The 144,179-nt window shown below is 44.8% G+C and overlaps 1 protein-coding gene across 2 annotated transcripts; it reads left to right on the forward strand.

The window, feature by feature from the left end:
- The first annotated feature begins 51,704 nt into the window (after positions 1–51,704).
- MMD (monocyte to macrophage differentiation associated) lies at positions 51,705–109,830 on the forward strand. Of its 2 annotated transcripts, none has more exons than XM_066587852.1 (7): positions 51,705–51,974; positions 79,020–79,101; positions 94,992–95,152; positions 97,340–97,414; positions 99,204–99,305; positions 101,804–101,873; positions 103,715–109,830. In XM_066587852.1, the coding sequence occupies exons 1-7, from the start codon at positions 51,718–51,720 to the stop codon at positions 103,916–103,918; spliced, it is 951 nt and encodes a 316-aa protein (XP_066443949.1). In that variant the 5' UTR covers positions 51,705–51,717; the 3' UTR covers positions 103,919–109,830. The 2 variants fall into 2 exon arrangements, with proteins under 2 accessions (XP_066443949.1, XP_066443950.1); XM_066587853.1 differs by lacking the exon at positions 51,705–51,974 and adding an exon at positions 54,325–54,438.
- Positions 109,831–144,179: the final 34,349 nt, after the last annotated feature.

A 144,179-nucleotide genomic window follows, 5' to 3' on the forward strand; every position in this document is an offset into this window, starting at 1 on the left:
CTAAAGGGCAAATTAGGGTAAACGGATCTCTCTCTACTCCAATTGATATGCGAATGATACCAGGCAGAGCTGTATTTTCTCCTCCTCATATATATAATTACCGTGGAATAACTTCTTGTTGCCATTTGTAATATCACTAATATTCAAGGACTTCAAATTGATGTTCTGCATCTCAAGTGCTCACCTTTACCATGGTAGCTCTAACCTATGGATCGAGCTAGAGTCTTTATTATCCTCTCTCCCACTGACATCAATTCCCTGGCTACATGCAACCATAGATTAAAATTACAACACTTCTAGAGATGAGCAAACGTGCTCGGCCACGCCCCTTTTTCGCCCGAATACCGCGATTTTCGAGTACTTCCGTACTCGGGCGAAAAAATTCGGGGGTCGCCGTGGCGGCGCAGGGGGTTGCAGCGGGGAGTGGGGGGGAGAGGGAGAGAGAGAGGGCTCCCCCCTGTTCCCCGCTGCTACCCCCCACGCCGCCACGCCTCTCCCCGCCCCCCGGCGCACCCGAGTACTTTTCACCCGAGTAGTGAAGTACTCGAAAATCGCGGTATTCGGGCGAAAAAGGGGCGGGGCCGAGCACGTTCGCTCATCTCTAAACACTTCCCTTCACAGCTAGCAATCCTATAAATATCTGTAAAGCAGATCTCTCCAAAATAGCTTCTCTCAAAGGATGACCCCCTTACCCCTATGAAGAGCAACAGTAAATTCCCTTCAGGTATGATCCACCTTATTCCTTTTATTGATGCCTGGGTCTGCCCCTTCAAGATTTGGAGATGTTTTAGATGGTGCTTCCCTGAAACCCTATAAAGATGTTGTGCTTCCAACTGAAACATTTTTATAGAATTGATCTCCAATTATATCATTCACTTCTTATTTTTGAGACCCTCTGTGTGTCATCACCTTCTACACCCGGAATAATCATGATTGTGTATGACCTGATCTTAACCAAGTTTTCCAATATATCTCCAACATTTCTGAGAAATAAGGATCGTCGGAGGGCCTAAAGTACCCATTGAAAGCCTGCCAGGTTTTCCAGTGCGAGCGGGTACCTGCTCTCTGAGGGGTCCTGCTTTGCACCAGGTGAGTCCATGCTTTATTTGTATACTATCCATATTTGGAGGCGGGGATCGCTTCACTCAACATTCCTGAGAAAGTGAACTCAACTGAACAATTTTTCCTATTTACTGGATTAAGGTTTCCTGCATTGCTTAGGAAACCAATTACAAAATTCTAACCTTTTAGTATATTAGAGTCCTTGCTGTCTTACAGAAGAGGTAAAGTTTCTCTTTAGGGTGAGCACCTAGTAGGTATGAGGAGACTCTGGGAAATTTATGCAAATTGAAAGATGGAATAATGCCTCTACATTGCCACCTATTAGAAGTCTGCATTCCTGCAGGTCAATATCAGTAAAGGATTAACATTGACTTGCAGCAATGCTGTATTTTACTAGGTGATGCTATAGAGGCATTCTTCCATCTTCCCATTTGCTGTGTTGCATTGACTTTTTCCTACTGTCTCAGACTAAGGCCTTGGTCACACGGGCGTTTTTTCCCGCGATTTGCGGATCGCATAACGGATGCGCCTCCGCAAATCGTGTGACCGGGGCTGACGATTCGCTGAAAAATCTGCACCTAGCAGCGTTTTCAGTGAAACGACCCAGTGCTGCCTGCTATCCTCTGCCACAGCTGTGCCACAGCTGTGGCACAGCTATGGCAGGGGAGAACAATGTTCGCCCATTAAATTCAATGGAGCCGGCAATACAGCCGGCTCCATTGAAAGCAATGGGCTGTCGGCGAGCACTGGATGAATTTTCTGGAAGGGCTTAAAAATATAAGCCCTTCCCTGAAAATCATCCTAAAATGTGTAAAAATAAAAAAAAAATGTATACTCACCTTGCCCCTGCAGCCGGAGTTCAGCCGCGTCCGGCCGGCAGTTCTTCTGAACTGCTCTTTGTAGTATTCAGCAGGCGGGGATTTAAAATCCCCGCCTGCTGAACGGGCTGCCTCTGATTGGTCACAGCCCTCACCAATCAGAGGCAGCTCTCACTCACCCATTCATGAATTCATGAATGGGTGAGTGAGTGCTGCCTCTGATTGGCTGAGTGCAGGGACCAATCAGAGGCAGCTCTCAGCTGTCATTCAATAGACGAAAGCTGCCTCTGATTGGTCCCTGCACTCAGCTAATCAGAGGTAGCACTCACTCACCAATTCATGAATTCATGAATGGGTGAGTGAGAGCTGCCTCTGATTGGTGAGGGCTGTGACCAATCAGAGGCAGCCCATTCAGCAGGTGGGGATTTTAAAATCCCGTCTGCTGATTACTACAGAAAGCAGTTCAGGAGAACAACTGGCCGGACGCGGCTGAACTCTGGCTGCAGGAAAAAGGTGAGTATACTTATATTTTTAAGCCCTTCCCAAAAATTAATCCAGCTCTCGCCGGCAGCCCATTGCTTTCAATGGAGCCAGCTGTATTGCCGGCTCAATGGAATTCAATGGGCGAACATCGTTATTCTCTGCCACAGCTGTTACAGCTGTGGCAGTGGAGAATGATTTCTGTAGTATATGTTCTCAATGGGGTCGGCGCTGCTGCCGCCGGCCCCATTGAGTGCATATATAGAACACCGATGTGCGCAGAATGCAGATAGGCGTGTTCTGCGAATAGTTGTGTCTGATAATTTATCGCACATCCTCATAAAAAGCGGACATGTGACCGCTCCAATTGCAAGCATTGGGTCTATATATACGCGGATCGCATGCGCAAATCGCGCAAAAAAACGCCCATGTGACTGAGGCCTCACACTGACGTTGCAGTCAGATATGAGACGTATTCGCCCATATGGAGTGGACATGCCCCCCTCTCCAAACTTTCTTGATCAAGACAGTATATTAGATTGGCAAAATTATAGGGATATCCATTCCAAATAAGCCATCTGCCCTATTGCTTTCCATGCTTTTTCGTACCTTATCACCACTGTCCAAGAGTCTGATTATGTTTCTTATTAGTCACATGATCAATAATCCCATGATTTTGGAGAAATCCACACTCCCCACTATGTCAGAATGGTTCCAAGAAATGCGCCATCTCCAGAGGATGGAAGAACTCTTAGCTAACTTTAAAGCAAAGTCTGATGCATATTTGGCGATCTGGAAGACTTGGATTGATTTTGTCACCACCCCAGCCAATACAATGTCTATTTAGTCCAAAATTAGTTGGAAATAGACCTGGATTTCCCCATACGCTTACGTGTGTTGGAGTTGACTCTTCTCCTCTTTCTTTTTTGATCTTGGCAAGTACTATAATATTGTGATCTAAGCGTCTATTGAATTCTGAAGCTGTAAGATTTTGAACCAAGATTTGCAATTTTTTGACACTTTATTCTTGTTTGTATTTTGAAAAGTGTTAATAAACAAGTGAATATTAAAAAAACTAATTGTATTAAAAAAATTATATCCGATCAGCTAACAAACGATCATCTTTCAGCTGATTGTCTGCATATATTTAGATGGGCTGATGACTGGACAAATGAATGTTTGTACGACCGCCCATTCGTGCCTGATCATCAACGCGTGTAAAACAAAGCCATTGGGATAAACTAAATGAATAAACTTGTATTTCCTGTTTAACCACAAATCTAAATGACTAAAACTAATGTATTTGCCTGTCAGTGGAGACATTAATATTATCACTACTAATCTTAATGTACAGATAACAGACTATGCACTTTGCCTTAAACAAGGACAAGATAATCATTTTGGCATAAAACTACGATAACAGATGTAGAATATGCCGCTTTATGTAAACTTCCCATTGCCGTATCTGCTTCCCCTTTCACCAGGATGTCTAATGTTCTGTAAATGTTTCCACAAGTGAACAAACAGAGCTTTTGGAAGAGCGCCATAAAAACATATTGTCATATACGTCACCCGTCACCACAAATGTCTTCAGCTTAATCGCCCTCTTAGGTAAACGAGGTAGTAACGGCACCTTAGGCTGCTGGAGGTGTGTTTATCTGAGGAAAATAAAGTGACTAAACTTTATGTCAATATAGACCAAGTTGCTTTAAGATTAGACATTCGAAACACACTTAGCATGTGCTTCTTAGAGTACTTTTGGACGAGACGATTTATTGTTTGAATGAGCGAAAGAGGTCAGAGTCAACGATGATTTTTATGCTGCATAAGATGAACAATGAACGAAAAGCGAACAATTATCCTTCATCGTTCGGTCATTGGCGCACGTTGACTGAACAATTACAATTGTTTATATTGTGCAATTTTGCTCGTTTGAATAATTTTTTTGAATGATAATTAATCGTTCCGTCTATTTACATTTTTGACATATACACTGAGGGTTAATGAATGGTGGATCTATGAAAACATTGAATAGTGCTAATGTATGTTCTCAGTTTGCATCAGCCCCTTCCCCACACACTTGTCCTGATTTACATCCTTCTGACTTGTACTACTCATCTATCAGATTGCATCCAAATACATTCAATGTAGCTAGTTTTGAGATACTAAATATATTTCCCCCATTATAAAAATAGGAAAGTTTGGCCAGAATTACCTGCCAAAACACTAAAGTATATGAAGTTGCATAGTATGCATGCAAGAGGTTTGCTCTTTGCTAAAATTGAGATGAGGTTGAGGACGATATCTAAGGCCACCTCTACTAAACTACAGCACAACAATCAGTGTATGCTAAGAAAGTGAGAGCTCAAACACTATGCAGTATGTGGGGTTTGGAGAACCCCTGTAAAGCCATATTTTAATAAAGACGACAATGAACATTGTAAAAGTTCACTAAACCTAGGGAAGCCCTAGAAGGACCCAACATCTTAATATACCCGGTACACCTGTTAGGAAAGATGGACATGATTCCCCCAAGCCAGAGACTGTTTTGGCTTTGGCCAAATCCTTAGGCTACTTGTAAGGAATCCTTGTTTTTGCACCATAACCCTACCAATTGGGATGTAGGCTTCGCTGCAGGGTACCACCCCGTTATATAGGAAGTGTTCCCAGTACTGTGGCACCTGACACTACTTTAAACCTAGGTGTGGTACCTGGGGGTGTGAGCAGGAGTGTAATCAGACAGGTTGGGACTAGTGGTACTCTTCGGCCAAAGTAACAAGCCCAAAATCCGGTCATGGAGACCAAGTTCAATGTGGTAATTCAGGCCATAGGTCGATATAATAAACAGAGGTCAGGAGCAGAGACGGGGATGTAGTCAAGAAAGGCCAATGTCAGGAAACTAGGGAATCAGAACAACTTGAAATCACCTTGAGAAGATCAGTATTTCAATACTCATACACCATCCACAGGGAAAGGATGCCTGATATAACCAGGAATGAGAGATGATTGGCTGTGGAACATTGGGTGTGAGGCACACTGGCACTTTATGAGGGCAGCCAGGAGCATGCACATGAGCTCCGGGTCACTGACATCGAGCAAGCAAACCCCAGGAGCAAATATCTGCTAGAGAAGGAAGCAGAGTGTGAACCGCAGCCGCCAGGAGTGGCAAGTTGGCGGCCGCAAACTGTAATAACACATTGTCCTGCCTATATGATTCCAACTGGTCACAAGGAAGATTTTTAGGGATATCATGAAAGAACATCCGGAGGGGATTCTACATTCACTGAACAAACTTCTGGATTGCAATAAGATCAAAACATTCCCTGTGAAATTTCCACGATGTTTGGAGTGGTTCATTTTGAACCAATCATATGTAACACTGATACATTTTATCTTTCTTTCCAGTGAATAAACGTCCTTATATAAGGGCCTATCACAGCGCTGAAAAATCATGATCAGTAAGATAGGCGCTTGTTTAACTGGACTTTACACAGGTCAATCAGACTCTACTGGGAGGCAAATCATTGTTAATACATAGCGTATCATCGTTGTTGGCAGCAAATCCCTCATTCACACAGGAAGATATGTAGCAGACAACAATGTCTTTTAGGCTGCACAAAAAGTGTTTTTGCTCGTTCTTTGGCTGATCAGGTGCAGCTTTACATAGGCCAAGGGTCCGACAAGTCAGAGTTCATGCGAACGTTCGTGCCCTACTGTCAACTTGTGTAAAAGGGTCTTAAATTCAAATTTTTTGACAGCTATTTACAATCTAGCCAGAAGCATATTAAATAAACCCAGAACTAAACAAAATGTAGGTAAGTTTATATATCAGACCTGCCAAGAAAATGTATTGACAGACTGCAGCTCTTCAATTCAGCATAATCAGTTGAAAGTCAAGGTAAGAAAGTTTAATGTTGCCCTTGGGTACAGATATGGGAACACTTAGTTCTTGGGTAAAATAGTGCTTTATTTACTCATCAAGATCTGAATATATTGTTGGCACTACATATATACCTCCCCATACGTTTTTTTTAGTCCCTACAGGGGACCACAACTAGTGATACTTGGATCGCTCGTGTAGTATGATGTAAGGCCATAGCATTACATCATACTGCTATCTGATAGGTAGTCTATCAAGCCCCCCCCCCCCCCCCCCCCCATGGAGACTGCTTGATTGGCAGTCTGCTATGACAGCCCTGGGGCCTTTCAGAAGGCCCCCTGCTGCCATGACACCCGCACGGCTGCTTGTGATCTCATCACAGTGGGGTGTACAGGACACCCAAACATCATTCAGGGAATTTAAATGCTGCTGTCAGAATTGACAGCAGCATTTAAAGGGTTAATAGCACCGATCAACCGCGTGGCTGATTGCAGCTATTCTTGGCGGGTGTCAGCTGTAATAAACAGCCAAAGCCCGCACTGTCTGAAGATAGGTCGCCCCGCGATCTCTCTTCAAACATACCCCGCAGGACATAACTGTATGTCTTAAGGCAGGGAAGGGGTTAAAGGGCCACTTCAGTGATTAATTTTTTCATTCATTATGTATCTAGCCTCCCAGTATATATAAGTGAGCTAGAGTTATCTTGGTTCTCTATTCCTTTTCATCTGAAACTCCTGTCCTCTTTCTCCTCAGATGGTCATGGGATCTTGGTTCTGACCAGCTCAGATTTACTTGGCGTTATGTATTCAGTTTCAAGTCGGTTTCTCATTCTGTGTGAAGCCATTAAAGGGGTTGTCCCGCGAAACAAAGTGGGTCTATACACTTCTGTATGGCCATATTAATGCACTTTGTAATGTACATTGTGCATTAATTATGAGCCATACAGAAGTTATCAGAAGTTATTCACTTACCTGCTTCGTTGCTAGCGTCCTCGTTTCCATGGAGCCGTCTAATTTTCAGCGTCTAATTGCCAGATTAGACGCGCTTGCGCAGTCCGGGTCTTCTTCTTTTCTGAATGGGGCCGCTTGTGCCGGAGAGCGACTCCTTGTAGCTCCGCCCCGTCACGTGCCGATTCCAGCCAATCAGGAGGCTGGAATCGGCAATGGACCGCACAGAAGCCCTGCGGTCCACCGAGGGAGAAGATCCCGGCGGCCATCTTCAGCAGGTAAGTAAGAAGTCACCGGAGCGCGGGGATTCAGGTAAGCGCTGTCCGGTGTTCTTGCTTAACGCCTGCATCGGGGTTGTCTCGCGCCGAACGGGGGGGCTGTTGAAAAAAAAAAAAAAACGTTTCGGCGCGGGACAACCCCTTTAAATAGATCCTACCACATGAACTGCTGAGAGGGGGATGCAAACACTCGTGTCACAGTTACAGCTGATGATTAGAGTCTCCAGTCACACAATCATAATGGAGGAGATCACAGCCCATCTTCCTGACTGTAAACTTATGGTCTGTAGTTTATTTAGGGGAATACAAAATGTAATATCAATGTTCAATCTGCAGCAGAGATGGTACAGCCTCTAGCTGTTCCTGTAATGCTGTGCTGATGCATCCTGCTATAGATATGAATGTGAAAGCAAAAATCGCACCATCAAGATGGTGCCTGATAAACATAAGACAGGAGGCTGCACTGCAGGGAAGTGACTGCAGCATACATAGGAGACCTCCAGAGTATAGCAAGCAATTAAGTGAGGGGTGTAGGGATGGAAACTTTTGTTTTTGCTGGAGTGGCCCTTTAAATGAGGCTTTACATTTGGCTTATATATATGAATATCTACAACACAATTGGACATACTGTACAGTTATAATCATACAGATGTAGAATTTTGAATTTGTTATATATGATGTTCTATAGGGTAGCATGGAAACACCTAGTGAGTTATCTTAACTCCGAGAGCTATCCTAAAAGTACACCAAAGTAACCGTAGCACCCTACAGCATCAACATTGAGGCTACTTAACCCTTTCCAATCCACTATCTGACGTCTGAAGACATTATGACTTAAGCCTGTACAGATCCGATGTTGGAAGACGCCTGTTAGGGTTCTCTTACTGTATATTGCCAGCCTCTCTGCTGTCGGAGCTTATCCAACGTGTCACCTCATGCAATACTGGCTTTAGCCAACAGATAGCGCTGTTGAATAACGGCAGAAAAGAGCAAGCCCCCTAGGAAAAACCAGGATACAAATTGGATTGGAAAGCGTTAAAAGACATTTATTTGGATCTCACCTACTCCTTTCCCCATGTGACTGCGAGAAGTCATGTCTATATGATACACCTTACTACAAAACGTCATTTTTCCAAATTTTGGGACTACAGTAAGACATTTTTGACCCCATGAACATATATACTGTGCAGGTTGAGTATCTCTTTAATGGAATAAATTAACTCTTGACCTGTAAGGTAAAGTTCATATATAATTAGCTAAAATAAACTGAATGTCGTTATGAAGATAATGTTCCGATGAACACAAATGTTTACCTATGCGCAGTTTTTATTGCCTCGCTGGAACTCTTTCCAAGGAGACAATGTGAACTGAAAGCAAGAAAAGTTTGGCTTGGCATCTTAAGAATTCATTTGGATAGTATTACGAAGAAATTGAAAGAAGTCCAACAAGTAAGTGTTAGCACATGATCAATGTCGAGTGATCTGAAGTGCTTTTTTGCTTTGTGGTCTCTGGATTGACACCAATCAACTTCTTCCTGAAAGTCTATAGATCTTCCAAAGGCAATTACTTGTGAAGTCAGTCATGTTGGTCCACAGAAGAGCATTTAACAGGAGAGAGATGTATTGCTTCCCATCAGTCACTAATGAATTATTTACTTTTTTTTTCATTTCAAACCATATTTATTGATTTTTAGGTGTAGTTTTCCATTTCTTCATGATGGCAAAATAAGTAGGTGAAAAGTCGTTTTTATCTTGAGTTTAAAGTGGTTTTCTGCCCTCTCTACATGCAAAGCACATGCATGCTCAGTCGTGCGTGCATCTGTATACGGATGTCAAGCAAACCAGCTGCTCGTTTTGGCCGACGGCTATCTAATGTATATGGCCAGCTTAAGGCCTCTTTCACATAAGCGTTTTATCACGGCTGGTCGCCTTTACGGATGTTTCCATAGACTCCTATGGGAGCCTATGAGAGCCGTCAGAAAAGGGAAGGAGGAGAGAGTTTAGAAGCTCGTATTGCTGAAGTCCCTCCCCCTCCCCTTGCCAACAGCTCCCATAGGCTGGGGAGAGGAGGGAGGGAGTATAGTACGACTAGCTCTGCTAAGCTCCAACCCCGTCCCGCCCCCTTTCCCGCAGAGAGGCGGCGGAAAGGAGGAGGGAGTTTAGCAGATCTGAACTCTCTCCCCCTGGCCGACGGTCTGCCTTGGTGGTGGCTACCTCTTGTTCATGCGAATTTTGGCCACGATTTTCAACTGCAATTTTCAGCCGCGATTCGACGTCCGAAAATCGCAGCGCCCATGTGAAAGAGGCCTAAGAAAGTGTGGGAGTTTGTGACCATGGGTGACCATGGAAGGGACTGAGAAGAAGAGGGCAATCATTCTTTGAACTGAGAAGAAATGAGAGATATCATTCAAATAAGAGTTGTGAATTTTATGTGTTTCGTCATTTTATGTTTATTAATTGTTTTCTCTTTTGCCCAGTATGTAGAGATATAATCCTCTTTTTGAGGGGTGGTACAACCACAGAGGTTTGCAACTAGGATTGGTCAGTTTTCCTTGGTGTCCTGGAAAACCCATATTGGGGCATGTTGTTATAGATTATGCTGCAAAGCATAAACTGTAATATGTAGCTCAGCAATTTTGGATAACCTAGAAGGACTCTAGAGAACCCTTGATAAGATTACCTTGAGTTTACTCCTTGATATGGTTACCTCTCTGCTCTGATACAGCTAATCAAAAGATAAGCCAAGAGTTCTTTGACCAAGTTGTATTCTTTCTTCTTGGAAGTGTTGTTTGGAACTATTATTACATTTCCTCCCTGCTATCAAGGTTTATAACTAAAAATCAATGTCATTAATGTAATATTCAAGTTCAGTTATTATAAGATACTGGCTGATTACCCGGCGTTGCCCGTGTGTTTTATTTTTAGACATCAAAAGAATTTAATATATGTGTGTGTGTGTGTATATATATATATGTGTGTACTGATTTAATATATTAGTATATGAGGAGGAAGAGGTCATCTGTGTAATATATTAGTATATGAGGAGGAAGAGGTCGCGTGTGTCATATATTAGTGTATGAGGAGGAGGTCGCCTGCGTAACATATTGGTATATGAGGAGGAGGTCATCTGTGTAATATTAGTATTTGAGGAGGCGGTTGTCTGTATAAGATATTATTCTCTGAGGATCAGGAGGTCTGTGTAATACTGGCATAATTAAAAATCAAGAACTCACCGACTTCTCCTGTAATTGTTGTTGCCAATAGCAACCAATCACAGCTCAGCTTTCACTTGCTATACTGCTGAGATAAAATGAAAGCTGCCCTGTGATTGCTTGCTATGGGCAACACAGATTTTCTTTTGGACAGCGTTCATAAGAGTGGGTGCTGGGATCATTTCTGTGTGGTATACAGTGGCTCAATGCTGGTGGGAAGCTGTGTGGTAGTTGGAACAGAGGAGGAGCTTGTCTGTGTAAGATATTATCTGAGGAGCAGGAGGTCTGTATAATATATTAGTATGGGAGGAGGAGGTCGTTTGTGTAATAGATTAGTGTATGATGAGGAGGAGGTTGTCTGTGTTAGATAAGGGTGCATTCCCACGAACGTATATCGGCTCGGTTTTCACGCCGAGCTGATATACGTTGTCCTTGTGTGCAGGGGGGGGGAGGATGGAAGAGCCAGGAGCAGGAACTGAGCTCCCGCCCCCTCTCTGCCTCCTCTCCGCCCCTCTGCACTATTTGCAATGAAAGGAGGCAGAGAGGGGACGGGAGCTCAGTTCCTGCTCCTGGCTCTTCCATCCTCCCCCCCTGCAGATGAGGATGACGTATATCGGCTCGGCGTGAAAACCGAGCCGATATACGTTCGTGGGAATGCAGCCTAAGACTGTGAAATAAAAACCATCTGCTCAAGTGCAATTCCGGCATTCCCCTCCCCTCCCCTCAGGGGTAGCGGGGCTGTCTTATCCCCTCAAAATTTGTCCCTATGGATGAGTTATATATGTACCGAGTTTGGTTGAAATTGCTCCAGGCATTCGTGAGTTATTGTGGCACATACACACATATATACACACATACATACATCCTATTTTATACACATAAGATCAAAACCATAGTCCGCTGAGTACTACTTTTTGATAAAGTTTGGTTTAGGCCTCTTTCACATGAGCAACAGCGCCGTGAGAAAATTGCAGCAATATAGCAGCTGTGTTTCTGCGATTTCTGTGTGAAATCACTGCATTTTCTTGCTGCAATATAACGACTTTGTGGCGCTATAAAGTTGTGCAACTTTGTAGCATTCTTTTGCCGGAATTTTCAAGAGGGGTGGTGCTTGAAATATAAGTTCTTCCCCGAAAATATGCCCTAGCTGTGCTTAAGAAAAAACCCAAAACAATACATTACCTAACAGGCGCTGTCTGGTCCTGCAATTTTCTCGCAGCAATATCGCAGCTGTGTTCCTGCAATTTCTGTGTGATATCACTTTGTTTTCTCACGGCGATTTCACAATTTTGGGATGCTACAAAGTCGCACGACTTTATAGAGCTTTTTTGCTGAGATTTTTTGGAGAAGTTGTTTGAAATATAAGCCCTACCCCTTCAATGAGCCCTAGCTGCATTTAAAAAAAATGAAAACAATACATTACCTAACAGGCGCTGTCCACTCCATCGCACTTTTCCATCTCATCGAATGGCTGTGATTGTTTCATCTGGCACTGCATTGATTGGCTGAGCCGTGGTGCTTAAGAACCAATCAGAGCCAACAATTATTGAAGGCGGGATTTATGAACCACCTAACTAGGAAGTGGTCGCTAAAGACTGCAAAAAAGTGTGCCGGAGCTTCAGGAGGAGAAGTGCAGTGGAGTGGATAGTGCCTGTTAAGTAATGATTTTTTTTTTCTTTTTAAATGCAGCTAAAGCTTATTTAAGGGGAAACAGTAGAAGTTTCTCCTGTTAAAGTTGCATTGCAGTGCGCAAAAACCACGATGTGATGCAACACAAGGGAAGGCTCCATAGGGAAACATGGGCTACAAAAAAAATTGCATTCGCGGCTAATTAGAGTATTCTGTGATTTTTTTTTTCTCGCAATGTAGCAGCCTACAAAACATCACTAATGTGAAGGAACCCATAGGAAAGCATGGGCTTCACATACATGCGATTTGTAGCGCTGTCGCATCGCGAGAAAGTCTCTTGCACTTAGCATTGAATAATCGAGTTGCGACCCCTTTACTTTTCCTATTTAGTCAGTCGGTGAGTCAGGGAGGGCTTTCGCCTTTAGGTGGACTTCTCAGCAGGGATTTAGAGGCTAAATCACAACTACTGTTTAGTGAAAGTCTTGGATTAGTAACACAAGTCCAGTCAGAGTGCAATCATGTATAATAACGTACTTCTTAATGACGCATGAAGCTGTGATATCATTTATTGTATCCAATGATTAACGCGCTGATTAAATCTGATGGTAATTTATATCTGTGGTCTGAAGATAATAGAAGATTGTGTAAGAGCAAATTACTAAATGACAACTTGAAGGGCAAAGGTGAGCTATACAGTATACAGGAGAGGAACTAAACTACTACTTTATTAAAGGCAGCAAGTAATAAAACATTCTGCACATTAACATTCTGCACAAGAATCCAGAGATTTGTACTTATTTTTATTTGTTATTCTTTACTTATTTTTTGTTAACATTTTCTAGTAAGAATTGCCAGTTAAAGGGCGACTTCCCATGGACGTATGTGCTAAAACACACGCATTAGTGTAACCTATTGGCACCATGAATGCTGTGCTTTTGCGTATTTTACCATATTTTTTTGCGAACTAAGGGCATGTTCACATGGGCGCCGATCAAACCCGTGCCTTGATTTAAAAGGCTATTTCGCCTAATTAGTTCTTTTTACCACAAATTGTAATACACACGATGGGTTCCTTCACACGGCCATAGGCGCTTTTATGTGCGCCCCGCCTCCCCTCCCTCCCCCTAGCCGGCTCACCTCCTCTCTCCTCCTGTCTGGCTGTTTGCAATGGGAGGGGGCGGGATGGGTCCAAGCTAAGCTTCAGCCCCCATCCTGCCCCCTTCCATTGCAAACAGCCATAGGGGAGGGGAGAGTAGGAGTGAAGAGGGAGGGACGCTGCTTACTCCCTCCCACCTCCCTTCTCTGGCCGCTGTTATTGGCTCCCATAGGAGCATATGCAGCGGCCAATGTATTCTGGGTCAAAAGATAGTTTCTGGACTAACTTTGTAGGCTGGCGTATATTGGCCCGGCCGGGCACTTTCACGCCGCGGGAATACGGCCATATGATCTGATGCATTGGAATCCAATGCACCAGATCGTAGCGTAGATCGTCCGGCTGTGAAAACGCTAGTGGGAAAGAGCCCTAAAATAGAGCATGCTGCGTTCCTTTTTCATGCAAAAGCGAAGATGAGGATGAGCCCATTGAAATCAAATATCTGGAAAGTCAAGAATTTCATGATTTTCATCGCACCTAAATAGATACTATCTTTGAAGCAAACACGGCTGAATCATTATTCTGGCTGCCTGGAATACACTGGAATTAGGAGTAATGTACTGAGTAAAGCAAACACCGGAATTCAATAGTGAATAGAAAATCATGTGAACATCTGAGTTCCCAGAAATGAGATCCCGCAGCTGACACTTGGTACAATGTGTTTGCTGTCCGCTGAATGAATGTGCGCTAACAAGCCCCAGCGAGCGTCTCCACATTACACACGGGTCATCTTACTAACCCATTATGGCCACCTTCACCGTACATTTCAACACATCTTTCTCTTCAGCCGGCAAACTTAAATGGTAACTATAACCAAATATGAAAACCTCTCTTTAGGTTCAGGCAGGGGCGTAACTATAGTGGGTGCAGGGGATGCGGTTGCACCCGGACCCAGGAGCTTTAGGGGGTCCATAATGCCTCTCTTCTCCATATAGGGAGCCCTGTACTATGAATAAAGCATTATAGTTGGGGGCCCTGTTACACATTTTGCATTGGGGCCCAGGAGCTTTAAGTTACGCCTCTGGGTTCAGGCCCATATTCTTGTCTATGTGACTTAACCCCTTAGTGACCAAGCTGTTTGCAACTTAACCACCAACTAATTTTTCCAGTTTTTTTTCATTGTTACATTCCAGTAACCCGAACTTTTTAATGTTTCCGTTGACAGCCGTATGAGGGCTTGTATTTTGCAGCACAACTTGTATTTTTTAATGGCATCATTTTTGGGTACATATATTGTGCTGTATAACTTTTAGTACATTTTTTTAAGAGGGATTGGGGAGAAAAAAAGAAATTCTGCCATTTGCTTTTTGGATTTCATTTTTACGGCATTCGGTGCGCAAAATAAATCATGTGATCACACTATTCTCTGGGTCAGCTCGATTACAGCGACACCAAGTTTATACAGTTTCTATGTTTTGCTATTATTGTACACAAAAAAAGTCTTTTATTTTTTTAAAGATTTGCTTTTGTCTTGCTGCATTCCAAGAGCCATAGTGTTTTTATGTTTCCATCGACGGAGCAGTATGAGGGCTTGTTTTTTGTGGGATGAACTCTAGTCTTCATTTGTCCAATTTGGGGGAACATATAACATTTTGAGCCTCATAGGGCCACCATAGCTGGCAGACCTGGAGGCCATATTCAAGCCTTCGGGTGCCATAGCAACCCATTAAGACCACACAATCACATTGAGGCGGTCCGATGGGTGAGAGAGCCCCCTCCCTCTATCAGTTTTTTACACACTGACAGCAGGATCCGTGGTTTCTTCGGTCCTTGCTGTTAGAGTAGGTGCCAGGCTGTTATCCAAAAGTTGAGCACCCACTCTCTCTGGCACGGGAGACCCACGCCAGGTTATTGATTCAGCGCCATCCAAAGTCAGCAAATCAGAATAAAGACCCTTAACGGCCGCCGTCAAAAGACGTATGGGTGGTCGTTAAGGAGTTAATATTGTAATGATTCAGCTGAGTTTCTGCATGCATAAAATCTGAACAACAGTTCATTCATCTATGAAGAACTGCCTGTTTGCTAGGAATGGAGGCAGATGGGTCAGGATGATCCCCGGCCTACTCCACCTCCATTCACTGAGTAATCATCACTCCTGTGTGTAAGAACAGGAGCGATTATTGCTGGGACGACTGTTGGGAGCATCTGTGCCCAACAGTTGTCCCATATAAAAAAAAACCCTTAGGCTACTGAAAAAGAAACATTGTGTTGCTTCAAAACACTTTTTTAAGCTGGTTTTACCAAATAAAAACTGGGAAATTTTAATGACAACACAACTTAGTCCTAGTCTTTTGGGCCATACCATTCCATTCTACATGCGTCTACCAACGGGTTGAACATTTCCTGGGTTGGCTGCACCCGGCACCCCATGCATATAACTCTCTTGCTACTTCACCATCAAGATACCTAATTAGGACAAGACCCAACTCACCACTACTGTACCTGACCTCCACTGAGGTAGGTCCACTTGTTTTCCTCCTGGCTCTTTCTCAACCCCACTGATGTCCCGAGGATCTGCCATCAGTCCATCATCACCTATGCAACAAGACTGCTTATTTCTGCTACTGTATTTATGTTATAAGCTTGATTTTGGTATTGTTTTTATGTACTGAGGTTGACTTGTGCTGTATTTATATTATGAGCTTGGTTCTGATGCTGTATTTATGTGCTGTGATTGGTTCTGATACTACACTTATGTATTAAGCTTGGTTATGGTGCTATATTTATGTTATGAGCTTGGTTCTGGTGCTGCATTTATGTGGTGTACTTGATACATAAAACACTTATGTATTAAGCTTGGTTATGGTGTTGTATTTATGCTATGAGCTTGGTTATGGTGCTGTATTTATGTGCTGCGCTTGGTTCTGATACTAAACGTATGTATTAAGTTTGGTTCTGGTGCAGTATTTATGTTATGAGCTTGGTTATGGTGCTGTATTTATATGCTGCGCTTGGTTCTGATACTACACTTATGTATTAAGCTTGGTTATGGTGTTGTATTTATGTTATGAGCTTGGTTCTGGTGCTGTATTTATGTGCTGTGCTTGGTTCTAATACTAAACTTATGTATTAATTTTGGTTCTAGTGCAGTATTTATGCTATTAGCTTGTTTATGGTGATGTATTTATGTGCTGCGCTTGGTTCTGATACTACACTTATGTATTAAGCTTGGTTATGGTGTTGTATTTATGCTATGAGCTTGGTTCTGGTGCTATATTTATGTGCTGTACTTGATACATAATACACTTATGTATTAAGCTTGGTTATGGTGTTGTATTTATGCTATGAGCTTGGTTCTGGTGCTGTATTTATGTGCTGTGCTTGGTTCTAATACTAAACTCATGTATTAAGTTTGGTTCTGGTGCAGTATTTATGCTATGAGCTTGTTTATGGTAATGTATTTAAGTGCTGCGCTTGGTTCTGATACTACACTTATGTATTAAGCTTGCTCATGGTGCTATATTTATGTTATGAGCTTGGTTCTGATGCTGTATTTATGTGCTGTGCTTGGTTCTGATACTACACTTATATATCGGGCTTGGTTATGGTGCCGTATTTATTCACTGAGCTTTTTTGGCATGTGTCTGCTGCTATATTACTGCAGAATACAGGCAGACTGCCTATCAGTGCCCTATATATTGTCTTTTCTTGTGACAGTGAGAGTGGCAGAAATAATTCTGCACACTTTGCCATCTAACCTGTCTTGTAGCGACATTCTATTGAAATTAGTTAACGTGATTTACATATCGTTAATTGATTATTGATTCCATTGACCATTCTACAGACCACCCCTCCTATTTTATTAACTACAGACTATAATAGAGACAACAGTTTTTCAATTAGTTTCAAACTGATACAATATAGTATCGATTCATGTGTGAGTATATACAGTATGAAGTATACTTGCGTTCACTTGATGGAACAGCCTAGTGTCAATATATTTGTAGAAGTGTCTCTGCGGCCTCTCTACCTTCTTGCGGTTTAGGAGGAAGAAGACAATGTTTTCCAATTACATTTTTTTGTCTCCCATAATGGAGTTTCTTTGCAGAAGACCTATTTCGTGAACACTTATGTTTTCCTTCCTTCCTGTTAGTGGTGAAAATGCAATTTCTCATCCTCAGTGCCCAGAGAAAGCTGCGGAGATGGGTATCTTCTAGTTGCTGCTTTCTCCTCCATAAACATATTATATCCATTACCTTACAAAATCAATTATAGAGACTGTAAATGACTGAGAATTGAAGCTCCACTCAAGAAAGTTGTTAAGGCATGAAATAATTACTGTATATGGTATTCTGGTTGAGCAGACTTGTCAAAGGGCATAGGTAGATTTTTGGGAACAGCCTCAGGAGTCAAAGATTTAATGAGAAACATATCTGTGACAATTATTTGGAAATGTTGGCATCTACTGAATGCTATGGAGACGTGGGCCTTCAGCTTTCTTCATAGGTCACAGTCATTACTTTTGGAATTGACAGACACGTTATATGAACACTAATGTGGATAATATCCCTTTAATGTCCAACAGAACCCATATAAACCAGGGCACTGCAACAGGTTGCTTTCCAGCTGTTGCAAAGCCACAACTCCCATCATGCCCTGATATCCTTTGGCTGACAAATGGAAGAACTTGCTGTATAGACTGAAAGGTGGAAGAATTCAATTTCTAGCAATTGTGATATGTTTTAACTCCTTACTGATTGTGTAATATAAGTATATGTAATGCTGTTCAAAAGGGTGTATGGAGTAGACTTGGGAGCCTAGCTAAATCCATAATCCGCAGTGTCAGCTATTTTCTGCAGCTGTCAGCTAGCAACAGCTACAATCAGAGTTGGCTTTGATCACTGCTGTTAACTACTAAGATGCCAAGGTCAGTGCTGACCACCACATCTGAGCAGTAGACAGGGGTCAGAGGCACCCTGTCACTCCATTGGCCCTCCCGTGATGCTCTTGCAGTATGCTGATGGGTGGGCATGACAGCCCAGCCCCAGAGCCTACTAAAGGCTACCAGAGGTGCCTTGCACGGAAGGGGTTTCAAGGACTTTTACTATTCATGTTCTATCCTAAGTGTTGTGATCACCGGGGGGCTCACAGCTTGGGATTCCTGCCAATCAGTTGTTCACCAAGTAGCTGCCAGTGCAGATAGCACTGGAAGCAGATAGCGCTGTCCGCATTGTAGCAGCCTGGGTTATTACTGCAAGCACAACTGTCACTGAATTCAATTGAAACTGTGCCTGCAGTACCAACCTGAGCTGCTACAAGGTTGACAGTGCTATCGGCTTTTAGTGATGTCTGCACTGACAATGGGCCCAATGAACAGCTGATTGGTAGTGATCCCAAGTGACGGAAACCCGCTAATCAACTATTGATGACCCATTCTGCAGATAGATCATCAATACTGAAAGTCCGGGACAACTTGGTTAAGCCCCATCGGTTGCAGAGCTTAATAGGCAATAATAAAAATGTGCTATACACTGCAGTACTAAAGTACTGAAGCATATGGTACAAGTGATGAATTGATCACAGGTTCAAGTCACATAGGGGGACTAGAAAGATTTAGTAAAAAAGTCATATGTACCCCAAAATCATACCATTATAAACTACAGCAAAATACACGCCCTCCCACAACCAAATTGACAAAAAAAAAAACAAAAGGCTAGTATGTGACAACAAAAGCAATTCTTTAACAAACATTTAAATTAATTTTAATCCCTTTTACATGGGATTACCTTTTAGGCACAGATTTCCGACAGGTCATCCCATGGATGATCATTCTATGCTTTTACACAGGAACGAGCATCGTTGAGTGAATGGAGGTGAAGCAGACCAGGGATCATTCCAGCTTGCCCAGCTCCATTCACAGTAAACAGGTAGTTCATCATAAATGAATCACTGCCTGTTCAGACGAGTCGATCCATCATTCAGTCTAAATACATGCATAAACTGGACAACAAACGAGAAGCACACAAATTCTTGTTCGTCATTCAATCTATGCATCCATTTAAACTGATTGACAATTGTTCAGATTCTGCTAGATGTGGGAATCTGAACAATTTATGGGCCCATGTGAAAGGGCCCTTAAGGTTGGCCGATATATGCTATGATCCGATGCATTAGATTCCAATGTATGAGATCACATGGCCATATTCCCAGGGTGTTAAAGCACCGGGTGCTTTTACACCGGGCTGAAAAGAGAGTCCTGGAAAAAGTCGGCCGCTGCATGGACTCCAGAGTAGGGAGGGAGTTTAGTAGCTTGACTGCTAAACTCCCTCCCCCTTCTCTCCTCCTTTCTCCTCTGCTCTGGCTGTTTGCAATGGGAGGGGGTGGGGGTGGGGCTTAGCTCTGCCCCTGCCCCACCCCCTCCCATTGCAAACAGCTGGTGGGGAGGAGAGAGGAGGTGAGTCGGCGAGGGGGAGTGAAGGGGGAGACAGCTAAGCTGTATATGCGCTGGGGCTGTGCTGTCTGAACAGGCGCACAAATGTTAGATTTGTGCGCCCGTTCACTCATTTTTACGGCACCGGCTGGCACCTATAAAAACGCCTATGGCCGTGTGAAAGAGCCCTCAGACATATTAAAGAGGCTCCTTTATTTTCACAAGTACAGTAACTAGTGGTGTTGCTTTCGCTGGCAACTTTTACCAAAGTCTCCTGGCACCAGGAGTTAGCTCATTCAATTGTATCTGCATCCCCCTTAGCCAGTTGTAGCCCGTAGTGCCCCCCGTATTTTCAGTCTATCAGAAGTCCTGCAACTAAAATATTGGCAATAGTAGAAAAGATGGAGGAAATCAATCATCTTTTAAACATTAACACATTCAAGACACTCTCTTTTTAACTAATAGTCACTTGATCGCTGTGGATCCAGCATCTCTAAGCCCTGGCGATCAGCTGTTATTGCTGTAGGAGTTGGGTATACAGTATTGCTTGAATGTTTATGAACCCAACAGAATTTTTCATATTTCTGCTTATATTTGACCTAAAACTAAAAGCAGTTAAGACGACACAAATCAAACAACTGAGTCAAAAATATTAGACCTGGTTATTTTTTTTTAGAAAATGATCCAATATCACATGGCTGTGAGTGCTGAAAGTTTGTGAAGTTTTAGGATTAGCAGATAATTTGAAGATGAAATTAGATTCAGGTGTGGGATGACAATCAATGGGATGACAATCAGGTGTGAGTGGGTGACCTGTTTTATTTAAAGAACAGGGGTCTATCAAAGTCTGACGTTCACAACGCACATTTGTGGAAGTGTATCATGACTCAAACAAAGGAGATTTCCTGAAGACCTCAGAAGAAGTATTGTTGATGCTCATCAGGCTATAAACGACTACAAAACCATCTCTAAGAAGTTTGGACTTCATCAATCCACAGTAAGACAGACTGTATACAAGTGGAAGAAATTCAATACTATTCTTACCCCCTCCAAGTGGGGTCAGCCAACAAAGATTGTGCCAGAAGCAAGGTATATAATAGTCCACGAGGTCACAAAGGAACCCAAGGAAATCTCAAAGCAACTAAAGGCCTTTCTCACATTAGCTAATGTTAATGTTCCTGAGTCTACCATCCGGAGAACACTGAACAACAATGGTGTGCATGGCAGGATTGCAAGGAGAAAGCCACTCTCCAAAAAGAGCATTTCTGCCAGTCTGCAGTTTGCTAAAAATCACCTGGACAAGCCAGAAGACTATTGGAACAATGTTTTGTGGATAGACAAAACCAAAATAAAGCTTTTTGGCTTAAATGATAAGTGTAATGTTTGGAGAATGAAAATGTGAAACATGGTTGCGGTAGTATCATGGTTTGGGCCTGTTTTGCTGCATCTGGACCAGGACAACTTGCTGATGATGGAACTATGAATTGTGAACTATACCAGCAAATTCTAAAGGAAAATGTTAAAGGGGTTGTCTCGCGGCAGCAAGTGGGGTTATACACTTCTGTATGGCCATATTAATGCACTTTGTAATATACATCGTGCATTAAATATGAGCTATACAGAAGTTATTCACTTACCTGCTCCGTTGCTAGCGTCCCCGTTGCCATGGTTCCGTCTAACTTCGGTGTCTTCTTGCTTTTTTAGACGCGCTTGCGCAGATGCATCTTCTCCCTTCGGCTGGTCTTGGAAGCATCGGCGTTTTGGCTCCGCCCCCTTGTACGCATCATCGTGTAGCTCCGCCCCATGACGTGTGCCGGTTCCAGCCTCCTGATTGGCTGGAATCGGCACGTGACGGGGGCGGAGCTACGCGATGACGCGTACAAGGGGGCGGAGCCAAAACGCCGATGCTTCCAAGACCAGCCGAAGGGAGAAGATGCATCTGCGCAAGCGCGTCTAAAAAAGCAAGAAGACACCGAAGTTAGACGGAACCATGGCAACGGGGACGCTAGCAACGGAGCAGGTAAGTGAATAACTTCTGTATGGCTCATATTTAATGCACGATGTATATTACAAAGTGCATTAATATGGCCATACAGAAGTGTATAGACCCACTTGCTTTCGCGAGACAACCCCTTTAAGACATCTGTCCGTGAGCTGAATCTTAAATTAACATGGGTCATGCAGCAAGACAACACCCCAAAGCACCCAAGTCGTTCTATAAAAGAATGGTTAAAGAAGAATAAAGTTAAAGTTTTGGAATGGCCAAGGCAAAGTTCTGACCTTAATCCTATAGAAATGTTGTGGAAGGACCTGAAGCGAGCCGTTCATCAGAGGAAATCCACCAACATAACAGAGTTGAAGCTGATTTGTATGGAGAAATGGGCTCAAATTCCTCCAAGCCGACGTGCAGGACTAATCAACAATTACCGAAAACATTTAGATGCATTTATTGCTGCACAAGGGGAGCACACCAGATACTGAAAGCAGAGGTTCACATACTTTTTTCACTCACAGACATGTGATATTAAATAAAATAAATCTTGTTATTTGTATAGTGCCAACTTGTTCTGAAGCACTTTCAGGTAATTTTGTCTTTATTAGCCCCACCAAGCTGGGTACCCATTTTCTCATCATCAGAAGGATGAGTCAGCCCTGAGCCGGCTAGGTGAACCACGTCAGGTTTGAACTTGCAACCTTCAGGTCATGAGCAAGAGCTTATGAATGTATTTCTGCTGCCTTAACACTCTGCACCACACAAAGTCATTTCCCTCAATTAATAAATGACCAAGTGTAATATTGTTTACTCATTTGTTTGATTTGGTTCTTTTTATCTTCTTGTAGGACTTTTGTGTGAAAATCTGATGCAGTTTTAGGTCAAATATAATCAGAAATATGGAAAATTCTGAAGGGTTCACAATCTTTCAAACACGACGGTAGCTAGACATTTCCTGTCATTTGGTTTCATGCAATATTACATGGCGACCATTCAAACGAAGCAGCATACGGTAACACATGGGCTGGACATATAGAGTTTGTACCACCATACAGGGTCTGTACATGGATTTTAACCCTTTCCAATTCACTGTCTGACGTCTTCCTACATTCTGATTGAAGCTTGTACAGTTCCAATGTCAGTAGACGTCCGACAGGGTATTCTTACCGTCTATTGCCAGCCACTCCGCTGTTGGAGCCTCTCTGGCGCACACACACTGGTTTAGCCAGCAGATGGCACTGTTGTATAACAGCAAAAAGAGAAAGCCATTTAGGAAACCCTGAATCTAAAATTGGATTGGAAAGTGTTAATAGGCAGACCAAAGCGGGGCTAAATATATATGCTAGACGTCTTATAATGTATGGCAAAGAAAAGGTTTGCTAAGTATACTTTTTAATGTTTGTAAACAATGTACACAATATATGTGGTAGACAATCTATATACATATAGATCCATCAAACAGAATCTTTTTATTTATTTTTGTACTTTTACCCTTTTAGAGAGAGGCAAAATTGGAATATTTGAATAGATATCATACATAAACCATACAAATGTTTGCCAAGAGGCATCCTCGTTCCCATAGAATCCCATGGGAGCATTTATGAATTCTTCTGTATAGTGTTTGATCACATAAACATAGACAGTATGTCAGCCGTAAAGTCTGAATGCGGTGTGAACAAAGCTGGGATTTTACTTTTGTTTAACTGCGCCCCTCTTCTTCTTCCATTGCACGATGGAAAAAAATTGCATATATCACAATAATAAGCAATTACTGCAAGATATGTGTCAGTAACGCACAGGCGAGAGATACAATTATCAAAGACGGAAAACGGTTCCCATAGTAACTGAGACTCGGCTCATGTTTCAGACTTCAAATAACTAGAGTTGCCATAACAACCAGAAATGGAAGTGACTGTACAGCGCCTGAACTTTATCCTTGTATATATAAAAAAAAATGGAAATTCGGACGGCTACTAAATACGAAAATGGCTTTCCATTCTACTAAAGTGACTAGGGGGACAAGAACCGGGATGGGACGCAAACTTTTCCATAAAAAATTCAAGAATGATCCTGACTTCTCTGTCACTGGAAACTAGTGAGTATGACACTTTTCGAGGCTTTGAAGTAGATAAAAGGAGGGCGGAGCGACTTTTATTACGAATATGATTTAGATGGTGAGGAACACAAACCTTTTTTTAAGAGATATATATATCTAAGGTGCTGCTGGTCCAAGTTTTGCCACCATATTTAATGGGGTACAGTCATGTGACTTTCAGAGTAACCTGTCATTTTTCCCCTCCTGAGTGTGGAAACCGTTGGACTATTCATCCAATGCACTCAATTCAGCCATTTTCCGAGGAAGGGGCTTCGTCCCCGAAGAAGATTGGCTTTTCTTAATAACTAATACCAACGCAGAAGTTTTTTTTGACACTATTAGAGCTCTGAGACTATGGAACTCTCTGTCTGAGGGCTCTTTCACACGGCCGAATCCAATGCATCAGATCACATGGCCGTATTCATGCGACGTAAAAACACCTGGCCGGCCAATATAGCGATGGTCGTTTTTACGTCGGGCCCAAAAGATAGTCCTGGAACTATCTTTTTGGCCAGAATACATCGGCTGCTCCATGGGTTCCTATGGAAGCCAACGACCACGGCTGGAGAAGGGTGGTGGGGGGGAGTTTAGCAGTGTGACTGCTAAACTCTCTCCCTCTTCTCTCCTCCCCTCCGGCTGATTTCAATGGGAGGGCGCAAGATGGGAGCGGCGTTTTGCTCCGCCCCCATCCCACCCCCTTCCAATGCAATCAGCAGGAGAGGAGGAGAGAGGAGGTGAGTAGGCAAGGGGGAGTGAAGGGGAAGGGGCAACGGCATTGGCGGCCTTGGCGTATATGCGGGGACCATGCTGACCGTGGGGACTGTTCACGAGTTTTTACACCTCACATCGTAGAGTATATCGGCCGGCCGTGAAAACAATCGCCAATACATGCTCATGTGAAAGAGCCCTGAGGACATGGTAATGGCGAACTCGATAAGAGTTTAACCCCCTAAGGACGCAACCCTTTTTTTCTCCATTTTTAGTTTTTTCTGGCCAATTTTAAGAAATCATAACTCTTTTATTTATCCATCAATGTAAATGTTGGAGGGCTTGTTTTTTGCGGGACGAGTTGTATTTTGCAATGGTGCCACTTACTGTACCATATAATGTAGTAAAAAACTTTTAAAGAATTCTAAGTGGAGTGAAATGGGGAAAAAATGAAATTCCAAGATCTTTGGGAGGGTCTTGTTTTTACGCCGTACACACAGCAACAAAAATGACATGATAACTTTTTTTATGGGTCAGTACAATTACTACGATACCAAACTTATACAGTTTGTTATTTTTTTTCCGTACAACTTTTTTCTTTTTACAAAGAGATTTAATTCTTTAAAATTATTTTCTGAAAGGTTATAACAGCTCCGATCAGCGTTGCTGCTTATTGAAGTAAATGTTGTGGGCGGGTGTTAGCTGCAAGAAACAGTTGGCACCTGCATTGTATGGAGTGGGATCGACCCCCAATCCTACTCCCTACATGTTCTTAACCTCCAGGATGCAAATGTACGTCCTGTAGCGTTAAGGGGTTAAGAGGGGCCTGGATGACTTTCTTGACCGTTACAATATTATGTTATAGTCACTAATTACTTCAAAAGGGTCGGTGATTAAGGGATTATTCTAATTGCTAGATTGGAGTCAGGAAGGAACCTAAAGGCTCAGTCAGCCGAGCGTTTTGTTTTTTATGGCACCTATGTGCGCAAAAAAAAGCTCTCCACGCATTAGCAAAATGTGTGATGCCATAGCTTAGTGCCCATTGTTTTCAATGGGGTAGCACTGCTGCCGCCGGCCCCATTGGAAGCAATGGGATGCAGGCAACCGCAGCAGTGATTTAAATAATAGCCCTTACCTGAAAATCATCCCGAGGTTTAGAAAGAAAAAAAACATTACTCACCTAGCAGAGCTGTCCAATTAATTGAATTCAATGAATGGCTGAGCACTGCCTGTGATTGGCTGAGCTCTCAGCCAATCAGACCAGCACTTTCAAGAGGCGGGGTTGTATAATCCCCACCTCTTGTAAGTGCTTTAGATCAGTGCCAGGATTGCAGAGAGAAGACGCGTCGGAGCCCAGACAGCGGTGCTAGGTAACTAATGGTTTTTTTTTCTACACCTAGGGATGATTTTTCAGGGAAGGGCTTATATTTAAAGCCCTTTCCTGAAAATCACTGTGGGGGTTGCCTGCATCCCATTGCTTTCAATAGGGCCAGTGACAGCAGCGCTGGCCCCATTGAAAGCAATCGGAGAACATTGCGTTCCTTTGCTACAGCTGTGACAGCTGTGGCAGGGGGTTCCTTCATCCCCGTGGGAAGTCCCTGTATCACTGAATACTATGAGAGTGCTGTCACAGTTTTCAGTGATGAGGGGACTCCCCGCAGGGATTTCTTACGAGCTGCATGGACCTTCCCGGGGCACGGATGTCCTATCTTTTGGAAAAAAAACGCTTATCTGACTTCGCCTTTAATAGGGAAAATTGGCTTCTATCTCAGGGAGGGATTTTTTGGCTTTTTTTCTGGATCAACATGGGGCATTGGGTAATAGGCTTAAATGGATGGACATATGTCTTTTTTTAGCCTAGCATACTACGTTACTAATAAAGAAGAATCGGGTTAATTCCCTTGTTTTAATATTTTTTTCAGTTGTGTCTAAGGTCCACCTTCTGAGGCTTAATGCTGCTTCCTCGGGTGCGATGGAAGGGAGCACAAGTCTAACAGAGTACCTTTTCTCTTTTATGCAAAAAGTTACATCACATCCCAGTTTTTGCAGCTCTAATCACTTTCCAGTATCTACACAGCGCTTATACTTTTCTGTGTTATAGCATCCCTTTGGGTCAGCAGCACCCATACCATCTCCATACAGCAGATCTGTTTACTACTCACCCGATCACACAAAGAGCACATATCTACTGAAGATCACTATAGAAACCACTTTAAATCGCTTTAGAGGACTTGTCAGCTTACCTGATAGGTCTGTTATTAGTAAATGTTTGTAATCCCCGTAAATTGACAATTCTTCAACATCTTTTTTTTAGATCTTTGTATTGGACCATTCTTGTATTATTCCTCCTGGAAATATTATTTATGAATAAACTGAATCCTGGGTGGTACCATTTACCGTGCCAAAGGGCTGTCTGCCTGCATATACTGTCATTATCTAATCGGCATTGACAGAATCATACTGTATAGGGACACACTCTACTGACAGGGGGAATTTATTTGTAGATTTCCACAGGGAATAACAGAGGAACAGCACAACACCGAGTTCAAAGAAAAGAGTTACTAAAATAAACATATCAGAACTGCAAACAAGTCCAAAATATGACAAAAAGTAATACACTGGGGAAATGGTCGGCTCACCCAGCCTTGCTATTCTACCCTGCCGAGTGCACGGAAGCAGAGAGCCACTGCTACTGGATAGAGAAGAAGGAATAGAAGTTTCCCAGCAACTCAACATTTCTTTATTTCAACATTTCTATAAAAACATGGATAAAAAACCCCCAACATGGTTATTTCAAATTCCTCCATGTTTCGAGCAGGGGCTCTTAGATCTGATATCATGATTAAAAGCTCCTGCTCGAAATATGTAAGTATTTGAAACACCCTAGTTGAGGTTTTTTTATTAATATTTTTATTGAATTGGTAAAATAAAGAAATTCTTTTATATCACCAAAGTTGCTGGAAAATTTCCATTTTTCTTCTATGCTATAGAATGGTCATGCACATGATCCCTAAAAAATCTGGTTGAAAACTTATGTACTAGCTGTAATGATGGCTATATCATATAAACTATGTAATGGAAGAGCCACATGGTAGCTGTCATGGCCACCGGCTGCAGTGTGAGGATGAGGTCCGAGGTGACACCATGCTGCCAACCTTGGCCCATGTTGTCCTTACATTGGCACATGCTCACTGCCATTTCGGTGTTGGGTGCAGACACAAACACATCTCCTGCTCTGCCCTGCCAGCCAATTGCCACTAGTCAGTGTATATTTATTCCGACCTCTCGTCTTAGAGGGCGCTGGTTATTTATTTGGTCTGATCCGACTCACTGTTTGATCACACTAACTGAAGATCTGAGTTTTGCTGTGACTTCTTGTCAGTCGGATTCCTGCCATATCTAGATCTCAAGTTAAAGCTAATGCTACATTTACACGTGACAAGCTGTCGGGCAAACTGGACTGGTACAGATTGGAACCGTGTTGTCTTCAGTGACAGGCTTAATTTTGGCACTGATGACAACCGTGTTCATGTCTGGAGACCTAGGGGTGAGCGTCTCTGCTGTGGAGCAGCATACTGCCCCCCCTCCTGGTGTGACGGTATGGAATGTCTCCACAACGTTGCCACACTTCTGTGGCCTGCCCAGTCACCAGATTTATGGCCAATGAACATGTATGAGACCATATGCGACACCAACTTGAAAATCCTATGAGTTTGTATGATCTAGAGGCTCAGCAAATGTGGACCGATATGCTGAAGGATACCATATGGAACCTGTATGCCTCTTTCTTCGTCTGTATCATATCTTGCATTCAAGCTAGAAGCGCCCAATAGGGTACTAGAGCCTCCATGCCCTCATGTATCACATCTTGTATCGAAGCTAGAGACAGTACAACAGGGTACTAGAGCCTCCATGCCTGCCTGTATCACATCTTGTATCCAAGCTAGAGGCGGCTAAACATGAAACTAGAGCCTCCATGCCCTTCCATATTACATCTTGTATCCAAGCTAGAGGCGGCCAACAGGGTACTAGAGCCTAAATGCCCGCCCTTATCACATCTTACATCCCAGCTAGAGGCAGCCCAACAGGGTACTAGAGCCTCCATGCCCGCCCATATCATATCTTGTATCTCAGCTAGAGGCGGCTGAACGGGGTACTAGAGCCTCCATGCCCGCATCAAATTTTGTATCCAATCTATAGGCGGTACAACGCGGTACTTGAGCCTCCCTTCAAGGGGTCAGTTTTCCACAATAAGGTCGGTCTCACAAGACTGGATTTGAATTGCGGATTCCGTGCGGACAATCTGCGGTAAAACACGGGCATTGAAAGGCATGCCTGCATGCGAGCTTCTATAGTCATACATAATACAGTAAAGTACCTACATAGAGTCATTCATTGGCCTGCTCACAGCATACGGAAGCCTTGGAGGCTATTTAATTTAACTTTTTTTAATTTACTGTAACTAGGGCTTATTTTTGGAGTAGGGCTTATATTCCAAGCATCCTCAAAAATCCCGAGAAATCATGCTAGGGCTTATTTTTGGGGAAAAAAGGTAGAAAGGTTAATTCCATTCTGACAATTCCTTCTAGGAAAGGGATGTTTTTGACAATGAGTTTAAATTCACACGGGCGAGTGCGATATCGTGCTTGCCAATATGCAATTTCCCCGAGGATATGATGCGTTTTTATATCAAAACTGCATGACTTTGGGGAAGTAGCGATCCTCTGTGGTTGCTGTCAGCTGCGGCAGAGGATCGCAGATGCCTTGCATTGCACCGCACTCGTGTGCACCTAGCACACAGTGCGATGCTGTCGCCGGCCACATTGAGAACAATGGGCGATGCGAGGGCACACCCAAAGATAGGTCATGCCACAATCGGTTTCCTGCATCGCAGTGCAAAGCGATGCAGGAAAAAAATTAGTTCATGTATATTTGTGCGAGATTTGTGTCGGCCATGTAAAATTGGCCTGAGTGTATTAGCAGTGCTAAACAACAAGAGTTACAGAAGATTTCTTCATTCAAGAAAATAAGAAGCACAACGACTTCCTGCAACTTGTTTACCATATTCAGACGTAAAACCAAGGTTATTAATAGAGTGCAACAAAGCAAGCTGCAATTTCCTCCTCTGCAGGATGTTATTTCATATGCACACTGTACTTTCCTTCTGGTCTAAAGCCAGTTAGCTACAAAATTAAGCTGCCATGTACAAGTTGTTGCTAATTGTTTCTCCTAAGAACAGAGATCCTGTGGATCAAAAGCTTCCTAAAATAAGCTGTACAGGTGTCTATACATGTTAGATGAAAGAGGAACGAACCTGTTGACTTATCAACCAGCTATCTAATGCGTGTAGGGGTGTCTTAACCCTCTGACAACTGCTAATGTCTGGAGTAAGAAAAGTGGTCATGATGGACGAGTAAGAAAAGTGGTCATGATAGACGGAGTTAGACAAGTGGTCATGATGGAGGGAGTAAAAAAAAGGTCATGATGGACAGAGTAAGAAAAGTGGTCATGATAGACGGAGTTAGACAAGTGGTCATGATGGAGGGAGTAAAAAAAAGGTCATGATGGACAGAGTAAGAAAAGTGGTCATGATGGACGGAGTAAGAGAAGTGGTCTTGATGGACGGAGTAAGAAAAGTGGTCATGATGGACAGAGTAAGAAAAGTGGTCATGATGGACAGAGTAAGAGAAGTGGTCTTGATGGATGGAGTAAGAAAAGTGGTCATGATGGACGAGTAAGAAAAGTGGTCATGATGGAAAGGGTAAGAAAAGTGGTCATGATGGACGAGTAATAAAAGTGGTCATGATGGACAGAGTAAGAAAAGTGGTCATGATGGGCGGAGTAAGAAAAGTGGCCATGATGGACGGAGTAAGAAAAATGGTCATGATGGACGAGTAAGAAAAGTGATCATGATGGACGGAGTAAGAAAAGTGGTCATGATGGGCGGAGTAAGAAAAGTGGTCATGATGGACGGAGTAAGAAAAGTGGTCATGATGGGCGGAGTAAGAAAAGGGGTCTTAATTTCCATGCTGGTTGCAGGCGTCAGGCATTATAGCTCTTTTCGGGTATTAAGATGCTGTGTCCATCTCCTAGGGGGGTGATTTGGAGAGGAAATGGTTACAAAAGAAGCTTCACTGGATCTATAGGCTCTGTTCTTTTAGTCCTTGCGGTATGAATGAAGCACTGTTGCCATTGGTAGGAATGTTAATTTCTTTAAAATTATCTTGGCTTCTTAGGGCGGCCTAACACAAGCGTATTTGCGCGTTAAAAAAATTGTGAGCGCAATACGCAGAGAAAAGAGCCCATAGATTTCAATGGGTTCATTCTGGTTTCCTTTTCTTGCATGCACAATTCTCGCATGTGCAAAAAAAATAGGACCTGCTCTATTTTGTGTGCATTTGCACACCATAGAAGTATAAGGGAGGTGTGCGCACGGATGCACAATATACAGCGGAATTTGGTGAAAAAAAGAACACATCTGGAACTCATGAGGCTAAATGGCCATGTAATTCGGGGCGCGTCTGTCTGCCGCATGCAATGGGAGAACTCTGCGATCCTCTGCCACAACTGTGACAGCCGTGGCTGGGATTCCCGTTATCCCCGCAGTGATGTGAGGCTGTTTTCACATACACGGGGCTTTCACATGTTAGCAAGCGCGATATAGGGCCGTGATTTACGGTCTGATATCGCCTCGCCAGTGTGAATGAGCCCTTACTCAGGCTTTTGCCTCCATTGGTTGATTTTTTATTTTTTTTTATGTGAGTGCTTGCTTGTTATTCACAGCGTATCTTTCATGCTTCATTTCTGTGTCAGTGTCTTGGAATGGCCACCACCTGACCACTGCAGCCAATCAGAAGCTGCAGTGGTCAGGTGCTGTTCTCCTGGCATCATGGCTCCTAGCATCTGGTTGGTGATGACATAAAAATATCATATTGCATCTCGATAACCCCTTTTAAAATGTAGTTTTCTTTTAATACAGATCTGAAATGTTACTTATGTGGCCCCATTTCTACTTTGTGATTACAGCCCATTAAATTGTCGCTAAAAGTTGCATGTATTTAGACTGCAAATGTCTTACTTGCTTTAAATATTGTTGTAAAGAATATTGAGTTAATATTCATTAGGGAGTCTAAAGGTTATGGGACCTAATGTAAACCTACAATAGAAAACTCCACCGGTTTACCCTTTAAGACGCATATGGATGCAGTGAGGAACATGGTGTTTTCCTTTGACATCAATTTTCTATGTCATGCTCACTGAACAGGGACAATGGCCTTTGTCCAGTAAATGAATGCAGTATGTTACCCTGATGGATTTCGGGGAATTGTATCCATTCCGACACTCCTGGATGCTTCGTTGCCTCAGTGTCATATTTCTTCTTCAAGACCTCCTATTAATACGTGGAAGATATGGGACAAACATTTTTACATTGTATTTGGTTCAATGACTCCTGAGCTGATTGATACGATTTGGTGTCTTTTATTCACATTGGATTGTAAACAGGAAAGACATAATAATCTACATTAAAATCGTGGCATTATTATACTGTCAACGAAGAAAAGCCACTACTAATGTAAGTCAATGGTACAAAATTATTTACTGGAAATTGATATACAGTGATGGCATGTTTCTTGCACTTAAAGTGAATTTCCGCTTTAAAAGGGTATTTCCATCTTCGGAACCCCCATTCCAATGTACTGCAAATAGGAAAAAAACACCAATGCCATGTCTCTTGAAAAAATGCCCTTGTTTTATTTCAAAGCTGTCATTTTTAAAGTTGTTCACAGCTTGTTGCAAGGATACTTGCACTTTGCTTACTCCATATGCAGCGAATTGCTAGGTGGCCAGGATCTCATGCACAATAGCCCCAGACCACCAGATACCGCTGTGCTTTGCTGTTTGTGTGCACGGAAGGGCTTCTGAGCCGCATGAACAAACTCTCGTTGTTTGCGCTGTTCAAAACCCCTTCACTGTAAAGAAACGGTAGAGCACAGTGGTAGCTGGGAGCTATTGAGCATGCACTCCAGAGATCCTGGCCACCCAGCAGATCACTACACATGGAGTTAGTGATGCGCAAGTACTAGTCATCTCTGCTTTGTAGGGGAGGAGTTGGTCGGTTCCCATGTCAAGAAGCCTTAAACAAATTAGGTCTCTTCATCAGGTATGGTATCACAAAGTATCTGAAGAAACAGTGTCCTCCAGAAGTTTGGAAATGCCCCTTAGAACTGGGAAGAAATTGTCAAATCTTGAAGCTCTGCGATGTGCACGGTTATTGAAGTAAAAACAAAACAGCTCAGGCTTCCAACTTACTCTTGGAATCTTGTATTGAAAGCCTTGCTTGCAGTGGGTCAGCTGTCTTGGTGGAGAGCCTACTAGAGATGTTTCCGATTTTTTATTTGTTACTTGAAAGATAGGGTGTTTCCAAACTTCTGGAGGGTGTTGTACATATACATAAAAGGCCATAGACATGGTGTAATAGTAAATAGGCATTTGAAAAAAATATAAATGAGCTTGTAAAATAAAAGTCCTTTTACAAGTTTGCCCGATTATTGGGGTATGTAAAAGAGACAATGACCAGCCGATGAATGAGCGAATATTCATCAGCTGCTAGATTTAAGCAAGCATATAATAGCTTGCAGGTCAGCCGTACAACTCCCTGTGTGAACGGGAAGACGTATAGATGGGTACATGGGGACAGACGTAGTAATGATCATTTGTCCCCATACCTGGCTTGTGTGAAAGAAATGTAAACAAGTGTTGATCTTTGCTTTGTAAAGGCCCGTTTAGACCCAACGATTCATGCTCAAAATTCGCTCAAAGCCGTCTTTTGAGTAATAACCGTTGCATCTAAATGCACGGACATCGTGCAGTTTTCATGCACGAGTCATTCCTCGCTCAATTCTAGTTTTCTAGAATTGAGCAATGAACTCTTATCAGCGGTGCAGGCTGTTATCACAGTCGGCAGCGATGATAAGATTCTTACAGCCCGTGTCCCGCTGGTAGTTCCCATTGGGACGCGAGTTGTAATCGTGGAGAACAATACAGCTGTTTGCTTATGCAAAACAGCTGTATTGTTCGCTGAGCGATAGCGGCGGTATCCTGATTCGCCTGCATAGCTCTTTAGTAGCTACTTAGCTACTATAGACTGTGCAAAGACGATCGCTCAAAACTGTCACTCCAACTGTCATTTGAGCGACGTTTGAGCGATCATCTGTCAGTGTAAATGGGGTCTAAAGCCTACAGACAAGCAGTGTAAAAGTTTGCCTCTGAAGGGCTGTTAGAACGATTACATCATTCAAAAAATAGTTCAAACAAGTGAAAGTGAATGATCGTTCGGTCATAACATGAGCCAACGAAAAAACAATCAACGATAATCCTTCACTTTTCACTCGACGTTCATTTTAGGCCTTATCCACGGGGCTATTTAGCTGTGGAAATACATTGGCCGAAAATCACGACTATGTGAAATATTGGATTCCAAAGCATTAGGGGTTGATCCAGGGAACAGTCTGATTGCCATTAGGGAGTCGGGAAGGAATTTTCCCCCCAAAAGGGCTAATTGGCTTCTGGCCTTGGGGTTTTTTGCCTTCCTCTGGATCAACACAGTAGGATAGACAGGCTGGACTAGATGGACATTGTCTTCATTCGGCCTTACATACTATGTTACTATGTATTCATTCACATGAGCGATTTGGGGTCACGTAAAAAAATCGCGCCATCCAAAAGAGTACATCAGCGACAGTTTTCGGTTGCCAATTTTTCACGCTGCGTGAAAAGTTAGGTCTTGACCTATCTTTTGACAAAAAACGCTGGAAGCTGCCATAGACTCCTATGGGAACTGAAAAAAAAAAGGGATGTGGAGGGAGTTTACCTGCGCTCGGGAAAGAAGACAGTTGGCTCTATTTAAGCCATTAGAAGGCATTCTGAGGATTTCTCCTGATGGACGGAATTCCACGCTGCAGCGTATTTTTCCCACGATACGCCCGTGTCAATGGACGAGAAAATACTAATTCAGCTCAAGACTTGATTGCGGCTATTTTTCGCTAATGCGATTTTACAGCGCGTGCGGGCAGACATTTTAAACGCATACGCTCGTGTGAAAGAGGCTTTAAGCTGGCATAATAATCATCGTTGGCTCGTTCAGTCCTTCTCATTCGCTTAGATAGTGAACAATTCTCATTTGAAGGAGCCAACGATGTATCTGTGTGCCAATAAAAGGATTGGAGCGGCAGTTGTGGGCATTTTGGGAACTTTGGGGTCCCATTCTCTGGATGTGTGGAAGTCCCAGCAGTAAGACTCCCACTGCTCAGCTAGTATTCCCTAGTCTGCCAGTGGGAGATAACTTGTTTTTTTTTTGACAACCCCTTTAACCCTTTGCAATCCAACTTTGGATTCAGGGTTTTTCTAGGGGGCTTTCTCTTTCTGCCATTATACAATGGTGCCATCTGCTGGCTAGAGCCAGTACTGCGGTATGTGACATGCCTGAGAGACCCCAACAACAGAGTGGCCAGTAATATATAGTAAGAATACCCTGCCAGATGTCATCTAATATCAGAGCTGTACAGCCTTCAATCAGAATGTCTTCAGACGTCAAACAGTGGATTGGAAAGGGTTAAAGAAAGTGCTGTAATCGTTCAGGACTTTGCATGGGGTCCGTAACCACCACTGATGTAACTAACATATCAGATAATATATGATAATCAGAAAGCTTTGCCATATATAAAGCTGTATACAAGGTGGACTGATATTCACTATATGATATTTGTTACCTGGATGGAGCGGCACAGATGCCAATCAACATATCATATGGCTCCCTGCAGACTCTCATTACATAATTGCTCTATGGGGACTCTTTGAAAATGTCTGCTGTAGTGAGGATGTTATAGTTGGTGCTGAATCAACCTGTCAGAAATACTTACATGGTTTATCTGGAGGTTTAGAGCTGCGTTATGTGAAGATGTAAAGCATAGTCTATCGGTACAGATCTGCATATACAGAGCAGCAGGGCTTGGGTGCGACTGTACTTCAGAACCCCCGACCGCTTGCACCCCTGATGTACTGCATATACAATAAGGGATTACAATGGCCTGTATTGTAGTACAACATAGTAACTATCTGAATCTCTTCCTTCAATGGCTGATTCACACTAGCGATATTCTCACGTGAGTTTTGTGCGATGCACAGACCCATATGTACACTGCAAGCTGTTTAAAGGGGGTTTCTGAGACATTAAAAAATGGCCCCATACTAAAATAAACATCACTCCCCATTTAAGTGTTCCCCTGCTGCAGCACTGCTACTCAGCTCCCTGCTGTTTTAGGAAGCGATGACATCACATTCATTGTTCATGTGACTGCTGCAGCCAATCGCTGACCTCATGACCACTGAGGGCAGCAATTGGCTGCAGTGGTCACCTGATTGATGAATGTAACATCATTCCTTCTTGTAATACTGAAGTGGGAAATAGAGTGAAGGGACAGTTGGCTGCGTTCACAGTGCTTTTTCTCCTGTTGGATCCACATTGGAATTTTTCCAACGTCAATCTGATAACTCTCTCTTTGCTCCCAGGTGGTGAAAACCTGTGAGGGCTCCCTCTTTGCTCCCAGGTGGTAAGGACCTGGGTAGGGCTCCCTCTTTGCTCCTAGGTGGTGAGAACCTGTGCAGGGCTCCCTCTTTGCTCCTAGGTGGTGAGAACCTGTGAGGGCTCCCTCTTTGCTCCCAGGTGGTAAGGACCTGGGTAGGGCTCCCTCTTTGCTCCTAGGTGGTGAGAACCTGTGCAGGGCTCCCTCTTTGCTCCTAGGTGGTGAGAACCTTGGTAGGGCTCCCTCTTTGCTCTTAGGTGGTGAGAACCTGTGCAGAGCTCCCTCTTTGCTCCTAGGTGGTGAGAACCTTGGTAGGGCTCCCTCTTTGCTCTTAGGTGGTGAGAACCTGTGCAGAGCTCCCTCTTTGCTCTTAGGTAGTGAGAACCTGTGCAGAGCTCCCTCTTTGCTCCTAGGTGGTGAGAAACTGTGCAGGGCTCGCTCTTTGCTCCCAGGTGGTGAGAACTTGCGTCGGGCTCCCTCTTTTGTTTGTAGGTGGTGAGAAACTGCATCGAGCTTCCTCTTTCTCCTAAGTGGTGAGAACCTGGGTAGGGCTCTCTCTTTGCTCCTAGGTGGTGAGAACTTGGGTAGGGCTCCCTCTTTGCTCCTAGGTGGTGAGAACCTGTGCAGGGCTCCCTCTTTGCTCCCAAGTAGTGAGAACATGTGCAGGGCTCCCTCTTTGCTCCCAGGTGGTGAGAACCTGAGTAGGGCTCCTTCTTTGCTCCTAGGTGGTAAGAACCTGCGTCGGGCTCCCTTTTTGCTCCTAAGTGGTGAGAACATCCCCTACAACTATAAAGGATGTAGGGGATGCAGTTGCACCCTGGCCTAGGAGCCTTAAGGGGCCCATAAGGCCTCTCTTCTCCATATAGGGAGCCCAGTACTATGAATAAAGCGTTATAGCTGTGGGCCCTGTTACAGGTTTTGCTTTGGGTCCCAGGAGCTTCAGGTTACACCTCTAGGTGAGAACCTGGGTAGGGCTCTCTCTTTGCTCCTAGATGGTGAGAACCTGGGTAGGGCTCCCTCTTTGCTCCTAAGTGGTGAGAACCTGGGTAGGGCTCTCTCTTTGCTCTTAGGTAGTGAGAACCTGGGTAGGGCTCCCTCTTTGCTTTTAGGTGGTGAGAACCTGTGCAGGACTCCCTCTTCGCTCCTAGGTGGTGAGAACCTGTGGACTCGCTTTTTGCTCCTAGGTGATGAGAACCTGGGTAGGGCTCCCTCTTTACCAATTACCTGCATTTTTGGCAAATGCTGGAATGGGAAATTGGGGGAGTTATGGAAAAGGCATGAAGGGGGAAACAATCATCAGGCCCATTTTGAGCTTTGCTATACTATATACGCCACTGAACTTCAGTCTAGAGAGCATTGGTAGGTGTCCATAAACAGCAGACTATAGACTGATAATGTATATGCAGGACAACTGAAATGTTTCCTGAAGACACGTGTTCTTAGGTGAATATTTATGTGAAAATGCAGCATTATTTTTCGGAATTGTTTTAATGCATTTGTGAGTAGAACTCTAAAGGCCCTTTTACACAGAACGATTATCGTACAGACGAGTGAAAACGAATGATAATTGTTCAGTGAAAAAGCATCCAATGATGAAACGATGAACGATAAAGCGTTCGCTTTTCGTTCATTTTACGCAAGCAGAAAAAAATTGTTAGTTCATTTACAAATCATTCGGTTTAAATGGCGCTCATTCACTCCCTCTCAGTCACTTATACAGCCCATGGGAACGACTGAACAATTTCTCGTTTGAAGGATAAACAGGCTGCCCCAGGGAAGGAGATGACATTGTTGGCTCGATCAAACGAGAAATGGGCAGTTCTAAATGGACCTTTAGGCCTCTTTCCCACATTTGCACCCGCCTCAGTGCAATGTATTTGCGGAATGAATAATGATTTTTCGCGTGCATATTGGTGCGTTTTGCTGCACTTTTTCCTCCCGCAGGGCATGTCCATTTGTACTCAGCAAACAAAGACACCCTGCTTGAAATGTTTAATTAGTCTAATGAGTTCCAGGTGTGTTGTTTTTCCAGCCGAATTACACAAAGTGTATAGGCATCTCCTTGCGTATTGTGCAGCCCCCATTGACTTCTAAAGGGACCTTTGGTGCGCAAATGTGCAGAAAAATAAATGTGCAGGAAAAATATGGAAATGTGAACGAACCCGTTGAAATCAATGGTTTCTATTCTGTATATTGTACATGCAAACAGGAGCCCTCACTTGTTTGTCTTTCCCATTACACCTGGGCAATGGGTTGCAGAACGCCGCGTTGTGTCTGTGGTTGTGTACGCCAGTTTTAGCTGTAGGTCTCCCTTAGGGCTGGTAATTATTACTGTTGTACAACATCCCGCGGCCCCATGGGTGGCACATACTGCGGCTGGATTGGTATCAGTAATGACAAACACACATAAAGGCACACTTATGGCAAACACACAACTAATGACTCTTGACAGAAACCAAACTTGGAGAGTGGAGAGGCGATAACTCTTTAGAAGTTTATCATATCTGACTTGGTGATGCCGATAACCTGTTTAGCTAAGGATAAGAACAATTGTGGTTGAAATCTTATGTGTACTTTTCTGCACTGATATACTGATATGTGTCCCGGCCTTACCTGTGTGTCTACTGACCTGAATCATAGGCATGTATGAAGTGCGGAGGCTGACAGCAGAAGCATGGGCATACAGAGAACCTGTGCGGCTCCATAGCGAAAGCAACCAGAAATATTATATATACTTTATGAGACAACCTTTACCATTAAATAATAGAGCTACCATATAATATACTCTTCACAGTGATTATAGTACAGTGACCTCCAGCGATCACAGGTGATGTCATCTCTGTTTGGAATGGTCTGTATTCAGTTTTGTTCTCTTTGGGTCCAGACCACCACTGGGATTTCTTCCAGTCACAACTTGCTTCTCTGCTGCCACAACCACTAATAGACTTCTGAGTGCCCCACAATGTTATCCTGAGCTCCCACCGAGTAATAGCGCCCGTGCTGTGGTCTCACTAATAGTACCCTCACTGTGGTCCCACTAATTAGTAGTGGGACTACAGTGAGGGTACCTTGCTGTGACCTCCATTTGGTAATAGTGACCCTCATGTATGTCTCCTCTTAGTAATAGGCCTCCTTGCCCCCTGGCCCAGCCCGATTCTGGTTGGGAGGCTACCCTGCACATTAGATGATCATGATCAGTGATTTCAGTTAAATTGATGGGTTCAACAGATCTAGATCTCACGTGTAAGACAGTTTAATATGTGTACTCCACCTCTTACAATTTAGCCCCACCCCTATTCCACCTTAAAATGACACCAAGATGTCATAAAATTGACTCTTTATTCAAACTTGCTTACCCCATTGGTGCCTGGACATTAACAGCCCCATGAAAAATATATAATGTACGTATGTGTATGGATTAAAGGTTTTCACTCACTGAAGACCCCCTTAAGATCCCGCTCTGGCGAACCTGAGCTGTCAATGCGCGACACAGACAGCCATTAATCTGCAAGCAGCCACTGCAGCGGAAATATCTGGCAGGCTCTGGCTCTAGTGATGAGTAACTTTACCAGAAAGGGGTTGTCTCTGATGAGACAATACCTTTAATGACATTTTCAGGTATTTATGTATTTTCCAGTATTTTAAACTGTATGGTAGCGTAAAACCTACATATATTTTTAGATAAATCTGATTAAAAATGCAAGCGGAGATGGGAATTGGCATGGCTGCCAATCTGCTTTCGATACCTTCTGTTATCAGTACAGCTTTCAGCCGAGTCATTTGAAATAAAAAACTAATTGCGATGTTTTTGGGCTTCTTCACACAAAAATGTTGTTACAGCGTGGAATATGCTGTGCCAATCTGCCATAGGTTCCCATGTAGAGATGAGCGAGTATACTCGCTAAAGGCAATTGCTCGAGGGAGCATTGCCTTTAGCGAGTACCTGCCCGCTCGAGACAAAAGGTTCGGGTGCCGGCGGCGGGCAGGGAGCTGCGGGGGAGAGCGGGGCGGAACGGAGGGGAGATCTCTCTCTCCCTCTCTCCCCCCCGCTCCCTCCTGCTGACAGCCGCTACTCACTGCTCCCCCGCGCCGGCACCCAAACCTTTCGTCTCGAGCGGGCAGGTACTCGCTAAAGGCAATACTCGCTCGAGCAATTGCCTTTAGCGAGTATACTCGCTCATCTCTATTCCCATGCTACCAATCACACATATTGCGTGCGCAATAAAGAACGCAGCATGTTCTATTTTAGCACGTATTACACGTGCATACAAGTCAAGTTAGTGAATGGCAATCGGCGTCCCGCAGCAGGTATACAATATCTGGGCTCATTCACATGAGGGAATTTGCGCAGCTAACTTACACGCACAAAACAAACACGACTCTTAGGACCAATGGTTTCCTATGGAAATGTTCAGACGAAGGAATTTTAGGCGCGGAAAAAAAATATTTAATCTAAAAAGACAAAACATCAATGACTGAAATTCAGCAACTGCTGCCCAAAAATATACCGGTAGGTCTTGACCTATCTTTAGTGCGCAAAACACAAGAGTGTCCAAAGACTCCTATGAAGGTAGGGAAAAAAGGAAGGGGGAGCGAGGTCTGCCGCGCCGCTAAATCCAGAAGCACTGTTTTCCTGTGGAGATGAAGGAAAGCCCCGTGGCGGGAGACTCCCTTCATCTCTCCAGGGCTTCCCTTCATTGGAGAGAGAGAGATAAAGGGAAGCCCTGGGGGACCCCCTTCATCTCCGCGGGGCATACCTTCACTGGAGATAGATAAAGGGACTCCCCAGGGCTTCCCTTCATTTCGCCCAGGGTTCCCTTCATCCCAGAGAAAGGGGATTCCCTGGGGCTTTCCTTAATCTCCCCCGGGGGTTCCCTTTATCATTGGGATTAGGGGACTCCCCATGGAGATGAAGCCCTAGGTCTTCCCCTCATCTCTTTCTCCAGCAGCGCATATTTCCAGTACCTCCCGTTCAGCGTGTAAAGATCGTGGCTGAAGCTCGGGACTTCAGCGTGGACAGATCGTCCATTTGATTTTCCGCAGCTATAGTTGCGATTTTTTTTTGTACAGCTAATAGTCGCGTGAATTCCACGCCCATGTGAACCACCCCTCATTGCACACTCGGCTGTCACATGCGGGCGGCAGTAGTGATATGTGCTGTTGGCTGTTTTGCAGCATTTTCCTGCAGTTATTTGTCTTGTATCTTGCCGCCAGATGTTAGTTTTACGTCAGCAGGAAGTTATGAAATGCACTACAAATATAGTGTTGGGGTTTTGGTTGTTTTCCGTTTGGGACTTTTGTTAGTGTTTCAAGTTGATAAATAAAGCAAGAAAAGAAGTGATGACAATGGGATTTAGGAGGCATTTATTGTGCTCCTCGCACTTGTGTCACCCAGAAGAGAACATGAATACTTCCTGAATGTCTCGGTTTGTGCAAGACTTGAGAAGAGTAAATGTGCAAATATTTTAGCAAAACTTCCCATCTACTGAAGGTCTGTGTAAGCCGGCGAGCCGCGTGTGAATCCCTCTTGTGCGTGTACACAGCAAGTACGTAATGACAATACGCTCATGTGAGCGCGGCCTCACTGATGGCATCACAGCACAGTTTAAGTACTTTATAATTACTCCCATGCGTACTTCTGCTAATCACCATCACAGTGTGTATGTGCGCCACAAGATAGAGAATGCTGCAATTTTTTGCGCACGGGTAATACGCGAGTGAAAAAACGCTGGCCCCAAACAAATCCATAGGCTATAGGCATTGTGCGTGGGAAAATTGCGCGCACAATGACAATGCGCCCGTATGAGAGGGGCCTCCCTGATGACATCACACTACATTAGAATGGACCCTGTTGTCCCTTTATAATTACTGGAATTTCCGAGGCTGTAATAAAACTTTGGCTCTGACACAGAAGTTATTTGTTCTCTCGCTGAACGCTGTAAGGTATCTGTTCTCCTTGCAGTTGACCTCACAGTATGGTTTTTACCTAGGAGTAAGGGCTTATTCACACGGGCGAGAATCTCGCGCAAGTTTTGCGTGTTGCAAGATGCCGCTAACTTGCGCGTACATGAACTCCATGCTTTTGAATGGACTTATTGAAATGAGCAGCCATGCAGGGAGGATAAAAATTGCAGCATGTTCAATATTTTAGCGTTCCCTTCGAACGGCTCGCCCATTGTTTTCAATGGGACCATTAAAGGCATTGCATGGGACCCGTGCAATGTGTTGCTTCTAGAGATGAGCGAATGTGCTCGTTTAGAGAGCAATTACTCGAATGAGCATCGCTTTTTTTGAGTAACTGCCTACTCGGGCGCCGGGGGGGGGGGGGGAAGCGAGGAGAGAGGGAGAGCTCCCCCTGTTCCCCCTGCTAGCCCCTGCTCCACCCCGCCGCCCGCGTAGGCAGTTACCCACAAAAAGTGATGCTCATTCGAGTAATTGCCCCAAACGAGCATGTTCGCTCATCGCTAGTTGCTTCCCATTGAAATCAATGGGAAACACCTGTGATCCACTGAGGTGTTTGAAACAAGCGCCTGAGTATCGGAATCTCACCAAAGTGATGCAGAGTGCTTTTGAATAAAAGAACACTTCACATCAGTATGTAAACGCACATTGGTAAGCGCGATATGCGGCTATGTTTCTCGGACGGATATTGCGCTCGCCTTACACTACATGCAAGATAGGAAAAGCATCAGTCACATTTGAATCCCCTTGCCATACAAAAAGTTAAGTCCTCCGCTGGTAAGTAAGATGGAAGACCCCATTTACGACAGTTTGAGTGACAGTTTTGAGCGATCATCTTTGCATGGTCTATAGTAGCTAATTAGCTATTAAAGAGCTATGCAGGCAGAACAAGACACTGCCACTATCGCTAGGCGAACAATATAGCTAGTTTGCATAAGCAAACAGCTGCATTGTTCTCGGTTCTTACAGCTCGGGTCCTGCTGTGAACTATCAGTGGGACATGAGCTGAAAGAATCTTATCAGCGCTGCCAACTGTGATAACAGCCTGCACTGCTGATAAGAGTTCATTGATCAATTCTAGAAAGCTAGAATTGAGCGACAAACGAATCGTGCATGATGTCCGTGCATTTAGACGCAACGGTTATAGCTCAAAAGATGGCTTTGAGCGAATTTAGAGGGATAATTGTTGTGTCTAAATGGGCCTTAAGAGGAGTAACTAGACGGAACACGTGGTGGGACCTTCCTAGAGTCGGAAGGAAGGGATTCATACATTTCCACTTTACAAGCCCGATCATTGTTGGAACCTGTAGGAGACAGCGAGGGAAATCAGTCACGTACAGCTTGTTGCTTAATATTCCGACTGCTCCTTCTAGATGTCAGGACGAATAAATGCCAAATGCTGTATCTGAAGAACGCCGTGTCATACGGGAGACTGGAAGTGTCAGGATAGAAATCTTCAGAGATGACCGCTGACTGCAGCGGATCGGACGGGGAACAATTCTTCACAGTAATCTGTCTGAATATGAGTCCCTGCGGCCGGCTTCACACCGGTGTATTTGCGCAGAGAATATAACGCAATGGATTGTTTGCATTTCTGTATTTTGCACGGGCATTTCAGGTGCACAAAATCAAATAGAACATGTTCTATTTTTCTGCATATTTGCGCACCAAATATCCCCATAGAAGTCAATGGGGAGCGCACAAATGGGCATGCAACACGCAAGGGCATACGTGAAACACTGAGTAATTCCACAGCATTGCATTTTATCACCTTTTCCGCTGCCGAGTTCACCTCTTCTCAATGAGGGGGAGAACGCCACACAGAAACACGCAATAAAACCCGCTTCAAAATCTGCCCCAAATGGCGCAGGTTTGGAAGCAGTCTTTCCGTGGCTGATCTGCTGCAGACATTCCGCTGGAAATCAACCTAAGGCTGGCTTCACAAATATGAATCCCATTCTTTTGAATGGGGTCTTACACATCAGCGATGTTTTCCGTCATGGCACCGCGATGCTATACGAGAAACAAATCGCAGCATGTCCTATCTCTGTGATCTTGCATCGCAGCGCCCATTGTTGCCAATGGGACTGGCGGCAGCAGCTCACTACATGCTAGGTGCATGTGATGTGAGGCCTCCCAATGGGAGGACCTCCGCGAACCTCTGCCACGGCTGTCAGGTTCCCTTCATCTCCGAAGTGATGCGAGGCATGAAAATGCCTCACATCCTATGGGAATTCACATGGATGCGGATGTAAATTCCCGACGTCACACGGATTCTGGCCAGATTTTACCCACAGCATATAAACCAGATTTTTAAACTATCATTTCCATTTCTACTGTGGTAAATGCTGCGGATTTTCCATTTGGACAATCTGCATGGACAATCTGTCCCGTGTGGATATACCCTATATATTGCACCGCATGAGTTGGGGGTGCTGAGACCTCAATACAGTGGAGGTCTTTACTAATCCTTATCTACAAAGTTCAGACTCAGAAAGGTCCAGAAAGCAGAAAGATGGGGCTGGCTGCCAGGACAGTCACACTGTAGAGCTCCTTCAGAGCGCGCTATACTCGTCTCTGCCAAGGTGGTGTACTAAGCAACATGGACAACAAAGCAGCAACTCCGCAGGGACACGGGAAATAGATTCTACATACCTTATGCAAAGCATCAAAGCAGTATGTGATGTGAACCTAGGCTTATGGCACTGAGGCTGACCACACAGGCGCTAAAATCATGCAAGATTTGTGTGCAGCCCTGGGGAATTCACATGGATGGCAAGCATGATATGGGGGCGGAATTCACAGCCCCATATCACACTCGCCCGTGTGAAGTTAGCCTCAGGGTCCATTCAGACCTGTTGATTTCTTGTTTGATTGCGCTAATGATGTCAGAGTTCAGGCAGCCTGGTTATACAGCAGATACATCTTTGGCGCGTTCAAGCAAGAAACCCTTCAGCCGTTCACATTCGCTGTATAAGTGACTTAAAGATCTGCACTGTATGTTTTGCATCCCGTTGTGTACCCCTTAGACTTCTACGGGCCCTTCGGTGCACAAACGCTAATTTATTGCACACACTAGAATTGCGTGCGCCAAAAAGTTAATGTGAATGCACTCCTTGAAAGCAATGCACGCACAAATACGCCCAAGCAGAGGCGTACGGTGACGCATCTGGGCCCCAATGCAAAATCTGTAATGGGGCCCCTAACTATAATGCTTTATTCATAGTACTGGGCTCCCAATATGGGGAAGAGAGGCATTATGGACCCCCTAAGACTCCTGGGCCCGGGTGCAACTGCATCCCCTATAGTTACGCCTCTACGCCCGTGTGAAGGAACCCTTACAGTAGTGAGTTTCTTGATTTGCTGCTGTTTCCTGCCCTTTTTTATAAGTCAATGTCAGGTGCAGTAATTGTCATAATTGGTAAGCGGTGACAGAAGATGGACGGGCACTAACGGATATGTGCCAACTGGCGCGAACTTATCAACCTTTACTGCTTATGTGCAAGCCGCAGGACGAGGCAAAAGTCGATCTACGTGCTGTCAGCGGATTCTGCATTGGTGTTATTGAGGCGACCTTACCATCTGATGTTATATATAATGTACGGTCGCCCGTCTAGTTCACTCCTGTAGGCGTGTAATAGAGCTAGCCGAGTCACAGATCTGGAGCAATATTTCCTCTAGTCACAGCCCACCTGAGAAGCTACATGTACACCTGTAGGTTACATTGAGCCTCGTGTGGCACAGAGTGCTAATCTCTTGCTCACAACCTGAAGGTTGCAAGTTCAATCCCTGCATGGTTCAGGTAGCTGGCTCAAAGTTGGCTCATCATTCTGAGATTGGTAAAATAACTTGCTGGGGGGGTAATAAATAAAAACTACCTGAAAGTGCTGCGGAATACGTTGGCGCTATACAAATAACAAGCCTTGTTTTATTTCCGTTCACATCTGCGTTACGGACCTCCGTTCCAGTGAGTGGGGCCCAAGCAGAAGCATTATAGTCAATGGGGTTCGGCCGGTTCCCAAACGTAGTAGGAGAATGGAACGCCCAAATGCAAAAAAGCATTTGCGCAGCGAATTGCGCACGCAAAACTCTTCTATTCACTGCCAATTTTGTGTGTGCAATACAATGTGCAAATGATTCTAGTGAATAAGCCCCTAGGCTTTTACATGTGGCGATAAATGTTCGCCCGAGCAAATGATGTCACAGCTCTCTCGCGCGGCCAGTTTAGACAAAAAAAATATATATTTTTTTTAACAAGATTGCTCGGTCCGCTGTATGAGGAAGACCAAATGATTGCCGTTTAAATCAAACAATTAGTGAACGAGCCGACGATGATTTCTATGCTGCATAAGATGAATGAAAAGCGAATGAATTATCATTCATTGTTAAATCGTTGCTGCGTTTATACTGAACGATCAGCGCTCGCGGCTGCAGCTCAGTCACCATTCTCTTCTTCATCCTCAGCGGTGATGAACCAGTTAAACAGAAAAGGGGCGGGGCAAGCAGGGCATCAATCAAGCAACCAGTGTGTGTGTGGGGGTGATGACATCACAATAGGGGTAGGGATAAGTGTGGTGGACCGAGGCGGGGGCGGGGCATAAAAGTGATAGTAGGTAATCAGGGGTCTCTATGACGGCAGGAATAATGTCATGGACCGCTATCGTAGACTGCGATGTCACCGATGCCATGACAACACGTTATGCTGCATGTGGTGACGGCAGAGAGACGTGCAGATACAGAGGATGCTTCTTATGGCAATTAGGGCTTACATTGAATTAAGGCGGCTTCACACCGGTGTATTTGCGTGCGCAATACGTAGAGAATAGAAGCCATTGATTTCACAGCCGGGGATTTTGGTTGTGCCAAAAAAAAAAAAAAAAAAGAAGCATGTTCTATTTTCTTGCATATTTGCGCACCAAAAATCCCCATAGAAGTCAAGGTGATGTGCGAATGGGCGCAAAATACGTTAGGGCTCCTGCCGACGAGCGTAGGCGTACATATCAGTGCGGGAGAGCGTGATTGTGCTGTGAAGGGAGCGCTCTCACATGTCCCACCCTCATCCCAGCAGGCAGTTATACATTTTTTGCGCCGGCGTGGGACACCTGCGGCGTGATTTGAACGTCTGTGCAGCTAATTAGTCCCAATGATATTGATTAACAAGTTCAGTGCGCAATTTCGTGTACCATCATAGACTCGTTGGGTGTGCGCACAAATAGAGCATGTCGCGTATATTTTCGTATGTGCGAAAATTGAGCACAAAAACGCAGAATGTGAGGGAACCCATTAAAATCAATCCTCTTGTCTGTGGTTTGCGCAAGCGATTCGGCACGCACCAAAATGTGCGCAACAACGCTCCTCTGCAGGAGCTTCTGGATGTGTGAAATGCTGCGGAATTGCGCAAGGAAAGAACACGTCTGCAATTCATTAGCCTAATTAGCCATTTAAACGGTGCATATTTTTTTTTTGGCTGTGCACAAATGCGCATGCCTGGCACGCAAGAAGGTACAGTAAAATACGCCAAAGTGAACGCAAAAAAAAAAATATTCGCCTGTCTTCTACTGCGCAGTGACTTGTGACGGTGATCCTGGTCAGGTGACTGCTGCAGCCAATCAGAAGCCACAATATCATCACCTGTTCTCCTAGCATTAGTGCCCACGGAACAGGAGGGCCATGGATGCCGCGGCGCTGTTTGTCAGAGGGAGAAGGATTGGCGCTTTTGTTATTCTATGTCATTTTATGTCAAACGTTTTTTGTTTTTTTTTAATTAAGTTGAACATCCCCTTTAAGAACTCTCGGCGACTCCCCTCGGCTACATGGGCACGGGCGAGCGCAATAACAGGGCGAGAAACTTGGACCGATATCGCGCTTGTCAATGTGCGTTCTACCACGGATGCGAGGTGTTTGACTCTCCCATTGAAAACAATGAGTGAAAAAATAAAACGTGCATCCATTTTTTTTTACCTCACAGCAGCAGGCAAAACAATGGAGTCCATATTTACGTGTTTTTTGTGTTTATGTACAAGTAGCCTTAAAGCGACCGCCCGGTTTCGGTACTAAATTCTGTCGCGGGCCGGGGGGAGGGGTGTATTTCCTCAAGCTGATCTTGTCGGTCAGTTCCATCGGTTTGGGGTCCTTTTTTTCAGGCAACCAAGATGGCCGCCGCACCATCTTTAGGCTACTCAATCGTCCACGGTGCATGTGTAGCGTTAGAACCACCGACGCACTATAGCTGCTCCGGCCGGCGCTGTGTAGTTACAAAATAGCGGCGGCCACCTTGGACGCTTGAAAATGGCACTCGTGTTCTCTGTGTTCTTTCTGTGAAGACAGACCAAAATAACACTGGCTGCCATTTTTTTACGCCAGTCCTTTTCCTTCTCGGCTACATTCACACAGGCCAGCGTGAAACTCGGCCGGATATGGCGCTCGTCACCGTGCGCTTCACCTGCGGATGACAGGCGGTTTTCATCCACTACCGCCTCCCATCGCTCCTGTGAACAATTCTGAATCTCCTGAGCTGATAGGGGATCGGCAAGTGTTCTCCATCGGTGATGCCACAGGCGATGCGCTCCGAGGAACGCGGCATAGTAGGACATACAGAGATTTTTACCTGGCAGCATGAGGGAAAACATCGCTGATACGTGCGACAAAAGAATGGGGCTCATATTCACGTGAGTTTTGCGCTCATGTGCTTGTAGCCTTCAGCTGGCTTCACATAAGTGTAAGCGCAATTGTGCACGCCTTAGCACAACTTTTTTGTGCATGTACTGGTGAACCTAATGTACTTTTTCTGCACCAATTAAAATGGAAAAACTACCTGTGTGTGACCGTCCCTATACACAATGCTGGCCCTATATGTGACCGTCCCTATACACAATGCTGGCCCTATATGTGACCGGCCCTACACACAATGCTGGCCCTATATGTAACCAGCCCTATACACAATGCTGGCCCTATATGTAACCGGCCCTATACACAGTGCTGGTCATATATGTAACCGGTCCTACACACAATGCTGGTCCTATATGTAACCAGCCCTATACACAATGCTGGCCCTATATGTAACCGGCCCTATACACAGTGTTGGTCCTATATGTAACAGGCCCTACACACAATGCTGGGCCTATATGTAACCAGCCCTATACACAATGCTGGTCCTATATGGGATCGTCCCTACACACAATGCTGGTCCTATATGTGACCGTCCCTATACACAATGCTGGTCCTATATGTGACCGTCCCTACACACAATGCTGGTCCTGTATGTGACCGTCCCTATACACAATTCTGGTCCTATATGTGACCGGCCCTACCCACAATGCTCGTCCTATATATGACCGTCCCTACACACAATGCTGGTCCTATATGTGACCGGCCCTACCCACAATGCTAGCCCTATATGTGACCATCCCTATACGCAATGCTGGTCCTATATTAACCGGCCCAATACACAGTCCTGGTCCTATATGTGACCGGCCCTACACACCATGCTGGTCCTATATTAACCAGCCCCATACACAATGCTAGCCCTATATGTGACCGTCCCTATACACAATGCTGGTCCTATATGTGGCCGTCCCTATACACAATGCTGGTCCTATATGTGGCCGTCCCTATACACAATGCTGGTCCTATATGTGACCGTCCCTATACACAATGCAGGTCCTATATGTGACTGGCCCTACACACAATGCTGGTCCTATATTAACCGCCCCCATACACAATGCTAGCCCTATATGTGACCATCCCTATACACAATGCTGGTCCTATATTAACCGGCCCCATACACAATGCTAGCCCTATATGTGACCGTCCCTATACACAATGCTGGTCCTATACGTGACCATCCCTATACACAATGCTGGCCCTATATGTGACCGTCCTTATACACAATGCTGGCCCTAGATGTGACCGTCCTTATACACAATGCTAGCCCTATATGTGACCGTCCCTATACACAATGCTGGTCCTATATGTGACCGGCTCTATACACAATGCTGGCCCTATATGTGACTGTCCTTATACACAATGCTAGCCCTATAGGTGACCGTCCCTATACACAATGCTGGTCCTATATGTGACCGTCCCTATACACAATGCTGGCCCTATATGTGACCGGCTCTATACACAATGCTAGCCCTATATGTGACTGTCCCTATACACAATGCTGGCCCTATATGTGACCGTCCCTATACACAATGCTGGTCCTATATGTGACCGTCCCTATACACAATGCTGGTCCTATATGTGACCGGCTCTATACACAATGCTGGCCCTATATGTGACCGTCCCTATACACAATGCTGGTCCTATATGTGACCGTCCCTATACACAATGCTGGTCCTATATGTGACTGGCACTATACACAATGCAGGTCCTATATGTGACTGGCCCTACACACAATGCTGGTCCTATATTAACCGCCCCCATACACAATGCTAGCCCTATATGTGACCATCCCTATACACAATGCTGGTCCTATATTAACCGGCCCCATACACAATGCTAGCCCTATATGTGACCGTCCCTATACACAATGCTGGTCCTATACGTGACCGTCCCTATACACAATGCTGGCCCTATATGTGACCTTCCTTATACACAATGCTGGCCCTAGATGTGACCGTCCTTATACACAATGCTAGCCCTATATGTGACCGTCCCTATACACAATGCTGGTCCTATATGTGACCGTCCCTATACACAATGCTGGCCCTATATGTGACCGCCTCTATACACAATGCTGGCCCTATATGTGACTGTCCTTATACACAATGCTAGCCCTATAGGTGACCGTCCCTATACACAATGCTGGTCCTATATGTGACCGTCCCTATACACAATGCTGGCCCTATATGTGACCGGCTCTATACACAATGCTAGCCCTATATGTGACTGTCCCTATACACAATACTGGCCCTATATGTGACCGGCCCAATACACAGTGCTGGTCCTATATGTGACCGTCCCTATACACAATGCTGGTCCTATATGTGACCGTCCCTATACACAATGCTGGTCCTATATGTGACCGGCTCTATACACAATGCTGGCCCTATATGTGACCGTCCCTATACACAATGCTGGTCCTATATGTGACCGGCTCTATACACAATGCTGATCCTATATGTGACTGTCCCTATACACAATGCTGGTCCTATATGTGACCGTCCCTATACACAATGCTGGTCCTATATGTGACCGGCTCTATACACAATGCTGGCCCTATATGTGACCGTCCCTATACACAATGCTGGTCCTATATGTGACCGGCTCTATACACAATGCTGGCCCTATATGTGACCGGCTCTATACACAATGCTGATCCTATATGTGACTGTCCCTATACACAATGCTGGCCCTATATGTGACCGGCTCTATACACAATGCTGATCCTATATGTGACCGGCCCCATACACAATGCTACACACGCCTTCCTCCTGTCGCTGCAGAAGGCCCCGAGCTGTCGGCTGTCGGCAGGCCCCTCGCAGGCTCGCTGTGTCGTGCGCCTTCCCTCACAGCCCCGTTTAGCACCGGGCTCACTGGCCGCCGCATGTTTACACTGAGTAACCCTTCAGCTGCTCGCCGCCGTGCGCATCGGCTCTCCGGCGGCGGACGGGTTAAGAGCCGCTTCCGGCGCCCAGACAGGAGCCGACTCCCATCCCTCACCAGCAGGAGCCGGCTCCTGGCACAGCCGTCAGTGGGTGCTCGGCGGTGCCAGCTGCCCGATGACGGCGCCACCTCTCCGGCCAGCACTGCCTGTCGTATGTCCTGCAGCGGGGCAGACATGGTGGCCAAGGACTTCAAGCGGTAAGTGATGGAGAGGAGGGGGCTCTCTACTGGATGCGCGCTGCCCCCTATGCCCACCGGTGTGCGCCGCAGCCGGGCTCATTCATTGTGAGGATGGAGCCCACGCGGGCAGCAACAATGTCTCCTCCACTCGTTGCCTTATAGGGAGATGCCCCTCTGCCTCCCGGGGTCGTCAGCATCCTGCTGCTGGTGGTGCTCTCACCATGTCTGATACATATACCAACCTATTATCATATATGCCATTAGTGCCCAACCTGGTGCCCTCACCATGTCGGATATACCAGTCTATTATCATATAGGATATGCCATTAGTGCCCAACCTGGTGCCCTCACCATGTCTATTATATACGTGTCTTTTATCTTCTAGGATATGTCACTAGTGTCCACCCTGGTGCTCTCACCATGTCTGATATCTATATACCAGTCTATTATCATATAGGATATACCACTAGTGCCCACACTGGTGCTCTCACCATATCTGATATCTATATACCAGTCTATTATCATATAGGATATACCACTGGTGCTCTCACCATATCTGATATATATTATATGTCTCTCATCATAGGATATGTCACTAATGCCCAACGTGGTGCTCTTACAATGTCTATTATCATATAGGATATACCACTAATGCCCAACCTGGTGCTTTCACCATGACTGATTATAATATATAAAACTATAGTATAGCAGTTTATTATAATATAGCATCTGCTCCTCTTTCCATGTCTGTTATAGTCCTTATATACAGTATAAATCATGGCACTAATTTCTATATAGGTTATGCCACTAATGCCCGCCCACCCTGCTTCTCTCACAACATCTGTTATCATATAGGATAAACCAGTAATACCCATGTTACTCCTCCCCATGTCTGCCATATGTACAATATAGTATATCCCACTTATGCCCAGACTGGTGCCCTGTCTATTATCATATACAGCATAGTATATATCAGTAATGCCCGGACTGCTCCTCTCACCATGTCTGCTGTTGCCATATACAGTATAGATCATACACTCATTTGTATATAGACCATGCCACTAACGAATGCCCAGACTGGTACTCTCACCATGTCTATTATCCTATAGGATATACCACCAATGCCCAGACTTACCATCTCTGCTATTGTCATATACAGTATCGATCATTTTGCTAATTTTCTATATAGGTCATGCCACCAATGCCCAGACTTGTCCTCCTACCATGTCTCCTGTTTGTCCTATGCAGATCATACCAGTGATACCTAAGTCTAGTATATAACTATACGGATTGTGTCTATATTGTACAGGCTAGTTCTTTCATTATGTCCCCCATTATATACAGTATAGATCATGCCATTAGTGCCCAGAATGCACCTCTCAGACGTCTGCTATGGTAATCATATACAGTATAGGACATGCCACTAACTTCTGTATAGACCATGCTAATATTACCCAGACTGGACCTCTCGTAACTTCTCCTATTCTATACTGTATAGATCATGCCACTGGTGCCCAGACTGGACACCTTATGATATTCCCAATGCCTATTATATATGTGCCATTGATGCCCGAATCCCCCTACCATGTCTCTTATGTACGATCACCTTTAGTTATAAATATAATGATTCCTAATACCCAAGCAAGTCTTAATTACATCCCCATTGTATATAGTAGAGACAATGCCACTCGTAGTCTTGCCATGTCTTCTACTTAAAACTTACTGTATATGTAATTACTAGATTATAGAGCTAATTCTCAGGCTGTAACACTTCAGTCTTCTCTTCACTCTGTATACCTTCTACATCATGAGACGAATACCCAACCTGGACCTGTTATCAGTCAGTATATACAGATCATAGAAGGTAGACGTACCATATAGGGTATAGCCCTCTTATTAAAGGGCCTTGTCTCCTAATACCATATACTGTGTATATATTGATTACTGATGATATTTAGGACCTATTGACCCTACACCTTTCATATATAAATTTAACCCATAGATGTGACGTTTCCTTCAGGTTCTGATTAGTCCATCCATCTGAGACTTGTTTGTTCTTCAGGTTAGGGATTGTTTCATTAAGTCCATTGATGAAAGATTTCCAAACTCCAGCAATAACTAATGCCCCCGCATGGGACTTCACCTTGATATGACATGGGGTTGGTAGGTCTTATTGACTGTAGCTCCTACAATATTCCAGGTTGGACATCCATTCTTCCAGCATGGTGGGCAGAGCTAGAATCCATGAGAATAAAGGGATTACTTCATTTTGAGGCGGGGGTAGTTCTCCTTGATTGGCTTCCCTATTGACAAGGCAGCTCCATCACTGGCAGGTGGGGTCCAGACCTTCTCATTGGTGGACCAACCTCTATGGAGATCAGACTTGTCCTGACTTGGAGACATGTCTTCAAACCCTGAATGAGTCTTTGTTTAGACTTCAGGATTGTCTGTGGCGAAGTCTCATCATGTTCACTGTTGGAAGGTAGAGTGACTTCTCTAGTATTCTCTTTGGACACTTGTTGTTTATTTCATGCGGGTGTTTTGGTTGTTACTTCTATGATAATATTTTGGCTTCAGCTGTTTTGATTGCTGGTTGTGGTGTGAAGGGTTTAGTTTATTTTCTTTGCTGTATTATTTTAGTGGGTTATAGCAATTAATACAAACATGTATTATTGTTTTCATCATCCCTGAGTCAACAGAAGAAATGGTTACATATCCTGAAATCCACCATTCTACAACATGATACAATGTTGCAGTGTGAGTGAAGAAGTGTTAGGAATTGGACAGGTGTTCACATTTTATCCAAGATGCATAATAATGATAGTTTTTTTTTTTTTTTCTTTTTATATGCTGTTCTAATGGTACAGAATCCCTATGCTGTTAGGTGCCTGTTGGCTGAGAGATTTCTGATCCTATCATAGGAACCTGGTGAGCTACCAAAGTTCACTTATTATCTCGTTAGAGGTCGTTAAAAGCCTCTCTTGTCCTAGAATATTGTTGATACAATATATGGGCTCCTCTGCAGTCCTGTCTGATGAAGTTGATTGTTCCTTACTTTCTCTTATTATGGAATAGAATGACATTGACAGAAGGCAGATGGTTCATTTTCAAGCATTCAGCGTTTCTCATCGCCTCCTTTAGAACAGTCTGGCGGTTTGAGCATTGGCTAAGAAGCCGGCATCCATCTGCTGTAAGGTGGCTTTTTATGTGTTATGTGATGAGGAATGGGTTTCTGTACAGATGACGTCTAACTGGGATGTAGTTTATGTGCATATCTGTAGAAAAGTGTTAAATGGTGTTTGTTATGCATTACCTGTTACCCATAGAATGGCAATATATTCCATACTGTAGTGTAGAGCAGCGGGGTCCAACCTGTGGGCATTCCAGGTCTATTACTTGGCTTTCATGGTCTACTATTAAGCTTTTATTGTGCCTTTTTTAATATTGCAAAAAAAAAATAAAAAAAATCCTAATTTGTAGATAGTTGTACATCCTTAAACCTGCCCTGTTCTTCTGTGTTTGAAGGGTGTGAAGAATTAGTCTGGTGGTTTTCATTCTGTCTTCTCTTAAAGGTGTATTCCCATCTTAAAGGGGTTGTCCCGCGCCGAAACGTTTTTTTTTTTTTTTTAACCCCCCCCCTACACGGAGCCCCATTCAGAAAAGAAGAAGACCCGGACTGCGCAAGCGCGGCTAATTTGGCCATCGGAGGGCGAAAATTAGTCGGCACCATGGAGACGAGGACGCCAGCAGCGGAGCAGGTAAGTATAAAACTTTTTATAACTTCTGTATGGCTCATAATTAATGCACAATGTACATTACAAAGTGCATTATTATGGCCATGCAGAAGTGTATAGACCCACTTGCTGCCTCGGGACAACCCCTTTAAGAACCTCATTCCAGTGTGCTGCAAATACACAATTTAAAGCGCTTGCCAATGCCATGTCTGTTTAAAAAATGCCCTATTTCATTAAGAAGCTGTAGACTTTTTTTTTTGTTTCTTTGCATCTGTTTACCGCTGATTGCTAGAGAAACGGACCACCTCTGCTTGGGAGAAAAGTTGGCCTGCGCACACTTAACTCCATGTGCAACAGTCTGCTGGGTGGCCAAGAGCTCCTGGCCCAGCCACCAGTTATCGTTTAAGGATTCCTAAGCAATGCGAGCCAGTCCCTTTATTTGCGCTGTTTAGAATTGCTTCTAGGCAAAGATGTAGCGGTAGCCGGTGGTCTGGAGCTATTGCGCATGTGCTCTGAAGATCACTGCACTCATTTTTAACATATAAACAAACACAGAAAAGTGCGGAAAAAGGGTTCTTTTTTTTTTTTACGTTAAGCACTATTTTTGACTTGTGTTTTTACATGTCCCTTTATGGGGCTTGAACCATAAAAGCTCTCATTGCTATGATAATGCATTGCAGTACTTCTGCTTTCGGTCGCAGCCAGCTCCCACTAAGCGTCCTCCACAGGGCATATGTACCACCCCGTCAGGAAATAAATGTATGCCCTATATCGTTAAGGGGTAAAATCATTTTCTCACCAGGTTCATGAAGTTTGACTGGGAGCTGAGCTCTAAGTCAAGGGGGCGGGCCATGCTGGCTTCTCCCACCTGCATCATGCAGATTGACAGCATTCTCCCGTTTTTATGTATAGACGAGAGCTGTCACTCTACATGCTGCTGACGGGAGCAGCCGGCACTGACCACCTCCATTGTTTGGAGCTCAACTCAGTCAAACTTGGTGAACGTTGTGACAAAATCCCTTTAAGAAATGTTTGCCGCTCTTGGTGATCCATCTGGTCTTCCGCACTTGCTAGGAGTCCCATGTTCTCTGCATCTTTTATTAAGTTCTAGGTCTTCATGATCTTTAGTTTTGTGCCCCACAGCAGGGTAACAAGGTTTGTGCTTTCTATTTTACTACATATATTGCTACAGTGCTCTGCCAAAAAGCAGAGGAAGCTGATGGAAAAGAACACAGGCGTGCACAGATCTCCTTGAAAAGCTGGTTAAAGGGGGTTTACAAGATTACCTATTATTAATGTGGGTAGCTGAATTATTTTTTTTTGAGAGCCTATTCTCAGCCCCCTTTAATAAACAGCGACGATCATGGTGATTTTGCTTATATTGGGCATATAATATACTGACATTCCAGCCCTCATACCTCTTCCGGAAATCTTTCTATTGAACCCATATATCAATAATGATGTTTCTCTTCCAGTATGCTGGACTTGTACTGAATGCAGATTGGTTTTGGTATTGTAGTAAATTGAGGGCAAGTCTGGTATCCCATCCCTTATACTTTAATGCATGCCTGTAATAGAAGTGTTAATGGATGGAGCATTGCGATCCGTACTATAACTCATGCGTAAGTGAATTCCTCAGTGGTTGTTTGTCATCTCTCAGTCATGTAAGGAAATGACGGATTCCTTCTCCTTGGCATTGCATAGACTGAGCATATGGCATTAGTATTGCTCTAGATGGCACAATGCTTCCGTCTGCCATTGATTCACTCTAGTTTCCTATTACCAAATATATAAACCTGCACACGCTAGAGTAAGGGTCTATTTAGATGAGCCGATTTCTCCTTTGAACGGGCGGACAATGTCGGAGTTCTCTCAGGCAGATACATTGTTGGCTCGTTCAAATGAGACTCGTTCAGTCACTGTATAAGCTAATAGAGGAACTGAACTCGTGCCGTTTGAACCAAAGGATGACGAGCCAATGATGAAGTTTCCAATGATTAACCCTTTGCAATCCAATTTTGGATTCAGGGTTTCCTAGGGGTTTTTCTCTTTCTGCCATTATACAACGGCACCATCTGCTGGCTAGAGCCAGTACTGCAGTATGGGGCATGCTGGAGAGGCCCCTGACAACAGAGCGGCCAGTCTTATACAATAAGAATACCCTGCCGGACGTATTCCGACATCGGTGCTGTGCAGCCTTCAATCTGAATGTCTTTAGATGTCAGACAGTGGATTGGAAAGGGTTAGGGGCAACGTGCTTGCCTGAAACATGTAAGACGGCACATGTACTTTATTCCTCCATGTCTGTCTGGATCTTTGTGTCTTATTTGGTGTCTCATTTGGATTATTATGTCTTTATTGATGGTAGCCCACGGCAGCCACCACTCTCCATCATATATGAGACTATTTGAGATATTAACCCCTTAGGGGCCAAGATTTTTTTTTTCCCACTCTCGTTCCCCCCCCCCCCCCCCACCCATTTAAAAAATCGTACCTTCTTTATTTATCCATTGACGTAGCTGTATAGGGCTTTTTTTTTTTGCGGGAGAAGTTTTATTTTTCAATAGTACTATTTAATGTACTAAAAACCTTTAAAAAATTCTGTGGGGAGGAAAAAAAAATTTCCACCATCTTTCGGTGTGTCTTGTTTCTACGGCGCACAAACTGTAACAAAAATGTAATGGTGGTAAACAGGGTTTCTCATCAAGAAAGCTGCTGAGTTATCAGCTGACGTCTGTGGTTTCCTGAAGCATCCAGCTGATATTGGCAGAGGTAAATTGCATGTGGGCAACACCTTTCCACTGCATGACCACAGAATACCTGGCCAGGGAAGGAGCGCTCTCCAGGAAATCTTTCCTATGAGATCTGTATGTCTAAAGGTCCTTTTACACAAAATCATCATTCAAAAAAATCGTTTAAACAGGCGAAGGGGAATGATATCGTTCGGTGAACCATTGAGCATTTCGTATGCTACTTGTTCATTTTACACAAGCATTAAAAGCATCGTTGGTTCGTTCGCTAGTTGTTCAGTCATTCACATTCAGTGGTGCAGCGAAATGAACCATCCTTTTATTTTTTTGGCCGAAACTGATTGCCTGAGTGAACCGTGACATCATTATCATTCCGTGTAAAGGCATCCTAAGGAACTTGGGATGAACTTTGGGGGAAGCAGGTCTCTGGCAAACATAATCTAGTAGCAAACAAAAGTTTTGGTAACTTCAAAATCTATTCTGAATGTATCTGATCTCCTACAGCATCTCTGCCTAGTGACCAGCTTGTAGGGTGGCGTCGGGGTGATAGCTCCCTTCATGGCTGCCCCGGTAGACTAGCTTCTGTGTGGCAGCACAGGACTCGTCCTCCTCCGTATGGCTCTGTCTCTCTTCCCCTCTGATGTTCCGAGGAGCCGCTCTCAGCCAATCGGCACCCCTGCAACACAATTGCTTAGTTCTGCTACTGTATTAAGGTTATAAACTTGATTCTGGAGCTTCATTTATGCTAGGAGCTTGGTTCTGGTATTGTATCTGTGTACCGAGTTTGGTTCTGGGTCCCCACTTTTTAATTGGTATGCAATATAGTGCCGAGTGATGACTGGTTGGATGGAGTGATCCTCCCAATTAGCGTGCCTTTTGTTTGACTCTTAATACAGGAAAATTAATTGGACATGTGTGCAAATGGCAGAATCTGCTGCTTACAACCAATAGGTGGCGTCGGTATTTGCATTTTACTAATACTTCAAGATATTACAAGACCTGTAGAGGACACCTCCCTATCATCTAATTCCATGTACGTTATGCAGATTAGGGCTGTTTTCACATGAACGATTATAACGTTCAATTTATGGACTGAAATTACATGGGACTACCTGTTGGATGCAAATGCCAGACAAGGCATCCCAGAAATGATCATTCCAGTGCTGTTGCACAAAAACAACATTCGCTCAGCGAATGAAGGTGGAGCGGGTCGGGGATCATTTTGACACCCCCCCACCCCCCTGTTCACGCAGTTGATCATAGATGAACATCTGCCCGTTTCCACGGGTTGACTTGTCATTTGGTTTTTAGGCTTGGATGAATTAATTATTATGCATCATTCAGTCTGTGTGTGCCACTGAATGACAATTGTTCACATTCTTGCTGAATGCGGAATTTTGAAGGGTTTTTCAGCTCATGTAAAAAGGCCCTGTAGCATGTTATATTAAATGGGTTTTTTTTCACATGGGCACATTTTTAGTTATTTTTCATTTGAGTGAACAGTCCAAGCAAGAAAAAAACCCCCCCCCAAAAAAACCAGTTAGGCCTAGTGCCCACGGCCATGACGGGCTCCGCAAGCGGAATTCCGCAGCAGAGTCTGTCACGGTGCCCTCCCAGAGACCCCATACTTGCCTCCAGATCTGCTGGCCGATGTCCCGCAATTCGTGCTGGCGTGCACCCGCCGGCAGCGTCAGGTGACGCGGGCATCGGGCGGGGAAGTATTTTCACGCTATCTACTGCTGTGCTACAGCAGAAGATAGCGTGACGGACGGCTTCCATTGCAGTCAAAATGGAACGTGCTGCAGGTGATTATGGGTAATTTCACACTGCAGAATTCCGCACTGTGAGCATTGCCGCAAATTTCACGTGGCGGAAATCTGCCCATGGGAATTGGGCCTTAGGGTGCCTGTCCACGGGTGTGATTTCGCCGGCGAATCACGCCATCTGACGATTTCCATAGCATTGCTATGGAAAGCATCGGCCCCACTGTCCACGAACGGAGAATTATTGCGATTCTCCGCGGCGGGCAGTTCGCAGCATGCTGCGAATTGCCCCGATTCTCCGCCATCGGCCTGTCTATTAGAATAGGCTGAACGGCGAAGATTTGCCTGCAGCTTCTGCTCCCAGGCGGCGGCTCCCATGTCGGAGATCCGCTGCGGGATACCGCAATGCCCGTGGACAGGGGGCCTTATGTCCTACTTTTGTATTTATTTACCAAACGAAAATTGACCATTTGTTATAGGTGTAATAAGAAAAAAGTGTGCTTGTTTAATGTGACCCATTTTATTGCACGGAACCATAAGAAAAAATCTGCAGGATCTTTAATTTCATCATTTAGCCCATCATGTTCTCTCTCCGTCCTCCACATGCTTATCAATTGGATGGAAATCGCACTGAAAAATCACTTGAACATTACATTTTTCAGGACTGGGAAAAATGCCCGTGTGAATATACCCTTAGGATGTTTATGGGCTATACGTTCCACTGCCAGTACAACATTATATTGCATAAATGAATGAATGACCACATTGTAAGCTTGACATCCGAAAGTCGGAGCAGATTCATGAGTTGGAACGATATCTGCACAATTTATGCATTCATCCACTGATCAGAAGACTCCCTTGTCTCCTTCTGAGTATTGTGGATCATTGGTGAATAGGAACAGTCCCTTCTCAATTGTCTTCCTAGGAATGGGGTGGCTCTGATACACCACCAGCTCCTGCTAATAGAGGTCACCCCCTCCCACCACCACCACCTATGCCCAATCCCTTCTTAATAGGTGTGAAGTCAAGAAGAAGTTGTAGCCTAGAGAAAGTTTACATAGTATAATGGGATGTCCATAGAAGGAGGCATTCCTCTGTGTGTGCGATCCCTCTCTCTGATGGTGGGTATTGTGTATTATTACATACTTGGTAGACTTTGCTGCCCCCCCCCCCCCCCCCCACTGCCCAGAAATGGTTTTCTGATTGGAAGCTATGCTGGGTGTATATATGGGATGAGCAGTTTCCTGAGTCTATAGAGTGCTGTTTGCAGATGTCTCCAAGGCTTGAGGCAGCCTCAAGTAACCTTTAGCACACTTGGATCACAGGGACTTGACACGGGATTTTGCTGGTTTCCTCATCAGCTTTTGAAAGAGAGATTCTGTATTGCTCCGGATTCCTGTAATCTGATTTCTTCCTACAAGAGATCAGCTGTACATATTTCACTGTGAGGCTCAACCTTACAACTACCAACTACCGGAAGATATTGCGTGTGCTCACTAAATATTTCGCCCTTCTTCTATAACTCCCATTACTTTTTATTTTTTGTCACTTTTTCACATGCATTGCATTACACAGTTCCACTCACGGAAAATAGAATGCAACAAGTTAAATTTTACCACGGATATCCGCAACATAGAGCCCACTGTTCATAGAACATTCGTAAATTGCAGCATGTTCTGTTTTTGCCCGGATTCCACGTAGACTGCTTCGTTTGAAGCCATCTGACCCGTGGCCCATCTGTAATTGACATTGTGGATAGGTTATAGGTACTCGCGTCATCGCCTAGCGACGGCATGAGAAAAACAGTTTTAAACAGGTACGCACAGACTCCGGCGGGCACAGGGCCAGAATCCACTGCAAGCTCCCGCATGCGGAATCCGACCTGTTAGTTTGCAGCCGGCCTACAGCAGCACTAATGGGGCTTTCATACTGCTGGAAACCAGGATAGACGGAATTGAGTAACATTTTTCACCCCAGGTAACATACCTGCTAGTTGGCCATATTATATACCATCATCTAATAGACAAGACTAGGGCTAGAAAATAAAAATGCATTTTTAGGCTTTCTACACACGGGCGAGCGTGATATCAGGCTGAGAAACTTGGCCTAATACCACGGCGCTGTGACGTTTTTCTGAAAAACTCCTCCCACCACTTTTGGGAAGGAGCAATCCTCCAATGTGGCTTTCAGCTTTCATCGGCAAGTGTTTCCCATTGTTTGCTTTCAAAGGGAAGCCTAGCATTGCACTCCTGTGCACATCTGACTGTCCCATTGAAAGCAATGGGCATTGCGTTCTGAGGACCACGAAAAGGTAGGGCATGCCGCAATTATTCAATTTTATTTATTTATTTTTTTTCCCAAAAGAATGGAGTTCATATTTGTGCAGCTCGCAACACACAGATCTCGCACTAGTTTCTTAGCCATGTGAAACCGGCCTTATTATGAAGGAAAGTGGGGGTTGTTCTGTTAGGGAGCTTGAAGGATTGAGAATTTATGGGGAGTAGAAAGAAATGTCGCTTTCCTTGACATCCACAGCAGCAGCACCATTGGTGGTAATTGGGTCAGGGTGGGTAACTATTACCTGCAAACTCCAACACCACACGAGCGCATATCGCCCGGCCGTTTTCACAGCCGGCCGATATACGCTACGTTGGGAGGGAAAAATCTGGTGAACGGGGCGCACAAATCAAACGTTTGTGTGCCCGTTTATACGGCCTGGTGAGGCCGGCGCAAATGCGGTGCTATGCACCGGTTCGCCCCGCCTCCTACTATTCATGGCTAAGGACAAGGGGCAGGGAGAGGGTGGGTGTTTAGCTCTGCCCACACCCCACCCATTGTCCATAGCCATTACTGGGAGGAGGTGGGGCAGACTGGTGCTTGGCTCCACCCCCATCCTGCCACCCTCAAAGTGAACAGAACGAGCGAGGAAGAGCGAGAGGTGAGCCTGTGCTGGGAGGGAGGGGGGGGGGGGGTGAGAGCAGAGGGAGGGAGTTAAGCAGCCATGCTGCTAAACTCCCTATGGCCGTGGGCTGACGTATTCCGACCCAAAAGATAGTTCCAGGTCCATCTTTTGGGCCCGACATAAAAACGCCCGGCACTATATTGCCTAGGCCGGGCGTTAACACGTCTCAGAAATACGCCCATGTGATCTGATGCACTGGCGAAAAATGCATCAGATCACAGCGCATGCTGGCCTTGAAAACGGCCGGTCGACATGCACTTATGTGAAAGAAGCCTAAGGCCTCATGTCCACGGGGAAAATCGGGCCTGCTACGGATTCTACATGTAGAATCTGCAGCGGGTCCCTCCTGCCCCGCGGACATGAGCGCTGAAAATACGAATAAATAAGAATTTACCTATCCGTAGCGGGCGGCGAAGCTCTGCTCTTCCTCACGGCCGGATCTTCTTTTTCGGCCGGCAGATGAATTCCTGACGCCGGCGGCACGTCGCCGGCACGTCGTCGACGTGCCGCGCTCATGCGCCGGGCACATCCGCCGAGCCGAAGCAAGGGAGATGCGGCCGTGAGGAAGAGAAGAGCTTCCCGGCCCGCTGCGGGTGAGTAAATTCTTTAAATTCCTATTTTAGGTCTCCCGCGGATCCGGACGGCTTCCATAGGCTTCAATAGAAGCCCGCGGGAGCCGTCCCCGCGGGAGACCCGCACGAAAATGGAGCATGGTCCAGATTTTTTCATGCTCCATTTTTTTCTTAAATCCCTTTTATTGACGATCCGCGGGTATTTATCTACCCGCGGGTGGTCAATGCATCCCTATGGGGTGCGGATCCGCGTGCAGGTAATCCGCTGCGGATCCTAAATCATATTTTCCCCGTGGACATGAGGCCTAAGACTGCTTTTCAAGCTCTTTTGATGTCCAGTCTGCAATGATTTACAAACGTATGAGAGATTCTCCATAAAGTTGTCCTGCAGACTCCGTCATGTTGAATGTCATGTTTCTCATCCAAAGATATGGCAACTGTTCAACCTGTTTCGCTCAGGTTGTTGCCACTAGTAAGCAGACCTTGAGTGTTAAATGTTTAAAGGGCTTCTCAACCACTCTGTCCCTCTTGGTTGCTGCTGACCAGGACATGTGACTGCAGCGGCCAATCAATGGCAATAGGACACTGCTGTGACTGCTGATTGGCTGCAGCAGTCACTTGTCTTGGGCAGCAGCAGCCAGGAAGGACAGAATGGTGAAGAAGCAATTTTAAGTCGTGAGTAAACCCTTTATATCATTCTCCTTCAAAGGGGGGTAATGGGCTGTCCAGAACCTCACACACATCTGATTTTTGAGCTGCATTGGAGATGGTGGGATGAATTCTCTGGATGGTTTTGATATTAAAAAAAAGTTTATCAAAGGTTCATCTTACAACTTCACCCCAGAACTGCCAACAAGGCAGAAATCCGCACCCTGATCGTTGCATGTTTTAAGGCCCTTGACAATCCCCTCTCTTGGGAAATCCAAAATATCCCGCAGATTAAAGGATATTCTGGAGAGACCAGTCTATTCTTACACTATCTGACAAAATCCATACAGGTTTTCTTAGTATTTGGTCATCCTATGTCACCACGTCTGAAATTGATGGCCGCTTTCAGAAGACCTGCTTGCTTATGGTCATCCGTGGAGAGAACCCACCTCTGTTCAGCTAGTAGGAGCTAATGGAATTCACAGACTTGTTCCTATCTGATCTTCTGCAAGAACTATTGGTGCTGCTGCTGTGGATGTCAAGGAAACAAATTTTCTTTCTATATCTGAAAGCCATCAACGCACTGCTGTTGATTGATCTTTTGCTTTAATTTGTGTTTTTATTTAGATCACTCTTTTGTGATTAGGCTTCGTCTGAATGGTACATTAACACCACAAAACATACTTATTGTCAAAAAAATAATCCCTCCCCTAGAAGGAATTGTCAGAATAGAATGAAACTTTCTCTGTGTCATTGCAACGATGATATAAGTGAGTGATGACCATATTGGAGCGAAAAGATAAAGCTGACCCCTTAAGGGAAGCCCTAGTACCCTGTTGTACCACCTCTAGCTTGGATACAAGATGTGATATGGGTGGACGTGAAGGCTCCAGTACCCTGTTGTATCCAAGCTAGAGGCAGTACAAGATGTGATACGGGCAGGCATGGAGGCTCTAGTACCCTGTTGTATCCAAGCTAGAGGCGGTACAAGATGTGACATGGAGGCTCCAGTACCCTGTTGTATCACCTCTAGCTTGGATACAAGAAGTGATACGTGGAAGGCATGAAGGCTCTTGTACCTTGTTGTACCGCCTCTAGCTTGGATACAAGATGTGATATGGGCAGACATGGAGGCAGACAGGTTCTGTATGGTATCCTGCAACATATTGGTCAACATTTGCTGTAACCGAGTGTCTAGATCATGCAAACTTGTAGTTTGTCGAAATGTGCATCCCAGATGGTCCCTTACATGTTCTATAGGTGCTAAATCTGGTGATCGGGAAGCCATGGAACATTCCTGTGACCCCCTTGTGTGTGCGGCCGAGCATTATCCTGCTGCCTCTTGGAAGCCGCCATGAGGGGAACACATGTGGCTGCAGGATGTCCTGAACATATCGCTGAGTTGTCATTGTCCCTCGTACTACTACTAGAGGTGAATGACTGTCATATGCGATGGCCAGCAGACCACCACATCAGTAGGGGACAGTGTGCTACTCCACAGCAAAGGCAGGATTGAGGCGCTCACCCCTAGGTCTCCAGACACAAACACGGTCGTCATCGATGCGCAAACTAAACTGTAGTGTCCAGTTTCGTTGTTCCTGACACCACCGCAAACAGGCGACGGTGGGTGTCAAAGGCCGTACAAGTAATGGGCGCCATGAGACCAAATGTACTTCAGCCAAGCACCTGAAAATCGTTCTGACGGATATAGGCCTGTAATGACGGTGCCACCTATTTATGGGTGGAAGAGAACAAAACCGTTGGAGCTGCTCGTGCTTGTCTGACAGTCCTTTCTACTAGTGGTCTTGTCAACGGCGTCCTGAGCCCCGTCGCCTTATCTCCCCTCACAACGGCGTCCTGAGCCCCGTCGCCTTATCTCCCCTCACGTATCCACTGGTCAACAGTCTGGTTAGAATGGCGGCAATGCATCGATACGACCATCCAGTTTTTTGCATCCCAGTACCCTTCCCTCTCGGACTCTGTTAACGGGACAATCTCTTTGATTGTCAGAGGCGTCTAGTGGTCAACAAGCTCCACACAAGCAGAAAAATAGGTCACTACACACAAGGAGCCTCCGAGAGCCTTTTCGTAATCACGCCATAACTCTATTTACATATCTGCCAGGGATGTAACTTTATGTCGAGTTTTGCAACAAAACGACAACTCTTAGGTAGTTTTTTTTTTTTTTTTTTTTTTTGTAAAGCGAGGATGTACGCATATGGACAGCATTTCATCCGCACGGCAAAAAAAAACAAAAACGCAGACATATCCCAAAGGTATCCACCTACCATTGTGGATGGCATGCGATAAATACGCTTCTATAGAAAACAATGGAGCCAGTCCCCATGTAATCTGCAATAAAATAGAGCGTGCGGTGTTTTTGTTTTTGTCTTTTTTTTTTTTTTTAGATCTGCACCCATAAAACGCAATGCAAATCCACTTGTGTGCGTGGAGCACAGCAGAACACATTTTCTATGGCCAAGTAGTACAGCGGGAGCCAATCGCAGATTCCATGGTAAAAATCCCCCCTGTGTGCGTGAGCCCTAAAAGTTTGTCTGAACAAGGTCAGCAGTCTTAAGGTACCTTTTACGTGGGAGAACGATCACTCCTGCGCCTTCACACGGGAGTGATATTTCTTCAGTGACTGAAGGCGGAGTGCACTGGAGATCTCTTCCATCTGTCGGCTGCCATTCAAAGTACATGGGCCGTTGCTCAAAGAGTATACTCCCTAGCCCAAGCGCCCAACAGCCGGCCCAATCGCTCCTTTCCTTTCAGGAGTGATGATTGCTCATTGAGTGGAGGCGGATCTCTCCCAGCCATCTGCTTCCATTCACTGTGAGCAGGCGGACTCTCAAGGATGACCGAAGACTGGATTATATGGAACGAGCAGTAGCTCCATGTCAGTGAGCTGGAACAAAGCAACTATTGAGCGATTTGTGTTTTTTTTGTTTTTTTTTTTCTCCATCAGTACTGTCAGGTTTGGATGACTGTTGGCCAAAATCGCTAATTTCAGGTACTTTTCAGACAATAGTCAACCCGTGTGAACGTACCCCAAGGATGACTGTTGGGCACCTAAGCAGCAGTACCAATGATTGCTCGCTGACTGGAGGCGGAGTGTTCCAGAGAGCTTTTCTCCCGCCACCTGCCTCCATTCAGAGTAACCAGGCAGTCATTCATAGTTCAACCGAGTGCTTGTTTGAACAGGCCGACCCTCGCTTGGTTTTAGGTGAGCTAAAATCCAAACTACTCCGACTCGCTCTGTTGGGTCCAGTGTCTATAGGACAGTCAAATGTAATAGAAGCTGGATGTTACCCTTCCCAATATCAATGAGGTGTGTTCCTGCTGAGTCTGACAGTGTCCAGCCAGCGCTGACGGCAGCCCCTTAAACCCTTAGGCCACCTGCAGACAGGCGGAAATTCCGCGGCAGGTTTTTTTCGGTGGAATTTCCGCCCCTGAAAGCTGCCATAGGATTGCGTTAATAAACGCAATCCTATGCAGACGGTTGCGTGAAATCTCGCGCGGCAAACAAATGGCGGCATGCTCTATTGGGGGGGGGGGGGTTATGTCCCTGCAGGGGACTTGAGACAAAATTTCTATGATTATACATTGCAGTATTTCTGTACTGCAATGCATTATTGCTTACCTTAGCGATCACATGCCATGACAGGCTTGGATCGTTATCCATCCATCCGCTATCTGATGTCTGATTTTCATGGCAACCCAAGAGCTCTCTCCGATGACTTGTGAACCTTTTACCTGCCGCTATCTTCATTTTTGCAGTTGGAGTCCGTCTGACAGTCACAGCTGGCTGTGGCTGCAGGATGGTGTGGGCTCACTTCTGAGCTGGTACCATGTGCCCAGGATGTAATCTTGCACCCTGTGGCATTAAGAGGTTAATGACTAGGCAAATGGTAACAGCCTGGTTGTCCATTTATTTATGCCTTCCCCAGAAGAACAGAGCGGACCTCTAAGAGGTGCTGCAGTAGTTACTACAATAGACATGTCAGGAGAGCCGACAGATCCTCTTTAAGCTTCGTCATCGGGCTTACAAACCAGTGTTAACTAATAGTAGCGTTTTGTACAAGGAGGGAGGTAAACCCACACGCACGCAGGGCTTATTCAGCAGCAAGGAAGATAATTATATAGCAAATTCCTTGGCTTGACGAAAAGTAAGCTAAGCTTAACTAGTGTTTAAAGATAAATAGGATTATGCAAAAATATTCCCCATTGTTCCTCTGTGGGATTACTCCCACTCATGCATCGCAGCTTGTACTGATGTGGCTAAGAACTTTAATTTTTCCTTTATTTTTGTGATCAGGTGGTTTGTCACCTGTTTTTTTTGGGGGGGGGAAAACAACAAGTTTACAGGCTCCAAAATCTTGTGCAATTCAAGCGACCCTCCAGGCCTGGACAAAGAAAGATGGCCGAACTGCTTCTCTGACTACCTGATGCAAATTGCGTATTAGTATGTATCGGTAGTCTAGGACACTGCATGCTGTTCTGATTAGTCCCTGCTACTCACATGGGCAGCACTGGTTAATCAAAGTAGCTGTAGAGTCAGACACGGTGTGCTTCAGGTACTTAGAGAAGCTAGTGCGGCCATATTTGTTTGTCCAGGCCTGGAGGGTTGCTATTAAAAATAAATTTAAAAAAATTGTTTTCTGTGTCAATTTTTATAGATGGGCACAAAAAAAACTACTAAAATCCGCTCTCTACTTCTTGCTGTAGCACTGATTATGTCACTGACACTAGGGACATGTACTCGCTGCAGCCTTTCCCCAGCTCACTTGGCCATTGCTCTCCACTGCCTGTTGCAGCCAATCCGCAGAGGAGCAAGCGGCTGGGGATCAGATGAGTGGAGTATGACTTTCTATATTTTGTCACCTCTCTGAGCTTCTTTCAAAAAGTGTTTTTGAGCCTGAGTAACCCCTTTTAAAGAATATGGATACAGAGTCTAAAGGTTGGTAGCAATAATAGACATTGGGTTAACTTCTAACCATAGGCATAACTTCTAGCCAACCACTCATCATTCCCAATTTCACAACTACCATGCAAGTTTAATTTGGCTAAAAATGCAAGTTTTATATCTGCGGAGCTGCGGGACGTAAAAAAAAAAAAAAAGTTATTAGACTTGAAAAGTCCACCCTGATGGAACCATAGTTACTCTAATAACACTGGTAGACCACTAGTCTTAATAGACATTAATGTTTTCTGGCAGCCCCCAAGTATTCAGCTGATCGACGTGACAGCAGTACTCAGGTGAGCATCGCTGGCACTTCAGGCTATCCTAGGCACAGCGCCGTGTATTGTATAGTGGTTGTGCCTGGTATTGTACTTCCATCCCATTCACTTGTTGGGACTGGGTTGCTCTTAGGCCATGTAACCGAAGAACGTGACATCACAGGCCTAAGAAGAGGTACAGCGCTCACCCAAGCTTCACGGCCTCTTCAATCAGCTGATCAATGGGGATCCTTGTCGGCGGACACCCTTTGATCGGTTATTGATGACCTGTCCTGACAACAGGTCATCAAAGGTTTAGTCCTAAAAAAAACCCTCTTTAAGGGTATGTTTAAACATAGCGGACGTAATGCGGAATTTCTGTAATAAATTCCGCAGCTTTTCCACATCCACAACAAAGTTAAAATCCACACTAGTTTAGAAGTTACAGCTCTCCCCTCCAAGTGTTCGCGCCCCCAGAGACTTGTCAGCCTGTAGTATGTGCGGCGCCGCTGGTCAGGTGATCGCGGATTGTGACTCTGTTCTAGAAGCAGAAATGATGCGGAGATTCTACAGCAATTCTACCACATGTAAAAGTACGCCAAGGCCATACTCACACGTGCTTTTTACTGAGGCACTAATAGGGTTATAACACTCCCATAGACTTCAATGGTGCTTTGCAGTCTTGCGCCCGAACGCGGCGCTTTGTGAAGCTGCCTTTTTTTCCTTTATCCCAAGTATGGTCTATTTTTGCCACATTTTTGTGCTTTTTAATGCATCTCATCACCCATTGCAATGATGGGGTGCGTTAAAATTGCGGCAATATGCAGCACTCTGTGTGAGAGTGGCCACTAGCTCTTATTAGGGCTCCTTCACACAAACGCATGGGCAGTTGGGTATGTCTCAGCCCTGTGTTTTTGCAGAATGAACTGTGTGTTTTTGTTTTTTTTCTGTTTTTTTTTTTGTAGTTTTCCTTTGTTACTCTTCCTGGAAGTTTGTGAATTAACACTTGACCCTGTGAATGGAAACGCTGACCCTGTCCAAAACATGCTGATATATATAGTAGGAACACCCCCTGTCAGCATTGATTGGACGGTAGCGGAGTGTGTAGGACGTGCCCCGTTGACATTTTGGTGACACTCCTATATTATTTAATGTTTTCCAGGAGTAACAGAAGAATGGCACAAAGATAAATTCTAAGGGAAAAAAAAATGTATACTCTGGGTAATACAAGTCAGAGGTGTAACTTGAAGCTCTGGGCCCCAATGCAAAGTCTGTAAATATAATGCTTTATCCATAGTACTGGGCTCCCTATATGGAGAAGAGAGGCCTTATGGGCCCACTAAGGCTCCTGGGCCCGGGTGCAACCACATCCCCTGCATTCCTCTATAGTTACGCCAGTGATGCAAGTACTTGCTAACATGAACATGTTCTGAGTGCCCAAGTTCTCCTTGAGGAAGTGCTGTGCCCTGTGATACGTTGTGTGGTTGGGCTCTGGCAGCCCAGGCACTGTACCTCTGTGAAGTCTGCACCTCCATGTATTTGCATCTTTGTGCAGCTTGCAAATTATACAGAATGAGTGCTGTTAATGCAAAGAAATCAAGGTTTCTGGGAAAGCAAAGCGATAAGTCTTGGCCAATGGAAGGCCGTTCGTAGCATCTCTGTGCTCTAGAAATGCAAATAGCAGTGCGGTAAGCCGGGGTACTTTGCATCCACATCATTTGAATTGGGACTTCTGAACAATGGGAATACTCGTCATTCAATACTTGAAGTTCCGCTCCTACGCTACCATGTTCAGAAATGTCGCAAGTCTTTGATATGGAATTAGTGGACTTGGGTAGCTTATAGCAGTGGGAGGTAATTTTCTGTGATATAGTGTTACACTGAAATAACTGAGGATTGCAGTGTAGTACTCATGAAATTGCAGTTGGCTGAACATTGGCCACAGGTGCAGCAGAAATGGACTGCAACACGTTGTGAGATCAGGTCTCTTTATAGGGCGCATTTACACAAACTATGTACTCGCGAGTTCTGTGTGATGCAATGTGCATAAAGTCTCATAATTATGTAATCCAAATTGGGTTAATTCCTTTTGTTTTTACGCACTTTACATTACAAGGGTTGCGCCCGTGGTCCATTTTCTTCTTTTTACAATTTTAAGTATTTCTATGCTGTTACCTGTGGTGACGGTAATTGGACTGGCAGCACCTTACTAAGTATTCTATGAAAAATTATTCTGAATAATACGATCACATCTATAATGGGAGTCTCTCAACTCTTCTCTTGGATATCACTGACACGGCCTCAGCGCATCGGTCTGGTGGAGAGCAAGCACTGTGAGGGGAGAAGCCGTCTGCAGAGTAGAAGAACTTCTATCTGTTACAGTGCGGCTCTGGGGATGTCCGTCTGAGTGGCGAGGGCAGGAGCACACTGGAGCTGGTGGGACACAGGAGGCAAGGGGCTAATAAAAATTATATGATTCAGACACTTATTAATAAACTGCAATATGGGAACAGTTGTGTCTGCAGCTGTTCTATAGAGAACAGCTGCAGACATCCGGATGGAGCGCCCTCTACTGGTATGTAGTGAGGTGAAGACCGATTTTTCTCAGCATCTGCATAGCAGAAGAGGAGTTTTGTGAAAGCTAGGTTTTATCAACCTATTCTGTACCTATTTTTGAAAATGCTTAGACTCCTCTCTTCTGTAGACTTAAATTAATCCTACTCTTTAACTTAAATTTACCACAATGTCACCCCCCAAAGATGAACTTCACTGGCCAATGTGATAAAAAAAAACCTAATGGCTTCTAATGACTTCTCTTTCATATGGAGCCCATGCAAATGGTTTTCAAAGTTATCCTACACTGTATGCAAATGAGCAGAGAAGAGTCATTATGAGCTGCCAAGCTAATTACATCCCCTTTCTCTTGATAAACCGCTCCACACAATCCTCATTATACAGGATATCCTGTCATATGTGTTGTGCTTGGCTCGACTCCTAAGGAGGCAGTGTGACTCTTCTTGACCAGATGACTCTTCTCTGCTCACTTGCATGTGGTGTTGGATAACGTTGATCCCAAATAGGCAGAAATAGCCGGACAGGTGTCTGTTTTTGGCCTCATCTACTATGCTACTGTTTAGAAAACCCCACCTTTTTGAAGGCTTTTGCAGAAGGTTGCTCCACATATCGGCTTAACCTTGCACCCTCTCCCCTAAGGTGTGGCAGGACTTTCTAAAATCTACTATAACAATTCAAATCACGTGGTCACTTTTGCCCTTATTGGGCACAAGCTAACACCTTTTAGGGGTGCACCTCCTTCCCCCTACCCCCATATTAAAACCTATTGTCACTTGTAATAGAAGTTTTCTCCACATGCAATTCACTTATATAATTTGCTAAATGCCTCCAGTCCAGAGCCTTGCCTTTGTTCCACATGCCTCATCATGTAGTCCTGTCTCTTTAACCCATTTAAGGACCAAGCACCGTAAATTTACAGCACTTGGTCCCGGGCTTAACGTCCAGCCATATGTGAAATTACGGCGGGTATTAAAGCCTCCTGCTTCTGCAATCAATCAGAAGTAGAATGGGTTGTCAGCTGATAACCCAGAGGAGGAGAGAGAAGTGGGTTTTAACCTCCTTTTATTTAGTACACAGTGCTCAATGAGTGCGGTGTACTAAAAAAGTGGAATGCTTTCTTTCGCTATGCGAGCCGGCAGTCAGTGACCGCCGGGTGACCTCTGTCCCAGCAGAGCTGCAGGGTCCCTGAAGACCCTGGTCAGCTCTGCCAGGGACTACTGTCACTACAGGGGATGTTTCTCCCTATAACTGAGGCTCCTATAGATGCCCCACCTACAGTGGGAAAGTGTCAAATAAAACAAAAATATGTGAATGACCCCCAGAGGTCTTGTATGACGTCATGGAGGACATATGCATGTAATTCTTTTTACTATCTAAGTAAAAAAAAATACAGAATAAAACAATATATACATAAGAAAGAAAAGAACCCAACGCCAACCAAAACCGTCGCTTTATGCGCCCTGTAAACCAAAACCATACATATTATATATCAAAACAAAATGAGGAACTACAAATGTTAGTTTTTTTTTTTCTTTAAGATTTTCACCCCCCAATAGATCAAAAAAAGTCAGTGAAAAAGGTATTGAAAAAATAGCCATATGTCTCAGGAAAAAAAACGGCAGCAGAAATAATTTTGGTAGCTGAAGGAAAAAAAAAGGGCAGTGAAACTACCACATGGGTAAAATCCCTAAAAAGTGTCTGGTCCTCAAGGGGTTAAAAGACACCAAGTATATCTTAGACTTGTGACTGCATCTATCGTGTAACAATAAGCAATGGAAATGCCAGCCGGGCGTGTATACTCCTGCCTTTACACCATCGCCCACACGGTGCAGAATAGGTGAAATCCTTCTACAGCATCAGGATTGCAGACTGCCCTGCTCCGAGCATTGTCTATACCCCGACAACCATGGCATCATCCTGGGATCTGCCCGCACCTGCCCTCCCGGGGAACACTGACTCAATTCAGGGAAATGCAAACTTTAGAATGCGCCCTTGGGGACAATGTATGCAAATGTCTCCTCTCTAGAAAGAACTTATTTGTTATGGGAAGCAGCCTTGTAAACTTACCCAGACCCAATGGCAGTCCTGCCGTCTCATGTAGCAGAGCTATCCTATCCTGCCAACTCCCTTCATGCCAGTACAGTCTGTACTCCTAATTACTAAGAACCAGATAACCAAAGTGTGTTTATCTAGTGCATCCGCTTGGCTGATTGTCCTCATTAATTTCTACGTAGGAGTTAGGTGCTGCTGCTTTGTGGTGGAAGGGTGTCAAAAGAACTTGCGGTGTATTCTCCCACAGTAGCCTAATGCGTACGGGCAGCCGGTAGACCGGTGGTTTATCTCTTCGGAATGGCATAACTAATGCATTGTGAATGCCCTATGGCTTCCATTGATGGCTAGGATGGAAGTTCTCTGCGGAGAACAGCGGATGCACAAAACACGACCTTCATGGTGCATTCGCACGGGTGAGAGGGATTGCTGTCCCAAAAACTCAGACTGATTTCGCGCTTGTAGAATCGCAAATCTGGAGGAGAGATCGCAAGTGCTTCCAACAGACTTCAGGTGTAAAAATCTCCAACGCCGTTTGTGAGGGGTGGGGGGGGGGTTAGTGAAAAATAAGTGGCGTCACAGCGATCGTGCTAATGTGGTGTAGTTGGTGTAAAACACAGTGCTTCTGTGTCCATGTCCCAGTTATCCCTTGGTCACCCATCCATTATTTTTTTGTCATGCAGTCTGTACAGCAGTACTTTTTTTGGTGCGTTATGAATTAGCCGAACCACAGCATTGATTAGCCAATTTATAAATCCCGCCTCCACAGCGTGACTGGTTCTTCAAACTCTGCTCAGCCAATCAATGCAGAGCTGGATAAATCAATCACTGCCTTGCATTGGTTCATCGAGTGCTGCATTGACTGGCTGAATAGCGCTGCATGAACCAATCAGAGGCATTGCTTTCTAAAGGCGGGATTTTTGAATCCCGCAACCAGGAAGTGATCTTTTTGTGGGCGAACGAGGACTGCAGGATGGCCAACGGAGCTCCGGAGAGCAGCGAGAAGACCCGTACCGTGCCTTTTAGGTAAGCTTTTTTTTTTTTTTTCTTTCTTTTTTTTTTTCAGGGAAGTCAGCTAGGGCTTCTTTTAGCGAGAGGGCTTAACTTTCTTGCGATTGTTATCGCTGGCAGCAGCGAAGCGATGTGCGATAATATATATATATTTATTACTATAGATTTTTTTTTTTTTTTTTTTTGGTTCCTCAAGAAAAACTCATTGCTGACGCTACCAAATCGTGGAACCACAGCTGGGATATCACCGCAATTTTGTAGCGCTGCTATTGCTGTTGCCCGCGTGAAAGAGGCCTTACCCTGATGCACTAAAGCCCAGGTTTGGAGAAGCACTGCATGAGTACTGTTTAAACTAAACTGTATGAATGAGCCAACAATGATTTTCATGCCATAAGGTGCTTTTAGACGGAACGATGATCTTCAAAAAAATCATTCAAATTATTTTTTATGCTTGTTTTTTTATTTTATTTTTTTTTAATCTTTTTTTTTTTTTTTATTTTTATATATTAAAAAAGCTAATGAAAGCTTCGCACCAAATTTCCTATTGGGTTGTTACCTGACTTCTCTAGTTGTGCGGTGATCTATCCCCCCCCGATTCCTCCGTCGTCTTATACCCAGGCTGACCTGCCAATCATGACTTGGAAAAGCTGGGGAGGACATAATGGGCAGCTTCTTACTCCACTTTCTCGGACCCTGGCACACGCCGAGTACAGCTTTTACAGCTTGTTGGCCTGTTGTGTTCATGGCGCTTGTTTTTGGTTATTTGTCAATAGATGTCTGTACGGCTCCTGTTTCTTCACAATCCGTTTCCGTTAAGTGCCTCTGGATTTCGTAGGTTACCAGCAGACAGTGGAAATAGTCCTCGGTGAATCCGTGCGTCAGTTTACTTGACGCCATTCTTGGATAATGGATCTGGGGAAAACAACATCTCGGATAATGGATTGTGCCGTCTATATTTAGACTGGTACACCGTGCCTAGTACAAAATGCTATGGCGCACGTCACTACTGAGAGGACCAAAGTTAGTCATTGCATTTTATATCCCCACGTTGTCATGGTAACAGGTGCAAATGGACTTTTACATCATAGGCTTCAGAACTTTCTTTGTCTCTAAAAAGTTGTATTTTTATCATCCGTGTCCTGACATTGCATTAAGCCTTCCAGCGTCTAGTTGGCATTGGATAGGAGACCGTTACAGTACAATGCCTTTTAGTATGGCAATGAAAAGATCTGTAACGGGCTTGAGAATATTCTACATTCTCGTACAATGCTTGTAAGTGAGGGGACCTTCACAAAGGATGTTTAACCCTGTCCAATCCACTGTCTGACGACATTCTGATTGAAGCCTGTACAGCTCCGATGTCATAAGATGTCCGGCAGGGTATTTTTACTGTATATTACTGTCCGCTTTTGTTGTCAGGGGTCTCTCCAGTATGTCCCATACTGCTGCACTGGCTCTAGCCAGCAGAGGGCGCCATTGTAAAATGGCAGAAAGGGAAAGCCCCCTAGGAAACCCTGAACCCAAAATTGGATTGCAAAGGGTTAAAATAAGAGTAATAAAACAAGAGGAGGGGGGGGGGGCAGCGCCCGATACGAAAGGAAGGGAAGCATAAAAGCAACGATCAAATGCTAAACAGCCGTTCGAGGAGACACAAAATGGGCTCTGCTGTAACACTGAGACTCCACCAAACTTACAACAACTCCGAACAGCTTCAAGGTGGTCTCCACAATACAACCGCCCCCCTTTCCCCTTCCCCGTCCAATCTCAGATATCCAGAATGGGAGGGTGCTCAAATCCCACAGCCACTAAGATCTCGGTACAAAAATATTGAACTATATACGAAAATGGCACTTGGGGACAGTAGAGTGATTATATAATTTTTTTTTTTTTTTAGATATATATATATATATACATACACACACACACACACACACTCTGTAACTGACTTACTCCCTAAAGAGAAAAGTGCCTCTGCAATACTTCCTTCCACGAAACCAAACTGTTTCTACAGTTTGGTTTCGTGGAAGGGGGTAATGTAGGTGCTGTCGCATTTTTGAGAAGAAAGTCAGTTGTGGATATTTTTATTATTTTTTTTATATATCACGCTATTTTTGTATATTTCTATTAGAGTATTAACACAAAATTCTGTGGAATGGCCAAGACTGTGGTCTGACCTTACCCTACTGACCTGCTGTGGCATGAAGACAGGTGTACAGGCATCCCAGAAATGATGAACTGAAACACATTTGAACGGAAGAAGTGTCCAATAGTCTGCAAATGTTATTTGCAGTTACAGGAAACGTTAAGTAGAGGTGATTTACTGCTAAAGAATCGCCCAGGCAGGGGTGAGAGGGGTTTCCATTCATTATGTAACTAATCTTGTGTGTGTGACCAAGGTAATGCCACACGACTTCTAGATAGTTATAAGTTATTCCTTTCTATCTGAAAACTCTTTTTAGTGGGAATTGCCTCCTGTTCTCTCAAAGGGTCAACAGAAAACAGAAATATGAAGAAAATGGACTATACCACACACGCTATTCAAATGTTTGGGGGAGTCTTGTCATATTACTGTTGACTGTATACTTTTTTTTTTTTTTTTTTCTAGGTAAATTTAAAGGCTAGTAATAAGTGTCCTTTCAGCAGGCAGAGATGGTACTGACTCTAGCTAGTGATATGATGCTGCACTGATGCATCACTGGATTTAGTACAACTAATGGCTCATGCCCACAGCCGTGACACCCCATCTACCCCCCCCCCCCTTAAGACTCCATACTCTAGCGGAACTATAGCGTAAAGGCCGGCTTCCAATGACGACAATAGAAGCCGGCCGTGCTGGAATTCCGCAGCGTGAACATTGAGCTATTAGGTTCCATAGAACCTAATGGCTGTGGTGTAATGCCGTGGATTTCTGCCGCGGGCATTGGCCCTAAGGCCCCCTGCACATGAACGGAAATTCCACGGCAGGATTTCCCGCAGAAATTCCGCCCATTCCCGCCTGCATAGGATCGCATTACAAAATGCAAACCTTTGCACAAAACCGTGATTTGTCCTCGTGAAAACACGCAGAAAACAAATCGCGGCATGTTCTATTTCTGTGGTGATCTCGCAGAGGCCCGCACGGAAATGTCACTACCAACGCGCACATTGCTGAGCAGACGCGCCGCACTGGTCACTGCAGGGGGTGCAAATCTGATCTTGCTGCAAGAATTCTCGCAGCACGATCCGGCCCGGCCGTCTGCAGGCGGCCATGTAGAGGAAGAGACGCCAGGGAAAAATCTAGACCTCAAGATGGTGCCAGATCAGCATCAGACAGGAGGCTGCACTGAATGGAAGCAACTACAGTAGACATGTCCAGAGTGAAAGGCAATCCAGTGAGGGAGGCAGTGAAAGAAAATTCTTTCCGCTGGGCTGCATCTTTAATTTCAAGGGCCCACTTACTTTTTCTTCATGCGGTGTGGATGATTACTCTTTTTGCACAATAAAGGGCACAAACGGCACAGCTGTTTGTGTCATTAGTTTAGATAGTGTTTGTCTAGAATTGTGACTTGGATAACAATCGGACCACATTTTAGTAGTAGATCTCTGTGGAAATGCAGGCAATTCCAAAAGTTTCACTTACTTTTTGTTACAACTGTTTCTGTTCCATGTGGCTGTGAGGTTGATGCTGTCCCCTTCCCTTCCGTAAGAATGATATCCTTGATCTCCACATTAGAAGCCAGCAACTTCCGAAGACTTGCAGCCTTGGTATATGTGAAGTTTAATGATTTCCTCTCTCCACAGGTTCATGAACCACCGAGCCCCAGCAAACAGCCGCTATAAACCGACCTGCTATGAACACGCTGCCAACTGCTACACACATGCAGTAAGTTGATGCCGTAGTAAGTCCAATGGAAAGCAAGACAATATATACAACGTGTCCATTCTTATTTCGCCCCATGATATAATTTTGATGTTCCCAACCCAGGACTTCAAGAGTCAGGTTTTTTTAGTTTTTTTTTAACCGGTTTTCACAAAAATCTAACTTCTGTTCTGTAACATGAGGGAGTCCCTCTGATGGCTCCTGGCTAATCCCAATCTTGTCTGCAGACCAGGATTATTTTATTGCCTTCTTCACGGAGTACATGACATGTTTTAGTAGTTGTTCACAGAAATAAAAGCCGTATTTTCAGTCGCCTTGTAAAAGTTATGAACCCTGTTCTCCGGCTACTGCCGAGCTTTATTGCTGAAGATTTGGCATGTGGCCAACCTAGACCTGAGAGCAAATGCATAAAATGGCTTGTTTAGGTCTTTTGGAACTGTGCGTCCTTCTCATCATCAGGTTTCTCAAGCAGATGTGTGTGACGGTGGTGGCCACATGATTGAGTGCAGCGTATAGATCTCAGGCCGTGCATCCTATACACAAGACCTCTGTTGAAACCAGCTCACCGACACTGGACACATTATCCAATATCCTAGGAGTAATAGGCTCAGATACCCACCTCTACTCTAGGAACCGTTTCATAGGAATACTGCGTTTATCCTCTCTATAGCATACACTTCTTAAAGGGGTTTTCCATGCAGCGCTGGGATTGATTTCAGTGAGAGCCGCACCTGCAGTTACAAGCGCCAGCCACTATACACGGGTTGGAGCAGTGGTTTCCGATCTGACCCTGGTGTATCAAAACGGACAGCAAGCTCTGCCTGTAAAGCCCCTTTTAATCATGTGACTTAAGATGTGTAAAATAAGTTATGCCCCCAGATTTTTAATAGCAGCATGATTTACTAGAACTTTAAAGGTACTTTTGAAATGCCTTTTAACCAGGGTGTTCTTGTGCGTTTGGTTTCTTTTTTCCTCGCAGTGAATCTACAAAGCTAAAAATCTCAGCATGTTGTATCTTTTGTCGTTCTCACCCATTGCTTTCAATGGCACCTTTTAAAAGACATTGCATGGAATGCGATTGAAATCAATGGAAAACCCTTGCGATCTTCTGACACGCGTTTTACGTGTGCCTGAGAATCGCAATTTCAAGGAAGCGATGCGAGCTGTTTTTGGAAGAAAAAGCGTGTGCTGGCAAGTGTTATATCGAGCTGAGTTTCTCAGCCCGATATCGCGCTCGCTCGTGTGGATGTAGCCTATGCCTGGTGGGGCCGCCGATGGCGGCAGGGCAGGGGCCTGGTGGGGCCGCCGATGGCGGCAGGGCAGGGGCCTGGTGGGGCCGCCGATGGCGGCAGGGCAGGGGCCTGGTGGGGCCGCCGATGGCGGCAGGGCAGGGGCCTGGTGGGGCCGCCGATGGCGGCAGGGCAGGGGCCTGGTGGGGCCGCTGATAAACTACAGCACTCTTGTGTATGGCACATCATCACTGGCAGCTTTTAAACAAAAACAGCTGGGGGACCACCAATGCATCCATGCTGCAGAGGAGAATACTTACCTGTGTGTTGGGAGAAGGGGGATGGGGGGAGAGTCTTTTACTTTTTTCACAGCCATGCTGTTCCTTTTATTTTTTTTTCTATCCCCTAAGGCCACAGACAACCTCTTCTAAGTTCAGACGCTGTTAAATTCAGAACCTGTTCTATCAGTTGGACAAGATGAGGACAGGTTTTAAAGCAACCCTCCGGCCTTGAATATACCAAGATGGCCACACCGTAGTCTACCTGAGGCACACTGTAGATTAGCATGCAGCGCTGGGCAGTCAGGGACGTATATAGTGTCTTGTGGTCTCTCCTATACTCCACTTTCCTGGCTCTGCTTACGGGTAACAGGCGGCCTGTGTACAGAACCTCACAGGCTGATTGCAGCCAGTCGATACAGCTCTGGGGCCGAGAGTGGAGCCGGTGAGGTGAGTATAGGATGTTATAAATTTTACATATGGGAAGCATGAATTTAAAAGGGGTTATCAGACATATATATTTTCAAATGGTGAGGGCTTCATACAGAAACTATATTAGAAGGTTATGTAACTTTTCACTAACGTTTAGTTCTATTTAATAGGAAGTCCCCTATAAAGAGAACCCCTCTGCTCTTCTAACATGTTTGTTTTAGGAAATACTTGAATTTCTGTTTACTGTATATAACCATTTTGGAACAGTTTTCTTAGAACTCTGTTGTGCTGTTCCTCCTTGAGTGAATTCTTAACTGGTTGTTACCAGATGGGGGCGTGTCCCTACACATTGTCCAATGAATGATGACCGTCGCAGACACACCATTAGACAAACGGGAATGGTAAAGGCCCATTTGGACACAACGATTATCGCTCAAAAGCCATCTTTTGAGCAATAATCGTTGAGTGTAAATGTACCCATCTTTCAGTCTTCTGCTGAACGATGTCCTTCAGCAGAACAGCTGGTAAGACTGACCATGTGCTGTGTTATGTGGGGGGGGGGGGGGAATAACAGCTGATTGCATTGTCTTATATAGAATTCAGAGACTAGCGGGTGGTCCTCTGAGTAAATTCAGCTCCCGGCGGCTCACACGCTACTAATTGGTACTAATAGGCATTAGTACCAATTAGTAGATTATGCAAAATGATCGCTCAAAAGCCACTTTTTGAGCGATCATCTTTGTGTCTAAATGCACCTTAGCAGTGAGTTGTCACTTTATTTATGGCTTTCTATGAGGATAAACCAAAATAGTACAACGTCGAATTCTAAAACCAGATACTCTAGAATAGTTTCTTTGTGGGAAATACAAATGTGTACTAAAACGGACCAGGAGAGGTAACAGATCCTCTTTGTTTCAAAATATTTTTTATTAGGCGTTTACAAATCCAGTAAGGCGTTACTTCCATCTGATAAAGGATCTACAACACGGGTTCATTACAGCCTTTCAAATACTTAAAACCTTAACGTTTTACAATTCTTTTGGATATTAAATAGGTCCCCATCACAACCTTGTGACCGGAACAACAAACTTGAATAGCATTGAACAGTGTTATGTACTTGGGAGAAAAGAGGATAAGAAAAGAAGGAAAAAGAGAGGAAAGGAAGGAATAGAAAGGAATATAGGCAGGGAAAAGGGAATTAAAGCAATAAGACTAGAGATGAGCGAGCACGCTCGTTTAAGGCTCATGCTCGAGCATCGGTCTTTTCGAGTAACTGATTACTCATCGCAGCGGGGGGGGGGGGGGGGGGGGGGAATCACTCTCTCTCTCCCCTCCACCCGCCGCACCCCCGCATGGTGCTCGGACAAGTAATCAGTTACTTGAAAAGACTGATACCTTAAACGAGCGTGCTCGCTCATCTCTAAAGAAGACAGATAGGTGTAGATGTGCGGCCACAGGAGAAGCCCACTAGTAATTTAAGTTTTTGTTATAGTCAACGACATGTTTAGGTCTTTGGAATTGTGCGGGGGGGGTTACCTAATTATGGCGGTATAACACTATTAAGGAGCCAAGTGTTCAAGCTGGGAGAGGAGTGGTATATAATTCACGAAGTCCATGTGAAGAAAGTTAATATAGTAGGCAATTGGGAATTACCCTCAGCTGCTTCACCTTCACTATCGTCAGGAGCCTTCTGACATTGTCGCTCTGCAGTAACCCCACTAATTACTCCGTTCACATATACAGGCTCTAAATTAGCTTTGCAGATATCATCAGTTCTACAGTGTTTCTTCTTTGCAATACTTCAGGCCATGATAGTTTACATAATGAGGGTGGATCAGTAGATCATGATGGACTATCTGACCATCCCCAAAGTGGAAAAAGTATCTGGGGCTGGGGATGGAACTCTCTTCGAAGAATCCAGCTTGATGGTTAACATTAGATCAATTCTTGATTTAAAAAAAAAACAACTCTCCCCCATACGCACACAATTCTAGATCTAAACCTTAGTAATGCTGCTTTCCTGGCCATTTCAGACCCTGTTGTTGTTCTTCATGTGGTTCAAAAACAAGGTAATAAATCTTAAGTGTGGTCACACTACAGCTAGCAGGAACATTTAGTAATTGCATAGAGCATTTCAACTCCTCGCCATTATTGCTAAAAGTTTCCTTCTCCCTGTAAATAATTAAACAAGACTTGCACGCATCATTTAATTCATTTCTTGTAAGCATTCCATAATTTGGATACACGGTAGTTTGCAGCCCATCTATAGCAATTCAGTAGGATGTAGGAAAATTCCACTTCACCAGTTATGTTGTATTAATGACTTTCCCATAAGCTATCAGTGGTGATAGGCCTGAGAAAACAAGTGACCTAGAGAGGAGAATCTCCAGCCCAGTATGTGTCTACTTGGTGTCACAAAGCCGTAGAAGCATTACCATACATATTCGATGAAGATTGGCCAAACCTGATGACTTTGACTAGTCCAGATGATCATCTATTGTGCACAGGGGGCCTCTTGACTCAACGGCAGATGTTGAAGGCGATGAGGATCGGGCAGTTGGATTCTCCTTCTACCTACGGCTATCTCACTAGTATAGGCTGCCTAAATCATAGTCACAAACTGTACTGATCCATCAGGCCAAAATGTCTTGCACCTTCCAGCTACTGAAAACTTGTGCTAGACAGTGGGACATTAGTAATGAAGACATTGACACCTCACCCAGTGGTGTTACTCATAAGCATGTGCCTACAGGAAGTTTCAGCCCTGGTCCCAAATATGTACAGCCCATTATGTAGGGAAAGGAAGTAGTACAGGAACCAAATCAAACTCTGAGTGATGAGATTTCATGTAGGCTTCTTATCAGTGGTTGATTACCTAATAAATGTAGCCAGCTATAGACCGATCTTTCAGAAGACAATAAGAGGGCTTGTAGACGAATGATTAATCTTTCACAAAATCGTTCAAATAAGCAAAATCAAATGCTATTCTTCAGTCTAAACGTGAGCCAGCGACTAAACGACGAGCGAGGATCCTTCGCTTTTTGCTCATCCCTTTTATGCAGGCATAAACATTGGTGGCTCGTTCAGTCTTTCACATGCAGTGAATGTGAAAGACTGATCAAGCCAACAATCTGTCTGCCGGTCTCAACAGGCTACACGAGAGTTAACTAGCTTGTTCAAACGAGAATCTGCTCGTCTAAAAGGACCTTAAGGGTCCTTTTACACAGGACGATTGCTCAGTAAATGGAGGCGGAGCGTGCTAGTGATCGTCCCGGCCCCCCCGCCTCCATTCACAGTGAAGAGGCAATCCTTTTTGCTTTTTAAGCCTGCAAAGACTAAACGATAACTGAACAGATTATTGTTCGTCATTCAGTCACTGGCAGCGGATAAACTGACCGGTTATCTTCAGATTGGCACGATCCAGCAAGAATCTGATCGATGATCGTTCTATGTAAAAGGGTCCTTAAACCGGAGTGTGACCAAATAAATATTCCACTGATAGCTGCAACTGTGTTTAAAATAACATAAAGAGCTGTACTTGCCTGTCTTTTTGCCACAGGGATCCAGCTTTCTAGCCCCGCAGTCGTCCTGGCATGCGTTATGCAAGATGTCGTCACAGGAAGTCACCTGGCCTCTGCAGCTAATCGGAGGCTGTCACCGGTCTGAACTCCTGGCATGACACCCAGGACGTGAGTGCTAATGACAGGAGAACAGTCGGTGACACGGCAGCAGCCAGGTGAATTCTTGCGACACACTCTCCTACAACAAACGCCAGAAAAATGGCAGGGCTGCAACGCTAGATCCCCGTGCAGTGGACCGAAAAGTACGGCTCTGTTATTTTATCGGAGTTGCGGCTGTTCGGAAAATGCTGTCCAGTAACCGGACAACCCCTTTTTAAATATTGTATGGTTTAGGAAAAAACATGGCTGTTTTTCTTCCAAAAACTGCACCACCCTTATCTGTGGCAGAGTTGGGTACTACAGTTTAAATTCATGCCAGTTGAATAAAATTGGGCTGTAAAGCGCAACATCCCATGGCCAAGGATGGTACTTTCTGGACCCTCCAGCCCAGGAAAAGTAAATATGTCGACCCAGTTTCTCTGACTACTTGATGCACATTGTGTATTAGTATTCATCATTGGTCTAAGACATTGCACCTGCTTTGATTAACCAGTGCTGCCCATATCAGCATTGACAAATTGGATTAGCATGCAGTGTCTTAGACTACTGATGCATATAATGCACAGTGCGCATTAGATAGTCGGAGAAGCAATTCAGCCATCTTTGGTTCTCCAGGCTCGGAGAGTCACTTTAAGGGCTTCCGTCCATGACAGTATTTTCATCGCGTATTGCGCGTGGGTTGCACGGCCGCGTGATATGCGATACATGGAGTCAAAAGCAGTCAGTGGACTTTCATTGATCCGTGTGTGTGTGTGTGTGTGTGTGTGTGTGTGTGTGTGTGTGTGTGTGTGTGTGTGTGTGTGTGTGTGTGTGTGTGTGTGTGTGTGTGTGTGTGTGTGTGTGTGTGTGTGTGTGTGTGTGTGTAGATGCGCACAAGAAGTAAATCGCAGCATGCTCTATACACTTGTATAGGCTGTGTATGAAACTCTGTCCATACGCAATACAGTGCGTATGGGCAGTGGGGAATAAAAATAAAAAAAATTATGCAGTGCATACACAGCCATGCGTGGTCTCTATTGGCAAGCGCATGTTTACAAAATGATTAAAGCACTGCGGGTCTCCCCTCTTACACCGTTGGCATGAGTCCTAACTTATACAAGTCTTACAATCCCTGGAACAGGGGAAGATGCATTGCTGCTAGCAGTGGGCAAAAGCAATGGGGCAGATTTATAAAACTTTCTAAGAGAAAAACTTAGTTGCCCCCTAGCTGCCAGTCGGAGCTCCGCTTTCTTTTTACCAGAGCAGAATGCAAAATGAAAGCTGCGCTGTGATTTCTTGCTACGGGCATCTAAGACTGGTTTTCCTTTAGACAAGACAGTCTCCTAAATCTCCCCTAATATTGTGATTTAGTATTGTAGTAGTTATGGGGTTCTCCTACATAGTTTGCATCGACATGACCCAGAAGCTTCGCGCTACCGTTCTCCTTAATTGGTCACATCTGGTGCCACTTATCTCCAAGGGAAACGACATGAGATGGAATAACGCCAGCCCCGCTGACCTATGCTTCCCCTAACCCGAGGGCAAACTCCAGTGGCTCTCAGTAGCTGATAACTGCATGCTATATAGTTTACACCAGTGGTGTCGTCAGCATTATATGGCCACTGCAGTAGTAGGGCTCGTGCCACTTATACATTACTGCCATGCTCCTCTATACTGATATATGATGGCTATTGAGCTGTTGCCTGTTGTGCAACTTTAGATTAATAAGCTAATCTAATACTGGTCTGGTATAGAATATGGATACGCAACTGGCGGACCGAGGTTCAGATCCGGCATGCCAGCTGACCCGACCCTGCAGTCCTGCCATCACGGTTGCATTGGAAGAGGGCAGAGTCTCATTCAGTTGATCTATGATGGCAGACAGATGGCAGTAATGCTGCTGCACTCCAGATAGCAGGACTGTACCAGATGCAGGAGTACTTCCTCAGCTCTGGACCCGCCACTCCTTAGGACGTTGGCTAGGAAGGCTCGATCTCTGTGCCTGGATCACTAAATCATCCCAGACTGTCTGTCCAGCCTATGTTAAAATTTAGTTTTGAACCCACAACCTTTTGAATCCCTGAGTCTAGAAGTCCAATTCGCTATCTGTTGTGCCACAAAGCCACTTGTCCGCTTTCCGTGTAGCTATATCCCTGATGGGCGCGTGTATGCTTGCTACTCTCGAACTGCACTTGCTAGTTTGTCTTGGTTGTAGAATGGTATGTTTCAAGAGTTACGTCCGTGGCCTAAGACTGGTGAAAACATCCTCACAGCCTTCTATTGTAATAATACAAGACTTGATATTGCAAAGCGTCGGCTAATTAAAAAGGGAAGGGTTCATCAGATGGTTATTTACCATGAGCAATTTAAATAAGAATTAACTGACTCCATATCCTCTGTCCTCGTAAAGCTGGACTGACTCATGAGTAGATGAAACTGAAGATGTCTGCTCAGCCTTTCCATCACTTCTCGGGCCGTATGCATCAGTCATGCATTGCAATCTTAAATATAGCACCGCAGATGACATCAACACGTGTCCGTTATCTAAGAATCGGATGACCGTAGTGCTAGGTCAAGTAGATGAACTGATAGGAATACGGTATGAGATGGCTAATCTATGAACTCGTGTAGACGATACATAATCCTGTCCCGAAGAACCGTGGGCTGCTCCAGCTTTGCATTTAACCCTTTCCAATCCAATTTGTATCCTAGTTCCTTGGGGGCTTACTCTTTTTCTGCCGTTATACAATGGCGCTATCTGCTGGCTAAAGCCAGTACTTCATGAGGTGACACATTGGATAGGCTTCCACAGCAGAGAGGCTGGCAATATACAGTAAGAGAACCCCGACGGCCGTCTTCCAACATCGGAGCTGTACAGCCTTAAATCATAATGTCTTCAGAGGTCAGACAGTGGATTGGAAAGGGTTAAAAGTTTGTACAAAAAAGGGTTGTATCTCCAAATGAAAAATAAAGTAGCTTTTGTTTTAATGTACAATTTCCTATTTTTTATATATATAATTTTTATTTTTTACAACTCCAAAACCTCCTTATGTTTAGAGATCCACATACTCAACTGCCACTTCATTTATTTAGACCCCCATTGTTGTGTTGGTGAGGATCCCTGTGGCTGGGCCACCGCCCAAACACTTTTTAGGGATTTTACCCATGTGGTGGCTTTTCGGTCCTAAAATTTTTATTTTACTTTTTTTTTTTTTTTTTTTCTAGTTTTATTAGGGGTAAAAACCCAAATAAATTGGTATATCATTTTCTTTTTTTGTAACTTTTTTTAACATCTATAACCCTATTACGTCATATAAGGCCTCTAGAGGTCATTCATATTGTCATGATTTTTTTTTTTTTTTTTTTTTTTCACACAGTTTTCCCCTGTAACTGGGGCTCCTAAGTATGTTCTAGCTACAATGGAACATCTCCCCTGTATTGACAATAGTAACTGTCAGAGCTTGTCATGGGTCTGCTAGGACCCTGCAGCTCTGCTGTGGCAGGTGGCCCCGATTGGTCAAATGATCACCGGGTCGAATAGTGGAAGTAAGGCTTCTACTTTGTCGCATCACTACATAGCACTCAATGAGCGCCATGTAGCCTGTAGAGGAGAAAGCTAAGGCAGTTAAAAGTTGCTTCTGCCTTCTCCTCTGGGTCTTTGGCTGTAACTAACAGCTGAGGACCCAACCTGCTCCTAATGGATTGCCGGAGGAGGAGCTTAAATTTAGCGCTGTATTCCTGCTATCAACCAGGATTAAAGCCCTGGACCAAGCGCTGTAAATTTACTGTGCTTGATCCTTAATTGGTTAAGCTTCCCAATGTATCTTTATATAGTCGTAGGGAACTGAAAGTATGATTCAAAATCGGGATACATAGTAATCTGTTACCATGAAAGATGCATAACAAAAACGAAGTCTGGATAGGAGCTTCAGATGCAAAATCGGAGGAAATTGACCTAAGAATTTTTGCAAAGTTGTTTATTTTTTTCATTGACAATGGGGTGAAAAACAAATCCTTATGAAGGTGAACATAATATTTAAAGGGGAGCTACACCTACACTACTAGTGCTAGATCACAGGTTGAACGAACGGTACGTCTGTTTCCTTGCCGATTATCATTGGTACAGTTCTGCAACTAAAATAATGAAAACTTCATATTAGGAAATTGCTTTTTATGAAATTCATTACATAAAGTGCCTGCAAAGTGGAAGCTTTATCTCCAGTCTTGAGTCTTTGCCAAGCCTACAGACTAAAATAATTGAGTTAATAGGGGTAAATCCTGAAGATTTGACTAAGCTGAGAATGAAATCTACGTTTGACCATTGAAAAATGCCGCATATCGGACCAAAGAAGAAACCCATAATTTGCAAGCATCAGCCTTACCAGACCAAATAGATGAAAGATCAGCTCTTATCTGATGTGACAGCAAGAGGTTCATGAAGAGGACATGTGCGTAGACGGGGCCAGACCTCCTGATGGAGGATGATGCAGTGAGACATATTTAATAATGACGCTGGAACCACACAGTAAACTACGGTACCATAAAAGGTGGCGTCATATATGTTAACTTGTGAGCATGGTACAATGCCGTTTTCTTATCCACAGGATAGGGGATAACCAGAGGCATAACTTGAAGCTCCTGGGCCCCAATGCAAAATCTTTAATGGGGCCCCCAAATATAATGCTTTATTCATAGTACTGGGTTCCCCATACGGAGAAAAGAAGCCTCATTGGCCCCCTAAGGCTCCTGGGCTCGGGTGCAACCGCATTCCCTATAGTTGCACCACTGGGGTTAACTTGCTGATCTGTGGGGAGCTCACAACTGAGACCCCCACTTATTTTGAGAATGGGGCCCCCGTATCCCTCTGTCTGTCACTTCTCCCCCTGCAGTGACGTTAGAATGAATGGAGCACTGGCCAAGCATGTGTCATCGGCGTTCCATTCAATTCACTGGGGCTGATGGAAATACCTGAGCCACTGGGCTATCTCTGTCCCATTGAAGGTGAATGGAGCATCAGCACATTTGCGCAACCAGTGCTCTACTCAGTTTCCTTGCTGGGGAAGGGTGCAGGGAGCCTAAGAGTTGGGGGTTGCAGTAAACCAGCAGGGATGATGATGGACTCGCGACTCCCATTCTCTGGATCAGTGAGACCCCCCCCCCCCCCCCCCCCCCATGATCAGCAAGGTATTTCCTATCCTGTGGCTAACTGGTCATCCAGGTAGCGCCCACCGTTGGTGCGGGAGTACACAGGGTCCAGAGTGAAAGTCGCTGCTCTGTCTGTCCCGTGTGTAGTGGCCTGAGCTTGTAGTCAATGGAGGCTGCACCTGCAGTTACGAGCGCCGACCACTTCATGGGTTGGAGCAGTGGCTTCCGCTCCCACCTTTGTATATGCCGGACTGCGATGCTTTAAGTAAAGCCAGAACTTTTCTCACCCCATGTAAATAAATCGGTTAGGAGATTTAGATTCGCATCACCAGATTTGGAATAGATTAATCCAACTCTCATCTAAAGATCAATAATCTCTCTGTTCAGAACAGTTAATTGGCTTTCTAGTTCTATATCTAGTAAATGAAGCTGGATCCATGATTGGTGAGAAGCTCTGCAGTCTCCTTTTTATACTTTTGTGTTTCCAACTACTGGATAGTTTCAAAAACTTTATTTACGGTCGGCGGGTAAAAATATTCTGGTGTTCATCCACGGCTGAAAATCTGTATAGACCTCCTCCTGCAATGATGTGAATGCTACTGTAACCTGTACAGGCTGCTGTATATGTACTAAATGCATAAACAGCATGAATGGATCTTCTGCTAGTTTGTTACAATGTATCAGCGTGATGAAGTGCAGGCTGATTGGCCCAGAGGGGATTGTCAGGACTGGATACTATTTGCAGCAGATTCTGCGGGGATTATATTTTTTTAATGGACATGAGGCCTAAGTTTCAGCGCCACAACCTGCTGTGGTCCCAGGGTTGGTGTGACAGATGATGTCACAGGAAGTCTCGTGACCACCGCAGCCAATGAGAGGCTGTAGTATCCTGTTCTTGGACTCCTGGCATCATGCCGCTCAGGATGTGAGGTTTCCTTTAAGTAAAATGGAAATTGCTATTTGTTTTCTGCTGGAAACCACATAAAGTACCTTCTAGTAAGCGTTAATAAATGATGGGCATGTTGTGTGCAGGTGGAGTAAAGCTGCCTGAGTCACCCAAACAGGAGCTCCGATGTACCTAATGGAATATAAGCTGCTGATGAGTAACGGCTGTTTTGTCCTTCTCCAAATCTCACCTCTTCAGTTATCACACGGTTGGTAATGGTTTGTTTGCGGCTCCTGTGAGCCTGCATCTTCTCTCCTGACGGGTTTGTTCTACTAAAGACTTGTTTCCCCCCATAAAATAACAATTCTCGATTCTTTTCTTAGAGCTGTGTTGTGCTGTTCCTCTGTTATTCCTTCCAGATATATACTGAAGTATTGCAGAACATTATATGAGCCGCTTTTCAAGATGAGTTACTTGAAAGTTACTTGTAGTTAAACCTTTTCCAGTTTAACTACAAAAATAAAGTATATTAAAGGGGTTGTCCCGCGAAACAAAGTTGGGGTATGCACTTCTGTATGGCCATATTAATGCACTTTGTAATGTACATTGTGCATTAATTATGAGCCATACAGAAGTTATTCACTTACCTGTTCCGTTGCTGGCGTCCTCGTCTCCATGGTGCCGTCTAATTTCAGCGTCTAATCGCCCGATTAGATGCGCTTGCGCAGTCCGATCTTCTCCCTTCTGAATGGGGCCGCTCGTGCCGGAGAGCTGCTCCTCGTAGCTCCGCCCCGTCACGTGTGCCGATTCCAGCCAATCAGGAGGCTGGAATCGGCAATGGACCGCACAGAAGACCTGCGGTCCACCGAGGGTGAAGATCCCGGCGGCCATCTTCGCAAGGTAAGTAAGAAGTCACCGGAGCACGGGGATTCGGGTAAGTACTATCCGTTTTTTGTTTTTTTTTTTTAAACCCCTGCATCGGGTTTGTCTCGCGCCGAACGGGGGGGCTATTGGAAAAAAAAAAAAAAACCGTTTCGGCGCGGGACAACCCCTTTAAGTCTTATTTAAAAACCTTTTCTAACTTATTTGGTATTGTTAAGTCTAGAGGTCCAATCTATTAAAATAATGCATTATCCTGCACAGTGAGCGCCATTTTTTTTAAAAAAGCGCAACACCAGGCCATACAGCCTTGACAACAGAAAAATGGTTACTTTTATCAAAGTGGGGAAGCGAAAACAAAAAGATGAAAGATGGTCGTGTCCTGAAGGGGTTAAAAAAAAAAAAAAAACCAGTGAAGAGGATAACTTCTTGCTTGCATGGTATGGCACCATTTGGTGGTCACGGTGTAGATCAATGCGTATGTCCAACGAGGGTTGTCAACCTGATTTAACAGTGTGCTGTTTTTTACGAACTGGCAACCCTGTGTCCACCTAATGATCTGTGTGCTTGCAGACACTCATGCTCAGTCTCTCTACCCACAGCCCCAGGTCTCTACATAGTTAGTGTGGTTTCATATCTGCGTTGGGGGTTCCAGTTTCCTGCTCTGTGCAGGGAGCAGGAAAGGTTGGAAATTCTTGGCCGAATGGACCCCATTGACTATAACTGGGTCCGTTTGCTTTCCGCTCAGCTACCTACCTTTCTGCTGGAATAAAATGCAGCATGCAGCACTTTTTTCTGGTATTTTGTGCTGAATCGGTGGCGAAGCCCCTGATTGAAGGTTCCACCGCAGATGTGACATCACCCTACTGCAGGCAAGCCAATAACAATAGCTTTCAGCCATGCTAATCGGGAGCGAGCAGAGCCTCTGTAGTACATGGCAGTATAGTGAGAAGAGACTTGAGAAGCTGGGGAAGTAAAAAGGGACTACGTCGTCCTATGCCAGAGGGGGAAGGAGACTGATTCTGTCCAGAGCTCCACCTCACCAGCACAAAGAGGGACACGTGGAAGCAGAGAAAAAGATTAAAAAAAAGGGGCTTTTTGTATGGAATTAAGCTGGCATAAGAATTATGGCAATTTGCTAAGAATGACGATATAGCTATACCTTCCTAATTCATTGCAATATTCATACTCCAGTAGTCTACTGTACAGTCAATACATGTGCAATGGAATCCTTATTAATACATGAATGTAGAAGCGTTAATACATCACAGCTCAGCAGAATCAGTAAGTACCCACACATGTAACGAATGTTAACGCATTCTGATGATTCAACCGCAACGTACAACAGTGCTGTAAACTGAGTTGTCGCAATGCGCCAGTCTTAACAATTGCTACATCTGTAGCTGCACAGATACAACATGGTGAATGTAGGATCAATGTAACAATGCATTATATATACGAGTGACGGGGCGTGCATATTTGGGGATAGTCGTAGCTATTGCTCCCGTTATGCTGACTGTATAGGGCGCCCTGTGGGGTAGTTCAGGCCTTACTGATCAAACCTTTTGTCTGCAACTTTCCGAGAATCGGCAGGTTCATTCACGTCTGTTCTTGCTTTGTTTTCCAGGGATTCTCAGTGCAAAGTGGCCCGATTTTTAAATATTTTGACCTCCCCTACCGGGATGTCAAGCTTTTGCTTTGACATTCTCATAGAGAAGTCATGACTAATATGGTTTAATTCCGAGATGGGGTGAAGTGGGAACACGTGTAACTCTTGAAGTCTATAAAGCTGAAGTGGTTATCTTGCCCATAGTCAAGTAATTTTACAAACCTGAACCAAAACTAATCCACTTTCTAAATAGTCCCTGTTGTATGAGACTAGAAAGAAGTTTCTCCTTGAAACCGGGCGACACTTGTCTATGGCTTGTAATGGATTTCAAGGGCCTTTTACATTGCCAATTATTGGGCACATACAGTCATCTGATCAGGTAAAAGGGATGGCAGTTGGCTGACGAGCGAACGCTCCAGCTGCCAATTGTGGCTTTTTTTTAATGATTTGGTATGCCTTCACATACAGTGTAACCACTGCAGGGTTTGCGCAGCAAAGGCACTGGAAATCCGCAGAGGTCAAAGTTCTCAAAAACCCTGGATTTGTGCAGAAATTCTCTGCTCCATGTGAAGCTTTTTTAATTTTTTTTTCTCTAAATCTACTCCTCGTGGCTTGTACTGTACTGAAATACGTTAGAAAATAAGTTTTTATGATTTTTTTTTTTTTTTGGACAGTGTGATTGCAGAACGTGACCTGGGCGCACCAGTGACCTTTTGGTTATGAAAGGGTTAAGGCCCATTTAGACACAGCGATTATCGCTCAAGAGCTATATTTTTAAGCGATAATCGTTGTCTAAATGTGCCCATCTTTCAGTTTTCTGCCGAACGATTGTTTTCAGTTCTGCTTGAAAACCATCGTTCGGCAGAACAGCTAATAAGCAGGACCGCACGCTGTGCTCTGCTGGGGGAGGCTGATTGATTTGTCTCAGCTGTCAGCCCCACCGGTAGAACAAAGCCAAATATAATCAGGGAACAGCAGGTGGTCTGTTCCCTGAAATACAGTTCCTGGCAGCTCACACGCTGCTACTTGGTACTAATGGGCATTAGTACCAAGTAGCAGTTTATGCAAAATGATCACTCAAAAGCCATCTTTTGAGCGATCATCTTTGCAGTGTAAATGCACTTTAAAGTGCAGAGTCTAATAAAGAAAACTTCTGTACTTCTTGGGCTTCTGATTGATACATTTCTGCATTTGACCCACATATCATCCCATCTTGGCTCAGACTATGATTACATTAGCATTGTGGAACTCTTTCATGACTGCTACTGCATTTAAGATCCCTCCTCAAACAGATCAATCCCGACCGATCCCAAAAGATCCCGACTGATCCTTGGCCTTATAATGGGGTTTCGTATGGTTGCATGACAGGAAACTCTGGTAGGACTGTCTAGATGGGAAATGTGGAATTTGGTTATATCTGGAGGGTGAAATCCTGCACAGAACAAAGTTTCCGCTTACTGGCGGCAAGCAGAGATCTTGAAGTAATTAGTTACCCATTTGTGTTTAAACTAATTATGACTGGCATTTAATGATTCCTGCCAGTGCACGATGCACCTGTTGTATGAAGGTGTACTCCTTTTCTTGCACAAGCTGTAGTCCTGCACTGTACATTACCTTTATTTTCACAGTTAGATATTTAAAGGGATTCTCTATTTGCGACTGTTATGACTTTTCTAACCTTTTATATGTGTGTTAGAATGATGGGTTTTATGTAATATGTGCAAAATAAACTTCCTCTGCTCGTTTTCTTATCAGGACTTTGTCCTTTCTTTACAGTTCCTCATCGTCCCATCTATTGTGGGAAGTGCTTTATTACACCGCATGTCCGATGACCGATGGGAGAGGATAACGGCATGGATTTATGGAATGGGCTTGTGTGCCCTTTTTATAGTGTCCACTGTATTTCACATAGTCACCTGGAAGAAAAGTCATCTTAGGTACGTACCACCATGTGAAGAGTCAATCATTGTGGCCCCATGGGCTAACTTCTCATGAGACCCTCGGGACACCACAGTTGGGCACATTTGCTCAAATAGGAAAAAAAAGCAAACTTTAGTTCCACTTTAGAAACTACATTCATGGAGAACTCATCAGTTCGAATTAAAGACTACACGTGTTCACCCATGGTGCAACTGTTCAGACTCTATACGCCTCCATATTGGGTTAGAGCTTTGCAGTTTCATTGGGCGCTCTTAGTGTCCTTTCATAGTTAGTCTGCAGATTACAGGCCATTCTCCAAAGTGTTCTGAGTGCAAGTGGATGTCATCCATAAGACCTTTACAGTAGGACCAATCATCGACTCTGAAAAGCTCCTTTTTCTACGGGCCGATGATTGGGTGAGTAATTGTTCGACATAATTTGTCTCCTGATCACATAATTTATGTTGACAAAAAGTTGCTCTATAAGTGCGATGATACTATTAACCATCTTTCGTCTCCATAGTAAGCAACAAGCTCAAATCAACATGCTATATTGTCTATGGGCACTTGTTAGCAGGCAGAAAATATGCCTGGATAAAGCCCCATTCACACGTAACGATTATATTATCGCTCAGACAATGTCTTTTGAGTGCTAATCGTTGTGTGTAAATGCTACCATTGTTTACTTTTTGTACAAACAATGATTTTCACGTGAGCATAAAATCCATCATTGGGCCGGAGAACTGATAACAGGGACCGCATGCTGTGATTCTCCACGGGAGTGCTGATAACATTGTATTCAGCTATAGCCTTGCGGCAGAACAAAGGAGCTGTATGCAGAGAACGGACCACCTGCTGTTCTCTACATACAGCTCCCAGAGGAGGCACATTTACATGCAAATGAAGGTAATAAACCGCTAATGGGCATTTTTCCTGATTTAGCATCTTATGCAAAACGATCGCTAAAACTGTCAATATCCCTATCTTTTGAATGAATTTTCAACAATCATCTTTGCGTGTAAATGGGCCTTAAAAGACCTACCTTTTAAGGGTATGTCTACATGGGGCAGACTTGCTGCAAATTTTTCGTTAAGACATTCCACGCAGTATTTACAGTAACAGCAAAGTGAGATTTTCTAAATCTCGTCCGCAAGCTGCAGAAAAAAATCCTCTGCAGAAATTGACATCCGATGCAGAATTAAAATCGGCGTGTCAGTTTTAGCACCAAACTTCTATTGAAATGGTGAAATCTGCTTTGGATCCACACCAAAACCCAGAACATGTGAACATACCCTTAGGGTAATCTTACACTAGCGGATGTCTGTCCTCCAGGAATGAGCAGTGATCAGCATCTTTACAAGTCAGTTGTTTCCCCTTCAGTTCCATTTACATGGTGTGTTCAGCAGTGCTGTAATGAGTCCCAATGATCGTTGTTGCGATTATTTGGGCACGTAGTGTTCAATTGTTGCCAACAGGACCTGGCTGATTACACTGGGGAATGTGCTGCCGGCAACAGAAGAATTTAGGTGCTGCATAAATGATACACTTACCTGACAGTCCAGCGTTTTCTCGTTTGTCAGCTGATCAGTGGCGCCTTCACGTGGGTCCGAAACATCCCCTAACCATGACCCTTACTCTCTACCGTGATCACACCCACAGGTTTTGTTGGTTGAGCAGTCTAAAGGACGGTACACCGCACTGCCTCTCGGTCTCATTGCCTCCAGTCTTAGGGCTTGATACAGCTGTTGTCTCATTCCTACCATATAATAGCGCTCCGTGTGGTCGTTCCTCCCTGGTGTTATACCTTCAATTATTTATAGAGACTTGAGGCATAACGGCGACTGGTGGGCAAACCAATGTGGAGGAATGACCCGCTATGACACAATAGCCCCAGCGCTCCTATTAGCATTAGTTTTGATAACTTTTTGGTTTATTCTTGTTCTGGACCATATAGGTCAGTAAGCCGCAGCACATCCTCCCTGTTAGTGATACATTCTATGCTCTTGTAAGCCGGCTCAGCACAACACACCACAATGGGGCTCGCCACACTTCTTTGTTCCCTTGTGATTTTGTGAATGAGCTCGCTGGAGCATTGTCACCGAGCAGAACAATTATTGGCAACTTTCCCTAAACGTATTGCATTATTTATGTGACAGCGGATCAGTTACAGAACTGTCCAGATAAGCTTTCCTTTGTTGTTTCCAGGACTGTAGAGCACTGTTTCCACATGTGTGACAGAATGGTCATCTACTTTTTCATTGCGGCATCCTATGCACCATGGTGGGTATTAACGCTGTAACTTCACATTACCGTTAATTGATGTTTTTGTCATTTTAATTGTCTTATTTTAATTTTAGTATTCATCTCTTGTAAGCCTGACATTTTTGATGGGCGCCTCCTCTTTTTTTCTTTTTTTTTTTTCCTCCCCTCACTTTAACTTTTTGTTGATGAAGTGTTGTGTGCTACATGGACAAATCACTTGTACAATATTTGAATAATGTAGTTGCACTATAAAATGCACAGGGAACACTAAGACCGGATTCACACCCACTTATTGAGAAATTTGCACACACAACACGTAGAGAACAGAACCCATTGATTTTGATGGGTTCGTTGGCGCGCACGTATTTTCCTACGCAAATGCTCAGCATGCTTTGTTTTGCTGCGCATTTGCACAGGGAAAGGGCACATCCTGAACTCGCTAAGCTAAATGGACCTTTTCAACGGTTGTGTGTTTTTTGTGCGCAAGACGTATGGTAAAAATGCGTGAAGACACAACTCCCATTCCGTAAAAATGTAGCGCAAATATACATACGCTCGTGTGACTCTGGCCCTACTGATGCACACTTATCCTAGTGCGAGGGTGGTGAATGGTGCAGGGATTCTCTGATTAGCGTCACTCATTCTCTCCCCCAGCCCATGGATTTACATGAAGATGTAACGAAGCAAGATGTTTTAGTTTTGCCTGGAGTGTTCATTTATGTTGTAATATTGTATTTTTGCTTTTAGATATGTTACTATATGACACTTAGAGCCCAGAAAAAGGGTTTTATATGGCAAGTACATTTGAGTATATACAATCCCAAATTCTTCAGTTATCCCTCCCTTTAATAGCCAGGAGCCAATGGTGTATCTATAATCCGGATTGGACTATTGAGTTCTACTATGCCACCAAGAACCTGGGAACAGCGAGGTTGATTTAGTAATGTGTTTGTCCTAGACTTTTTCACCAGAAATTTACCAAAATTTTGGCACATTTTCCAACAATGTTGTCATTAGACACATGTATGCCGCAAAGAATAAATAATCCACTGTGTGGGGCCTGAGGTGTATCAACGGGCATCAACATTTTTACAAAGTCACCCATAGGTGATATAAAGTTAGACAAAAGTGTCTGACTACATTTTATTATATAGCCTGAGCCACCCTGATAATGCAAACAGCCAGGCAGTCTAGAAATGGTTGACTATTAGACCGGATCTACAATTCTGCCCACTTACTGTAAAAGATACGGACCCTTCCAACATTTTATAGAAACCAAAGTAGTAGTTAAAGAGCCCAAATGTTTGCTGTTTTCAGTATATGTCCAAGTCTGTATGACTAAGTTACAAGTGTTCTGTGTGAGAGCCTTTTCACGAACATGATCTACCTGTTCCTCGGCTTCAAGTGTCACCCAGAACTTTCCCCTTTACATAAACAACCAGTATTTTGAAATGTCTTGCTCATGCGATAACGTCACAAAAATCTGCAATTGTTAAAACGTTCATCCCAGCTCTATGCTATTACGCATATTACGTGTCCACCTGTTTGATGGTTCGGGTTCTATAGAACATTGAAAGTGCCCATTTCTTCTATCGTAACCCTGAATTTAGAAATATGGCTCTCAATGGTATAAACCACTTGCAATTTCCTAGTGGATGTAGGGTATAAAACCTCTGACCCACGGGGTAACTGGTCATCAACTATGACAGCATGAAGCATGTGGTGAGGCATTTCCTCTCATTTGGACATTAGTGTGAGCTTCAGTATTGCTCGATTCTGAATTATTTTTTTTCCCTTGTGTATTAAGGTTAAATCTACGTGAACTGGGACCCATGGCTTCTCACATGAGGTGGTTTATATGGTTGATGGCTGCAGGTGGAACGATTTATGTGTTTTTGTACCATGAAAGGTAAGTTATTGCTTTTGTACAAGACTGTTTGTAGTATTCTTATATAGTAGTCCATGTTTTCGAATTATGGCAAAACATTGACTTGGGGGTTTGGTCCTTGTAGTGTTGAGGTTCAAGACTTAAGTATGATCAAGGGCAACATGCATGGACTGTCATGTGTTTCCTCCCAGCGTTCTGCTATAATTCAGTCCATTTTTGGAGTACAGAAGTTAGGAAATTAACTTCCAATTCTGGTTTTAATCAGACAAATGAAATAGCGATAAGTAAAGGCATCCCTGTGAAGGCATCAGAGTAACTTACTGTTTGAATATTGTATCTGGTAGTAAGATTTTTGGGCACTGCGGGGACCAAGAGATGGGTGAATATGAAAAAGCAGCAGTTTGCTCCGTCACGTCATCTAACTGCACCGTAAGTTGGTTTTATAGTGCTACAGGCAGATGACTGGTTCCCTTTTAAAGGCGGATGTGTACATTTGCAATCCCCTCTTTCTTTAGTGCATGTGATAAAATAATGGGAAGAACTTCACAGGCAAGGCTGAAAAAAATCTGATGTATACAGCTCTGATGTGGTCATGTATTGTGCTTTTACTAAGCACTATAGAGGCCTATCTGGTCGGAGCGGGTTATTTACTGAGCTATGCCTTCTCCCAGAAATCCACATGCAGCAATGTTTATTATGGAGTAGGAGGGTAGACCCATCCAGAGGGCTAGATCATTGGTAGTCAACCAATGGTACCCTTAAGTAGAAGTGGCACACGTGATAATTTTCCATGCATCCACCCACCCATCAATGAGATGCCAGGCCTCCATGAGAATTTCTGGAGCACTAGTCAAACTACTAATGACCACTTGTCAGTGGTGAGTGCTTCTCATGCTCCGCCCCTGGTGACATCACAAAGGTCCTACAACATATATAAAACACAAAGCCTGACCGACAGAAGAACAATACAGTTAGGGCTCTTTAAAAGGGGAGGACAAAAATAGCAAAATGAGAATACAATTAGGCCATTATTATCTCAGAAACAACTCAACGGTCCTGACGGAAGACAGCGACCTACCGTCGCCTCAGAGAAACGGTGGTGACATCACTGCTGTGGGAGGAGCCATTGTGCAGTTTTGTAGAAAGCACTGAATACTGGATAAGCCGACAGATGCGTGTGTAATGTGTGCGAATCAAGATGAATGTAGTAGAGCTATGTGTGTAATGTGTGGGGATTATAATGGATGCACCTTGTAGCAGAGCTGTGTGTGCGTGAGTAAATCAGGATTTAGCAGAGCTATATGTCATATGATGTGTGGTGTCAGGATAGATGTAGTAGAGCTGTGTGTGGTGTGTGTGAGAATCAGGATATAGCAGAGCTGTGTTTGTCATGTGCTATGATGCGTGGAGTCCAGATGGATATAGTAGAGCTGTGTGTGTGATGTGTGGGGATCATAATGGATGTGCTATGTAGTAAAACTGTGTGTGTGTGTGTGATATGTGGGGTCGGAATGGATGTAGTAGAGCTGTGTGTGTCGTGCTGAATCAAGATGGATGTAGTAGAGGTGTGTGTGTGTGTGTGTGTGTGTGTGTGTGTGTGTGAATCAGGATTTAGCAGAACTGTGTGTGTGATGTGTGGGAATCATAATGCATGTACAATGTGGCAGAGCTGTCTATGTAATGTGCTTGTGTTTAAGGTGTGGGAATCAAGGTGGATGTAGTAGAGCTGTGTGTGGGGATCATACTAGATGTACCATGTAGCAGAGAAACACTGGTACTATAATTTCCTAATAATTACTGGTACCACTAAATGACCACCAGTGTGCACTGACTATTCTTGTCTTACCACTGACCACCAGCTGTCCAATTTCTGCCATCAAGGGCATTACCTCAAAGTATTTTTTTTTTCTGTTACTGCTGTGAGAGTCTTGTGGCATCACTGTTATGGGGATCCTGTGGCAGGTTTTCTGCTTGGGGTCTTGTAGCAGGCATTTTATGTTATCCATTACCTAAGCTACATATAGACAGAATTACTGTAAAATCCAGTTTGAATTTTTGGATTGTCAATTTACTGGTGCAGTCTAGTCCCTCCTCATTGGCACATTAGGAATCAAGACGTTTCCAAATTTACAAATTTGGTCACTTTGACAAAAAGCATTGCAAGAAGGGTGAGCGTGTGCATGCTGCATGGGAATGCCCACTGATGTCAGAGCTGGATGCTACCTACACAAGCGGACCCTTCAGTGAAAGCTGGTCCTAAAAATATAAACTAATGCAAAAACTGTACATCAACAAGTCTGCACGCAGGTTGCATATAACCTTTTGACTATACGATCCCTAACTGGATTTGATCCTGACCTCCACTTTTTATTCCAGAGGTATGTTGCTGTGGTTTTTGTGTGTGAATGCTATTTCCAAGATGACACATTTTTCTAATGTTTTTTTAATCCATCATGGCACTTTTTAATTTTAATTTTTTTTTTACATTGAGCCATTAAGAATGTATTTCATTCTTCTAGGTATAAGATTGTTGAATTGCTCTTCTACCTAGCAATGGGATTTTCTCCAGCTTTAGTAGTGACATCAATGGTAAGAATTTCTATGTTCATGTGAAATCTTGTTTAAAAAAATATTCTCATTTTTGGGAAAGAAAACAAGTGAAATATGAGAAATTTTGTAGTGAATGAATAACCTTTCCAAACTCTGTTAACCGTTCAGTTTATGATTTGTGATGCAGGGGAGAGTTACTTTTCTATAAGGAGAAAAAGTTTAGTTTTTTTTTTTTTTTTGTGGCTCGTTTTATATGGTGTCTACAAAGACCACAAGTCTAGCGATGTGAAGGGGCCTGTGTTGTCAAATTATGAATTTGATGAATTTTCAACCAAAAAACATGAACATAAATTTTCAATCATTGACTTGTATTTGTATTTTTTATTAATATATAAATACATGGTCATTTTTTTACATGTTTTAGTCCTTTTTATAAAAAATTAAAAGCGGTTTCGCACACGGGAGAAAAAAACAAAGCACTTTTTACGAGTTACATATTTGTCATTGCGGTGCACGGAAGTTATAACACTTTATTCATTGAATGAATGCATTCGTTCTCATTTTTACATGATTAGCGCATGGTACTAAATTGACCAATACTGATACTACCTAACACTCAGGTGGGGGTTCTGCATGACCCAAATACAGTACACAGCAGTGTATTTTTGTAGTTTGTCTAACATTAAAATACATTTTTTTTAGAGAATAATACAAAATTGACATTAAAGTCCTGATAGGTCATCAATAGGATTTCCCTGGAAAACCCCTTTTAAATGATTCGACAATGAAGATAAATGGGCATGGGTGACTCTACCCTATATACTGCTGTTGGGGAGGGTTTTGTATTTTATTATATTTTTATATATAACTGAGCACATCATATATTTCCTTTAAAAAAACAAATCCTTAGGGCTTATTCAGACGATCTTGGGTTGGGTTTTCACGCCCGACCGATATACGTTGTCCCTCTCTGCAAGGGGAGGAAGCGGGACAGGAGCTAGTGCATTGAGCTCCCAGCCCCTCTCTGCCCCTCACAATAGCTCCACCCCGTTCCTCTCATTGCAAACTAAGTTCCACCCCTCCCACTGTAAACAGTGGCAAGGGGCAGAACGGGAGCTAAACACACTAGCTCCCGGCCCCGTTACGCCTCCTCTCCTTGCAGAGAGGGGCAGCGTATATCAGTCGGGCGTGAAAACCAAACCAATAGAAGATGGTCTGAATAAGCCCTTAAAGTGTTTTTCTTCTGTCCGTGGACCCGGAGTATAGCTTTAGCAAAGGTTATCAATATGAGATTGGTGGGAGCAGACTCCAAAGGCCCTTGCAGATCACCTGTTTGAAGGAGCTGCAGTGTTCAGGCGAACGCTACGACCTCTTCAATGATTAGCAGGCATAGTGCGAGGGAGCTGATCGGCCGGTGTGCCAAGAGACTGGTCATTTTTTTTTTTGGGGGGGGGGGGGGGTTTGTATTCTTTAAATCCCTTTTTTTTTTTTTATTTATTTTTTTTTATGTGGAAAACATAGAAATCATATATAAGGAACTTTTTGCAGTAGCACAAATATTAGATAGATTAGTATATGGAGGGAACGCTCATGTGATTTTAAGAAGCAACTAATTGGTTCAGAGAAGGGAAGAGGTTTTGAAAACTTTTTGCCTTAAAATATCCCATTTTAGGATAAAGAAAATTCTGATTTTTACCACTACTGGGAAAGCCAAGCCATAATCTACTATAAGATGTGTCCTCAAGGTTGCTCATTATTTGTAGGTAGTTCCTAGTTTAGGCCTCCTCTAACATATGAACTGTGGAAGTCTAAGGGGAAATGTTGTCTTTCCGATTGCTATTGTCTAATGATGACGGATAACCCCTCCTCTTTCTTTGCAGAACAATACAGATGGCTTACAAGAACTTGCCTGGGGTGGGCTGATCTACTGCTTGGGCGTGGTGTTCTTCAAGAGCGATGGAATCATCCCTTTTGCACATGCCATCTGGCATCTTTTTGTGGCCCTTGCAGCCGCCGTGCATTATTATGCCATTTGGAAATACCTTTACAAAAGTCCGTCTGCAGATCTGATCCGACACGTATGACAGATTTGAGGCAGATTTAGCAAATCACTATCAGTATTACTTGACTTGGCAAAGAATGTATGAGAAGGCGAAGGAGGTATTTGTATTCTACAAGAAAATGCACTGAAGTATCTGGTTCTCTACAACTTACTGTGAACAAGATGGGAATCTTAATAGCAGTTGATCATGAGGCCCATTCCTCAGCCAACATTTTGCCCCTGGCTGCCGGGTCGAAGGCTTTCCTGCCACAAAAGTGCTCCGCAGCCAGCTCTTAGTCAGTCAAGCCGGGTCTTGCAACTGGCTTATCTAATGTTTACAACATGGGAAATTCTTTTTTTCTAGCGACGGTTTGATGATACTTTTTAAACAGATGTATTTCTTTACGAGTCGAATTCAAACATTTCAAGATTTAAAATGCCAATAGGTTGAAATAAAGGAGGGTATTTTTTTTGTTCCTCCGTTTCTACAAGCATTTACAAAAATAAACTTGAATCTTACAGTATACATTCCAAAAGCTAAGCTGCATATGCTTGTAAAAGAGGGAAACGGTTATGTGATACCCAAAGCGGTAGTGAAACAGGAAGCGGTCTTTGATTTCATTCATTCATCCATTGTGCTCAGTTTGCGCCTCCTGCGACATCCACACAAGCTAGATGGGTTAAGCGATGTATGCTCCGTGTTAGAAGCTGCCACATAACTTTATTTTTTGTATTGAAGAAAAGGGCTTTTTGACTGCAGTGGTTCTTAAAGCAATAGCAACGTGCCAGAACATAAAGGAAACTTTAAAAAAATCTTTTCTCTTAGTAGATTTTATTTTTTTTTTTTTTTAACATGGGCAAATTGGACGAGCAAGCATTCATACAAACGCTCGTTCCCAATTATTGTCATTTGTAAATAAGACAGTTTGCCAACTGATCTCCCAAATCTTTAATGTGACCACTGAAAAAATCAGTTGCGGCCAGTGTAAATGGGACCTACCACCGGTAAGCATGGGAAATTTCCGGACAAAAAAAACTGTTCATGACCTATCCTCAGGCTTGGGTCATCAATAGTTAATTGCTGGGGGACTTACCGCAGTTGTCAGTGCGGCGGGGACGGGCGTAGATATTGGGGTAAGGAGTGGGAGTTCCAGAGCTGTTTTCAATGCTATTGAAATCAATGGGAGCTGCTGCCTGCTATTACACTTCCAGGTACGACCCCGGTGTTGGAGATGCAAGTGCAATAGCCAGCTCCCGTTGATTTCAATGGGAGTTAAGACGGCTATGGAATTTCCGCTCCCAACAGCTTTGGTGGTTCCCTTACGATTTAACTATTGATGACTTCTTCTGTGATAGGTCATCCACAGATTTTGGCTGGAAAACCCCTTTAAATAATAGTTCATTGCCTATACAGTTTGCAACGGCTTGATTGAAGGCCATTTCAATGAGCGTCAGTTGACTTATGTCATTGATTGGCGCTTGTAATGGGCCTGAAATTGGCTGGTTGTATAGCCTCACATTCATGGCTGCAGTTGGGTCACATAACCCAACATGCAATATGTGTTTTTTGTTTTTTTGTTTTTTTTTTTTTAGCCAAGGGCAAAGATTCCTGGATCCAAGTACACTGGTCAATCAGAGTGGCTTATTGGCACTGTCCACTAGCCTTTCCTGAGCCACACCAGTGGAGTGTTTTATAACCCTAATCTAAATATCTAGTTAAAGCTGTTTTTGTAAAAAAATAAATAAATAAAATACCCACCATACGATATGCAAAGCAAAATTTAGGCAAAGTTTGATTGAAGTACCGATGAGTCAACTACTGTAAATTGCTTTTCAAGAGTTGGGTTATCCACTTCTTGTATAAATGCCTGGAGTACTATTCTAATAACCACTGCACAGTATTAAGAAAGATGAGGCAAGTGATGATGGATGACGTATGAAGCCTAGTATTTAATATGTACTGTATGTGATGCTGAAGTTGTGTTCATGAGTATTGTAATGACCAATTTGTTGCTGTAATGTCTCTAGCCTCAAACCCTTAACCTGGGGGTTCTTAAACTATTGGACATCTTCCAAGACCTAGATTTCCTTATAATCATCATTTTTGTAAACTGTCTTTGTTCTGTACAAATAAATTAACCAATCATGGTCTAAAGTGAACCCATCATCACCTATGGGCACCATACGTTACGGGTCTTGTAGGATAGGGCCCGAGAAGTCCATGTAAGTGCTTTGCATACCCACTTTGTTCCCATGCTGTCACCCATGAAAGTCTGCGCTCTGTCTGTGAACGTGACTTCTTTTCCCGTTAGTGTTCGCACACATGCCATTCTGTATGGGAATGCACTCATACTGACTAAAGAAAACCGTCATGCTCACAGAGTGCCGACATCCAGAGGTGACAGCGTGGGAATGGGTAGTCGGGTAAGTATGCAAAGCACACCCCTGACAGCTCAAGAGCTGTCCTAGGAGCACCATAACTTTTGGTTTATAGGTTCCCTTTAACAAATTTGTGCAAATTGCCTATTTATAAACAAATAATGAACTTAAAAGAGACTAACTGTCCGTACAGGTAGATCATGAATATTAAGACACATATACTGTGTTATGTCTAGTACAGGACCTGGAGGGGGGGTGCGGCACACGACACAGGAATTCAAAGGGCATCCCAAAAAGATTTCCTTTTCTATCCTGTACTATTTGTAGCATGGTATATTGGTTCACCCAGCATGTATATATCCTAAACTCTAATCTCTCATTTCAAGATGGGACTTTCCATCATCTTTATGGATCATAATGCGCTTTTTTTTTTTTTCTCAATTGTCTTATATTAAGATGAGTATCTCATTAATCTTTTTGTCTTTGTTCCACACTGTTGTACTAAAGACATGTTGCCTTTTCTGAAATAGATTTCTTTTTTCCTTTTTTTAGTCTTCCTTAGTTTGGGTTCTTGCCTTTGTACATTTTATGAAATCTAGAATGTGTAGTCTGAGACTTTTACAACCCCTTCAAGCCTCGTAGTATCGATTTGTGAGAAGAATTTAAGTTGGCCATGCACACTAGATGAATGTCGGTCAAGCAAGCCGATTTCAGTGAGGCCAACTATCTAGTTTGTATGGGGGGTACTCTTCCCAACTCTTCCCAGAAAACTGATATTGGGGAAAAGAAAAATCTGAAAAGGATAAGGTGTTGGCCAGTGACTCATTCCCCTCTAACTATTGGAAATTCATGCACACTCTGCTTGGCCAAGTGGTGCATGTGTATAGGGGGTTGGGAGGAAAGGCTGTCAACATTTGGCCTATAACTAATCTAAAGTGTATGGCTAGCCTTTAAAGGGGTTTTCCCAAGATACATTTTTTATCCATCTGCAGAGTAGGTGAAAATTGTCTGCCTGGTGAGGTGTGACCACTAGAACCTCACTGATGAGCACTGGGGGTCCAATGTAACCCCCCTCCCCTTCCTACCCTGAGACAAAGTGGGAGTTGAACATGCACGCTGCCACTCCATTCATTTCAGGGAGACTATTGGAGATGGCTTAGTAGTTGAACTCTTTCACCAGCAGTCCTAGTGCAATGAATAGAGGCATTGTGCATGTATGGCCATCTTTCTATTCATTTGTGTGGGTATGGGACCCCCATTATCATGATTGGTATGGGTTCTAGTTGTCAGATTCCCATCAATCAGGCAATTATCCCCTATCCTATGGATAACTTTCAGTCTTTGGAAGATCCCCTTTTTAAATGCATTGTTTTTACAGGTCTTGTAATGTCAGCAATGTGTGTACTGTCCTATATGGATTAGATATGCAACACTGGGGGGAGTTGTCTAATCAAGCTGCTTATGACTAAAGGTACCTTTTACATGAACCAGTAGTCGCCCAAATAACTGTTCAAACGAGTGATTTATGGACAACTGTTGGCCTATGTACACATTGCCCTCTACCCCCCTTCCGGACATGGCACTGAGCGAGAAGTGGCTCAGTAGTTGTTCCGCTTCAGTGAACTGAAACGGAATACACTGAGCAAAAAGTTACCAAATGGGAGTCGCTCCATCTCTGAACCACTACCAATTTGCAGTGAATGGAAGTAGCCAGCCGGACGAGATCCCCAGCTCACTTCACCTCCATTCTCTGAATGGCTATCATTCCTGTGTGAAGGCACTGGAGTGATAGTCTCTGGAACGGCACTTGGACACTTATGCACCTGACAAACGTACAGTTTAAAGGGCTCCTTCACATGAGTGCATGCGTATTTGAGTGCAACTCAGCACAACTTTTTTGCACTCTACCGGCGTATTTTACTGTACTTCCCCACCCATCCACAGTGCATGTTCATTTGCACACGGTAAACAAAGTGCACCGCTTGAAATGGTTCATTTAGTCCCAGATGCTCTTTTTCCAGCAGAATTACACAGCGTGTATGATGCATGTATTTGTACAGCCCAAATTGACTTCTATGGGGACCTGTGTTGCGCACATGCGCTGAAAAGTGGAGCATGCAATTGTTTTTGCATGACCGTAATGCATGTGCAAAATATGGAAATGTGAATAAACCCATTAAAATCAATGGTTTCTTGTTTTTGCGTATTGCGTGTGGTAATTTGTATGCACGCACATACGCTCGTGTGAAGGAGCCCTAAGGGATTTTATAGTTGGTTTCCATAACTTCTCTTGAATTCATTGTGCTACCACATTCCCCTCTGAAAACACGCACTTGGGTCTCGCCTCCTTGAGCTCCACTGATGTGATATAGTCTTACGTCAGAAGATTTTAATACTACTTTCAAGAATAGTGCAGAAGGTGCGGAGTAGCCGTAAAATCATCTGTTTCAGTGCATGGTAAAATAAAAATAAACCGGTGTTAACCGCAATCCCACATACATCCATACAGAGTGGGCGGTGTGACAGCTGGGCTCCTGTAAAAGTACCTGATGCCTTACAGCATGCAGCATAACTTTAACAGCAAGGAGGACCGGCTAATGCTTTACCATTCTATGTGACATCATCGGTGTAGTTTGTGTCTAGTGGCAGCATCACTTGAAGATTTGGTACAGCCATTCCTGACTTAATATACTAGGCGCCACATGTAGAACCTGAATGGAAATAAGGAGCCGGGTAAGTATAAAAAGTACATCCCTGGACTCTTCAGGAACTGCCTTACGAGCACCATAACTCAAAGGTGGGGACAGGTTCCATTTAAAGACAAAAAAATAGCTATGTTCTAATTCGTAGGTTTAAAGGGATCCAGTCATTGGGTTTATACTGCCCGAACCATGGGCCGCATGACTCAGGACAGGTATGCCCCTTGCCCCCGTGTATGTGATGTTCTGAAACACACTTTGGCTTGGAACTCTGTTCAGAGTCAAATTTCAAAGAGGTGGGCCGCGCCAGCTTTTCTTTACCCACATCATGGAGAGTGACAGCACTCTCCCCTTCTGTGTATAGGAAGAGAGCTGTCAGTCTACATGCGGCGGGTGGGGAGACCAGCACGGTCCGCCTCTTTGACTCAGAGCTGTGTTCCGAGTTAAACTTCAACGTGTATTTATTCTGAAACTCTGCGGCATTTCAAAATAACACCTCTTCTTGGGCAATGGGCATACATGTCCCGGGTTCATGCTATAAGTCCAGGCAGCATGAACACAGATGAGTTCCCCCTTCTTAAAGATTTTTAGACCTCATGGGCTTTAGCCCCATTGATGTTGAAAGATGTGGGTGTCTGAACAGTGTGGAGTGAACTATTTTTTCCTTACATCTCTAGTAAACCTTCATTAGTCACCTCTACATGGCCATTGATCTGTATCTGCCCACATCAGGGGCTTCTCATGCAGTCGGCAGGTTAAATGAGTGCATCACAACTGTTTGTATATTCCATTTGGTGTTGGCTTATGTAGCCATTGGCCAAAGAAGTATCTATCCTGACAACTATATCCTGAAGCACTTGTAGATCCATATAATTGTCTGCCTTTTTTTTTTTTTTTTTTTTTTTTCCATATAGCTTTCGGACACCTCCTATAGCTGTTTTTTAGGTGTTTTCTAGAAGACCTATAGTTTTTGGGGGGACTACAAGAACTTTGGGCATCAAATTTTTATGATAAAATAATAATCAGCGTCTCCGCCTGAAAAGAACCCTCAAAAGTTCCTTTTGGAATGGCAGTATTTAGTCTACATATTCATTGGTTGATCCAAGAAAATGGCCAACATTTCCGTGCAAGTTATATTTAAGTCTGGCTTAACATTTTGATAAAAACTGAAAAAAAGCATTTCAAGTGTTATCTATTGTGTTGTGATCTGCTGAAAAGTAGTATTAAGATAACCTACAGTAATTGGTTTGTCACGTTTTTCACATTTCTTGGCATGTATGCTTCATCTGGTTCCGCACAACGAGTATTCTCTCTAGCGTATGACCACTCTTACCAGTTGGTATATTGGGCAAGGTGGGGTCTATTGGACGGTTAGATTGATCGGTCAAGAATATTTTGAAGTCTTTAGATAGAAGGTAACGACTACACAAACTGCGATCCTCTTGTACCCGCCTGTGGCTCTCTAGTTGTTGCCGTACAACAACTCTCTGCTTGCCCTGACGACTAATATCAGCCTGTAATAACGGGATGGCATTCTATGTGAATTTCTCTGCCTCTTTCTGTTCCAGAATGCAGTAAATGTGCTGACCAATCTTATATTTTCAGCAGCATATTCTGCCTTCTTTATTAACGGTTTCTTGTATATGATTTTCTCAATTTATCAGAATAGTTTTCCCTTAGATTCAATTTTTTTTTTTTTTATTTGAAATGCATTATTCAAGTTAGGCGTCAAAATAATAGCCGATAAACTACTTCTTACAACTTGCCTTGTGACTATATTTCTTCTAAATGCCGATCTTTGCAATTTCAAAAATGTATTTAAAGTTTTTTGAATCAAACTGATGATTAATATATGCTACTAATTGCACTCGGTAATTTTGCGAAGGGTTCTCTTACACGGACCAATTACTTGTTGGAATGAGCAATGGGTCATTTGCTTTCGAACAACGTTCATTTGCACAACCTGATTGTTAACTCTTTGCAATCCAATTTTGGATTCTGCGTTTCCTAGGGGGCTTTCTCTTTCTGCCATTATACAATGGCCCCATCTGCTGGCTAGAGCCAGTACTGCAGCTTAGTACATGCTGGAGAGGCCCCCCGACAACAGAGCAGCCAGTAATATACAGTAAGAATACCCTGCCGGATGTCTTCTGACATCAGAGCTGTACAGCCTTCAATTCAGAATGTCTTCAGACGTCAGACAGTGGATTGGAAAGGGTTAAACTTTTTCAGCATGGCTCGTTCATTCCATCGTTGGCCTGTTGGGAGTCTGTAGATGCCTGAGTGGTTTACAAACGCTCAATGATCGCCTTTTACGCTCAATGACTTGCAAACGATGGACGATTATTTTTAGGCCTGCATATAATCGACTAACGATAAGCAAAAAAAACCTAGTAATTTATCGGACCAGCCCTGGCCGTGTTTACACTCTACAATTCTCGTTCATTTTTGCACAATTCAACTATTAATATAATTGTTCCATGTAAAAGGGCCCTTATCTTGTGTAGGTTAAGGCCCGGACCTGTAGGAATAATGCTGGTAAATACAACTTGTAGCACTATGGAAATGAACAGACTATATGGTAGGGGGCGAGTAAGAATTCGCCATTGGCGTTGTGGCGCCGCACCAGTTGGCGAGGCTTGTAAATGTCTGTCTGCAGCAATGTTTTGCACTATGTATGGTTTTCTTTCATGTGTTAACCATCACCAATGCTTCTGCTTTTGTGTATCGGTTTCATCTACAAACCCTCATGTGGTGGACACACGGTATTAACCACTAGCGCACCCAGCTGCTGTTTGTGACTATTGTAGAAAATATTGTCCGTTTTTCCTCAACACAGTACTAGAAATGTTTGAAATTGAACTTTTACATTTTTCTGTACATTTTTTATCTGTCATCTTCATACATTTGAGTGTAAAAAATAAAAATCCTTGCTAAAATAAATTGACTTATTGATTTTAAAAATATTTGCAATTGGCTTTGTGTGTAACCTGCTCAGAGCTGACCACTGCAGAATTCATTCGGCTGGGTTCACATCTGCGCTGGAAGAGGAGATTCGCTCAGAGATCCAGCACAAAGAACTGGAAGAAATGGTGCGATGGCCGGGCAGCTAAGCAGAAACCGAACAGACCCCATTATAGCCAATGGGGACCACTCTGTGCTGTTAGAGTCCGTCAGATGCACCCGGATCCCGGTTGGTCGGGTGATTTTTTTTTTTTTTACCTTTTTCTAATTCCCGGAAAGAGCAGAAGAGGTGAACCCCTACAGCAGATGTGAAAGCGGTTTTATTGGCTCTAGATTTTGCTATGGTGACTTGCATTACAGGAAGTCTAGGCTTATAAATTTAAAAAATTTAAAAATGGCTATATACTTACTGATCTAGTACAAGAGGGCAAGTAAATGCACCACATCAGGGGTATAACTAAAGGCTCAAGGGCCTGGGTGCAAAAGTTCAGCTCGGGGCCCTTCCTGAGTTTTATACAGTTGCAAAACGAATTTACATACAGGATCTAGCCCATTGGCAGAGGCTTACCAAACATGACTCCTTTACTTAAAAATCTGTTTGTAGTCCCTTAGGCTAACTTCACACGGGCAACTGCATTATGGGGACACAAATCATGGCCTGCTAATGCGTTCACCGACATGCGATGTCCCTGTGGAGGCACGGCCTTGTTTTGACCTTAAAAAAAAAAAAAAAATGTCCAGCATCACTTTGGGGAAGTAGTGATCCTTGATCGCAGAGGGCTTCCATTGTTTTCAATGGGGAGACTTTGCATCACACTCACATGCACCTGCGATGCTGCTGCTGACCCCCATTGGAAACAATGGCGATGCTAGTGCACACCGCAATTAGTTTTCCACATCCCTCACATGCGTGACCCCATTCAAAAGATAGTGGTTCATATTCGTGAGAAGCTTGTGCGTTTTTTTTTTTTTTTTTTCTTTAATTCCCTGCTGTTCAGAGTGTGGATGCGTGCGGAAACCCAATCTATTGTATATGGACAGTGTATCATACGCAACCTATACAAATTTATAGTCATCACTGCGTACATATGTAGAGAAATAGAGCCAGCTGCGATTTATTTCTCTTGCGTATCAATATGCTGTGTCCGCATGCCACTGTGCATGAATCAATGAAAGCCAATTAACTCCACTCACCGCATAGAACGTGTCCGTGCAACGCATGCATGATATGTGGTGAACACATGGTCGTGGGCATGAGCTCTTATCTGGAGGTTTTCTGTATATAATTATATACAGGGTGTTAACCCCTTAGTGACCACCCTATAGTGTTTTTACGTCCTGCAGCTGCAGGACGTGTATGGAGGGAGGTAGCGCCGTTATCTCCCTCCATACAGCGCGGGCGTCAGCTGTTTATTACAGCTGACACCCGCGGGCAATAGCCGCGTTTGGCCGATCGCGGCTATTAACCCTTTAAATGCCCCGAACGCTGTTTGGGGGTCACGCGTGGCCCCCCCGCGGTGAGATCGGGGGATCCGTGCAGGTGTCATGACAGCCAGGGGCCTAATGAATGGCCCCAGCGCTGCCTTAGCAGACTGCCTATCAAGCTATCCACACAGGGTGGCTTGATAGACTGCCTGTAAAAAAGCATCGCATGTTAAAGTCCCCCAGGGGGACTTCAAAGTAAAGTAAAAAAAAAAAGATCAATAAAGTTTTTTAAATTGTAAAAAAAAAAAAAAGTTATAAAAGTTTAAATCACCCCCCTTTTGCCATATCAATTACTAAAAAATCTAAATCATAAAATAAAAATATGTATTTGGTATCGCCGCGTCCGTAAAAGTCCGATCTATCAAAGTAGCGCATTATTTTTCCTGCACGGTGAACGTCATCCGAAAAAAATAAAGAATGCCAGAAATACACTTTTTTAGTTACCCTGTCTCCCAGAAAAAATGCAATAAAAAGCAATCAAAAAGTTGTATGTATTCCAAATTGATACTATCGGAAACTACAGGACATCCCGCAAAAATTGAGCCCTTGCACAACTATTTCGACAGAAAAATAAAGTTATTGCGTGCACAAAATAACAGCAGAAAATAATTGAAAAAAATTAAATATCTTTAAAAAAAAATACAAGTACTACAGCAAAAAAAAAACTAAGTTTTTGGTATCGTAGTAATCATACTGACCCATAGAAACAGGACGCACCGAAAGATGGTGGAATGTCGGGTTTTTTTCCATTTCTCTCCGCTAAGAATTTTTAAAAAGTTTCAGTACATTATATGGTACAATAAATAGTGCCATTGAAAAATACAACTTGTCCCGCAAAAAACAAGCCCTCATACAGCGATGTAGATGGATAAATAAAGGAGCTACGATTTTTTAAAAGGGAGTAGGAAAAAACAAAAATGGAAAAAAGCTCCGTCACTAAGGGGTTAAGGCAGCAGAAATGCAGTCCTAAGCTCTCACTCACTACCTGAGTGTTGCTTGTTCGATCCTCGCGTGGTTCAGGTAACGGCTCAAGGTGGACTCAGCCTTCCATCCTGCCGAGGTTGGTAAAATGAGTGTGCAGGGGTAATAAACAAATTATTTGAAAGCGCTGTGGAATAAGTTGGTGCCATAGAAATAACAAGTCCCACACACCCACACCCACCCACGTCAAGGGTTCTCGTTTTCTTGAGTCCCGCTACTAACCTCAGTCTTTAAATTGGGCATTAAACTGTTGTGTAATTTAGCAAAAACTCCCATCTAAGCTAGTAAAGACGTGTGCCCCATTTTAGTGAACAGAATTTGTATATTTTTTTTCCCCTCTGTCCTCTACATGGTGGGTTACCAATTTTTTGTTTTAGACTTTGGGCTTCTTTTATGATACAATGCCCTCTTGGATGTCAATGCACAGTGCTGTTCCAAGCCACCCAGCAATCTAGGGAACTGAATGTGCTGCCAGTTTCCTCTATAGCTGGGATGCAACTGTATGGGGTAAAACTATGAAGGAGAGACAGCCCTAAATCCGCATTACGTCCCCTTTGCTCAGATGGGGTCCCAAATGTCAGAATCCTACTGATCATAAAGTGATTGCATATCCTATCAGTATGTCATCACTTTATAAGATGGGAAACCCCCTACACTGCAAGTCTTAGGTTTCCTGCCCACCCCGTGCTAAAATTATTTTAGTACATACGATTATCACTAAACAGACGGCTTTTGATCGATAATCGTTGTCTAAATGGGCCTTTACTTGCATATACATAATCATTCAAAGGCCGTGGTACTTTTTTTTTTTTTTTTTATGGCCAGCACTCTTGTTGCACACCTGTTTTATTTCCATATCCTAAATATTCAGCTAGTGACATTGGTACAAGATGTCATTGGTCATTTTAATTAATATTACATAGTTACTTTGGTTGGAAAAAGGTACATGGCCATCAAAATGTAGCATCTGTCCATTGTAGCTCGTAAAGGGGGGTCCTAAGCAGAGGATTCCCATCTATGATGTTCATGTGACCCAATCTGAATACCGCCCCTGTTCATATGTCCTAAGGCAACCAATTTAATTATATTTACACCACGATATTTATCAAACAATTAGGAAAGCGCTCCACAGCAAAACCAGAAAAAACTAACTTTCAAGTGGAAATAAATAAAAGGGGGCTCACCCGGTGATAAACAGGGTGCCCTCCTGGGAACTCCCGCTACCACCTCCACATCCCGGTAGGCATATAATAACCAATATGAAACGGTTTCTCGAAAAAGTCACCTGAGCGCAACGAAAAGCGTTGCAATAAACAAGTTGATCAATAATTTCGGCCGACGTTCGGTACACTTGTCTCCTACTGAGCGCTGGATTAGCCTTTTTACCTTTTCCCTGGATCTTCACCACAATATTTATGCTATTAGCAACAAAAACAAAAGTCTGCACAGCCAACAAATGAAGTGTGAATGTGTACACTAAGATATGGCTGCGGCTATTACAGTAACAAACACAGGCCTCAGCACGCACACTTAAAAACTGTTAAGGCCCATTTAGACACAATGATTATCGCTTAAGGCAATCTTTGGAGCAATAATCGTTGTGTGCTTTTACACGCTCCGAGAACTGCTGTGTTCTCGGAGCGCTCAGCTGATATCCAGCTGAGTGCTCCGAGCAGGGAATACAGAACACAGCTGAAGCGCTGTCTTCTGCATACTCCTGCTGTGTTCGCTGAGCGCTCCGAGCGGGGTATGCAGAACACCGCTGGACCGCTGTCGTCTTCATACTCCTGCTGTGTTCTCAGAGCTGAATATCAGCTGAAACAATATTCTCAGCGGTATCTCGCTGAGAACTCAGTGCGCAGTCCTGATAGGACTCATTGTTGTCTTTTAGCTAGCTGAAAGTTAACAATGAGCGAATCGGGCAGATCAGTGCTGGATGGCTGTGTGTTTAGACACAACAATTATCACTCAAAAGACAGCTTTTGAGCGAATTTTGAGCGATAATTGTTCGGTCAAAATGGGGTATTAATATGAACTGTGGTGCATAAAAATGTACCAGTGTTTATACTAACTACATAAAAAATGTACGTTTCTTAGCCCATAATTTGATCAAACTATTTGGACCCAACCGCTACATCCAGGTGAGCCTTAAGGCCGCTTTCACACGGGTGACAAAATTGCGCTATTTTCTTGCAATGTGACAGCGCTACAAATCGCATGTATGTGAAGCCCATGCTTTCCAGTGGGTTCTTTCATACAAGTGATGTTTTGTAAGCTGCTATATTGCGAGACTACAAAATCAGGGCATGCTCTATACAGTCGTGATTTGCAATTTTTTGTAGCCCATGTTTCCCTATGCAGCCTTCCTTTGTGTTGTATCACAACAAGTCCTACTGTTTGTCCCTAAAATAGCTGCATTTAAAAAAAAAACAATACATTAGCTAACAGGCACTGTCCGCTCCGCCTCACTTCTCCTCCTGAAGTTCTGCGGGACTTGTCTGTAGTCTTCAGCTACCACTTCCTGGTCAGGGTGTTCAAAAATCCTGCCTCCAGGAATCGCTGGCTCTGATTGGTCCTTGAGTGCTGCAGTGATTGGCTCAGCCAAGGCACTTGAGAACCAATCAGCCATCACTTCCTGGAGGCGGGAATTTTGAACCTACTGACCAGGAAGCAGACAGCGCCTGTTAATTAATTAATCTATTGTTTTTTGGGTTTTTTTTAATGCAGCAAGGGTTTATTTTTCAGGCTCCCCTGAAAATCAAGGGCGCTTGAAATATAGAGCGCTACAAAGTCGTGCCACAAAATCGTGCTATCGTCATGAGAAAATGCAGCGATGTCGCACAGAAGAACACATCGCTGTGATTTTCTTGCGGCAATATTGCTGTCACCCGTGTGAAAGAAGCCTAATGGACTGGTATCTAGCTCTATAGACACCGCCTCTTGGGCTAAAAAGCCGCCACATGGATGGAAAAGCTGAGTACCTGGCTAAATATGATTACTGAACCATCTAGAACAGATGGGTAAATGAAGCGCATGACACTTATAGGCAGCGATTCATACACAAATGCATATGCAATAGAAAAACCTTGTATTTTTTTTTCTTTTTTATTGTATTACCTATCTGTCCCAGGTGGTTCAGTGGGTTTTTTTTTAATTTTTTTTTTAGCCCAAATAAAAATGTCTATAGAGCTAGGAAACCATCCATTAAGATTCACCTGGACGTGCTGGATGGGCCCACATATTTTGATCAACTTTAGGTGCTAAGAACCTTGCATTAATATCAGCCGCATACAAAATGCTATTGGGCATGGGATAAGCACCTAGCCTTATTGTGAATGCTACTCGTGGGGTCAGCATTACATCATTTTGACTACTCCTAACTAAAAAAATATTTCTTATATTGCTGTTTGAAACAACCTTTCTTTAACATATAACGAATGTCTCCTCGTCCTTTTGCCGAGTCCTTAAAGGGGTTGTCCCGCGGCAGCAAGTGGGTCTATACACTTCTTTATGGCCATATTAATGCACTTTGTAATGTACATTGTGCATTAATTATGAGCTATACAGAATTTATAAAAAGTTTTATACTTACCTGCTCCGTTGCTGGCGTCCTCGTCTCCATGGTGCCGACTAATTTTCGGCCTCCGATAGCCAAATTAGCCGCGCTTGCGCAGTCCGGGTCTTCTGCTGTCTTCAATGGGGCCGCTCGTGCAGAATGCCGGCTCCGTGTAGCTCCGCCCCGTCACGTGCCGATTCGAGCCAATCAGGAGGCTGGAATCGGCAATGGACCGCACAGAAGAGCTGCGGTCCACGGAGGGAGCAGACCCCGGCGGCCATCTTCAGCAGGTGAGTGTGAAGACGCCGGACCGCCGGGATTCAGGTAAGCACTTTCCGGTTTGTTTTTTTAACCCCTGCATCGGGGTTGTCTCGCGCCGAACGGGGGGGGGGGGGTTAAAAAAAAAACCCGTTTCGGCGCGGGACAACCCCTTTAAATAGAGCAGAATAGTCTGACGAGAGCCGCATAAAATGGCACGACTTCTGTCCAATTCACCAAAATAGTGGATACTGATATATTGACTCGTACATTAGCCTTGTGACGTTACGTTTGTGCATATTACACCACTTTTTTTGGTGCTTTTCATTTTATACATTGGCCCCATTTTCCCCCCTTCAACCATTCAGACTTACATGTTTTACCCATATAGTTGTTTTTTTCAGATGTAATGATATAACTAAAGTTGAGCGAACATACTCTGCCAAACTTGATGCTCGTTCAAGCATTAGCGTACTTGATGGTGCTCGTTACTCGAACGAGCATCAAGCCATGTTCGACCCCGCTGTGACCTGCCTGTTTTGGCCCTTCCCCGCCGCGACACAGCACGAGTCATTGGCAAATTTTTTGGCTGGCTGGCTGGCTGGAGAGAGAGCGAGAGAGAGAGAGAACCTAGGGGGGAAAAAAAAGCTCGGCTCCCGGTGTCCCACATACAAAAATGCTCGAGTCTCCCATTGTAGTCAATGGGGTTCGTTACTCGAGTAGAGCTCTCAAATTTTACGAAAAGCTTGACTTGAATAACGTCGACTCGAGCATTTGGGTGCTCGCTCATCTCTAGACATAATGTAAAGATTCTCTACCTCTACTGGGACGATTTAAAAAATGTCTACTCAATAAATAAATATATTGATCCCTTCTAGAAAAAAGTGAAAAATTTTTTGAAAAGGGCCGAAATCGAGATGAGAATCTAGGTTTAAGATGGGCTGACCTATGAGACATGTATGAGAAATGGCACACAGGAACAGGGAGCTTTAAACCATGGAAACAGATCAAAGGAATTGCTGGCATTTCATCTAATATTCCTGTTAATTTGTTGTACCGCAGGACACTGCACTTGTTGAAGGATCTCGCTCCGGCTTTGGTGGTGTTAAGGCTGTTATTTCTGGGCTGACATCCAGTGATAAGTATTGAGCTTCCTTTTACTAGTTATGTCAAGCAATGCTGTAAATAGACACCTAATGGTGTGAATTACGTCAAGCTAATCCTTAAGATTAACTTTACACAAACCTTCATTTTCAAATTTTAAAGTAACCGATGCAACTTGGGAAAAGTCAGAAAACAGGAAAACAAGCAACTCTGTAATTAGGGTTTCACCTTCTGATTTATTTCCTTGTTTATGAAGAACCTGGAAAGAGAAAAATGTACAGAATAAGTCGACTTACCGTATTAGACAGAAATGAAAGCACGATTTTCTTCTACTTGTTTCTTCCCCTGTATTTCTATTGTCTCCCCTTCCCAACGTGACATTTCATTAATACATGATACATTTTTTTTTCTGTCTTTTTTTTTGTTCAATTAGTTCACAGTATGTTTTTGATGTTTTTTTCATGGAAATGTGATATTTTTCACACAAAAACTCTTTAATTCATATTTCTACACAATTGTTACATAAAGTAACACTTTCCAATAAAGACATACATGTTCATTAGAGATGAGCGAGCATGCTCATCCGAGCATTGGCATACTCGAAAGTACTCGTCACTAGAGCGAGCACCATGAGGAGGGAGGGAGAGAGAGAGATATCCCCTATGCAGAGCATGGGGCACCTTGAAAAATGCTTGAGTCTCCCACTGACTTCAATGGGGTTCGTAACTCGAACCGAGCTCTCGAGCACTACAAAAAGCTTGGCTCCAGTAACGAGCACCCGAGCATTTTGGTGCTCGCTCATCTCTAATCTTCATACTTTTGCCAATTTCATTTAGCAGAACATACTGGACAAAATATATAGAAAAAAGTTTTAAAATTAAGGCAGGGGGACCTTTCAATATTATCATTTTGCTCAAACTCGGGTCACTGTAGCTTAGAGTTTACCAGTGCCAGCATCTTTAGTTACATTTCTTGGTGATCTTGCTCCTTTTCTCCAAAATTCTTTTAGCACTATACACGCCTATTATATATGCTAGGCACCATATATACTATCTGCAACATACCAACTCTCTCTCTCCATATCCTTTCAAGAATCTGTCTTTCCTGGTCTTCATGACCTTGCTTTTTTTTTTTTTCCATCTGCTATTCAGCTGTCTTCAAGAGAACTCCGAGTACATTGTGAGATCATCATTTCTTAATGGGCCTGTTTTAATACAAGGCTTCACAATGTGTTTCCCTAATTTCTTGCCCTCTTGAAGAGTTCTTAATAAAACTATTTACATTAAATTGAGTAACTCTCTGTTCCACTTCAAATTCTTCTTTCTAGTGACTAATGGTTTCCCCTTGGCCTACAAATTCGTAATCCTATTTATCCGCCTTTTAATCTTCACTCCAAAGCCACTTTCATCAATTCAAGGTTTAAATAAAAATCTCCAGTCTATAGAGCTAGACCGATAGCTGTTTTTGACAGCCGCAAACAGGGTATAGAAAATGAAGCCTTACTCTCCTCCCTAAATGGCCGTGGTCCTTCCACTTAAATCCTGGAAGCAGTAATGTGCCGTTCATAATGCAAGTGAGTGGTCTGCCAGTAATGGGCAGTAAGCTGCTGAAGCTCCTGCGCTGGATGGGTGGCAATTTAGGAAGATGAGTATTGATTAGGGGCTAACCACACTGCTTTATGTTGCCTCCGTTCTTCAAAAGGACTTCGAAAGTGTGTCCTAGCCTGACCCTGAGTCTTTAAGTTCAGGTCAGAAGACCCGCAGTCAGCCTGGAAGACACTTTCAAAGTCCATACGAAAAATAGAAACAAGTAGTGTGGTAAGCCTATTCTAGTTTAGCAAAGATGTTAGTCTCTAATTTTTAAATGATAGGTTGTCTTCACCTGGAATAATTATGACCATTATTGTGACATCTGTCAAAGTGATTACACATTTTCTGAGTTAGTCAATAAACTCTTTAGTAGTTGGATGCTGACCGGGGCTTTTATTACCTTAGGTTTGGTTATAGTTTCCTACAAACTCCTTGGTTTAATTTTGGCTTTGACCGCATTTGTTCTTTTGGCTAGATTACCCTTTTACAATATGCTTTTTACCCCACTAATCGTAATTTACTTAAAGGGTCATCTGATGTAGACAATCTCTTTTATAACTGGAAGCTGATTGCAGCAAGCCATCTCCAGACTGTGGATGATGCATTAGCATACTTATAGAACGGCCATTCTGGCTCTAGAACATCACCTGTGTCATCTATCTGATGCATACAGACAAGGACTTTCTTTTTGTATGTGGGCCGCCGAGTCCGAGCTTTTTTTTTTTTTTTGGTTCGCTCTCTCGTCTCTCTCTTTCTCGTTCTCGTTCTCTCTCTCTCTCTCCTTCTCTCTCTCTCCTTCTCTCTCTCTCCTTCTCTCTCTCTCCTTCTCTCTCTCTCCTTCTCTCTCTCTCCTTCTCTCTCTCTCTCTCCTCTCTCTCCTTCTCTCTCTCTCCTTCTCTCTCTCCCCTTCTCTCTCTCCCTTCTCTCTCTCTCCTTCTCTCTCTCTCCCCTTCTCTCTCTCCCCTTCTCTCTCTCTCTCCTCTCTCTCTCTCTCCTTCTCTCTCTCTCTCCTTCTCTCTCTCTCTCCTTCTCTCTCTCTCTCCTTCTCTCTCTCTCTCCTTCTCTCTCTCTCTCCTTCTCTCTCTCTCTCCTTCTCTCTCTCTCTCTCTTCTCTCTCTCTCTCCTTCTCTCTCTCTCTCTCCTTCTCTCTCTCTCTCCTTCTCTCTCTCTCTCCTTCTCTCTCTCTCTCTCCTTCTCTCTCTCTCTCCTCCTTCTCTCTCTCTCTCTCCTTCTCTCTCTCTCTCTCCTTCTCTCTCTCTCTCTCTCTCTCTCTCTCTCTCTCTCTCTCTCTCTTCTCTCTCTCTCTCTCTCCTCTCTCTCTCTCTCTCCTTCTCTCTCTCTCTCTCCTTCTCTCTCTCTCTCTCTCCTTCTCTCTCTCTCTCTCCTTCTCTCTCTCTCTCTCCTTCTCTCTCTCTCTCTCCTTCTCTCTCTCTCTCTCCTTCTCTCTCTCTCTCTCCTTCTCTCTCTCTCTCTCCTTCTCTCTCTCTCTCCTTCTCTCTCTCTCTCTCTCCTTCTCTCTCTCTCTCTCCTCTCTCTCTCTCTCTCTCTCCTCCTTCTCTCTCTCTCTCTCTCTCCTTCTCTCTCTCTCTCTCTCCTTCCTTCTCTCTCTCTCTCTCTCTCTTTCTCTCTCTCTCTCTCCTTCTCTCTCTCTCTCTCCTTCTCTCTCTCTCTCTCTCCTTCTCTCTCTCTCTCTCTCCTTCTCTCTCTCTCTCTCTCCTTCTCTCTCTCTCTCTCTCCTTCTCTCTCTCTCTCTCTCCTTCTCTCTCTCTCTCTCTCCTTCTCTCTCTCTCTCTCTCCTTCTCTCTCTCTCTCTCTCCTTCTCTCTCCTAATTTGCCATTGACGCGCGGCATCACGGCAGGGAGGGGCCAAAAACTGGGCGGGGTCGAACAGGGCTTGATGCTCGTTCGAGTAACGAGCACCAACGAGTATGCTGATGCTCGAACGAGCATCAAGCTCGGGAGAGTATGTTCACTCAACTCTAATATATATATATATATTAGAGATGAGCGAACACCAAAATGCTCGGGTGCTCGTTACTCGGGACGAAAATTTCGCGATGCTCGAGGGTTCGTTTCGAGTAACGAACCCCATTGAAGTCAATGGGCGACTCAAGCATTTTTTGTATTTCAACGATGCTCGCTAAGGTTTCCATTTGTGAAAATCTGGGGCAATTCAAGAAAGTGATGGGAACGACACCGCAACGGATAGGGCAGGCGAGGGGCTACATGTTGGGCTGCATCTCAAGTCCCAGGTCCCACTATTAAGCCACAATAGCGGCAAGAGTGCCCCCCCCCCCTCCCAACAATTTTTACTTCTGAAAAACCCTCATTAGCAAGGCACACCTTAGCTAAGCACCACACTACCTCCAACAAAGCACAATCACTGCCTGCATGACACTCCACTGCCACTTCTCCTGGGTAACATGCTGCCCAACCTCCCCCACCCCTTGCACGACCCAGTGTCCACAGCGCACCCCAAAGTGTTCCCGCGCAGCCTTCAGCCGCCCTCATGCCACACCACCCTCATATCTATTTATAAGCGCGTCTGCCATGAGGAGGAACAACAGGCACACACTGCAGAGGGTTGGCACGGCCAGGCAGCGACCCTCTTTAAAGGGGCAGGACCATAGCCCACAATGCTGTACAGAAGCAATGAGAAATATCCTGTGCCGACCGCCATCAGGAGCTGCACACGTGGGCATAGCAATGGGGAACCTATGTGCCACACACTATTCATTCTGTCAAGGTGTCTGCATGCCCAGTCAGACCGGGTTTTTTTATAAATAGTCACAGGCAGGTACAACTCCGCAATGGGAATCCCGTGTGCACCCACAGCATGGGTGGCTCCCTGGAACCCACCGGCTGTACATAAATGTATCCCATTGCAGTGCCCTGGACAGCAGAGCTAACGTCAGATTAAATGCAGGTGGGCTTCGGCCAACACTACATGCCCCAGTCAGACTGGGGTTCTTTAGAAGTGGACACATGCAGTTACAACTCCGTGTGGACCGACAGCATGGGTGGCTCCCTGGAACCCACCGGCGGTACATAAATAAATCCCATTGCATTGCCCATCACAGCTGACGTAACGTCAGGTTTAATGCAGGTGGGCTTCGGCCCACACTGCATGCCCCAGTCAGACTGGGGTTCTTTAGAAGTGGACACATGCAGTTACAACTCCGTGTGGACCGACAGCATGGGTGGGTGCCAGGAAGCCACCGGCAGTACAAAATATATCCCATTGCAGTGCCCAGCACAACTGAGATAATGTCATGTTTAATGCAGGTGGGCTTCGGCTCACACTGCATGCCCCAGTCAGACTGGGGTTCTTTAGAAGTGGACACATGCAGTTACAACTCCGTGTGGACCCACAGCATGGGTGGGTGCCAGGAAGCCACCGGCTGGTACATAAATATATCCCATTGCAGTGCCCAGCACAGCTGAGGTAATGTCATGTTTAATGCAGGTGGGCTTCGGCCCACACTGCATGCCCCAGTCAGACTGGGGTTCTTTAGAAGTGGACACATGCAGTTACAACTCCGTGTGAACCGATAGCATGGGTGGGTCCCTGGAACCCACCAGCGGTACATAAATATATCCCATTGCAGTGCCCAGCACAGCTGAGGTAATGTCAGGTTTAATGCAGGTGGGCTAAAAATTAATTGGATTACACTGTAGGCGAGAGCCCCAAAAAATTGGTGTACCAACAGTACTAATGTACCTCAGAAAAATTGCCCATGCCCAACCAAGAGGGCAGGTGAAACCCATTAATCGCTTTGGTTAATGTGGCTTAATTTGTAACTAGGCCTGGAGGCAGCCCAGTTAAAATTAAAATTGGTTCAGGTGCAAGTTTCAACGCTTTAATGAGCATTGAAACGTATAAAAATTGTTTACAAAAATTATATGACTGAGCCTTGTGGGCCTAAGAAAAATTGCCCGTTCGGCGTGATTACGTGAGGTTTCAGGAGGAGGAGCAAGAGGAGGAGGATGAATAGAATACACAGATTGATGAAGCTAAAAGGTCCCCGTTTTTTATGGTGATAGAGAACGATGCTTCCATCCGCGGGTGCAGCCTACATATTGTTTAGGTACCACTGCTGTCCGCTGGTGGAGAAGAGAAGTCTGGGGAAATCCAGGCTTTGTTCATCTTTATGAGTGTAAGCCTGTCGGCACTGTCGGTTGACAGGCGGGTACGCTTATCCGTGATGATTCCCCCAGCCGCACTAAACACCCTCTCTGACAAGACGCTAGCCGCAGGACAAGCAAGCACCTCTAGGGCATATAGCGCAAGTTCAGGCCACGTGTCCAGCTTCGATACCCAGTAGTTGTAGGGGGCAGAGGCGTCACGGAGGACGGTCGTGCGATCGGCTACGTACTCCCTCACCATCCTTTTACAGTGCTCCCGCCGACTCAGCCTTCACTGGGGAGCGGTGACACAGTCTTTCTGGGGAGCCATAAAGCTGTCAAAGGCCTTGGAGAGTGTTCCCCTGCCTGCGCTGTACATGCTGCCTGCTACCTGGCCCTCGGAACTGCGCCTTCTGCCACTAGTGCTGTTGGATGGGAATTTTACCATCAGTTTGTCTGCCAGGGTCCTGTGGTATAGCATCACTCTCGAACCCCTTTCCTCTTCGCGTATGAGTGGAAAGGTTCTCCTTATACCGTGGGTCGAGCAGTGTGTACACCCAGTAATCCGTAGTGGCCAGAATGCGTGTAACGTGAGGGTCACGAGAAAGGCATCCTAACATGAAGTCAGTCATGTGTGCCAGGGTACCTGTACGCAACACATGGCTGTCCTCACTAGATAGATCACTTTCAGGATCCTCCTCCTCCTCCTCAGGCCATACACGCTGAAAGGATTACAGGCAAGCAGCATGGGTACCCTCAGCAGTGGGCCAAGCTGTCTCTTCCCCCTCCTCCTCATGCTCCTCCACCTCCTCCTCCTCCTCAATGCGCTGAGATATAGACAGGAGGGTGCTCTGACTATCCAGCGACATACTGTCTTCCCCCGCCTCCGTTTCCGAACGCAAAGCGTCTGCCTTTATGCTTTGCAGGGAACTTCTCAAGAGGCATAGCAGGGGAATGGTGACGCTAATGATTGCAGCATCGCTGCTCACCATCTGGGTAGACTCCTCAAAGTTTCCAAGGACCTGGCAGATGGCTGCCAACCAGGCCCACTCTTCTGTAAAGAATTGAGGAGGCTGACTCCCACTACGCCGCCCATGTTGGAGTTGGTATTCCACTATAGCTCTACGATGCTCATAGAGCCTGGCCAACATGTGGAGCGTAGAGTCGGTGCACTGGCAGATTAAACTGATGTTGCAGGGTGCGCAGGGTGCGCAGGGTGGCAGCGTCCGTGTGGGACTTGCGGAAATGTGCGCTGAGCCGGCGCACCTTTCCGAGCAGGTCTGACAAGCGTGGGTAGCTTTTCAGAAAGCGCTGAACCACCAAATTAAAGACATGGGCCAGGCATGGCACGTGCGTGAGGCTGCCGAGCTGCAGACCCGCCACCAGGTTACGGCCTTTGTCACACACGACCATGCCCGGTTGGAGGCTCAGCGGCGAAAGCCAGCGGTCGGTCTGCTCTGTCAGACCCTGTATCAGTTCATGGGCCGTGTGCCTCTTCTCTCCTAAGCTGAGTAGTTTCAGCACGGCCTGCTGACGCTTGCCCACCGCTGTGCTGCCACGCCGCGCGACACCGACTGCTGGCGACGTGCTGCTGCTGACACATCTTGATTGCGAGACAGAGGTTGTGTAGGAGGAGGAGGAGGAGGAGGAGGAGGAGGAGGGTGGTTTAGTGGAGGAAGCATACACCGCCGCAGATACCACCACCGAGCTGGGGCCCGCAATTCTGGGGGTGGGTAGGACGTGAGCGGTCCCAGGCTCTGACTCAGTCCCAGCCTCCACTAAATTCACCCAATGTGCCGTCAGGGAGATATAGTGGGCCTGCCCGCCTGTGCTTGTCCATGTGTCCGTTGTTAAGTGGACCTTGGCAGTAACCGCGTTGGTGAGGGCACGTACAATGTTGCAGGAGACGTGGTCGTGCAGGGCTGGGACGGCACATCGGGAAAAGTAGTGGCGCCTGGGAACCGAGTAACGCGGGGCCGCCGCCGCCATCATGCTTTTGAAAGCCTCCGTTTCCACAAGCCTATACGGCAGCATCTCCAGGCTGATCAATTTGGCTATGTGCAGGTTTAACGCTTGAGCGTGCGGGTGCGTGGCGGCGTACTTGCGCTTGCGCTCAAACACTTGCGCTAGCGACGGCTGGACGGTGCGCTGAGAGACATTGGTGTATGGGGCCGAGGACAGCGGAGGTGAGGGTGTGGGTGCAGGCCAGGAGACGGTAGTGCCTGTGTCCTGAGAGGGGGGTTGATCTCAGTGGCAGGTTGGGGCACAGGGGGAGAGGCAGTGGTGCAAAGCGGAGGCGCTGAACGGCTTTCGGCCCACCTTGTGGGGTGCTTGGCCATCATATGTCTGCGTATGCTGGTGGTGGTGAGGCTGGTGGTGGTGGCTCCCCGGCTGATCTTGGCGCGACAAAGGTTGCACACCCCTGTTCGTTGGTCGTCTGCACTCTCAGTGAAAAACTGCCAGACCTTTGAGCACCTCGGCCTCTGCAGGGTGGCATGGCGCGAGGGGGGGCTTTGGGAAACAGTTGGTGGATTATTCGGTCTGGCCCTGCCTCTACCCCTGGCCACCGCACTGCCTCTTCCAACCTGCCCTGCTGCTGCACTTGCCTCCCCCTCTGAAGACCTGTCCTCAGTAGGCTTAGCAAACCAGGTGGGGTCAGTCACCTCATCGTCCTGCTGCTCTTCCTCCGAATCCTCTGTGCGCTCCTCCCTCGGACTTACTGCAAATACTACTACCTGAGTGATAGACAACTGTGTCTCATCGTCGTCGTCCTCCACACCCACTGAAAGCTCTTGAGACAGTTGCCGGAAGTCCCCAGCCTCATCCCCCAGACCCCGGGAACTTTCCAAAGGTTGGGCATCGGTCACGACAAACTCCTCCGGTGGGATAGGAACTATTGCTGCCCATTCTGGGCAGGGGCCCGAGAACAGTTCCTGGGAGTCTGCCTGCTCCTCTGAATGTGTCATTGTAATGGAGTGAGGAGGCTGGGAGGAAGGAGGAGCAGCAGCCAGAGGATTCAGAGTTGCAGCAGTGGACGGCGCAGAACTCTGGGTGGTCGATAGATTGCTGGATGCACTTTCTGCCATCCACGACAGGACCTGCTCACACTGCTCATTTTCTAATAAAGGTCTACCGCGTGGACCCATTAATTGTGAGATTAATCTTGGGATGCCAGAAACGTGCCTCTCTCCTAATCCCGCAGCAGTCGGCTGCGATACACCTGGATCAGGAGCTCGGCCTGTGCCCACACCCTGACTTGGGCCTCCGCGTCCTCGGCCGCGTCCTCTAGGCCTACCCCTACCCCTCAGCATGGTGTATTACCAGTAGTGCAGAAACAGAACGCTGTAATTAAATGTGCCTCTTATTGGCCTGTGGTTGGAGGCTGACATCCCTTACGGAACGCACAGCAGAGCCAGGAAAGAAGTTTGCGCAAGCCTGTAGTGAGACGTAGGTGCGTATGACTGAGCTAGTGGAATTCACAGCGCAGAAGCAGTCAAGTGTCCAAAAGCCACTAGTAGGCCTTAAGTGTTTTGCTTCTTTTTTTTTAAAAGGCTGAGCTGAGACAGCGGACAGATACTGTAGGCAGCGTATATATGTATACTGTTTCCCTCTGGACGGGATGACGGCGGTGATGTAACGGGCAACGCAGAGCCAGGAAAGAATTTTGCGCAAGCCTGCTGTAACACTTAACTGCGTATTAATTAGGACTACTACCCCCAGCAGAGACGCAGTACACTCAAGACGGTCACAGGCAGCCCAAAGATAGTATTTTTCCAAAATTTGTTTGAAAAAGCCCACTGACTATATAGACAGTATATCTCTTTCACCTTTCCAACTGTCCCTGCCTCACCACTACTGGCCCTATACTATGTAAAATTACTGCAGACTGTTTCCCTCTGGACGGGATGACGGCGGTGATGTAACGGGCAACGCAGAGCCATGAAACACTTTTGCCCAAGCCTGCTGTAACACTTAACTGCGTATTAATTAGGACTACTACCCCCAGCAGAGACGCAGTACACTGAGGACGGTCACAGGCAGCCCAAATATATTTTTTTTCCCAAATTTGTTTGAAAAAGTCCACTGCCTATATAGACAGTATATCTCTTTCACCTTTCCCACTGAGGGACAGCCTCACCACTACTGGCCCTATACTATGTACAATAACTGCAGACTGAGGACGCAATGCTCTGCACGGCCGATATACAAAAAAAAAAAAAAGTGCAACACTGCTAAAAGCAGCCTCAACAGTACTGCACATGGTCAGATGTAGCCCTAAAAAGGACCGTTGGGGTTCTTGAAGCCTAAAATCACTCCTATCACTCTCCCTATAGCAGCTCCAGCATCAGCAGCACTTTCCCTGATCTATGTCAGAATGCATCTGTGGCGAGCCGCGGGAGGGGCCGATTTATATACTCGGGTGTCACCTGATCTCCCCAGCCACTCACTGCAGGGGGGTGGTATAGGGCTTGAACGTCGCAGGGGGAAGTTGTAATGCCTTCCCTGTCTTTCTATTGGCCAGAAAAGCGCGCTAACGTCTCAGAGATGAAAGTGAAAGTAACTCGAACATCGCGTGGTGCTCGCCTCGAGTAATGAGCATCTCGAACACGCTAATACTCGAACGAGTATCAAGCTCATCTCTAATATATATATAACAAATTCTATTAAAGGTAATAAAAAAGCTTACAAAAGTTGCATTTTAACTGAAATTTTGCTTGTAGAACTGTACTGTTGGCAGTCAATATACTTAGCAAAACACAAAGATGTGAATAAGCCCTTAGCAACCAGTGACGTCTATGTATGTCATTGGCCTGCAGTGTCATGGAGCGGGATAACAGCCAGTGGCAAAGGCCATGATGGGAGCTCGCTTTGATTGTGGCCATTTAACTACTTAGCTGGCACAGCCGAGGCTGGCCATGGCATCTAAGCAGCTAGTTGTAGGTAGGCCTCCTACTCAGAAGCACAATATATTGCAATAGGGAAGTACTAAAATAAATTGTATAGTTAGTCAATTGATTGCAATTTCAAGTCCCCAATGGAGAATTTGGGTAAAAAAAAATTTTAATAAAAAATTTTAAAACCTTGCAAAAATGTTAAATATCAAATTAACAGCCCTACATTGAATATCTCTCTGTTCTTCAAATTCTTCAAATTCTTCTGTATAGTATCTAATGGTTTCCACCTGTCCTACAAATTCAGGATCCGATTTGATTATTATTAGAGATGAGCGAACGTACTCGTCCGAGCTTGATACTCGTTCGAGTATTAGCGTGTTCGAGATGCTCGTTACTAGAGGCGAGCACCACGCGATGTTCGAGTTACTTTCACTTTCATCTCTGAGACGTTAGCGCGCTTTTCTGGCCAATAGAAAGACAGGGAAGGCATTACAACTTCCCCCTGCGACGTTCAAGCCCTATACCACCCCCCTGCAGTGAGTGGCTGGCGAGATCAGGTGTCACCCGAGTATATAAATCGGCCCCTCCCGCGGCTCGCCACAGATGCATTCTGACAGAGATCAGGGACAGTGCTGCTGGTGCCGGAGCTGCTATAGGGAGAGTGTTAGGAGTTATTTTAGGCTTCAAGAACCCCAACGGTCCTTCTTAGGGCCACAACTAACCGTGTGCAGTACTGTGGAGGCTGCTTTTTGCAGTGTTACACTTTTTTTTTTTATTTTGGTATATCGGCCGTGCAGAGCACTGCATCCTGCAGTAATTTTACCTCAGTGTACTGGGTCTCTGCTGGGGGTAGTTGTCCTAATTCATACGCAGCCAGCTAAGTGTTACAGCAGGCTTGCGCAAAATTCTTTCCTGCCTCTGTGTTGCCTCTTACATCACCGCTGTATTCCTGTCCACAAGTGTACTGGGTCTCTGCTGGGGGTAGTTGTCCTAATTCATACGCAGCCAGCTAAGTGTTACAGCAGGCTTGCGCAAAATTCTTTCCTGCCTCTGTGTTGCCTCTTACATCACCGATGTATTCCTGTCCACAAGTGTACCGGGTCTCTGCTGGGGGTAGTTGTCCTAATTCATACGCAGCCAGCTAAGTGTTACAGCAGGCTTGCGCAAAATTCTTTCCTGCCTCTGTGTTGCCTCTTACATCACCGCTGTATTCCTGTCCACAAGTGTACTGGGTCTCTGCTGGGGGTAGTTGTCCTAATTCATATGCAGCCAGCTAAGTGTTACAGCAGGCTTGCGCAAAATTCTTTCCTGTCTCTGCTGTGCGTTCCGTAAGCGAAGTCAGCCTCCAACCACAGGCCAATAAGCGGCACATTTAATTACAGCGTTCTGTTTCTGCACTACTGGTAATACAGCATGCTGAGGGGTAGGGGTAGGCCTAGAGGACGTGGACGCGGGCGAGGACGCGGAGGCCCAAGTCAGGGTGTGGGCACAGGCCGAGCCAGTGCGGTGGCCAGGGGTAGAGGCAGGGCCAGACCGAATAATCCACCAACTGTTTCCCAAAGCGCCCCCTCGCGCCATGCCACCCTGCAGAGGCCAAGGTGCTCTAAGGTGTGGCAGTTTTTCACAGAGACGCCTGACGACCGACGAACAGTGGTGTGCAACCTTTGTCGCGCCAAGATCAGCTGGGGAGCCACCACCACCAGCATGCGCAGGCATATGATGGCCAAGCACCCCACAAGGTGGGATGAAGGCCGTTCACCACCTCCGGTTTGCACCACTGTCTCTCCCTCTGTGCCCCAACCTGCCACTGAGATCCAACCCCCCTCTGAGGACACAGGCACAAGTGCCTACCGGCCTGCACCCATACCCTCACCTCCGCTGTCCTCGGCCCCATCCAGCAATGTCTCTCAGCGCAGCGTCCAGACGTCGCTAGCGCAACTGTTTGAGCGCAAGTACGCCGCCACACACCCGCACGCTCAAGCGTTAAACGTGCACATTGCCAAATTGATCAGCCTGGAGATGCTGCCGTATAGGCTTGTGGAAACGGAGGCTTTCAAAAGCATGATGGCGGCGGCGGCCCCGCGCTACTCGGTTCCCAGTCGCCACTACTTTTCCCGATGTGCCGTCCCAGCCCTGCACGACCACGTCTCCCGCAACATTGTACGCGCCCTCACCAACGCGGTTACTGCCAAGGTCCACTTAACAACAGACACGTGGACAAGCACAGGCTGGCAGGGCCACTATATCTCCCTGACGGCACATTGGGTGAATTTAGTGGAGGCTGGGACTGAGTCAGAGCCTGGGACCGCTCACGTCCTACCCACCCCCAGAATTGCGGGCCCCAGCTCAGTGCTGGTATCTGCGGTGGTGTATGCTTCCTCCACTAAACCACCCTCCTCCTCCTCCTCCAACGCAACCACTGTCTCGCAATCAAGATGTGTCAGCAGCAGCAGCACGTCGCCAGCAGTCGGTGTCGCGCGGCGTGGCAGCACAGCGGTGGGCAAGCGTCAGCAGGCCGTGCTGAAATAACTCAGCTTAGGAGAGAAGAGGCACACGGCCCACGAACTGATGCAGGGTCTGACAGAGCAGACCGACCGCTGGCTTTCGCCGCTGAGCCTCCAACCGGGCATGGTCGTGTGTGACAACGGCCGTAACCTGGTGGCGGCTCTGCAGCTCGGCAGCCTCACGCACCTGCCATGCCTGGCCCATGTCTTTAATTTGGTGGTTCAGCGCTTTCTGAAAAGCTACCCACACTTGTCATACCTGCTCGGAAAGGTGCGCCGGCTCAGCGCACATTTCCGCAAGTCCCACACGGACGCTGCCACCCTGCAGACCTGCAACATCGGTTTAATCTGCCAGTGCACCGACTGCCGTGCGACGTGCCCACACGGTGGAACTCTACACTCCACATGTTGGCCAGACTCTATGAGCAGCGTAGAGCTATAGTGGAATACCAACTCCAACATGGGCGGCGTAGTGGGAGTCAGCCTCCTCAATTCTTTACAGAAGAGTGGGCCTGGTTGGCAGACATCTGCCAGGTCCTTGGAAACTTTGAGGAGTCTACCCAGATGGTGAGCGGGGATGCTGCAATCATTAGCGTCACCATTCCTCTGCTACGCCTCTTGAGAAGTTCCCTGCAAAGCATAAAGGCAGATGCTTTGCGCTTGGAAACGGAGGCGGGGGAAGACAGTATGTCGCTGGATAGTCAGAGCACCCTCATGTCTATATCTCAGCGCATTGAGGAGGAGGGGGAGGAGCATGAGGAGGAGGGGGAAGAGACAGCTTGGCCCACTGCTGAGGGTACCCATGCTGCTTGCCTGTCATCCTTTCAGCGTGTATGGCCGGAGGAGGAGGAGGATCCTGAAAGTGATCTTCCTAGTGAGGACAGCCATGTGTTGCGTACAGGTACCCTGGCACACATGGCTGACTTCATGTTAGGATGCCTTTCTCGAGACCCTCGCGTTACACGCATTCTGGCCACTACGGATTACTGGGTGTACACACTGCTCGACCCACAGTATAAGGAGAACCTTTCCACTCTCATACCCGAAGAGGAAAGGGGTTCGAGAGTGATGCTATACCACAGGACCCTGGCGGACAAACTGATGTAACATTCCCATCCGACAGCGCTAGTGGCAGAAGGTGCAGTTCCGAGGGCCAGGTAGCAGGGGAGGCGCAGAGATCAGGCAGCATGTACAGTGCAGGCAGAGGAACATTCTCCAAGGCCTTTGACAGCTTTATGGCTCCCCAGAAAGACTGTGTCACCGCTCCCCAGTCAAGGCTGAGTTGGCGGGAGCACTGTAAAAGGATGGTGAGGGAGTACGTAGCCGATCACACGACCGTCCTCGGTGACGCCTCTGCCCCCTACAACTACTGGGTGTCGAAGCTGGACACGTGGCCTAAACTCGCGCTGTATGCCCTGGAGGTGCTTGCTTGTCCTGCGGCTAGCGTCTTGTCAGAGAGGGTGTTTAGTGCGGCTGGGGGAATCATCACGGATAAGCGTACCCGCCTGTCAACCGACAGTGCCGAGAGGCTTACACTCATCAAGATGAACAAAGCCTGGATTTCTCCAGACTTCTCTTCTCCACCAGCGGACAGCAGCGATACCTAAGCAATATGTAGGCTGCACCCGCGGATGGAAGCATCGTTCTCTATCACCATCAAAAACGGGGACATTTTTGCTTCATCAATCTGTGTATTCTATTCATCCTCCTCCTTCTGCTCCTCCTCCTGAAACCTCACGTAATCACGCCGAACGGGCAATTTTTCTTAGGCCCACAAGGCTCAGTCATATAATTTTTGTAAACACTTTTTATACGTTTCAATGCTCATTAAAGCGTTGAAACTTTCACCTGAACCAATTTTTATTTTAACTGGGCTGCCTCCAGGCCTAGTTACAAATTAAGCCACATTAACCAAAGCGATTAATGGGTTTCACCTGCCCTCTTGGTTGGGCATGGGCAATTTTTCTGAGGTACATTAGTACTGTTGGTACACCAATTTTTTGGGGCCCTCGCCTACAGTGTAATCCAATTAATTTTTTGCCCATCTGCATTAAAGCTGACGTTACATCAGCTGTGATGGGCAATGCAATGGGATATATTTATGTACCGCCGGTGGGTTCCAGGCACCCACCCATGCTGTGGGTCCACAGGGAGTTGTAACTGCATGTGTCCACTTCTAAAGAACCCCAGTCTGACTGGGCCATGCAGTGTGGGCCGAAGCCCACCTGCATTTAATCGGACGTTACCTCAGCTGTGATGGGCACTGCAATGGGATACATTTATGTACAGCCGGTGGGTTCCAGGGAGCCACCCATGCTGTGGGTGCACATGGAATTCCCATTGCGGAGTTGTACCTGCCTGTGACTATTTATAAAAAACCGCGGTCTGACTGGGGCATGCAGACACCTTGACAGAATGAATAGTGTGTGGCACATAGGTTCCCCATTGCTATACCCACGTGTGCAGCTCCTGATGGAGTTGGCACAGGATTATATTTCTCATTGCTTCTGTACAGCATTGTGGGCTATCGCCCCGCCCCTTTTAAAGAGGGTCGCTGCCTAGCCGTGCCAACCCTCTGCAGTGTGTGCCTGCGGTTCCTCCTCATGGCAGACGCACTTATAAATAGACATGAGGGTGGTGTGGCATGAGTGCCGCTGAAGGCTGCGCAGGGACACTTTGGTGTGCGCTGTGGACACTGGGTCGTGCGGGGGGGTTGGGCAGTATGTAACCCAGGAGAAGTGGCAGCGGAGTGTCATGCAGGCAGTGATTGTGCTTTGTTGGAGGTAGTGTGGTGCTTAGCTAAGGTATGCTTTGCTAATGAGGGCTTTTCAGAAGTAAAAGTTGTTGGGAGGGGGGGGCCCACTCTTGCCAGTATTATGGCTTAATAGTGGGACCTGGGAACTTGAGATGCAGCCCAACATGTAGCCCCTCGCCTGCCCTATCCGTTGCTGTATCGTTCCCATCACTTTCTTGAATTGCCCAGATTTTCACAAATGGAAACCTTAGCGAGCATCGGCGATATACAAAAATGCTCCAGTCGCTTATTGACTTCAATGGGGTTCGTTACTCGAAACGAACCCTCGAGTATCGCGATAATTTCGTCCCGAGTAACGAGCACCCGAGCATTTTGGTGCTCACTCATCTCTAATTATTATCCATTCAGTCGCATCCAACCTTCGATCACGCATTTGTGTCTTTCATGGCTTATTTCAATTCAGCGACTGACATGTTGGTGGTGCCTTGATTGTATCTAGCCATCTTGTTCTTTGTCATCCTGATCTTCTCTTCCTACTGACCTTGCCCAGCATCAGTACTGTTTCCAGTGAGTTAGCGCACATCACGTGGCCAAAAAGAGAGCCGCTAATGGATGATTTTGCCCTCTAGTGAGATTTTCCTTGTTTGCTATGATAGACATAATAATGTGTAAAGAAAAGCTGCGCTTCTAGGTAAATGTGAAGAGTTTAATGTAGTGGTCCAGGAAGAAATCCGGAGTACCTCTGTGAAGAGACTGCTTGTTCAAGGTAGAACTCCTCTATGTCTAAGTTTGCTTGTGATAATACTTAAAGGGGTTGTCTCGCGGCAGCAAGTGGGGTTATACACTTCTGTATGGCCATATTAATGCACTTTGTAATATACATCGTGTATTAAATATGAGCCATACAGAAGTTATTCACTTACCTGCTCCGTTGCTAGCGTCCCCGTCTCCATGGCTCCGTCTAATTCCGATGTCTTCTGGCGTTTTTAGACGCGCTTGCGCAGTCCGTGCTTCTGCCTGATGAATGGGGCCGCTCGTGCCGGAGAGCTGGTCACCGCGTCTTCATCGTAGCTCCGCCCCGTCACGTGTGCCGATTCCAGCCAATCAGGAGGCTGGAATCGGCAATGGAACGCAAGGAAGCAGAACAAGACCCGCGGTGCACCGTGGGAGAAGACCAGCGGCGCCATCTTTAAAAGAAGAAAAGAAGAAGCTGCAGACGCTGATGCAGGTAAGCGCAATGCTATTTTTAAAAACTAAGCTATGCTTTCTTTTTAACAGGGCAGAATGCGGGGGTAAGTAAAAAAAAAAAATGTTTTCGATTTCGCGGCAGGACAACCCCTTTAATTAGGTGCAAATGATGCACAGAAGTCTGTATTCCAGAGTTCTTCCTGTTCCTGTAGATTAATCTCTTCACCTTTACCTAGCAGAGCAGCTATTCTTTACACATTGTTATAGCTCCACTACCGCGGTACAAGTTTACCCCCGCTGATGCTCTCCCCATCACCAGAGGACAGGGATCAGGTAACGTGGCTCATCCGAATAAGACTAAACTGAACTTTTGGTGTGTGGGGGTCTACCCATTAGACGGATCCCCTGCACCAGGTGAGTTCTCACCTCTTTTAATCATTCTTTTGTGTCTTATTGTTGTACACTGGAATATATTTTCACATGAGCGCAGGCTTATCAATATTTTCTTGTTCGTTGTCAGTCTGCGGTCCCCATGGCATTCTCCTCCAGCACCATGGTTCGAACACGTCAGTTTTTCTTTTGCAACCATACGTTGTTATGGGAAAGACGATTGCGTTGACCAGCCTGGTTTTTGTTGCAATACTAATATCCTTGCTTTTCTAGATCTTTTCCATTCCTTGCATTGCATTCCTACTAAGCGTAATCCGTCTCTTGATCTAGGGTCCAGATTGCCCGTTACGATCAATTTTTGGATCCAAGGAAGATGAAATCTTGGACCGTCTTGACTTCTTGTTGATATTTATGTTCACTGTATCGTTGCCTACCGCGGTCATGACTTTCGTTTTCTGGCTGTAGAGGTACAGTCCCATGCATTTGGTTTCCTTTTGCACTCGTTGGATAAGGTATTCCAGGTCCCTTTCACTTTCCACAAGCAGGGTGGTGTCATCTGCATATCAAAGGTCATTGAGGTGTCTGCCACCAATTTTGACTCTGATTTCTGATTGGTCCCGATTGCATCGCCTCACGATCGTTTCTGCGTACAGATTAAAAAGGCCTGGTGATAGAAAGCAGCCTTGCCGTATGCCTTTCTCGATTCCGAACCAATCCGTGTTTCCATAAGCTGTCCTGACTGCTGCTTCTTGGTTGATGATTTGCTTCAGACACCTCCAAAACTTGTCATGTTCGACACAATCCAATGCCATGCTGTAGTCGATGAAACACATGTACACGTCTTTTTGATACTCTCAAGTCTTCTCCATGATCCAGCGCAGGTTTGCGATTTGGACTCTGGTGCCACATCTATCATGGAAGCCAGCTTGAACGTCCGGCAGTTCCCGTTCAACAATTGTCACAATGCGTTTTTGTACGATCTTTAAAAGAATTTTGCTTGCGTGAGGTATGGGGGCGATGGTGAGGTAGTTGGAACATTCTTGAGCATCACCTTTTTTTGGAAGTGTGACTAAGACAGATCTTGTCAAGTCTTTGGGCCACGATTTGGAGCTCCAGATCTTTTAAAATAGGTCAGTGAATCCTATTTATCCACATTTTAATCTCCACTGCAAAGCCACTTTCATCAGACCCAGGTTTAAATAAAAATTTCCAGTCTATACACCACCCATGGGGATCATAAATTGTATAGGTAGTCAGATGATCACAATTTCAAGTCCCCAATGGAGAAATTGGGTAAAAAAGAGTTTGAAAACCTTGCAAAAAATTTAAAATATCAAGTTATTTTCCCAGATTTCACATAAAAAAATCACAATAAAAAAATTGATCCCAATAAAAATCTGAAATATTAAAGCATTGTGCTTATTTAGCCTGCATAGTGAACACCGAAAGAAGAAAAAATCTGTAAAGTTAGAAGTGCAGGAATTCTCATTAGATCCACATTAGAGATGAGCGAACACCAAAATGCTCGGGTGCTCGTTACTCGGCACGAAATTTTCGCAATGCTCGAGGGTTCGTTTCGAGTAACGAACCCCATTGAAGTCAATGGGCGACCCGAGCATTTTTGTATTTCGCCGATGCTCGCTAAGGTTTCCTTGTGTGAAAATCTGGGCAATTCAAGAAAGTGATGGGAACGACACAGAAACGGATAGGGCAGGCGAGGGGCTACATGTTGGGCTGCATCTCAAGTTCACAGGTCCCACTATTAAGCCACAATAGCGGCAAGAGTGCCCCCCCCCCCCCCCCCACTGTCAGCGTAAAGATCGTTCTCCTCTGGCACAGCTGTAACAGCTGTAGCAGAGAAGAACGATGTTAGCCCATTGAATTCAATGGAACCAGCAATACAGCAGGTTCCACTGAATGCAATGGGCTGCCGGCGATCGCAGGATGAATGGTCGGGAAGGGGTTAAATATATAACCCCCTTCCCTGCAATTCATCCAGAAATGTGATACACTAAAAATATATACCGGCGTATAAGGCGACGGGGCGTATAAGACGACCCCCCAACTGTCACCTTATACGCCGGCAATACAGTGGAGCAAAGAATAAAAAGCATTACTTACTTCTTCAGACGATCTGCGCCGCTCCTGCAGGCTGTCACTCCTTCCTGGTCCACGGACTAAAGCTTTCTCTATGAAAGGCTTGAAATCCCCGCCTCCAGAAACACAGCCAATCACAGCAATTCAATGACATCACTGTCATTGGCTGTGATTGGCTGAAGGCACGTGTGTTTCTGGAGGCAGGGATTTAAAGCCTTTCGTAGAGAAAGCAATGCTCTGCCGGGAACCAGGAGGGAGCGACAGCCTGCAGGAGCACCGCAGAACACCAGGAAGGAGTGACAGTCTACAGGAGTGGCGCAGATCGTCTGAAGAAGTGAGTAATGCTTTTTATTCTTTGCTCCACTGTATTGCCGGCGTATAAGGTGACAGTTGGGGGGTCGTCTTGTACGCCCCGTCGCCTTATACGCCGGTATATATTTTTAGTGTATCACATTTCTGGATGAATTGCAGGGAAGGGCTTATATATTTAACCCCTTCCCGACCATTCATCCTGCGATCGCCGGCAGCCCATTGCAATCAGTGGAACCTGCTGTATTGCTGGTTCCATTGAATTCAATGGGCAAACATCGTTCTTCTCTGCTACAGCTGTTACAGCTGTGGCAGAAAAGAAGGATTTGTCTTCTATATGTTCTCAATGGGGTCGGCGCTGCTGCCGCCGGCCCCACTGAGCGCATATAGAGACGATTTATGGCCTTTAGAAGGACCGTTGGGGTTCTTGAAGCCTACAATACACCTAACACTCTCCCTATAGCAGCTCCAACACGATAGCACTTTCCCTGAACTAATGTCAGAATACATCCGTAGCGAGCCGCGGGAAGGGCAGATTTCAATACTCGGGTGACACCTTATCTCCCCAGCCACTCACAGCAGGGGGGTGGTATAGGGCTTAAACGTTGCAGGGGGAAGTTGTAATGCCTTCCCTGTCTTTCAATTGGCCAGAAAAGCGCACTAACATCTCACAGAGGAAAGTGAAAGTAACCCGAACACCGCGTGGTGCTCGTTACGAATAACGAACATCCCGAACACCCTAATATTCGCACGAATATCAAGCTCGGACGAGTACGTTCGCTCATCTCTAATCCACATCCATAAACGTACTTTGCAGCAAATATGAAAAGTGTCTCGTTAGGCAGCACTTGGGTGACACCTAGTGGAACATACAGGTACTTCAAAAGAAAGACATGAATAAAATACCAATAGAAAATTATCATTTCATTCCACTGCTATATATTTACCCCTTATGGATGGGGCCTAGTTTGGTACTTAGGGACATGTTGTGAATATTAATGTCAACTCTTCAGAAGCCCATAACTTTTTTTTTTCTTTAATTTTTTTTTCTTTTGAAATAGCCATACAGCGCATGTTAGTTGCATGGTGAGCTGTAGTTTATTAGGGTACATATAATGGTTGGTACAATTACAATACCAAAATTATATATACAATAAAAACCCTTTTGGAATTTTTTTTGTCATATTTTGCATTGTTGCAATAAGACTTATGTTTCCCATAGATGGAGTTCTGTGAAGGCTTCTTTGTTGCATGACATACCCTTTTACCCTGAAAATAAGACATTCCCAGAAAATAAGACATAGCATGATTTTCCAGAATTTTTGAGGATGCAAAATGATTTTTCAGGCTTTTTGAGGATGCTTGAAATATAAGCCCTACTCCAAAATTAAGTTCTGCTAACAGTTAATTAAAAAAGTAAATTTAAATAGTGTCCAGGCAGCTATACATGTAAAAAAGGTAAACCTTTTTGAACAAAAATTAATATAAGACACTGTCTTATTTTCGAGGAAACACGGGTAGTAGTAGTTTTTATTGGTAGGTATATATGACTTTTTTTGATCACTTCTATTGTGATTTTTGAGAGGCGAAATGAGTAAAAAGCTTTTTTTTTTTTAAAGTGTTTGACTTCTGGGATAAAAAGGGTGTTCAATTTCTTGTAAGAGTCACTACAGATATAGTGATACCATAGATTTATTCTTTTTATTCATTTTTCTCTTAAAGGGAAAAGTGGTTGCAAAGTTTTTTTTCCTTTCAGTGTTTTGCATATATAACACACACTATATATATAATTTTTTTTTTTCTTACATTTTTAATGTCCCTGCAGGGGACTTGAACCTGCAATCTTATGTTTACTCAGATAATACCCTGTAGTACTTCTGTGCAGTGTATTATTTATATTCTTTACTAATACAATCCATAGCGGACCCAGATGCAATTACACGGTGGAGGACCGATGACGTCCCATAGGAAGCGCCCTCCCTCTGTTTACGTTGTACATGCTGCAATCACCAATCCTCACCATTTTAGTGGACCCCCAGCTGTCAGTCACACCCGGCTCCCACTGGGGATGGTGTGGATTCAGCTTCTTAGCCCACACATGTACAGCATCCGGTCCAGTGGAGCTGTTTCTAATCTGATACTAATGTTTTTCTAATCAGATACAACCCCTTTAAAGAGATTGCCTCACAACAGCCCTTACCTGAAAACCAGCCCTGGCTGCGTCCTGAAGTTCCTGAAGTGTGTGGAAGCGGTGGTCCCATCGAAGTGTATGCGTGCCCTCCACTGCCACACATCTCAGGAATTTCGGGATGTGGCCTGGGCTCCTTTTTTTGGGGTGAGCAGTCATGAGACAACCCTATTAAGACTTTCCATGTTTTCTCTTAGGATTACTGAAGAGTTTCTTCTGGATGCGGAGGTGACTCATGTGCAAGAGCGTAAAGAAGCGGAGTAGACTTTTCTGTATACTTTAAAATGACCCTATGGTTTTGGGATAAAATTCTATCATGGGACAGGAGGGGTTGGGGGCCATATTACCTACAGTTTTTCTTCTATGACACCCCTCTGATCTGTATGTTCCGTTTCTGATTTTTAGCCTTCCAACAATCCACAGCAATTTTCTAACTACCTAGTTCACAGCGTGCATTGCTTTCTGATTGACCAGTGCTGATCATGGGAGCAGTTCTGGCCAATCAGAGAACAGGTGTAGGGCATTGGTAGTCTAGCACTACCAATGCACTGTGGGGAGCCTGAAGGTTCTGTTGGCAATCTTGGAAGGCTGAAGATGAGACCTAGAAGCGGGAGATCAGAGGAACGGCAGAGAATAACTACAGGAAATATATCATTCTCTTCCTCTGACATAGTTTTGCTATGAAACAGAATGAATAGTATCGGCACTTTAACTTGGCACACAGGAATCAGTGATACAATCACTGTAGTATAGAGTTTCAGAATGTTGCAACACAGTTTTAAATACTTTGTAAATGCAAGCTGTAGTACTCTTGGTAACACTGCCTCGGCTTGCCGAACCTTGCAGAATCAAGTCTAGTCTCTCTAGGTGTGCAGCAGTCTCTTCGTATGATATCACAGTCACTATATATGAATTCACCAGCTTGTTGTGCAGACTCTTCATAATATCACAGGAGCACTGGCTGTCTTACTAATCTCACGGCTCTCTATAATTCTCTGGCTGTAGTTACTCATGCTTTGTGGACACTCAGCATGGCTCTCAATGGTCCACACTCAGTCTCTTGGAAAGGCTCCGTCTTTGACTCTTCGGTGGATCAATGACCAGAGCTACCTCAGCTACTATGGTTCGACTATCTGGGTACTTTCCTTCCAAACAGGAGGCTCCAGGAAATTTCCGCAGCTCACTTCACAAGTTGCACCCAACCTCTTCACAGAGGCTTTAAGGGCTTCTCTTGTGCCTCCTGCCTATGCCACACCTCACCTTGCAGAGACCTTATGCTTACCTGCACACTTCAACAATGTGACCCCACAACAATATATTGCATGCCACACCCTCCATTTTACCTACACGGGCACCACCTTGTGGGGTAGAGGTGTCCTACTATTTGCAAATGTCCCACCCTGTACAGTGCTGGGTTGCCCTCCATCTGTACAGTCATGGACAGTCCATACAAAAATGTATTTTTTGCTGCCATCCATAGTGTTAGTCAGTAAAAAACACCATCTGTGGTTTTTTGTGTGTGTGTCCCACAAAGTTTAAACACTGTGCATGCCCCTACGTCATAGACTTGGAAGGGACCTTCAGGGTCATTGGGTCCAATCCCCATCCTGTGCTTGAAGACTTCCATTGAAGGAGAACTCACCACCTCCTGTGCTAACCTGTTCCACTCATTGATCACCCTCACTATCAGAAAGTTTTGTCTAATTTGTGTCCCCTCCCTTTCAGTTTCATCCGTTGCTTCTAGTCTTTCCATGTACAAATGAGAATAGGGCTGATCCCTCTGCACTGTGACAGCCCTTCAGATATTTGTAGACAGCTATTAAGCCTCTTCTCAGCCTTATTTTTTGCAAGCTAAACATTCCCAGATCCTTTAATCGTTCCTCATAGGACATGATTTGCAGACCATTCACCATCTTGGTAACTCTCCTCTGAACTTGCTCCAGTTTGTCGATGTCTTTTTTTAAAAATTGGGGTGCCCAGAACTGGACACAGTATTCCAGATGAGGTCTGACTAAGGAAGAGTAGAGGGGGATGATTACTTCATGTGACTTAGACTCTATGTTTTTCTTAATACATCCCAGAATGGTTTTCCTTTTTTTGCTGATGCATCACACTGTTGACTCATGTTCAGTCTATAGTCTATTAGGATACCCAAATCATTTTCACATGTGCTGTTGATTAGCCCAATTCGTTCCATTCTGTATGTGCTTTTTTCATTTTTCTTATCCAATGGGAGCTCCAGCTGCAGTTACAAGCGCTATACTGGGTTGGAGTAGCGCTCTCACTCCATACCCCTGTATGTAGTGGCGCTTACAATGGGTCCCCCATCAGCTGATCAGCCAGGGTACCGAGCATCAGACCCTAGCCGATCAATTGTTGATGACCTATCCTGATGACCATGCCCCATACATAGCGGGTATTTGTTGTTTTTATCAGCTGACCCCTGCTGATTACCTGCCGATTGCGGTTAATAACCCTTCAATTGTGAGAGCGGCATTTGAATGCAGTCCTGATTAGGACAGAAAAGTCCCGAATCCCACCCTCCCCTTCCTTTTTTCCTGCGATTAGCTCTCGGGGTGCCATCTGAGTGTCATGGCAGCCTGGTTCCTCTTGAATTAAAAGCTAACTTTTAATTTTGTAATGTGTCCAACTAAAAATCACTAACGGAATAAAGTTTTAATGAATTGTCAAGAAATACCCAAAGAGGAGGTTGCAAGCCTGGCTTGGTAACTTGATGATGCAAAACCACCAAGAGTCTACATTGACCTAACTGCATGGCTTTAGATCGGTTGGGGTCTCCTGCTCAGGACCCCGGCTGATCAGCGCCACAACATACAT

This window comes from Eleutherodactylus coqui, chromosome 13 (assembly GCF_035609145.1).
Source record: "Eleutherodactylus coqui strain aEleCoq1 chromosome 13, aEleCoq1.hap1, whole genome shotgun sequence".
Taxonomy (NCBI): Eukaryota; Metazoa; Chordata; class Amphibia; order Anura; family Eleutherodactylidae; genus Eleutherodactylus; species Eleutherodactylus coqui.

What these genes read in the sequence shown, in the direction of transcription:
- MMD (XM_066587852.1), top strand. Translation starts at nt 51,718, where the DNA reads ATGTTTACACTGAGTAACCCTTCAGCTGCTCGCCGCCGTGCGCATCGG. An exon ending in TGGAAGAAAAGTCATCTTAG is followed by an intron (nt 95,153 to 97,339) that starts GTACGTACCACC and finishes TGTTGTTTCCAG; the next exon opens with GACTGTAGAGCACTGTTTCC. An exon ending in GCGGCATCCTATGCACCATG is followed by an intron (nt 97,415 to 99,203) that starts GTGGGTATTAAC and finishes TTGTGTATTAAG; the next exon opens with GTTAAATCTACGTGAACTGG.